The 144,179-nt window shown below is 40.0% G+C and overlaps 1 long non-coding RNA gene across 1 annotated transcript; it reads right to left on the bottom strand.

The window, feature by feature from the left end:
* Positions 1–46,665: 46,665 nt before the first annotated feature.
* LOC142157698 (uncharacterized) lies at positions 46,666–98,598 on the bottom strand. The gene is made up of 2 exons (XR_012692575.1): positions 98,057–98,598; positions 46,666–46,942 (listed from the first exon to the last, which is right to left on the bottom strand). It is a non-coding gene; the product is annotated as an uncharacterized LOC142157698 (long non-coding RNA).
* Positions 98,599–144,179: the final 45,581 nt, after the last annotated feature.

Here is a 144,179-nt window from a genome sequence, read left to right as displayed (position 1 = left end):
TGATAGAAATACTTGCTATTTAGCATGTAAAATACCTATCCTCACCTACTGAAAACTTTTGCTATAACGGTCAAAATATCTATAAATATTGTCATCTATGTGTCAAATGTAAAAAACAAAAAACACTGTATCCAACACTTAAATGTGATTTTGAATGTATGCATGTTGTTGTCTGGTTAACAAACTATGGGCTAGATTTACTAAGCTGCGGGTTTGAAAAAGTGGGGATGTTGCCTATAGCAACCAATCAGATTCTAGCTTTCATTTATTGAGTACTTTCTACAAAATGACAGCTAAAATCTGATTGGTTGCTATAGGCAACATCCCCACTTTTTCAAACCCGCAGCTTAGTAAATATAGCCTATGTCTGTCATTAAAGATGGTTAGACTACCTCATGCTGTTTAACCAAGTAACTGCATTAGGCAACCTTTGGACATCATTGTGATTACAAAATACCAAAAACAAGTGAACTATATAGTAAATCAACAATATTGAAATACCAAAATATAAATGTCATGAAGTAATTTTAGTATTATTGGACTTTATTAACTGTTGTTAGTCATCATTTCAAGTAGCACCATCAAATAAATTCTGTCAAATAATATAAATACATTTTTAAAAGCCTGTCTATCTATTGCTTATTTATTGTGTATTTATTTAACATATTATAAGAGAGCCTGTCACTAGGCACCAAATTCCCTATGCATGTATAAAACGTGGTGATTTGTTGTGATCCTGTTTGCTTATGAAAGTGCTTGCAAAGTAGCCATTGGCTCCAAAGTCGAGCTGCTTTTTACTTTAATCAGGTGATTTCTTGTATAGCCATACAATGCATGGAGGTCATGCAGAACAAGGAGGACAACTGAAATCAGAGTAGAAGCTGCTTGGAAGAAAAACTAGAATATGAAAAAGTTTGACAGGAGAGTCAATTTCGGCTACTTTACAATAGCTCTTCTAATCAAACATGACAATGGCAGAACATCATTTTTTCTAATACATGAATAGTGTACAGTATATAAAAATGGGATTCCATAACCTGGAGATAGGCTCTACTTAAATAAAACAATGCAGCAAGCAGAGGCGGAAATAGCGAGTTGTGGGCCCCAGTGCAGGGAGGTGGGGAGGAGGGAATCGGGGCCCCGACATTCTGCATCTGCCATGCAGCGGGTCCCATTATCTCCATGGGCCCCGGTGCACTGCACCTGCTGCACCAATGGTAGTTCCGCCAATGGCAGCAAGCTATCTGTTAAATTAATAATGGGCAACAAGTAGTCCTAGAACCATCAGCTCAAAGACCATTCTTATTTTATGTTTCATCAGTCCTTTTCTTTGCTTTATGCTCTTATTCTCTGCTTTATGACCTGCTGAGCATAACCTGCTTGAATAAGAGCTAATGTAGCAGAGAATAAGAATTACTTTCATCATATTATTTGCCTGGAGCAGCTAACTTCCACATAATTTGACCTACTCCTCCATACAATGCATGGAGGTAATGCAGAACAAGGAGGACAACTGAAATCAGAGGAAGGGTAAATGCAGTCTACACCATGTGGTCTGTCTCCTTTCTCCATGGTAAAGAGCTCTTTGATTCCTGCTTATTTCATTAAAACAAGGTAAGAATATTATCATCATCAACATTTTTTTAAATAGCACCAGCAATTCCTTAGCGCTTTACAATTGGACACAAATACAGTAATAAAACAAGACTGGCTAATACAGTTAGGAATAGAGGTAAGAGAGCTTTGCTCGAAAGTTTACAATCTATGGGAAAATAGGCATTTGATGCATGAGGTTAAGTGCTACTTATTGCATATTAGTCCAGCCATATTGCAAAGGTAAAAAATGCTTAGTGGGCAGTATGATCCAGTAACACAGCATAGTTTGTAAAAGGGTTGTTGGTGTGTGAACTGTGTAAAGGGTGGTAATAGGGTAACTTAGGGAGGTTAAGATGCTAGTTGGGAAATTGTATAAACGTGCCTGAAGAGGTGGGTTTTCAGAGAACAGTTGAGGATTTGAAGAGGAAAGTTTTATTGTGTGAGGGAGGAATTTCCATGTGGGTGCAGCCCAAATAAAGCCCTGTAACTAGGAATGGGAAGAGGTAATGAGTGTGGATGAGAGATGCAGATCTTGCGCAGAATGGAGGTGTTGAATTGTTTTTGTTAATTGAGGAGATATATGTTGGTGCACTTTTTTTGATGGCCTTGCATGTTAGCAGAAGTATTATATATTGGATTCTGTAAAAAAGGCAACCAATGTAGAGACTGACAGTGTGAATTAGCAGTGGAAGAACGATTTGCTATGCAAATCAATCTAGCTGCTGCATGCGAGATAGATTGTAGGGGTGAAAGTTTAATATGGGGAAGACCAACAGGGATGGAATTGCAATAGTCAATGCGGGAGATGATGAGTGCATGAAGAAAAAAATTAGCAGTTTCTTCTGTGAGATATGTGCATATTATGGAAATATTTTTCAGATGTATGTAACATGATTTAGATATAGAGTCGATGTGGGAAACAAAGGATAGTTCTGAGTGAAGGATCACACCTAGGCAGCAAGCTTATGAGATATGATTTATTGTCATGTTGTCAACAGAAATATAAATGTAAAGTAGGTAACTTCTGATAGTGGGTGGGAATATTATTAACTCTGTTTTTGAAAGATTGATTTTGAGTTGGCGAGAAGACATCCAAATTGAAATGGCAGAAAGACAATTGGGAACGCGGGCCAACACAGATCAGGAGAGGGTAGATAAGTTTGTCTATCATCAGTATACAGATAATACTAAGGAGCTTATTAGTTTTCCAAGAGAAGTGGTGTAGATAGAGAAGAGCAGAGGACCAAGGACTGAGCATTGTGGTACTCCAAATGGTAAAGCAAGCGGAATGGAGGTGGATCCAGAGAAACTAACACTGAAAGAGCAATTAGATAGGTTGGATGAGAACCAGGATAGGACAGTGTCTTGAAAACCTAGGGTTTGTAGCGTTTGTATGAGGAGAGAGTGGTCAACAGTGTCAAATGCAGCAGAGTCTGTGTGGAGTATTGTGAACAAAAGAATGACTGGAGAGGATCCAATAGGTTCCGTGAGGAAAGAGTGTTTGAGGTGAGTGTAGGCATTAGTCTCAAAGATCTTGGATGGACATGAGAGCTGTTAGATGGGATGGTAATGTGAGAGAGAGTTTGGGTCAGAATTTAGTTTCTTCAGAATAGGAGTAATCACTGCTCGCTTGAATAATAATGGAATGGAAAGATACCTGTAGAGAGAGAGAGAGAGAGATTACATGTTTTAGATAGGGGTGGGATGAGCACAGTAGCCTGGAATCTACTGAGGGTAAAGGGACAAGAGGACAGGTGGTAGAGTATGAAGATAAGAAGAGAGTAGATACTTCATCTTAATTTGTGGGATCAAATCAAGAGAGGTTGCCAGAGGGTGCTGGGAAGCATTTGAGCTGGTTGAATGTCAAAGAATGTAACACCAGTTCAAGTTGGGTCTTACCAATCTTGTCCTTGATATAGGAAGCATGATCCTGGGCACTGATAGTAGTGGGAGGGTTTGGTGTGGAAAGGCTAAGAAGAGTTAAATGTGTTTTAAAAAGTCATTTGAAGCCAAAGCAGAGATGAGACATTTGAAGTATGTTTATTTAACAGTGTCCAGAGCATTTTTATATGAGTGGTAGATCACAGTATAGGTGAGGAAATCTTCAGAGGTACAAGATTTATGCCAGTGATGTTCTGCTTTGCAAGAAAGTATTTGAAAGTATTTGAAAAAGTCCTGAGCTTACAGGACGAAATGCGTCAGCTATATCTAATACTTTTGTCCGGATACATTGGTGTCATATATGGAGAAGGAGTCATAATAATATTACTGTGACCTTAGCTCCTCCGTTTTTCGTCAAGTGAATGGAATGATCTCTATTTCGCAATTGTTTCCGAGGGACGCCTGAGTGGGAACACCTATAGTGGAAACGACTACTGACGGCTGCAGCACTTGCGGGACGATTGGGTTCACTGCTGAGATCAATATACGTTTATTATCCCTCCGGAGGGTCCAGAAAGTGGTAAGACACTCTGGTTTATTTCAATTCCAACTGGGCTTTAAGCCATTCCTAAGGAGAGGACTTATCAGAGACATCATCTGAATCCGTGAAGAAGGTGGTAAGAACTTTTTTGAGATATTACATATACCATCTTTATCAGTTCTTATACGTGACCTTTGGAATTTGAACTCTCCTTTACTTATGAGGATTTTTTAACGCACTACTGCTTCCCACGAAGCTACACTATATGTGGAGGACCTTACCTATTTATTTTTATGTTTTTATTTTTATATGGAGCTCTATTATTAATGCATGCTTTTTATATATTTTTTTGTTTGACAGGAAGTGGTAGTGAATGAATATTTTACAAACAGAGCGTGCATTCCAAAGGGCACATTAAACGGTCTTTGGAAGAGATGGGAGACAGGTGATGTGTTTGAGGCTTGCTGGATTTCAGTAGTGTTCATATATACGTGTATGGGGATGTGGAAGGGACCTGGATTTGGTTATAGGGTGAGGATGTTACAGTTTGTGAATATAAAAAGTAAAAAAGTTAATGAGTGTTAACTAGAGCTGAATGGAATAGAGAGAGGTCAGTGTGGACAAATGTGTGTGTGTTGCACGAAGGTTAAAGGATGATATAATTCTAAAGATATTACTATGAAAGGATAAAAAAAAAGCAATTTGTTAAACATTGGGATTGAAGAATAAAGAACATGAAACTGAGGCAAATAAAACAAAACAAAATACCAAGTTGCAATGTCCAGTGCAGTTAGAGAAGAAGTAGAAGATGTAGCTTATTTCTGTTAGGAACCCCTCCAGCCGGCACAACACAACCCGGAGTCTACTCTGCCAGTCAGGTGTTCACTGGAGCCCCTGATGGTGGGGACAGACTGGGCTGCAGACTGACAGAGGGTCGTGAAGTGTGTACCGGCTGGGGAGAACCCAGGCATGAAGAGTCAGGTCCACGCAGAGGTCAAAGGCCGGCAGCAGGTGTGCAGCGCCTTCCAACCAGTGTCGCCATTCCTCAAAGGCCCATTTAATTGCCAGCAATTCTCGTTTTCCCACGTCATAGTTGGTTTCCGCTGATGAGAACTGACGGGAAAAAAAGGCACATGGATGTAAGCGGTGGGTCTGGGGGTCTTTTTGTGACAAGACAGCACCAGCATCGAAGCATCTACCTCAAGAACAAACGGTACCCTAGGATCCGGATGTCTGAGAACCTGAGCAGACACAAAAGCTTTCTTCAGGGTTTTGAATGCATTTATTGCCTGTTGTGACCAAACAGTTGGATCACCTCCTTTGCAGGTCAAGGTGACAATAGGAGCCACGATATCAGCAAAGCCGCCAATAAACCTCCTGTAGTAATTGGCGAATCCCAGGAATCTCTGGACCGCCTTGAGGTTATTCGGTTGAATCCAATCCAGAATTGCTTGGACCTTGGTTGGGTCCATGGAGAAACCTTCTGAGGAGATTAGATAACCGAAGAAGGATACCTTCTGGACCTCGAACTCGCATTTCTCGAGTTTCGCGTAGAGGTGATGTTCCCGTAATTTCTGTAGGATTTGTCTGACATGACCCTGGTGCGCAGACAATGATTTTGAATATATGAGGATGTCATCAAGGTAAACAACAACAAAGTGTCCCAGGAACTCACGTAACACCTCATTAATCAAATCCTGAAATACGGCAGGAGCATTACTCAGGCCAAACGGCATGACAAGGTATTCGTAATGGCCCGAGAGCGTGTTGAACGCCGTCTTCCACTCATCACCTGCTCTAATACGTATGAGATTATAGGCTCCACGAAGATCAATTTTTGTGAAGATAGTGGCTCCTCTTAATTGATCAAAAAGAACGGAGATGAGGGGAAGGGGGTAGGTGTTCTTAACCGTAATAAGGTTCAGCCCTCGATAGTCGATACAGGGTCTGAGTCCACCGTCCTTCTTGGGTACAAAGAAACACCCTGCTCCTACTGGGGACTTGGATGGCCTGATGAAGCCCTTCTCCAAGTTTTCGTCAATATACTCCTGCATGGATTTGGTCTCTGGACCGGAGAGAGGATACAAGCGTCCCTTGGGTAATTTAGAGCCCGGAATGAGCTCAATGGCACAGTCGAAATTGCGGTGCGGTGGTAGTGTGTCAGCAGCCTTTTTGGAGAAAACATCCCAGTAGTCATGATACTGAGAAGGGAGCTGCTCCGGAATAGACTGAATAATACGTAGAGGTAGTGTCAAGCAAGACTGTGTACAATGGGGGCTCCACTGGACAATTTCTCCTTTTGTCCAATCCATGACGGGGTTATGGCAGGATAGCCAAGGATTGCCCAGAATTAAAGGAACCGACGGACATTCGATAAGACGTAAGACTATGGATTCTGAATGGAGAGCGCCAATGTTCAACTGTAGTGGTGGGGTCTCCCAAGTAATCTTGCCGCCTGGCAACGGACTACCATCTAAGCCACATACCGTAATGGCAGATTGGAGTTTAATCCGCGGAATCCCAGCAGAGCGGGCAAACTCGATGTCAAGGAAGTTGCCAGCAGCTCCACTGTCAATGAAGGCTGATAGTTTCGTAGAACGAGCACTGAACGTGAGCTGTGCAGGGACCAATAGTGCATTTTTCGGGGAAACGATCTGCAGACCTAAGTGAACTTTCTCCTCGTTCCCAAGGCATGCTCGTCCCGACTTGTTTGGGCAAGAACGGGAGAAATGGCCCCTTGTGCCACAATACCAACATAAGCCTTGTGACCATCTCCTGTCTCTTTCTTCAGAGGAAAGACGATATGCTCCCAATTGCATTGGTTCCTCACCAACCTGGGAGATAGGAATGAAGGTGGATGGAGGTGATGCTGTTTCCTTTTCAGTTTTCCGCTCCTTATATCTCCTGTCAATTTTAATGGAGAGGTGCATCAGATCCTCCAGAGAGCTAGGAGACGGGTATTGCACCAAAGAATCTTTAATCTGTTCGGATAGGCCGACACGGAACTGACTACGTAAGGCAGGGTCGTTCCATCCACTATCAGGTGACCATCTACGGAACTCAGCGCAATATTCTTCTGCCGACCGTCGGCCTTGTTTTAAAGACCGTAGATGAGCTTCCGCGGAGGCCACTCGATCCGGGTCATCATACAGTAGACCCAATGCCTTAAAGAAGGAGTCTACGGACTGCGTGGCAGGACTGGTCTGTGGCAAAGAAAACGCCCAGGACTGGGGGTCACCTTGTAGAAGGGAAATAGTAATCCCAACTCTTTGCTGCTCTGAACCGGAGAAGCAGGGTCTCATCCGAAAATAGAGCTTGCAGCTCTTCCTGAAGTTCCGAAACAGGGTTCTATTTCCGGAGAACCGATCCGGTAAATTCATTTTGGGCTCACAGATGGGATCTAGAGTAGGTTGTGAAGCTTTTGTGGCTTCTTCTTGAACAGACATACGCTCAGCCAATCCCTGCATCCTCTGATACAAGGACTCAACATGGCCTGCTAGGGTTTGTGCCGGAGACGGTGTGGATCCACTTGCATCCATTCTGACCTTGTCTCCGTGAGTGGGCCGGTTATAATGTTAGGAACCCCTCCAGCCGGCACAACACAACCCGGAGTCTACTCTGCCAGTCAGGTGTTCACTGGAGCCCCTGATGGTGGGGACAGACTGGGCTGCAGACTGACAGAGGGTCGTGAAGTGTGTACCGGCTGGGGAGAACCCAGGCATGAAGAGTCAGGTCCACGCAGAGGTCAAAGGCCGGCAGCAGGTATCAGCATCGATGAACAAGCTGAGGTCAGAGGTCACAGGCAAAGTAGCAGAACGGGTAAACAAGCCGAGGATCAGGGTCACAGGAAACACGAGCGAAGTCCAATACAAAGCCAGGGGTCATACACGGGGAGTCAAACGTAGATATCAGGACACAGGAACAGGAACAAAGCAGGTCAGCAGACTGGAGCACAGAAGCTATAACCGGCAATGAGGCAGCAGACCTCATTGCCTTAAATACCCAGCTGAACCAATCACAGGTTGAACACACTCCTGCAGGTTAATAGAGCAGTCACTAATAGAGCCAATCAGGGCTTGCCCCTGGCCTGCACAGTTGCAGGCTAATGCCTGTAATTGCCTCCTATAATCTGCCCATATTAATTAGCCCACAGGCTATAGAACGCTGCGCCCGGCTTCCTCCTATTGCCGGGACGCAGCTCTGAAGCTTCTGCTGGTTGCCCCGGCAACAGCCGGGTTATGGCCGGAAATGACGTCCCGGTCGCCATGGCGACGGCCGGGACGCGGGTGAGTGAGTCGCGGTGGCTGGGCACCGCCGCAGCTTGTAACAATTTCTGGATGTCTTCAGATGTTGTTCAGTGTTTGTTCAACTGTGTTGTTTAACTACATTTCCCAACACTTTGTGAAAGAAACTTATGTAGGAGTAACTTTGCACCGTGGCATACAATGTTGCATTAGAGGGGGAAGTAAATATAAAATGTAGGAACAGATTTATAGTTGGGATACGGCAAGTCATAAATTAAGTTTAATTTCAGTGTAAAAATAAAGTATTTGTTTGCTACATGAAAAAAACAGCCAGTATTTTCCTTGCATGCAAAAAAAAAAGTCAATTTGTATCCCTTCATCATCATCACCATTTATTTATATAGCGCCACTAATTCTGCAGCGCTGTACAGAGAATTCACTCACATCAGTCCCTGTCCCATTGAGGCTTACAGTCTAAATTCCCTAACACACACACACAGACTAGGGTCAATTGGAGTGATGTTTATTTTCTTTAAATAAATGTATTGCTTTAACCTAATAATGAGGTTAATGAGTAATGTGCAAGTTTAGATGCTATCTGTGCTTTGCTTAGTGCAGATGTGCTTCTTCTGTACATCTTTTTTGAAACAAAATAATCAGTGTCTGCATAACAGGCATGCAGTCTCTAAATTGTAAAGGTTCTGTGCATAATAGTAGATTTCCCCACATGGGGCCATCAATGATGTCACAGTAGCATAATATACGGGCTATGATTTGCCATTTGAGATTTTTGTCCTGTAACAGCACATTGTTTAACCATGTGGGTTAAAGATGGCTTTGTTGGGGACTTGAGAGGAAATACAGCTGTACACATGTTTTTTTGTTGAACAAAGCTGCAGCACAATTTACAGCCATGCTTCATGCATGCAAGGTTAGATTTTTGGAGTTTAGTCATCCATCAATTTGTTGGAAGAACAACAAAACACTTTATGTCTTTAAATCAGTAACAATACAAATTAACTGAACTTTAAGATAGTAAGCTTCTAGTTGCTATTAACTTAATTCCTTTCAAATGACTGGCTGAAAGCCGACTCCTACTGAAATGATATTTAAAGCTGGTTGGCTAAATAATAACAAAACTTGCTATGGCAATGATACAGATGGACACAGGTGGTATTCTGAATATTATGGTGAGCAAATAAAAACTCTGACAGATTTGGGAGAAGACAGTCATAGTGTAGTTTATGGCATCAATGTTGCCTCTGTTCAAGTGCTTTTGTGTTAAAATGTTTGAGAGGAGGTGGGTTACTGAATGAAATTATGTATGCTTTTTGAGAAAATCTGTTACCACTCAACGCAGTGACCCCCATGTGGAAGAAGCACTACAGGGCATGGATCTGCTGTATCTCATATACCGAGAAGCTTAGCAGCTGCCGGTATCTGAGTACTCCAACTCAGCCCTACCAGCTCCAGATGTGTTCGCTTTCATACATAATTTGGTTTTGTTTGCCTGTAGAACCTCCACAGGGAATGTCAGGCAGCATTCCAATAACAATCTTCTCTTGATTCCATTTTTAGGGGAAAGGCCAAAATAGGAAAGTGATCAAGGTAAGAAATTATTATTTACAAAATGTCAATTATTTCACTTGAGTCAGTGACCTTTATAAAATGAGCACATAACAGACCTCTTCAAGTTACATAAACCAGTTACTGCCATTTAACAATCAAGGCACAGTGTGATGTCAAGTAAAAGCCACTCCACTGGCCTGGTATGTGGTTTGCCTGTAAAACAAGGCAGGGTAAGCATTTCTGATTTCTGTAAGAGATAAGCATAGATGACATGAGTATCTGTCACGCATGTGTTCAGCAAAATGTTTTGGCTAATAAGGACATCAAGAGGCTGTATGTTAATGCACTATGCTGTTTTTCTTAGTTTTCGGTAGAACGATCAGATAAAAGTTAGTTGCGTTGAAGACAAACTACAAAGTCGTTATATACATTTTATGTAAATGTAAGTTCATATGTAAACCTAACAGCCCCTCACTGTTTACAGGGCATTTGTTAATTAAATCTGACATTACACATGTAATTCAAACACTACTTCATGTCCTTATGATGATATGTATTTTACTTTGCTGTGTATTGGAGATGCCAAATAATAAATGAAAATATATAAAAAACTTAAAAAAAATTAAAATGGATTATTTCCAATAAGAATAAACTCATTTAACTCATCAAAATGGTCAACAAAAAATAAAGACAAATAAACCATCCATAGCCTGTCAGTGCTGTTGTGGTTTTTGCTCACTTGTATATGCAACCACTGTTATACCCTGAAAAGAAATCTGCCTGAAATATTCCTAGGGCAGTAAAATCATATGTAAAGTAATACAAAGGCATTATAATACATCGTCACTAACAAAAACTAAACATTATAAGTGGCTTTTCTTTATAAAGTGTTTTTTGCTTTTTTTTTATTTGCATTTTAAAAAAAAATTCTAAGGCTTTTTATGCAAAATATTTATATCTATTCTTACTATGCATACTTCAGGTACTTCAAGTATGCTGTTTAGCTCAATAATGCATTGCTATATAAATATATGATACAGTTGTAATGCTAATATATGTACAAATGCCTGTAAATAATTACAGATTAAATAGAGAGTTTTGAATTCATTACTTCCCTGTTCCTTAGGAAAATTGATGCAGTATAATGAATGTACTGTAAGTTATTACTATTTATATAGAGTGGTTTAAGTGGGGGTGTATTCAGTAGTATGCCATACTGCTACTTCTCCTACTACATCCATTTGAAACCATCAAATTCCATACACCTGCGTTCCTATAACATCTTCCATACTGCCACTTTTAAATTTCCACTTCGACCACTGTGTGTGTGTGTGTATGTATATATATTTATATATATATATATATATATATATATATATATATACAAGTTAACCCGTGCATGATACTCATGCATTCTAGTCAAATCAAGCTACTTAAGGTGTTAAAAAGGTTCTTGTCATGCATTTGGGCCATAGCCCAGGCCTCCTCAGGGGAAGAGCGTTACTTCTCGACGCAAGCGCCCTTTTTTAACGTGGTTTTGTCCACATGTCACCACCTCATCATTTTTCTCCATCACCTCATCCTTCATCTTTATCGCCACATCTATCCAGATGTCTATCCAGACACAGGGATCTCTCTCAGCGGTCCTGAGTATCACACTCCTCTCGCTCTGTCACCCCCGGCAACCACCAACCACTCCCCACTGTCACCCCCGGCAGCCACCAACCACTCCCAACTGTCACTTCTCCTTCAAGAAATATATATTTTTTTTAAATCTTTATAAACACATTTAACAATTAACAAATTAAATTAACAAATTAAAAACATCTTAGTATACCAAATTTCAGCCCTTTCTGAGTTTTTTTTCCCACACACACACTAAGAATTTAGTAGGTCAGTTCCGCCCAGCAGGTGGCGCTGCAGCAAATTTCAGCCCTTTCTGAAGTTTTTTTTCCACACACACTAAGAATTTAGTAGGTCAATGTATAACTTCGCCCAGCAGGTGGCGCTGCAGCTTGGGTTTTTTTTTTCTACACACAGACACACGCCACTAGGCTTTTATATAGTAGATACATATATATATATATATATATATATATATATATATATATATATATAATGATTGCCATGTTGTTAGTACACATACTTTTTCAGACATGTTTCCTGGGAAGCACAAACAGGGGGTTATTTGCCAACAAATAATAAAGATGATGTACACTAAAACAAATAATTATAATCATGCGAATGTCACTTCAAGCTACATGTTAGCATGCAATTGTTTCACTATCACACTAAGCCCTAAAGATTTCTAGAGAAGATGATGGCCAAAAACCCTGAGAAAAGTTTTACAAGGTTAGACTTATTATATTTTTTTACCATCTCATCACAAATCCATAATGAGTATGGAAAGCCAGGAACAAGGCAGGCTGAGCTAATCCAGACCTCAGCAATCCCTGTGTTTTAAGGAAAGATGTTGCATGGTAAATTAAATTCACTTTTCTTTCTTGCCAACATCTGGTCTCTTACACAGATGTAAATGTATTGTGTAGTAACTATGCAAGTCTCTATTACAATTTTTCCATTTTACATATATAGAGTGCATACAGTATAATACAATTGTAAAATACTAGGGGAATACATTTATTTACGTGAGGAAAGATATTGATTCATATTTTGGTCATTCTCTCATCATGCTAAAAGAGAAATGTTATAATGTTAGAAAAATGGGAATCATGATTCCATAGATTGTAAGCTTGTGAGCAGGACCTTCTTACCTCTCTGTCTGTTTGTATTACCCAGTATTGTGTATTACTATATTTGTCCCCAATTGTAAAGCGCTATGCAATTTGCTGGCGCTATATAAATATATTAATGATGATGAATAATGATATTACCAAAGTAGAGACACAGTAACATAATTTATGCCCTTGAAGTATATAAACCTACTTCCCTAAATACAATTCTAATTTCAGAACTTAAATGTGTGCATTAAATATGTTGGGTCTGTTTTAAATTAGCAAATAGATAACTTAGGTCCCAACTATTTGTCAATATCATAAATTTCTCCTTGATATCTCATTGTCATAACAACAAACTATAATGTGAATACTACTACTACTACTACTGCTGCTGCTACTACCACTGGTAAATGGAGAGTTAATTGTACAGTAATTGTTCCCATAACTTTGCTTTTTCTTGAATATATTGCACAGCGGGGGAGGTACACTAAACCCTATTATATTGTTATTACTATCCACAAGACATAAGCTTGGGTTGATGCAGTATAACTTACAATGGAAATTATTCTTTCCATCCTGCAAATAAAACAAGCTGTATCTGTACGTTCTTCTATAGAGATGTACATTTCACACCATAATGGTTTTATCTTTATTTTATTACCAACTTATGAACCGCATTGCATTAAAGAGCTCATAACCCACAAATCCTATATATAATAAATGTCAGACCACCAGTATCATTTTTGGCATGGAATGTTTTTATTTTACTAAAAAAAGATTATTTTCCTAAATTTAATAGAATTTTACATAAGAAGTGTTCCTATTTCCAATTTATTTTTTTAAAAAAAGTTAACTCTAACAATACCCATTAGGTAAGTTATCAGGCACCCTGTTCCATGATGATAACTATTGGTCAATAAGGAGTATTTTGGTGCTAGTTGAAGCAGGATATAGTATGGGAATCCATTCCAATTAAGTCCTTAAATTACTACCTTAACAGCTCCAATGACAGTCTGTCTCTTCAATCTGACGTCATCGGACACTGCCGGCTTCTTCAGCTGCCGCAATTGAATCAAGTCTGGTTTTCATGATATATAGACAAAAAAACAAAAATATTGTGCAGACGCTAAAGATATATATGATTGAATTATAAGCCTGAAGTAACTGCAGCTGGAAGTGGGAATTTGGCAAACCCACACTTGATATAAAACAAATAAGAAAAAACACCAGCGCAAATATTCACTTCAGGAAAAAATTGAATGTAATATATTGAAGTAAAAAGTAAACCGGTATATAAATAAAAAGGACCAATATTTATTGTATTCTTATAAAATACTTAAACACCAATAGACATAACAAAATAGATATGTATAACAGCCAATATGATTAGATATGATAAAACTCAATGGCCAGTGCTGATGAAGAAATGACTAGCATAAGTCTAACGACTAGAAACGAGACTCAAATAGTCCAGTGGATATATATAAACATATAAGATCCAGCCCGATCTGTACCTGTGTATCGCCAATACAAATTGAGGTAATAAGGGAGATGATTTCCCACATATATAGGATCTGTAGAAAACGTAGTCAAAGTACCTGTGACCACATGACAGGTCAGTGTAAAGTTCCTCCGGACATTTCGCTGGACAGACTCTGCATATACAAGGATATTTGCGAACTCACGGATCCTCCGCTGTACTCGCAGATGTTCAGTCCCGATATGAAGCGGTCACATGTCCTAGGGTGCGCACCTGTTGTCGGTCCATACTGAAACACTGATGGTGATAAGGATCCTAGATGGATGATTCTTACTAAGTGCGTAGACAAGCAGTGATATATTATCAATCCGATCTTTGGGCATCCAGAGATGAAACTCACTGACGCGTTTCGTCTGATCCAACAGACTTTTTCAAAGCTAAGCTAATTAGCTTAGCTTTCATGCCTGTCTTTCCAGTCAGTCGGCAATTCCATCTTCGGTGTCATCCTGCTGGGGTAAGTACTGTCGTGATTTATTACGTCGTAAGAGCGAGTACTACCACTACAAGTGCAAGTTTAACCGTGAAGCGTTCCCTGTCTCCAATAATATAATTGTTTTCTGGTTACAGTTTTCATGAATAGAATTAACATAGATGGAATTTCCTTGAAAGTGCATGTTGGGACAGAACTGCCCTTACTCCAATTGCTGAGGTGTCTACCTCTAAGAGGAAAGGAAGAGATATATCTTTTTGAAAGAGAATGGGTGTAGATGTGGAGGCTTGTTTAAGTGTGCGAAAGGCTTCAGTGGTCTGGGGTGACCTACCGAAGAATGCTATTTAATGAATTGATGATAGTTATTGGTGAACCCTAAGAAGCGTATTATGGGTTGTGGCTATTTCTGGAGAGCCTCTACCTTCTCGGAAACCATTTGGACCAGACCCAGAAACAATATACCCTAGGAAATGTATGTGTTCTTGTTCAAACATACACTTTTCTAATTTACAATAGAGATGATGAACATGAAGATGAGTCAATACTTCTGCCACTTATTCCCCGTGAGTCTTGATATCGGAGGAAAATATTAAGATGTCATTATCATCATCAGCATTATCATCATTGGTATCTTTGTACATGTATACATATATATATATATATATATATATATATATATATATATAGAGAGAGAGAGAGAGAGAGAGAGAGAGAGAGAGGGAGAGATAGATATACATATCTATATACATGTATGCAAACCACCTATAAATCATCACCACAATATAATATATAAACGTTTATTAAAAATGTGGATGAAGTATATTAAAGATTTTATAAATAGGTGTTTAGGTATTTTTTAAAATTATGAACATATGCTGACTAATGAATATTGAGTAAAGAAGTGAATCCGGAAGCTAAATCCTGATTGGTTCCTTCCTAGTTAAATAGTAATGGGAAACTGGTGTATTATTTCCCTCTGATGAAACTGTCATTTGGACGGTAGGCAGAGAAACTCGTAAGAGTAGATTACATATGAACGGAAGTTTTATCTTCTTAATATTGGATTTTATTATTTTGAAAAAAGATTACTGCAAGACTCTGACACTGACACTGAACTAGTGTCTCACGGCAGAGATGGAGATCTTTATTTGGGAGTGATAGTATTGGAAGTACCCTGACGGGTATGTGGTCCTTGTACAACGTTATAGATCTGTAGTGTATGCAACAAAGGTCTGGATTATAAGGAGAAAAGCTGTGTAATCTAATACATTAATAAGTTTCTGCTGAGTGGTATGTACTTACCTAATACAGGTATTGAAACATCTTCTGCAGTGTCAAAGCACAGTGGACTGTAGGCCCCCATCAAGCACTGGTAAGACCGGCATATTCCCGGATCGTACTAGACACATATATATGTGAATTCACATTTACGTTACCAAACATAGAATCATTTGTTATTGTGACTTGGATTAGTTGAAAAGACTGGATCTGTTTTGTTATTTATATCCTGATAGTTTTGATCAGAAGGAGGTAGGAAATCTGCTGTCTTATCCATCTAAGTTCTTTCTATATAACCCGTCTAAAACAATCGGAGCAAGAACATTTAGCAAACAGTATTGTATTTAATAATTCAATTTTGATATATCTTCTGTGGCTAGGCAGCACTTTAAATTTAATATTAAACACCAGGTATATGATATGACTATAGTATTGTAAGGGTATTGATGAGTATTTAATTTAATTGACTGAACCTCCCTAGTAACAGTAATAGTGCGCAGGCCGCTCTACTTTCAGCAGCAATGCGGCCAATTGAATATGTTCCTAAGAATACAAAAATGCATCATTGCAATAGAGATAATCTTAATAACCTTTACAGGTATTGTCTTATATTGATTAGTACTGATGATGTTTTGAATTATTGAAATGTAGGGAAAGGAAAGTTGACATCCTTTTACTTAATGTTTTGATAGACACTCCCATAAAACTATTATATTTTACAGAATATAAATGATTGTAAATGCTACAGACAAAATGCAAAGGTAAGTGATTATTTTTTTGAAACTCCGCCGTTAGAGAGCATTTACTAGGCTTTGTTGACACACAATAAACCCCAGGTTTTGATGTCTGTCTGTACATGTGCAGTTTTGGTTCTTTTAGGAGTGCTGGGAAATGTTACTAAAAATGTGAGAAATCTCTTGCATTATTTGCATGCTTTTCTAATTATGACACCTTGAAAAGGAGAAATAATTAATCTGAAAAAATATTACATGCAGAATGTCACATTTAAAAAAAAATACTGATTACAGAATAAATTGTATAGTAAACATAGGGTTTATTTAGAGTTAAATCCAGCTAGAAGGTGACATTTTGCTCTTGGAAAAACCATGTTGCGCTGCAAGGGGAACAAGTTTAAAATATGCAGAGATATTTACAGTTGGGAGGGGATTTTAAATCAGTGTAAAAATAAAACTGTTCAGTATTTTCCCTTTTCACCTGCAACCCTTGCATAGCATTATGGTGTGTCCAGGTTCCCCTCCTGTGTGCCTGGTTAAACACACATTATGTGGGGGAATTAAGTTGGGATTGCCTTAGGCTCCTGGCATGCTCCACACTCCAGCTCCCTCCTATCCTCCACCCCGGTCCTATGATTGGTGGGCAAGGCCTTGGAGCAGTGTGTGGACTCTGTTTCCCAGAGAACCATGCAGATTGTGGATGTGTCAAGGCCGCAGAGCTGGGTCTGGTTCCATTCAGCATTTTAATGCCTCACACCTCAGCATGAGCAGAGCAAAGAAGACAAAGGATAATGATATACAACTAGTTATTTGGACACAAGTAATTTTGCTTAACAAATAAATAACATTCTTAAAGTTGGGTGCCATAGACTTTGTGCCCTTTTGAAATTTGCAGTGTTATCACTGAATAACTGCTACATGATACAATATAGTGGATTAATTGAATATCATGTTCACAAGAGCTTGAGTAACAGTGTAATATAATAAGATGTCCAACACTGTACATGTCAGCTTACTATCCATTGTAGTTCCTGGGGCACCCAAGGATCTTTTTACACTGATGGCAATGGTTGGATTTGGATTCAGATTGCACCATCTTTAGTAGTACTTTATCAATGTAATGGTGAGAAATGGCTGAGGAAATCTATGTCACGAACGCTCAGCCTGTCCCAGATATAGCAATCTGAACAGCTGGCCGTGACTGGTGTCACCTTAGTTACTTAACAATGAGTACACATTTAGTGCCACCACAAAGGATTTATTATGGTGTCCTTAGGCTCACCAGAACCACTTATTAATGTTTCACACTTAAATCACATACACATGTAGCATGAGTCTCCCTGGGCTTCAAAAGTTCACAAAGAATAACAGAGAAATACGCTACATTAAATGTTTAATCTGAAAAATATTTCCAAGGCTTATTTACAAAAATTAATAACAAGACATACAAAATGTTGCCCATATGAGTTTCAGAAAATGAAATAGGAAATAAAATCAAAAGTTACTACCCAAAATTTGAATTGTAATAAACCGCATCTTCCTAGCAAAATACAGCTTCTTTATTGTATAACACAGTTTATTAATAGCTGCTACGACACACAATATTGAAAACAGAATACATTTAAACATTGAAGCAAGGCAGTTGTAAATTTGTTGCCCACAAGTCTAGGAAGATAATTTCTCTTCAGTCTGGATCAATACTATTAATCACCTCTTTTTAAAGGGAAAAGCTGCTTTGTCAATTAATAAGTAGGTGATGATCTTACAGAGACTGTCAGACATTTCCTGAAAATAAAGTCTATCTGTCTTTACAATGTGTTACTATTAGTACAGGTAGCAATAATTGGTAGTTAACCAGTTTGACCTCTGGTTTTATTTTGCACTTTTGATGTTTCAGTTAAACTTTATTACATACATAAAAGTAATTCAACATCCACAAACAGAGAAAAGCAAACAAAACTTTATTTGACACAAATGGTTTGAATTAAATGGGTGTAAAGACCATTGCATTAATAGTTCTAATGTACAATCATTCAGCAAGTACTCTAACTTCTGTTTTTTTCTCTTTGGACTGTATCCTCACCACATTATTCTAGCAATGCCAAACACTGGGAAGCCAAGACCTGATTACAATTGTTCAGTTTAGAATACAGTATAATGGATACACTTTTCTCATCATAGCCTTAGGGATGGATAGATTCCTAGAAAAGCAATGTAGCCTATATGTTCTGCTTTCCTCTATTGAGATAATTGTTACCTATTGTTAACAAAGCTGATTTTCAGAATGTATAAACAGCAGACAAGTTTATAACTAAGAATTACCAGAAACTTTACCTAAATTGGAAATATAAACAAGAGAATGAAAAAACATTCAACACAAATTGGTAGTGCAAGTAATAAAATATGGATCCTATGATACATTATTTACAATACATTATTTACAGTTTAAAATAAATCTAAATAAGTACAACTTAGGGATTTTAGTATATTCCTCTGTAAAGATATATGAATATGTATAACAGATAGTGGGCTGCGCTGTTCTCAGTTGCTGCTGTTTTCTCTTAATGGAACCACACACATGTTCCTAAAATGACAGATCTATATGTAAATTAATAAAGAGTATTTTGCGCTACTGAGTGTATTCACATATCTCCAACATCAAATGTCTAATAACAATGAATCAATTTTGATATAATAAAATTGCAATGGGTAATAGTATAAACCATAAATAAAAAAATACTTATATTCAAGTGATGAGAAGATCCATATGTCACAGTGTTGTGATCATTCCTTCCTTATAGACCTGTAGTGATACATGACATATAAAAAGAAGTATAAAAAACAACATAGTGCAACTTCATTAAGTTGATATTATTGGTTCAACATAACAAGAAATGTAATTAGATTTCTCTTGAAGCAATTGTTTGGAATAAATCCATATGCTTAATTTCACCACGTTCCCTCTCCTTTGTGATTCTACTTACTAGACAATCAATATATATTCGACCTTAAGTGCTCCAAAGATTGTAATATGTAGTATAGGTTGATCCTTCACCATTCCAAATCCTTATTTGAAAACACTTACAAGAAGAAGATTTGAATCAGGCAGGGTATCAGAATGCCTTTGTTCCTATCTTGCATCAGGGATATCCCCTCAGTAGGATATGTGCAGAAAAATAAATGGATCTAGCGTGATACCGTTTAAAACTAGAAAATATTTTTATATATGTATATGTACAGCAGATGTAACTGCATTGTATACCATCATACAGCATAATACAGGTATTAAAGCTATAGAATTTCATCTAAAAAAATGCTAATTTCCCTGATAGATTGACCAATTTTATAGTGGAAGGTATCAAATTCATTTTGGAGAATAACTATTTTTATTTTGATGGAGTTTACTTTCTTCAAAGAACTGGGAGAACAATGGGCACCGGGTTTGCCCCAAACTATGCCAATCTTTTAATAGCTAGCTGGGAATGTCGGCTTTCAGGAGCGGACAACCCATTTAGGGCAAGCCTGGTGTCCTGGCATCGGTATATTGATGATGTTTTTTTTGTGTGCAAGGGGGACTCTGAATCATTAGATTCATTCTGCAAATACATTAACAGCAATTCCAATAATATAGTGTTCACTTTTTCAACCAGCAAAGAGTTGGATAATTTTTTGAATGTTAGTGTTTATGTTGAATAGGGAACAATCAAAACCAAAAGTTATATAAAACCTACAGATGTTAACTCTTCCCTGTTGCGGAATAGCCAACACCATGAGAGTTGGCTGCAGGGAGTACCACAGAGTCAATTCTTACGGGTGAAAATAAACTGTACAGATGAAAAAACACTAAGTGAACAGTTGGATAAAATGTAACTAGAATTTAGATATAAAGGATATACTGTGGAAGAAGCACAAAAAGCAAGAAGCAAAATGATGACAATAAAGCGAGATTTACCTAAAGATAGGAAAGCTATTGATAAAAATGTCATAAAAAAAGATCAACATAAAACAGAGTTTGCATTTATTACACAATATGGGCAACAATATAAACATTTTGAAAAAATTGTAAAAAAAAATTGAATCTTTTACATAAGAATCCAGTTCTTCAAAAAATACTTCCAGAAAAACCAACATTCAGATACAAAAGGGCACCAACATTAAAAGATCAATTGATTAGAGGCCCACTAAAAGAAAACCTCAGAGAAAGCTCATAAAAACGAAAGGGTTTTTCAGATGTGGAGAATGTACGGGTTGTAAAATGATTAAAAGTGATACTTCAAATATGAAAGAGTTTTTGCATTAAGGAAAAATCTATAAAATTAATGAATTTATCACTTGCAATACGAAAAATGTTATTTATGTTTTAAAATGTATATGTGGCCTATTGTATGTAGTAAAAACATCAAGATCTTTAAAAAAAACGTATATCAGAACATCTGTACAACATTAGGGTAGGGAAAGACACACACACTGTTTCTTCCCACTGCAAATCATGTCACAACAGTTCCCCTAAGGGTATAGTCAACTTTTGGGGAGTCCAAGTGATACTTCCTAATTGAAAGTATAGGAACCTAAAGAACAAATTAGCAAAATGATGTGGATACACAGTCTTAACACCTTAAGTTCCAATGGCCTTAATGCAGAATTTGAACTTAAGTGGTTTCTAGAATGAATACTTACCTGTTGACATTTTTCTCTCTTTTCTTTCTTTCTGCATTTCTTTCCCTTAAGTTTTGTCATACCATCATTTCATTTTAACAATGTGGGTTAAATAAAGATCAAGCAGCCACATTTATGTCTTTGAGCAACGATGTATATTTGATGTGACAGCTATCACCCTTATCTTTGGCATGATACTATGCATTCAATAAGATATCACAATAAATGAATAATAATGACCCAAATGTATTTTCATGTATATTAGACAGACACACCGACCATGAAATGTGTGTTATATAGAATTTTGTTTAAAAATAAAGAATGCCAATTACAATGTATAGATCTTTCTTTTTTATTTTTTTTGTGAACTTCGTGGGATATCTCTTCTTTATTTGTCACACACTTTTCAGAATAATATTCAATTCATAATGGGTTTATCTGTCCATGAGATAAGACCCTCATCTCACTATAATGCCGCAATAAGAGATGTGAGTGAAGATTAGCGGTATATATATATATATATATATATATATATATATATATATATATATATATATTCTTCAACAGTTACAATAACCGGAAATCAGCGCTGGAACGCATATGTGTTCCAAGCCTCAGTAACGTCTCTCTCCAAATCCGGAAAGGACGTGCACACCGCTGTTATGCACATTTTGTCGCTATCCAATAACGATTGTCGAATCTCGATTTGTGTTTCCAAAGCACAAAGATATTTATTATCCAAAAGTAGCTGAATAATTCAAGCAAAATAAAAATAAGTACAGCCGTTACTTATCGCAGGCGCCCTGTATCCAGTGAACAGTCATTCAGGTCTGAAGGCTGTGGTCAAAGAAGACTGGTCACTAGCTCCAGAGCCCCTGCTTATATGCAGTCAGAAATACAGTAAAACAATGCAGATGATGTGGCTTGCTTTTATTGGTCCAGGCATCAGGAAGGTCCAGTGTACTGCAGGTCATAGGCCAGTTCAAACCAAAATATCCAAACGTGGGATTCATCTCTCCAGGGGATGTGCTACGACTTTCCCGCAAAAAATCCTTTTTCAACTAGTCTATTAGCATTTTACATTTGGTATCACTTTAAATATTTATTCCCTAACATCACTAACTAGAGTTTGCAATGTGCAATCTCTTCGGCGAATGAACCGGACAACTGCTGATGAATAGGGGATTAAAATGATACTAAACAACTGCAACCTGAACCTTGGGTTTCACTAAAATGCATATATCTCCTCTTATTAAACATAAATGCTGCTATATTTTCACATAAATAACTATGTGTTGCAACTACTATTAATGTGTACTAATTACAAATGTGTGTTTTTGTGTGAATGTGTGTAAAAGTGTAAAAACCTGTTATTGCCACGTGTTGCGGCTGAATACGCCCTTCCACGCCGTAGCCTGCTCTACACATAATTTCAGACAAAGACAACCACGTTTTCTTAATATTAATTGAAATGACTTTATCCAATTTGCTGACTTCGACACAGCATTAAGCTTTCCACTGGACCCTAAAAGAGGCTTGGACCACATAGTAAGGAGTAAATGGCACACAAACAGCGTTCCATTCCCTGATTATATGTTTTACATACACTTTCGATTTTACATATACCCTCTCATAGTCTATTTATTAGAGGTCTAACAGAAAATGTGGTGTGAGATATAGGAATGGCTAAAGCCAGCAGAAGGGTATTGTATCTGAGATCATATGATGATATGTATAACTGTTTGTAATAATATATTATGTCTATCTATCTATTTCATTCTGAAATTGGAATTCATTGTAACTCATAATGGGTTTGAGTTACAAATATGAATATCTTGTGAAGTTTTCTCTCGGTAAATGAATTTGTGACCTATGAACTTTGTATCATAATGGCTTCCTGTATAAAAGGGAGCCAAACTGGAGCAGCCCTATGCTTGATAAAGACCTGTTTTAAGAGGTAGAAACGTGTTGGTTTTTAAGGGCTGCATATTCTGGAACAGACTGGACCGGTAAATTACCATCTGAAGGACCAGAGGAGTTAAGATTGGGAGCTTATTACTACATGTTCATTCCGATCTCCATCTGGTAGGGATCCATTTAATACACCTCCAGTTTTCTAATTTTATTGTTTTTATGTTTTTGTGTCAATTTATGTATGTTTGAAGCTGCCATGTCAGCTACTATATGCTACATGCAATAAAAATATTTTTTAGTTTTAAACGGTATTACACTAGATCCATTCATTTTCCTCCACATATCCTACTGAGGGGTTATCTCTAATGCAAGATAGGAACAAAGGCATTCTGATACCCTGCCTGATTCAAATCTGCTTCTTGTAAGTGTTTTCACATAAGGATTTGGATGGTGAAGGATCAACCTATACTACATATTACAATCTTTGGAGCACTTAAGGTGAATATATATTTACTGTCTAGTAAGTAGAATCACAAAGGAGAGGGAACTTGGTGAAATTAAGCATATGGATTTATTCCAAACAATTGCTTCAAGAGAAATCTAATTACATTTCTTGTTATGTTGAACCAATAATATCACCTAAATGATGTTGCACTATGTTGTAATTTATACTTCTTTTTACATGTCATGTATCACTACAGGTCTATAAGGAAGGAATGATCACCACACTGTGACATATGGATCTTCTCATCACTTGAATATAAGTATTTTTTTATTACCCATTGCAATTTTATTATAGCAAAATGTATTCATTGTTATTAGACATTTGATGTTGGAGATATGTAAATACACTCAGTAGTGCAGAATACTCTTTATTAACTAATAAGTAAAAATGCCAGAATAGACCTTTATAGAGCAACATTCTAAAAAAGACTACTTGAATGATAATGATAATACTATGCATAATAATAGTAGAAAATTATATTAAAAAAAGAAGCTATGATGGTATCTACTATATAAATGCCTAGTGGCGTGTGTGAAAAAAAAAAACAAGCTGCAGCGCCACCTGCTGGGCAGAGTTATACACTGACCTATATATTTCTTGAAGGAGAAGTGACAGTTGGGAGTGGTTGTTGGTTGCCGGGGGTTGACAGTGGGGAGTTTTTAACACCTTAAGTAGCTTGATGAAGGATGTGGCGATGAAGATGAGGGATGAGGTGATGGAGAAAAATGATGAGGTGGTGAAATGTGGACAAAACCACGTTAAAAAAGGGCGCTTGCGTCGTGAAGTAACGCTCTTCCCCTGAGGAGGCCTGGGCTAGGCCCAAATGCATGACAAGAACCTTTTTAACACCTTAAGTAGCTTGATTTGACTAGAATGCATGAGTATCATGCACGGGTTAACTTGTGGATACATAAAATGTAAATGTTTATAGATAAGTGTAATCAAAATAAATCAAAATAAAATAATAATAGTTTAAATATTTAATCCCCTCAAATCAGCTCTGAAATTGCAAGATAGTTAACATGTGTGACGCAGATCACTTATTTTCACATGTCTGGCACTTGAATAATTCAGGTTACACCACTAAGTGTGAATCTTACCAAAGCTATAATTTAGGAATATTATCATTTGCAGGAAGTAAAATGCAAATCTATAGAATTGGATATACACAAACATATTTTAACACAAATAAAGTATTATATTTATTGGTAAGATGGCTAAGATCATACATTGCCATCACACAAATCATGGCATAAATATACTGGTATTGCTCATATACTGAACATCTAAATGTTGATATTTTGATACATTCAGTATGTTAAAAATAGGATACTTAAGATCTAATATCAGGACCATAGAATATCAGTGAAATGATAGGAATATAGCTCCAAGCCAGATCATCCCTATAAAGAAGTATACATCACAAATGATAATCATATATATTCACATTGGGGAATGAGTTGTTAAAATTCGCCGCAATATAGCCTGCTCCCAATACAGTAAAAAGGAGGGGTCTCACGCCATTGTCATCCGATTTCCTGAAGCGAAAGAAGACGGTTCTCCCCGTCTACACTGCTACTCCTTCTCTGGGTGCTGGAGGATGAAGGATTTAGCTTAGAACTAAAAATGACAACTGGCTCTGCACTGAAAGATTGTTTCAGCGATCTAAGAATGATTGTCCCTTCACATTCTGTCTTTAGAGTCCATCACATCACTTAATTTCTTATTATCTCTCTTACTCATACTTGCCTACTCTCCCCGGTTTTCCGGGAGGCTCCCGAATTTCGGGGAGTCCTCCTGGAAATAGTGGAGGCGGGGATTAATGACATAATTACGCCCCACCCACTATTCTATGCCATGAATTTTCAGCATTTTCTATTAGGGGGTGGGGCTATGGTGACGTAACAACGTCACCAGACCCCTCCTACCCCCTGTCACATGACCTGTACTCCAGGCTCTCCTGGGGGACAGATATCAAAAGTCAGAAAGTATGCTCTAACTGTTCTTCTTTACCTCATTCCTCTTCCTAAATAAACAACGGCAAAAGCCACAACCAGCACCAGGCTATCACAGGTTGGGATGGTCACACTATAGGAGGGAAACCAGCAGCATGTGGTCTCCCTCTCATAGTGCACCAGCCTTTCCAGCACAGGGCTGAATTCCCTAGGGTAATCTGGCCCACAAAAATGATGCAGGCCTCTCCCTAGAAAAAAACAGACCTGTGCAGATAGCATTGTGGCTTCTCCCAACACCACTGGCAGCCATAAACTGGTCGGGTACAGGGCCGTCTCTTCCATTGGGCACAATGGACAGGTGCCCGGGGGCCCTGCAGGCAATGGGGGCCCGTCCGAATCCTAAAAAAATTTTTTAAAAAAATTATTATTATTTTTTTTTTAAATACTTACCTTGCAGTCACATCAGCGGTGATCCGGCTCCCTCCCTGGTCCCCTCTTCCATGCTGTGCTCGCAGTGAATGCTGGGCATGATGTTACGCCCAGCATTCACTGCAACCACAGCACGGAAGAGGGCAGAAGAGACTCAGCGGCGGGGAAAAATGAAGAGGATCGGACTTAAGGTAAGTTAAGGGGGCCCATATATATATATATATATATATATATATATATATATATATATATATATATATATATATATATATATATGTATATATATATATATATATATATATATATATATGTATATGTATATGTTTATGTATATATGTAAAAAAAAAAGTGATTATATATATAATCACGTTTTTTTTACATACATATATTTTTTTTTTACACACACACACACTATTTATATATATATATATATATATATATATATATATATATATATATATTTTTTTTTAGGGGCCCAGTACACTGCATTGCCCGGGGGCCCATAAAGTTGTTAAGGTGGCCCTGGTCGGGTATGCTGTTTTTTTTATTTTAGTACTTTACTAAGTGACACTACAGAGCCCAGAATACCCCAGACTGCCAGATGATATTTGTGCTTCCAGAACTAATATGCTCCTGTTTCATATTTTAATGAAAATAGTTATTGTTTACAGTTTTATTTTGTTTTGGAAAACTAGACAACTATATTGACGCTACTGATTCTTTCCTATACCCATCCTCTACCCTAGCCCCTTTTCCTCGCCCAACTCTCACTGCCCCCCTCCCCCTCTCTACATCAACCCTGATAATCTCATCCGCATCTCCCCTCTTCTCTCCCTCCCTATCTCTTGTGCCCTCTGGAACTCCAGGTCCATCTGCAACAAACTTTCCTCCATCCATGACCTCTTCATCTCCAACTCTCTTAATCTTCTTGCCATCACTGAAACCTGGCTTACTTCTTCTGATACCGTTTCACCCGCCGCTCTCTCCTACGGGGGCCTCTCCGTCACCCACTCCACCAGACCAGACGAGCGTCCAGGAGGCGGAGTGGGCCTCCTCCTATCCCCTAACTGCACTTTTCGTGTCATTCCTACTTCACCTTCCCTCTCCTTCTCCTTCTTTGAAGTACACTCCATCCGTCTCTTCTCCCCATCCACCTCCGTGTCTCCGTCATCTACCGTCCCCCAGGCCCCTCCTCCCTTTTCCTTGACAACTTCGCTGCCTGGCTCCCCCACTACCTTTCCTCTGACCTTCCCTCCATCATACTTGGCGACTTTAATATCCCTATTGACAACTGTTCTGACCCCGCCACCATTAAACTTCTCGCCCTTTCCTCCTCCCTAGGTTACTCAGTGGACATCTTCCCCCACCCACTGTCTTGGTCACTCCCTTGACCTTGTCTTCTCTCATCTCTGTGATCTCTCTAACTTCTCCATTCCCACTATCTGACCACCACTTCCTCTCCTTCACTCTGTCCTCCTCCCCTGCTCCTGCCTCGCCCAAAGCCACCCTCACTAGACGTAACCTGGATGCTTGTCCCCACCTCCTTCTCCTCCTCTCTCGAAACTCTCCTTTCACCCCTTCCCTCCCTGGCCTGTCCCGACCAGGCCTCCTCTCTCTACAATCACTCCCTCACCACTGCCCTGGATGCTGTTGCCCCAGCCTCTTCTATCCGCCGACGCCGCATTATTCCCCAACCCTGGCACTCAAAACTCACCCGCTTCCTCCAAAGATGCTCTCGCACTGCTGAAAGCCTCTGGAGGAAATCTCGCTCCCTGGCTGACTTCCTCCACTTTAAATTCATACTCTCTTCTTTCTCCTCTGCCCTCTCCCTCGCTAAACAATCCTTCTTTAAATCCCTCATTTCTTCTCAGTCCTCCAATCCCCGCCGCCTCTTTGCCACCTTCAGCTCCCTCCTCTCCCCCCTCCCCCTCTGTCCCGCCTTCCCTCTCCGCTTCTGACTTCGCCACTTTCTTCTCTTCCAAAATTGAGGCCATCAGACTGAACATCTCCTCCTCCCCTTCTCCCGCCACCCTCATCGCTTCCCTCCCCCCATCAACCAACTCTGGTGCTCCTTCAGCCCTATAACCGGTGAAGAAGTTCGCTCACATGTTCTTTCCTCTCCACCCTCTACCTGCCCTCTCGATTCCATCCCCTCCCACCTCCTTCGCTCTCTCTTTCCAATGGCCTGCTCTTACCTAGCACACCTTTTCAACCTATCACTCTCCTCTGGTGTAGTACCCTCTTCTTTTAAATATGCTCTTATCTCTCCTATCCTCAAAAAACCCAATCTTGACCCCACCTCTCTTGCTAAATATTGCCCTATCTCTCTTCTCCCCTATGCCTCCAAATTACTTGAGCGGATTGTCTTCAGCCGCCTAACCAGGCACCTCGCGGACAATTCCCTCCTTGACCCTTTCCAATTTGGCTACCGCCCCCTCCATTCTAACGAAACTGCCCTGGCCAAGGTTACTAATGATCTCCTATAAGCCAAATCCAAGGGTCACTTCTCCGTACTCATCCTCCTTGACCTCTCTGCAGCCTTTGACACCGTGGACCACCGCCTCCTGCTGCAAACTCTTCTCTCTCTCCTGGCCTCTCTGGTTCTGTCCATGCCTGGTTCGCCTCATACCTTGCTAAGCGCTCCTTCTCTGTATCCATGTCTGGTTCTTCCTCCTCCCCCTACCCTCTCCCCGTAGGAGTCCCGCAGGGCTCTGTTCTTGGTCCTCTACTCTTTTCGCTCTACACTCCCTCTCTTGGTGCTCTCATTTCCTCGTTCGGTCTTCAGTATCACCTTTATGCTGATGACATTCAACTCTATATCTCCTCTGCCTCTCCGCCATCTCCTCCTGGATGTCCGAGCGCTTTCTCAAAATCAATATCTCTAAAACTGAACTCATTGTCTTTCCTCCACCCAGACTCCCATCCCGCGATGACCTCTCTATTGTCGTCAACAACACCACCATCTCCTCTGTCACCAAACTTCACTGCCTGGGTGTCACCCTCGACTCCTCTCTCTCTTTTGCCCCCACATTCATTCCCTTGCCCAAGCCTGTCGCTTCCAACTACGCAACATCGCCCGCATCCGTCCTTTTCTCTCTCAGGATGCCACCAAAACTATCATCCACGCACTCATCATCTCCCGCCTTGATTATTGTAACCTCCTCCTCACTGGCCTGCCCCACTCCCGTCTCTCCCCCCTCCGTTCTATACTCAATGCGGCCGCAAGACTCATCTTCCTCTCACGCCGCTCCTCCTCTGCCTCCCCTCTCTGCCTTGCCTTACACTGGCTCCCCTTCCCCTACCGAATCCTTTTTAAACTCCTCACCACCACTTACAAGGCTCTCTCCAACTCTACTGCCCGTTATATCTCTAACTTCCTCTCCATTCACACTCCTGCCCGCTCCCTGCGCTCGGCCAACGACCGCCGCCTCTCCTCCACCCTTATCACCTCTTACCACTCCAGAATCCAAGACTTTTCCCGTGCAGCCCCTCTTCTCTGGAACGACCTCCCTCGTTCCATCCATCTCTCTCCTACTCTGTGCTCCTTCAAACGTGCACTCAAAACTCACCTCTTCCTCAAAGCCTACCAACCATCTACTTAACCCCCATCTCCTCCCTTTGCTCATCCTCCCTTCTCTCCTCTTGCCTCAACTGGCTCCTCTTGTGCCTGGTCTGTTTACCCTCCCTTAGGATGTAAGCTAGTATGAGCAGGGCCCCCTCCCCTCCGGTCTCCATACCTGTTCTTCCGCTCTGTCTTTACTGCATATGACTAGCCAGAGTTTCTGAAGTATTGGTACTTTTTGTTCATTGTTCTGTATGGTTTCACCCTGTATAGTCTACTGTTAGTACTGTGTGCGGCGCTGCGGATACCTTGTGGTGCCTAACAAATAAATGATAATAATAATAATAATAATAATAATATTTGCTGCAGTGCTGACCCTCTCCAGTGTATTGCTGCTGACTCTCTCCAATGTGTCACACATATGCCTAACGGGTACCTACCTGGTGTATCTTCTATATTAAAAGAAAATGTAGTTGATGTAGACATCTTCAGTCCGGGTGATGATTGGTTACCATTAAGGAAGATGACCACTGTCATCCAAATGCCCAGGAGTCATTTGTTAACATCCCTTTTTAATATCCAATTGAACAACCAACATCCAAAATGTTGGCTTATGTAGAGGCTAAAACAAATTAAGCACTAAAGCCACAAAAGGGGCAATAGAGTGCTTGGCTTGTTAACCTTTTGTGCATGTAATTTTCAACATATGGGTAGGAGGGTCGTCTCAAGGACAATGACAATTTGCGATTTTGGCTTCACCACTTTTCTCCAAGAATCTTCTGAAGCCTTTGTTACATCTTTGTTACATTCTTACAGCAAATTCCCCTTTTTATTTGGGGGGGGGGGCTTTTTGTAACTCACTGCAATGCCTAACAGTTTTCAGCATGTTACTATTACTGCCAACTGACTGCTGCTGGGTAACCAATATGCCAAATTCTGTCTCTTAATTTTTTCAGACTCAGATTTCTCAAATTAAATTGCTTTGTCTTGTTAGAACAGATGTTTGGCATCCAAATCTGCACCAGTGTGAGTTATACATACTTACTTGTGTGAGAAGGCCAATTATTGCCCAATCTGAACTGTCTGGTTTACATTATTATCCTATCTCAAAAAGGGAAAGAGAACTAGTGTGGATGGAACACTCCTGGAAGAGGTCTATTGCTGCATAAGTCATTTCTGATTGAATAGTTACATGTGTCATTAAGAGTACTTAAATGATTGATTGATTGATTGATTAACTTATTGATATATTAATTGGCTTATTGATGTATTAATTGATTGGTTAATTAAAGACTGGATCTAAAACTGTTCTTTTGTGCCTAAATAACTAGGACATTTTTCTTTACAACATATACATAAATGAGACATAACATTTAGATGGAGCATGTTTAAATAAAACAGCAAGCATAATTTGACAAGGAAGACGAGGAGGATTGTACAGCAATAACCCCACCCTTTGGGCCATTTGTCTCTTTTAAATATTCTCTTTCTGTAGTTTGAAAACATGTAGCTCAACCTGTACTTCCCGTGTTTAAACTCTTTCTGTTTATCTTTTACATACAGCAGTTTCAGATATAAGTAAAATCAGCCTTTACCAAATTCTGTATGATCTACTGGGTTTCCATTACCATCAGTGCTGTGTGAAGGGAATCAAGTGATAAGGTAAAGACTCTTAGAACAGGTTGATGCAGAAATCCATGGATAACAGAGCTTTCATCACTGGCATTCCAAAGGTAGCAGCTTGACAGGCTATTGCTATTCCACCTCCACACAGTTTCACTCTATTAGGCCTTTGTTGTGAAATTGCTTTGGTTGTTTCTTCTTGCAGAGATTCTAACATGATGGTGCTGACCTCAGGGTCAACCACTTCTAGCTTTGAGTTCATTAAATAAAGTCTGAACACAGCAGCTGTACTGAGTCCCATGATACAGGTATGGCATGGGATATAGAATGGGATAGTTGGCTTGTTAGAAGACAGATAAAAAGGTAAACTTTTGTTTATTTAAAGGACAAGTCCACCTTTATGGGAATTTTTTAAGGATTAAATGTGCAAATAAATTCAAAGGTGACATCAGGACTATGTTCATTTTATGTGCCACATTTATAGTTTTTTTTATATTTTAATTACATTATTGGACTGGGCCATGAAATGTACTTTCCTATACAAAATGCATACGGATGCAGACAAAAGCAGGTCATTTTGCTTTTGTGGCCACTTGCTAACCTGAAATGCTGCCAAAATGCACAATGTCTATGCCCTGTATCTTAAATATCACATCCTGCAAAATATAATCAAATTTTTGTATGTGTCTGTATAAGGCACATTTCTAAACATAGCTCATATTTAACTAGAATCAGTGGTGGAATTGGGGGTGTATACAGCAGTATGCCATATCGCCCCTTCTCCTACTACCTTCCTTTTAAAACTATCAAATTTCATTTACTTAAATTTTCCATATCACCACTTCTAAATTTCCACTTCAACCACTTGCTAGAATAATACCGGTCTGCCATATCCTCCCATCAAAAGGAACAAATGTTTACCCCTCCACACAGTCGTAAAACTAGACACATGACATCACCAAGCAACATTTGTGCAGTGGGTCTCGATTTTTGCAACTTCAGACCCATTGAGCCTTCAAAATATTTTTTTCTATTTATTACTTGTACTATTTCATCTATTCTTTTCACTCTATACTACATGTATATTTTATTTATGTAATAAACCACCACTTTTCAAAACTGTCCAGCTGTATATTCACATCACTACGCATATGGGCATTTCATTTTGCATGTTTCTCTGACAGAATTTGGACTCAAGTGTGCCACACAGAATTCACCCCTACCATGGCAGGCTAAACAGTAAATGGGTAAAAGAAGTTATGTGAGGGGGAGTATTGTTTTTTAATAAAACTTTGTCACTGTGTGTTTATTTTAGTGTATATTTTACAGGTGCACTACAGTACTCAGCAGGCCCTGGATGCCAGGTCATGCTGGAGCTTGTAGGTCTACAAGTGCCAGCATGGTCTGACAGCCATGGGCAAACTGACATTTGTAGTTCTACAAGCGCCAGAGTACCCAGACAGTTTAGGGTTTGCTGGGACCAGTAGTTCACTAGAAAAAAATATACATTTATGTAAATTAACTCTTTATTAACCCATACCCACTGCCCAGCAATCTGGGAAGAACCCTAGTGCTTCCAACGCTGGGTTGTTTTACCTACCAGCATACGTATTTTATATGCATCTTAATATATATGCAGCTTGGCATACCTCTGTAATTGCTGCTTTTCTTTGGATGGACTTTACATCTGTTTTTTGACAGTAACATAATCGAACAATATATCAGGTTGGATGTTTGTTTTATTCTCATGAATTTTTTTAGTTTCTGCACAATGTTATTAGCATTTTTCTTATAGAGCTGTACTTCAACATTGCTGTAAATGATAGCCCTACAATCATCATTATCAGCTATTTATATAGCACCACTAATTCCGCAGCGCTGCACAGGTAACTTGCTCACATCAGTCCCTGTCCCGAGAGAGTGAGAGAGAAGAGAGAGAGAGGAGAGAGAGAAGAGAGAGAGAGCGAGAGTGAGAGAGAGAGACTAAGGTCAATTTAATAGCAGCCATTTCACGTACTAGTATGTTTAAGGACATACAAACATTATTGTGACTAGTATTTCATCTCAAGAAAGTTAGTGCTAACATAGTGTTGAATGTGAGAAGCACTTTTTAATAAAGATACATTAGGGCATAATTCTGTGCTGTGTGGTTTGTATCTATTCTAATGAATAGTTTATTATAGAGTAAGAAAACCCATGTCCTTTCTCTTATTTGTGTTGGCTTATGGATCACGAGGCCTCAAAGTGTGACATGATCTGGCAGCCAAAGGAATAGTATTAATGGTAGCGAACACACTTGTGCTTTATGTGCACAACTTCCTTAGCAGCCAGAAAACACCATGCCTCAAATCTCTTGTCACACAGCCCAGCTACATCTGCCTTACATAAACAAAACCATTCCTGAGTTTAAAGGCTTCCCAGGGATGGCTTAGTGTTCTGAAAAGCACTTCTGCCAGTAAACACACCTTTTGTTGCTGCTACTGCACTAATGTGTTATCCCCATATTTGTTTCATTTCACTCCAATCATGATTACGATTAAAGCATATTTGACACAATTTGAGTTTTAAAACTGTTTTTTAAAGGCATTTTATTAATCAGAACTTTTTATGCAAACATGGTTCTTATATGTTTGTATTAAACATTTTGCTCAGTAGAGTTTTTTGGGTTCTAGTACAACATTTGCTGTGTGACCCTCCTTGATACCATAATGTATTCACGTAACATAATATAGCAGTATATTACATCACAGGCCAGGACAATAGCATCAATGCACTGTGTGTTAGTATAACACAGAGCGCACAGGTTTGCAACTATAGATTAGGAATATCATTACTGGTGTCATGTAAATGGGATGGATATCCCTAGGTGAAAGCCAATCAGCTTAGAGCAGCAGCAAGCATATCCAATAAAAGACTGTGTCATATGAGTGGACGTGACTGGATTACATGACGCTTATATCCACACATGCAATGTGTGGGTGTAAGCATTATGCAAGGTGATTTTATCTATGTGCCCCCTAACTCTCAAGATTAATGTAAAATATAGATGAAGCATGACTGAGCAGTACTTTAAAATATACATGTATAAGTTGAAATTGACTGCAATTCCAGAGTATGTAGTACTGGGACAGTTCCAAAAGCTGAATGTGCGCATGCAAAAAAGTGCTGCACACCGGTATATTTTAGGGCCTTTAAATGACCCCAACCTTCCCCTCTACTGATAGAACTGGTTACACACGGCATTCACATAAATATGTCACACCCTATACGTATGCCAGGCACAGTATCCCGCCATTCTTAAAATATATACCTAGAAAGTCAGTTTCTTGGTGAAGAAGTAAAGGATATATGTGTTGTGTATAACCTTGTAACACCTGTCAAAATCATTTACTATAATGTAACTGTCCAATTCCAGTGGCAAGTACATAGAGCAAAACCTGCTCAATTGGCAGAAGCTATTATGGTGGCAAGCGTATGGAAAATTTGACAGTGTATGTGTGTGGCCATAGGCTGAGAACAATGCAGGGTTCCCTGTGGGCTGGTCATCAGGCAAAAAAACAATGAACAACCAGATCTGTGCAAGTTGACACTTCAAATTGGGGTCACATTTGGTGATTGGGCGGAATGACAGAATTACACCAATCAAGGCTCTTAAATATATCTAGTTATTCTATTACCATGAGGCCTGTATGTTCTGAAAATGTGCAAATTCTGAGGAATTATCTAGCCGTTTTAAATGTCCTTGTTCTCTATAAGCAAAATGCATCTGTTCACCTAACATGACACTAGTTTAATACTGATTAATAAACAGAAGAAAAACCTACAATTCCGTGTAAGTTTTCATAAGTTGAAATGACATTACACATGAATTCTTTCATTCTTGCTCCCTAGTAATGGGTTAATATTCTGCAACTACTTTTCAATATGGCCACACTGTAAAATACTGTTTTATCTGTCATTTTTGTCATTTTTTACATTAAAATTGTAAAAAATGACAGATAAAACAGTATTTGCATAAAATATATTTACAGAGGTGAAAATTCTTGTGAACCATCTGAGAAATTAGAAAAATCTGTCACATGGATCCTTAATGCTTATAACAACCAATCCTGCACGTTAAGCCTAAATGTGTACAAGATTTTTAGCATTTCTGAGTTGTAGTCATGTTTAGCTGTTAACAGATAGGGGTGATTTTCATAGGGGTCAATGATGTTTGCCAAATATGTCACTGGCAAATGTCTGCAATGTATGCTGGCACTAGTACACAATAGACAGTACAGTGCTGTACTAAATCACTGGTTCTTCATATAGTGCATGCTTATCGCATATCCATTGTTAAAGAAGGGGTTTGGTCACATACTTATAAAAATTAATTCTATTACTATTTGCTGTTATTTATCACTCTGCTCTTTAAAATTAATGCAAGTTAACATATAAATCGTCATTTTGAACTAATTTTCCGGCACTTAAAATCTGGTTTCAAAATCTTAATTAAAGTAGAGTAAATGAGTAAAATCTTGGTGAACTATAATGCATGACTTCAAAAATATATTCAGTATAAACATAATGCATGTCAATATGTACTCAGCCCAATGGGAATAAACATGGTATCACAATACTTTTTTGCTTGCCCATTGAATGCCAGTAATCACCAAGCATAAAACGTAAATCCAATCACATGTCACTAAAACACCCTCTCCCCAGCCTACTATTGAAAAGCTAACTCACCTTATCTTCCCCACAGCTCTACAGGATGCTTTGTATATTCGAAACAAGAGATTCATGCAATAACAACAGCTGCCTGTCACTCCTCACCATCATCATGGCACATGGGAAAACACCATTCCCCCACATCCCATCTCCAAGTCATACCAAAGGGTATCAGAACTAAATTCAAGTGAAAAAATTGTAAACAATATACACCCACCTAAAATTCTGCTGTAAGCACATGCATTCTCTCCACACTAAGAGGGTTGCATTTGTACCAGAGCAGTCAAGTGCAGGATTGTATGGGCATGCAGAAATAATTAAACCTGATCCTTTCAGATGCATCTTATTTTGGGTTACACGTATCTTTGAAATACGTTCCTTACCAAAAGCAAATTGTGCACCTACACAAGACATGGGCAGTTTTCGAGTTGATGATGACAATTGGTGTTTATTTGCTCTAGAATCATCTATATTCTAAAGAGTTTACATATCATCTCCTCTCACGCACGTATCCAAGACTTCTCCCGCGCCGCTCCCCTCCATTGGAACAAGCTCCCCCGCTCCATCAGAACTTTCCCTAATCTGTCCTCTTTCAAACGAACATTAAAAACCCACCTTTTCCTTAAAGCCTTCCAGTCTTATGCCTAAACTCCCACCGGTCGGCTACCTCTCTTTCTCATCCCTTCTTCCCTTCTCCCCCTTCCTCGACTCCATCTCCGTTTCTCCCGTCTCTCCGTCTCATCCATGTGTCTGTCTGTCTTCCCCTCCCTTTAGATTGTTCGCTCCTTTGAGCAGGGCTCTCCTACCTTCTGTTTCCATCACTTTTAACTGCGCTCTCCAGCTACTCAGCTCACCTCCTCTCAGTCCCTCTGCCCTCTGTCTCCTCTCACTTTTCTCCGCTCCCCTCAGTGACTCTTTACCTGTCATCTGTGCCCACCCTCTTGGGCCATAGTTACCTGCCTGTACTCACTTTTCCCCTCCCTCCCTCTCTTTCATGCTGTGCCTGAGCCCCCATAGTTATAGTGCTTACTGTTACTTGTACTGTGCTGTTTCACCTTGTACTGTGCCATTGTTTGTCCTTGTACGGCGCTACGGATACTTTGTGGCGCCCTATAAATAAAAATTAAAAAATAATAATAATAAATATCATATGTGCATGTATCATAAGATGTGTGTAACTCACATTACAAATGAGGAAACGTAAATGTGTTGACGCATGATTGCTCATGATCAAACGAGCATCTTAAAAATCAACTGTAAATCACCCCCTAAATATATAAAAATATTTACAAAATTTGTACCAGAACAAATATCGATCTGAGGTTGATCTCACATCAAGATTTTCAGAAAACTTATCAGTCCTGTTTTTGTATGCATGGAAAATATCTAGCAGGAATAACCTTATGACTTACATGGATTTCTTTTCTCCTCCTCCAATAATATAGGGTAATGAAAATGTAGAGACATAAATAGTGGACACACATCAATTAAATGAAAAGTGGAAAGATATATAATTAGACATAATTAGCACCTGTGACATGAAGTTTGTTCTGAGTGCATAAAAGGCACTCCATACTACATGTGTTACTCCATCAGACTTCAATTTTAAAGTTATTTGCACTAAAACAGCTGTAATGACATTTCTATTAACCCTGTTCATATAAATGTGCCAGAATTGTATGATTTAAGGAAAAAAATTAATTTCCAGACACAAATTTGTAAACTATAACTTTTCAGGTAAAGCCGTTTCTCATAAGAACCACTTGAAGAGTGCCATTGAGTTCTGGACAGCACACAATCATTTACAATTTTAATTGCACTGTTTGTACGGATACTTTTGTTTATGAGTTTTCTAGTTGTAACTATTAGTTGGTCAAATTGTTCTGTCTGATTCTGAAATTTGGATGAACTTCATTGTTCAGGGAATTAATTCAGAAATCAGTTCAGATTTATCCAAAGTTCTTCCTTGTTTCTTTTTTTCTAGTTGAAAATATCTGTGAATGCTACTATTTAAGTATTTATGAATGGGACTTGTGATTTTACCTGTGACTTATCAGTGGCCAGGTCTCTGACTATTGTCAGTTTCATCTTCACTTCTGTGCACACTTGGTAAATAGCAGCATTGCCTGTCTATTCTATACTTTACAACCTACCTAGTTAGCCTACAGCAGGGGTGGCAGGATTGTAATGGCATGGGATCTACTTCTTGCTCAGTCACTGTAGTGATCTACCACCCTCTTATTTTGCTACAGTGCGAGCCGCATTGACTTCAACACTGAAAGAACACAAAAAATAGGACTTTGGATAAACCAGCCACAGTTTTATTAAGAAAACATTTCAACATACAAAAAAAATATACTTATCTAAATATGCAGCTAATACATATCATAGAGCACTTTCTCTAAACTTATCAAAAATGATAGCATTAGAAATAGTTCCTTTCAAGTTTGATGAATCTACTACATTTCTGGAATTGATGGCATCTGTAGAACCGAGATAGTAAATGCTCAGTTAGATTCTTATTTTACAAAGAGAACTATAACTGCTTTATATGTTGAAACAAAAAAAAAACACCTTCTCTAGCTCTCAGGCACTCTTGTGCTGTTTGCTGCTCCCACATAGATTGCAGATTGCTAAAAGGAAGTAGGCAGGGCGAATTAGAGCTGGATTTAGCAAATCAGAGTGAATCAAATCAAATTACAATTCACAAGCTGAATTAAAAAAAAAAAAAAAAAAAAAAAACTGCAGCAATTTGTTTATTTCCAAGTGATATATGTCCAAATCGTGGTGAACAAAATTTCTGAATCATATGAATCAAATAACAACCATTAAAATATGTAATCTGAATCCCAATATTTAATACATTTAAATTAACATTCAAAACTTGTGGATTTTCTTATCATTTACTCTTCGAAGTATCTTTAAAAATACTTTTCAAATTAAAGCTGCAACCTTTGTGTATACATTAATCACTTAACATCTTCATTGTTACTTTTATGAGTTAATTCATTATACTATTTTTGTCCTGTCTGTAAAATTTGTAGATACATTATGTGACACAGAGTAGGCAATTAAAATGTTTCCCTGGTAAGATAATAAGTTGTATAATTCTTACTTTCACACAGTGTGTCTCAGATGGATTTGGATGAATGTAATTTTCAATACTTCTACCAAAGGTGTCAAAATCTGCTAGAGTGAATGCTTTTCAGTGACAGCATTTTGTAGCCAAAAACGTTGCCAAAATTTGTCTGATTTACATTAGGGAGGATATGAGTCACACATCTTTGTTCCACTGCTTAACGCAGTTGAATACTGTATGCACATCAGCTTTCAGTCACCCCAGGATACTGGAGGCTTGACTGAATCCATCAGAGTAGAGGTCTTGCTTGCAGTTCTATAAATCAGGCAAATTGTACTGCTATGTGGGCTCTTGTCAGCAGGAGTATGAAATTCTATAGTTTTCACATTGTTACTATACAGGACATCAGTAAACTCTGCTCTTAGACTGGTTTATATTTTGGGACAATGACTCACTTTGATATTAAAATAAACTAATTTGATCGTAAAATTTTGTTTATGGTGCAACAGCGAACATGTTCATATTATCGTCACCACAAATGGACTAAAGGGCCTTTATACTAGATAGCAACTAATCTGCCACTGCTAAGTTAAAAATCTTCTTTTGCTGTAGTGTTTGTCATGATAGTGTTAGATATTTGTTTAAAAAGATTGCAAATCCCAAGTGCCTTAATCATACTGAGATGCTGGTAAAATTATTGAATAGAATGTACGCCACCCCAGCAGGGCCGGTGCTAGGGTTCTAGGCACCCTAGGCAAAAATTCAACGCCCCCGCCCTCTAATGAGGCTGGTGAATGATCCTTTGTGTGTCGATTTACAGTGCATTAATTAATTAAGTTCAATGTATACATCAAATAGTCAGATACTTTTGATTTCGATTCTGTATGCTTTCAGGTGCATTGTGTTTGTGTTCCATTCCCTTTATGTACCCTTTTCCCTTTTTTTTTCTTCTGTACCCCTTTTTTAAAAAACTTTAAAAACCAATAAAAAATTTATTTGTTAAAAAAAAAAAAAAAGATTGCAAATCTATAAAGGGCCATCACAACTTAATATCATATAACTTTAAGAAAATAATGTTTTTCCAAATGTCATGTCCTGCTAGTATACAATACTGTAGTCTAAAGTCAGCAAAAAGCGATTGTCTCATTTTCAGCTACCTCTAATTTACCGTATTTGACATTATTTTTTGACAGCATGTAATAAATAACACCCTCTGTGATCAAAGTGAAAAGATTGAAGGAAGAAACATATTTTAATGCATCTGTTGCAAATAATTTCTAGGTATGGGAAAATAATATATCTGCTGAATTTGCTGAGCATGGAGAAATCTTTTGGAAAATATAGAGTTAGGTGATAAAACATTGACATGACAGAGAATTGACACATTAATATCATCTTCAGAAACAATGGGGGAGAAACTATTTGTAAAAAATACTTTAAAGTTATATTAGTATAATGATGACAATAGGAAATCTAATTTTCATACATAAGAGCATGCATGACCTGTTAGAACACAACAACGAAGAGAAACAAAGATACTTAGCATCCAATGATATCAGCTCTATGGCTATGGAATAGAACAATAAAGTCACAATGATATAATTAAAGAAACATCCAATGGACAATAACGAAAAAATCCTATAAAAGAAAGAGTGCAAGAATACCTACTGCCAGCTGTTTATTCAAACAGAATAACAATCATAAACAGCCTATTGGCTCCATATTTCCTTCTGTTACCAGATTGACTCTGGTTTCCAAGGATTCTGATGAAGAAGTGGAAAGACATACATCGGAGCTCAGGGTCCGGCTTGCTGAGTGGGTTTACTATTTCTAACTATGACTGATATTTGGAACCATGACTGCTAAATGTCATCATCCAGCGACTACCATTATACATATGGAGATAGTTCCTAGAAGACTGAGGCCAGTTAAGGAATCCCTTAGAAGCATGATATGGTATAATGCTGCTCCAGATAAGAGTAGGACCATCCAGACACTAGTGGGGACTAAAATAACCCATGTCCAATGATCCATGAAGTAGAAGGGCAGAACACACCACTGGCTGACTTTGAGACACTGGAGAAGGTAAGATGATTGATATCACCAGGTTAAGGGTCGGTTAAGGGTCGGCTTGTGGAGTGGTCAGAATGGTTAGGCGAGCAAAAGTTCAGCAACAAAGTAACAACAGACAGTAAAGTTCTCATATCAACTCTATTTATTCAAAGTTCAACAGGTAATAACAATTAAGGACGTTATCAAGACAATAAATATATAAGCATTCAAATATAATACTAATAAGTGTAAATAATATTTGTTGTGAATAAGAATGAGGGAACATTGACATGGTATTGAATTTGCAATTAAAAGGTCTATAGTAGTAGGTACTGAAATTTTTTTTCAATAGAAGAAAAAGATAAAAGAGTTTAGATAAAAGTGCGGTGTGGCGTGCCAGTGAAGTTCTCACAGCTACAAATACCTTGTTGAGACAAGGGGGTAAAGAATCCGGAGATTCATACATTTACCCCAAGGAGTGCTTTCAACAGGTGCCTTACGTAAGAGAAATGCAGGCGCAGGCATTAATGAGGTGTGGGGAGCTGTGTTTTATACAATTTGTAGCAATCTGGTGTGGCTTTCAAACATTAATCACAGTATTGTTTTTATATTATTTATCACAAACTACATCTAAATTTAGAAGAAACAGCACATAGTTTGTTAGCAAATTGTGGGTTTACAAACCAAACAGAAAAAAAATGAATTAATAAGTTACATATATTAATGCATGTATCTATATGTCCCATATGCCTACTGCAAGTTTACTTCTTGATGATTATGATGACTGTCATATCTGTGCTCTGGATGCATTTGTATGCTCTATTTAAAGTTATACATGTTATAAGATTTCAGGCTAAATTTATTTTTTATCTGTCTGTAACTCTGAATTGGCATCATACTCAAAACGCAGTAGATTTGAGCAATATTGACAGTTGGATTCACCTTACAAAAAACAATTTGTAAATTCTGGTTTGGAAGAATGGCAATTTAATATGTACATCTCATCTGTGAGTTCATAATCATGAACCAACTTCTAAAAATCAATTTGACCCGTGCAGCAACTAACATATGTTGTTATAATGAACTGATATTAAGTGCATCCAAAATAAAGGAGTGCTAGATAAGTCCAAAATCAGATGCACACACCTCCCAGGTACAGGGGCTAACTTTTATCAGGGGCTAGCATGTAAACTACACCCAAAAGGCCTTATATAGGCCTGAAAGACAGCTGCCAACAACACAAGCCAATATTTTGATTCAAAGTCAGAGAAAATATAAGCCTGTACCAGAGATCCTCCTGCCGTTTCTGTACAAAATCAGGAATTCGAGGTTAATCAGATTATCAATTCTCGTATCTCCAGAGGAACCCTTCAATTCTTAGTCTATTGGAAGGGTTACGGTCCTGAGGAACGCTCCTGGGGTCCAGGTAGAGATCTCCATGCTTCTGATCTCCTTAAACGTTTCCACAGAAAATTTTCTGACAAACCTTTTAGGTTGTCCAATGTCCACCCCTAAAGGGGGGTACTGTAAAGAAACCTACCTTTCCTCAGTCCTGTGTCCCGTTCTGACAGCCGCTCAGCACTTCTGGGTATGCGGCGGGAATGATCACATGATCCCGCAGTGGGGAATTAGAGCCAATGCATCCACATGGGCTGTGAGAGCCATGGAAATGAAGAAGATTGGGACCCCTGTGGTTGTACATTATACAAAGAAAATAAAAAAAACTAGACACAATTTAAAATAAACTGAATTTGAATATAGGACATTCCCAAAACCTTTGTTCACAAATGTATTAGTTTCTTCCTCCCTGTGGGGACCCCACTCTTATGGTCTTTATACTATAATGGAAAACAGCTCAGGTTGAATTGGATGTAGCTGCGTGCTCTAGAGTTTGGCATGCCCTTACGGTACATTGACTACGTGCATACACCCAGTTCGCTGCCCATTCCACACTTGACATCGTAGGCTGTAATAAAGGTTCTTTGCACTCAAAGATGATTTGGATGTTGCTGCGTTAACTTGTCATTTGGTCCGGTTCATTTTATGGACTTATTTAGACATTTTTATATTTCTTTATAATATTATTCATTTATTTTCTTCATCACTATAAGAAAGATGTGTACATGTTGCGAATTACAACAGATTATGGTATTTGCTTTACAGTCCATTAGGATTTCAAGATTGACTCATATTTAGGACAGTGTGTAGTTAGCACCATTACTAGGTTTTCTTTGTTGTGTATTTGAGTATTTCACAAGGATTGGTGGTTCCTATTTTCCTAATTAGGCTGCTTCTCACCGAGTTGAGCAACTGGGGACACATTTTTGCTATTTCCTATTGAGCTTTAAACCACCTGTTTTCCTCTGAGCAGCATACAACATGTTTTATTTTAGGAAAAGAAGGAGATTTCCTTATTGAGGATGTCTTTAATAGAACTGTAGACACTTTAGAAAAAAAATGTAATCGAGTATTTTTCTTGAATTTTAAATAAACAAATAATAAATATAGAAACCTTGACAAACTTACAATGCATGATAAAATCTTAAATTGTAAAAATGAAATATTACAATGATAAACGAACAGGAGCAGGTATACCTGAAGTCTAATATACTATAAAGAAAAAAAAATGATGATGTTGGAGAATGACTGGAATTAGAATCATCAGTATGAAATCTATAAGGTGAAGAATACCAATGAGACCATATTTTATGGTAGTTGTATAATATATTGCTTCTGGAATACATATATCAGTCATGATTCATTATGTCATCCACCAATATCTTCCATTTATGAAATTTAGGACCGTCTATTGTGAAAGTAATTAAAATGAAAATATATTGGTAGAGAGATTTATTCAAAATATTTTTACCAAAAATGCATATTTTAGGATTTAGATGAGGGCTGTCATTCACCGTATTACTGATACAGGTCCATACATCTGTCCAGAAGGTATTTACCTTATGACAATCCCATAACAGGTGCCAAAAATTACCTGTCGGACCATTGAAGAGTGTGACAGCAAGGTATGACAGTTGGGAAGATTCCATGAATAGAAGAGATGTTTGATTTTACCAGTTTATTTTCAAACCCAAGAAGCTCCCAAATGTATCTACTGTGTCTGAAAGGTTGGTTAAGGAGTATACTGCACCTGATAAAAATAATAACATGTCATCAGCTATAATATCTGTGGTTTCTCCAATAGGGAGGACACATATATCAGATTGAGCACGTATTAGACAGGCTAATGTTTCCATAGCTAATGTTAATAAAGCAGGAGATAATGGGCATCCCTGATGAGTAGATCTTCCCAAACCAAAAACATTTTTTTGGGGGGGAAAACACTGTAGAATTAATGGATGAGGAACTAGAAAGAATTAAGAATGAAATGGAAAGGGTTAAAGAAAAAAAACTTTGGTGACTGTTTGGTGAAATGTTACGTTTCATGCCAAATAATTCCTACAGGATTTTTAATCAATAAACCACCCTTTTTTGGTACAGAATCGGAACCTTTTAAAAAAGAACAGTCTGATATTTTAAATCAGATATTCTTTTGATATTTTAAAGAAAGAAGCAGAAATCTGTTTTTGTTGCAGAAAGAAATTATCTCTCTCCAATAATTAGTTACCACTTTTTCAGATTTAGAGACTATAAAGAATTGGATGCAAATATTAGGAGGAGATTAGAAAAAAGTGAGGTAGAACTTACTGGTAAAACAATCTAAGAAATATTTGAGAGATGGGAAAGATCTATGTCACCTCTAGAAAGAAAAATAATATATACAATGAGGGAGTTCTTATCTCCTACTCAAAATACAGTGCAGAATGGTAAAGTTTCCCTTAGAAATTGTGATTAAAACAAAGAGAGAAATTCTGATAATTTTTCCAACTTTATGAGGAGAAAGGGTTCTTATTAGTCTCTTCATCGATCCAATTATCATTTCAGACGTGATTTTGGTCATAATCCTACCACACTAATAAATGTAAAAAACTATAGGAGTTGGAGATTTTCAGGAAGGGAACATTCCACATTATTAAGGAAAAAGATCCAGGATTCCATTCTTATTATGGACAAGATAGGTGGGAGAAGGTTCCCATTAAGAGCAAGAGAGGATGGAAACAATACATGAAAAATCCTCTTCCGTTACCTCTTCCCATTCGTTATAGTGCTTTAGAGGGAAAAGTGAGTATACCCTGGCCCAAAGCATATAAGGTAGTATTAGTAACCAATGTAAGAAAAGCCACTAAAGTAAAGAAAAACAATAGAACAAATGGGGGTAAAAGGGGTGGAGTGGCATCTAAGAAAAATGAAGCATTAAGAATTAATAGATCTGTAGGTGACATAAAAGGTGAGTGTGTAATTGAACAAACTAAGGTATTTAATCTTAGTTCTCATGATCTCAAGGAGAAAGAAATGTCACTGTTACAAAAGGGTGTCAAATTTACATCAACTAAGAAGATGAAATAATTTGTATGAAAGTTTCTTCAGAAACTGACTTTAAAAATATTTTTTTGTTGATAAACATGGAGCATCATTATCTCCATCTATAGAATCTAAATTTAGAAATCCCTCCACTTTTAATCCCATACATTGTAGGAGAAATTTTATTAATACTTTTTGGGAAAGGGATCACTAAATAACTTAAATAAAATAGGAAAATATCCTAAAAGGTCTAGTAATTTTACAAAAGAAAGCAATAAATTCCCTTAAGCGGCTCTCCGGAAACTGATTCTTTTTTTGACTCGCAATGTTATGTAAAATTCTTTCCCTCTGTTTCTCACTTGGAAAAAACAACAATCTTTATTAACAAAAAAAAGAAAATTCCTTAAGCAGAATGAGGATTACGATAAAACCAGCTAATATAGGAGGTGGGTGGTGGCCATGGATACCTCATTGTATAAGCAAGAAGTTTTGAGGCATTTGAATGATAATACCACTTATACCCTGTTGAAAAATGACCCTGCCCTTATGATACAGAAATCTTTTAAGGAATTTGTAGAACAATATCCCTCTAAGGGAGATATTACTTATACACCGAAGAAATATCTGATCATAGATTTTCCCACTGTACCTGTCATATATACAGTATATCTTGCCCAAAGTGCAAAAATATATTAACTCACCTTGGGGACTCATAATATCATGGACCCAGTCCAATACTTTCAACATGTCAGCTTTCCTAGATTATCATCTTCAGGATTATGCTTTTGGTCTAAGGTCATATTTGAAAGACACAATGGATGTGCACAATAGACTTTCCAGTATCCAATGGAAGGACACTTTTTGACGCAACATCACTTTACACAGGATGGGAACATAAGCATTCCATTTAAGGAAAGAACAATATGAAAAAATGTCTTAAGGACTTTATATTGGAGAGATTATGGGTACATCAATTGGCACCAGGTTTGCCCCTAGATATGGCCTAGCTATTAATGGCTAACTGGAAATATCTTAGTGTCTGAAATGGACATGAATGGGGCAAGCCTGGTGCTCTGGATTCATTACATAGACAACATTTTATTTATTTGGGATGGTGATAGCACTTCTTTACAAGAATTTTGCTTTTACCTTAATTCTAATTCCTTCAATATTAATCTCACCTTTCAAAAAATTCAGTCTGAGGTTAGTATTTCGGATAGAAATGTTTTCATTAAAGAAGGACAGATACAGACAAGTAATTATACCATATCCACGGGCACCAGAGAGCCAACATCATCCATTAAAGTTAAAAGGTATACCATAGATACAATTAAAAAAAATTTCAAATAAACGGTCCCACTTATTAATACTACCATAAACAGGTTCATCAAATGAAGATGCAATTTGCGCCAAAATATTGCCCCAGACATTCTTGAGAAAGCCATAAGAACTGCAGAGGTTATTGATCAAACTCAAATTGATGATTCCTAAAAATAAAGGTGAAAATAAAAATCAGTTTCCATGGGCCTTTATTATGTGATACAATGGCCAATTTAGACACCTGGAGAAAATAATTAAAAATTCATGCCATTTGTTAGAGACTCAATCATTGGTGATTTAATATTTCTTAAACACCCTTTTATTTACAGGAGGACTGCCAATTTAAGAAACAAGTTAGTAAGGAGTGCCATGACTTTCAAGGCTCCTGTTTCGATCCATACCACTGAGTTCCACAGATGTGCAAATTCAATACATCTCCTAGTAAAATTGCGAAGTTCACAGCTACTAAAGGGGATTTAATTAAAGATTTCACCACGTGTCATACTAGGAATTGCATATATTTGCTACAATGTACTTGTGGCAAGCAATACATTGTGTAACAAAAGGAGGCATTTAGCTGGCAATATGCAGAGAAAGCAGGGAAGTAGAGTAAAACATTTGTGCAGTAATGCACCTAGATTGAATGTAAAGACTTATGTAAGAAAAGCAATAGTTTAAGTTTGGTTAAACTTACATGATTTGAAATCCTTCCTCTCAGCAAACAGACAGGGTGTGTCTGTTAGTGCAAACAGAGCCAGGGATGGGCGTTTCCTCTTAAAGAGAAGGTGGGTGTCACTCACCGGACTGTGAGTGCCATTTCTCCTGTGTTCAGGAACCGTGGCCGTCCGCCATCCTGAGGGTCTGTGCATGTGCAGCTCTTATGAAACCTTCAGTACCTGTTGCTTTTTATTAATTGGATGATCAGGCAACCCTCCCTATTTAAACCACCTGTGATCATTACCTAGTTGCCTGATCTTGGAGTCTCATTCCCCATTAACCTCTGAAGGTGTTCCTGTGTTTCCTCGTGTATTCAGCTCCAGCTGATTCCTGTCTACTACGATTGTGGTTTCCAGACCACTTCAACTCTCCTGTGTTCTTCGTGTCTGCACTCAGCTGATTCCTATCTGCTACTGCTGCCGGATTCCAGACCGCCTCAACTCTCCTGTGTTCAGAGGGTCTGCTCTCCGCTGCCTCCGTTACTACTGCCGGGTTCCAGACCGTCTCAACTCTCTCCTGTGTTCATCATGTCAGCTCTCGACTGATTCCTATCTGCTACTGCTGCCGAATTCCAGACCGTCTCTACTCTCCTGTGTTCAGCGTGTCTCCCCTCCGCTGCCTCCGCTACTATTGCCGGATACCAGACAGCCTCAACGCTCCCGTGTTCATCATGTTTCCAGTTTTACTTACTACTGCTTCCTGAGTATTGCTCCTTTGATTACCGGTTACCTTTCGTGCGCTGCACCAACCTGATTACCGCTTCCATCCTCCAGTGGTCTCTCCTCCTGCCGGCGTTCAGCCGTTCAGGTATCCCTGCACTGCTCCTTGACAGCCTGCTCTCCTGAACCGCGGTATGCATACTTTCCACTGACTTTGCTATTGTGTTGCATATCCGTCTGGACTGTGTTGTGTTCATCTCCGGAGTCTTCCATCTACTGAAGCTATTGTTACTATTGACTTTGTTTCCTATTACCTGGATCTCTATAGTGACTTTGTATACTTCAAGCAGCGCTTGTCAGTTATTATTGTATTGTGGTTATCATCGTGGGATCAAGTTCCGTGTGCCGCCCGTGTATCCTCTGTATTCCATTCATCTCCTCGTGCCCCTCCTCACATATATATAGCAGTGGTACAACTTGCTGAACGCAGATCACTGACTCCTGTTTCCCATTGACACCAGTTTCAAGTATCCTCTCACATAAGCAGTGGTACAACTTGCTGTATGCAGACCACTGACTTCCCCGTTACCTACTTGCACCTGGAACCCATTCCTTCACTATAGACAGTGGTACAACTTGCTATACACAGACCACTGACTTTCACTACCTCCTCTCTACTCCTGGACATTCCTCCTCACTGTAGCAGTGGTACAACTTGCTGTACGCAGACCACTGACTCTCCTCACATTTACTTGTCCATCTGGTTCCTCGTGTTCATACATCTAAGTCATTACCAGTTGCTGCTAGTCATAGACTTTCATTGAGCATTCTCTCACCATCTGCTGATTCTCCTGTTCTGTTGTCACTCTGCTACCAGAGGACCATAGTACCAGCTATATTACTCTGGTAAGAACATCATCTGGTGATATCCTGGGCAAAGACTCCTAGTGCCCGTGACAGTGGGTGTGTCACCTGTCCATCAAGCTAAGGCTGGGGGAGGAATATCAGGTATAAAAACTTGTTTGTATCATTTGTGCACTGTGACCAACGCTGGGGAAGCTGGCTGGTCTTGAGAGAGCTGAGCTATATCTAGCTAGCGTTTAGGGTCTCCAAGAATTGCTGTGAAATCTGTACGGTGTCAAAACATTTACCATCCTGACAATAAAACTATATAAAAAGGAAGAAGTTGTTTGCGTGTGCTTCTGCAGTAGCGGGCTCTTGCCACAATTGGTAAAAGCTCTTTCTTGATTATATAGAGTGTATCTGGAAATGTACGTAATGTAAGGATGGGTTTCGCAAAAAATATCGCATAAAAGCAAGTTAGAATTACCCAGAACTATTCCTTGAATTTCATGTCCTCGTTTATTGGTATATAGGCATTTAAGGCACATTGAAGAAGAAAAAAAAAGACTTAACTGTAGCACTTGCAAAGGCAGAGATGCTATGGATATTTTCAGTTAGACACCCTAGTTCCTAAGGGTTTAATTTCGGATTTCAAATTAAAATGGTTACTTGCTTCATCAACATCGTCATCAACATTTATTTATATAGCCCCAGCAGATTCCGTAGTGCTTTACAATTGGGAACAAACAGTAATAAAACAATACTGGGTAATACATACATACATAGGTAATCCGAGCTGGAAGAAAACAGTACGGCATTAGAAAAAACTGTATGTTCAGATTCAGAAATGACACAAATCCTTGAGTCTTGTCTATTCAAGAGTGCTATGTGTAAGCCTGACCTTTCTGATACTGTAGTCATAAAGAAGCCTTATTTCAGCATTTCTGCAGATGTGTGAATGAGCAGCCCAAATGTAGCCGGTCATACACAAATTGCAGATGCCACTTTGGAATTGCAACAGGATGAGGAGGATATTTGTGTAGGTGATGACGGCGCTAATGAGGATGTTGATGAGGATGATGTAGTTTGTGTAAGTCCTGCACCAGTGGAAGCAGTTCTTGCACGTGATAAGAAGAAGGCCATTGTCATGCAAGGGCATAAGACCAAAAAATCCACCCCTTATGTGTTGAATTATTTTCAAACAAATCCTGACAACAGTTGTCTAGCCATTTGTACCATTTGTAAAGCCACAGTCAGTAGAGGTAGGGACCTTAACCATCTAGGAACGTCATCTATGTTACGCCATTTGAAGCGAGTTCATGGCAAGCTGTTGGGAAAATCTGAAACTTATGCTAAAAGAATAACAACAAGCACTCCAGCATCAGCTAGGTCCCTTTTCTCCACTAGATCTCAAAACCTGCAATCTACACTCACAACATCTTCCTCATCAATATCCTCAGTAGCAATCAGAGTTAGGCCTGCATCCAGGTTGCTAAGGCTAGATGACTTCTCCACTATCCTGGATTCCTCAGAAGAATTCTTGAGTGTTAGTCCCGCTGCTGCTGCTGCTGGGGGTGGATCTTCATCCCAGAAGCAGTCCAAGAAGTAGACTACTAGTAGTTTACAACAATTGCCTGTTAAACAATCCTTTGCAAGAGGAAGCAAGTATGAAAGCTGTCAACCAGTCACAAAGCGGATCACAAACGTCATGGTCTATGCTAGTATTAGATCTGCATCCAATATCCACTATTATGCAGCTGGTTTTAGACAGTTAAATGAGGTCTTTTGTCCCCGTTACCAAATTCCATAATGACACCATTTTACTAGAAAAGCTAATCCTCACCTGTACAAGAAGGTTCATAAAAATGTAATTATTGGGCTACAAAATTCCATTCTACCCACTGTAGACTTAACCACATATATGTGGCCAAGCGAATTGAGAAAAATAAAGATTATTTGACTGTGAAAGCTCACTGGGTTGGTGATTCACCTTCACCAGCAGGAACAGCAGCAGCATGTACCCAACTATGTCACATTTTTAAGAGGCAGGCTACTCTGTCTATCATCGGCTTCACTAAGATTCATACAGCTGACAATCTGTTACATACCTAAGCGATGTCATTGCAACATGGCTTATCCCGCTTGGACTCTCCTCAGGATATGTAATTTCTCATAACACCACCAACATTGTGAGAGCATTACAGCTGGGTGAATTCCATCACATTCCCTGTTTTGCTCACATAATAAGCTTGGCGGTGCAGAGTTTTTTCCAAACTGGCAGGGACGTATAGGAGATGCTGTCTGTGGCTCGTAAAATATCTGGACATTCCCGGCATTCGGCAACAGCATGTAGGAGATTGCAGCAGCTAGAAGAACAATTTGTTGTACCCTGCCACCAACTGAAGCAAGAGGTGGTAACAAGATAGAATTCCACAATTTATATGCTTGTTAGGATGGAGGAACAGCGAAAAGCCATCAATGATTACCCCACAAGCCATGACATTGGGAAAGGAAGGGGAATGTACTTTATTCAAGCGCAGTGGAGAATAATTTCTGTATTGTGCAAGGTGCTGAAACCATTCGAATTAGTCACCTGTGAAGTGAGTTCAGATACTGCTAGCTTCAGCCAAGTTTTTCCCTTAATTAGACTTTTGGAAAAGCAGCTTGAGAAACTGAAGGAGGAGCAATTACGCTAAGTATGTCAGACTTGTAGATCCAGTACTTTATTTGCTTCACCAGGATCCAATAGTTATCTAAATCTTGAAATCAGATCACTACATTTTGGTGACTGTGCTTGATACTAGGTTTAAGAGCTATGTCTTATCTTTGTTTCCAACTAACCCAGATCTCAAGAGATGCAAGCAGCTCCTAGAGAGCAAGATGACAGCTCAAGTGTTATGTGACAGGATGGCGTCTCCTCCTTCAGTTTCTCAGGCAGCTGCTGCTAGGAAAAAACTTAGTTTTCTTAAGAGACCCAGGAATGATGCAGATGACTCAGCACAACATTTTGACATCTGGTCTGGTCCACAAAAAATTTACCAAAAACCGTGACACCCTTGCTGTAACTCCACCTGATCCTACTATCAACATCCAAAGGATGGTGGAGGATTACTTTAACGTCAGCAGAGAAATAGACACATCAGACAGTCCCTTTATATACTGGGAGGAAAAAAAGGGAATTTGGAGACCAACTCGCTTTGGACTACCTAAGCTGCCCACCCTCCAGTGTGTACTCGGAAAGAGTTTTCAACACAGCCGGGAACCTTGTCAGTGATCAGCGTAGGAGCCAACTTATTCAAAATTTGGAAAATATGATGTTCATCACTACAATTTCCAAGAGGAAGGACTTTACTGCCAATTACATCAAAATACAGAGTCTTCTGTAATGGCAGATTCCAGCGGGTATGAATTAATAATGTGTGAGGATGGTGTACACACTGATGAGGGTGAGGATGAGACTGAGGATGATGACAACAACAACATCTTGCCACAGTAGAGTTCATTAACAGCACTGTTAGCTTAGGTGCCTTAAGCCCATTGTTAGCTTGTTTTGTGGGGGCCCAAACAAACCAAGCACTTCAGCCGCAAAAGTGTCTCTCCTTGTTGTTGTAGTGCTTGGTTTCCTAAAGTGTGCATGTCCTTTTTAAGATCCAACATAAGGGTGGATGGGAGGGTCCATCTTGCACCACTTTTCCTTTCAGCTACTGCTGTGTGCCAATGTTACCTACATGTGCTATATACTATTGTGTGCTTTGCAAAACTCAAAGACACCCATTGATGATGCAGATGACTCAGCACAACATTTTGACATCTGGTCTGGTATACTGTAAAAGAATTGACCAAAATTAGTGACACCTCTGCCGTAACTCCACCTTATCCTACTATCAACTATCAATATCCACAGAATGGTGGAGGATTATTTTTTTTATTTTTTTTAATGGTATAAAGAAAGCAGTTTTATTAATAAAGAACAATGTTGCTTGCAGAAGCAATGTAAGCATGGATGTCTAAATAGACTTGTATATGTATTACTCAAACCTTCTATTTTGATGCTGTTTCATCAGTTTTGCACAAAGTGTTTTTAATCTGCACTTTACGTCAAAGATACCTAGCTATTAATAAAAAAAATTCGGATTACGGCCGTTTCGAAGCTCTGTCATGACCTTGCTTTTTGCTTTGAATGTAAATGGCTTTTTTTAGTGCATTGTCTGGAACAAGATTCGATATACTCATGTCAGAGTAATCACAGCTAATTTTTGGCAGATTTACTCTTCTGAAGATTGTTTTCAATCATCTTTTTAATTGCTTCTCTCTCATACGTGTTACCACATACTTTGTTTTTCACTGGATTCACCATCTCCAACTGTGTTATAGGAGTGCTGTGGGTGATAGTGATCTCCTCGTCTTCATCTTCCAAAGCTTCATCTGCAGGGGACTGTGACACACCGGTTTGTTTTCTCAGGTCTCTTAGCTGTTCTTTAAAGTGGACATATTTATCGTTCTGCATCAGGGCCTTCTCTGTATTATTCTTCTGAGGTGTATCTTTCATGTACAAGCTCTCTTAAATCTCATCCGGTGGGTCACGGTTTAACTTAAGTACGGCCTCCTCAACTGCATCAATATATAGGTTTAAATCTCTGTTTAATGCAGCGTATTCCAAGATGACGGATTCCATGTTGCCCACATGTTTCATGGCACAGTCTGTCTGAAGCAGATCTAATGTCACTCCAGTTGTAACATGCATTCCTGTGTCTACATAAGTGTGGCAGTTCTTCAGGGATGAGAGAGACGTATCCACAGAGGAGAAGAACATTAAAGATGCAGCACGAGCAGACATGGTTTAATAATGTAGAGTTCATTGACAGCACTGTTGGGCTTAAGGCAGCTAAGCTATTGGTAGCTTGCTTTGTGGGGGCCAATAACAAACCAAACACTTCAGCCAAAAAAGTGGCTCTCCATGTCACTGGAGCGCTTGGTTTGTTAAACTGTACATGTAATTTTCAATATCTTACATACCCAAGAACAATTCAATCTTGCACCATTTTTTTCTGTCACTGCTTTGTTTCAATGTTTCCTAGATGTGCTATGAAATGCCGGGTGTTTGTGTCTTTGCAATCTCGCTTGGCATCCATCCAGCTAGCTGCAGTCTTTGTCTGAAAGTTTATGAAATCTATATTGTGCTTGTGAGGTGGTGAAAATTGACTGGAAATGACTAGAAATTAGTGTTATTGAGGTTAATAATAATGTAGGAGCAAAAAAAAAGAGCAAAATAATGTGATTTTAGCATATTTTAGCAATTATTCTAAAAAAGACAGAACCAAAACCAAAACTAAAACACACGAGGGTGGTTTTGCCAAAAACAAAACATGAGGGTCAGTGAACATCTCTATTATATGCACAGAGCTGCAATAAATGTCATTATGTTTTTTACAACATCAACTCATATTCTTGTGAATTTCTAATATTTGTCCTCCTCAAATCTAAAAATGTAAGATTTTCCCTCAGCATGTTTTTATCAGTGTAAACATAACTTATATAAATATAACATTGAAAATGTTTTCACATGCAGTTGCAAGCCATCTCATGTTTTTTGCAAAGCGTTTGGGGGTCTATTAGTGCCATCTTTGCCGTGGGCTTACTCATGTCTCAAAGCAGTTTTTTAAAGCATAAATAACAGTCATTTAAAAGGGGACATTTTTACTATGATGAATCTGAGTGGTAGATTTTCTATGCACAGACTTGAACATATCTGTTGCTGTACCTATAGGTAACAAAGAAAAGCAAATCTCCCTAGACAATAAACTTGCTTGTAGGTAGTCTATCCATTTAATAACTAACTTCAGGCTTCTAATATTATTTCCTCTGACCAAATTTGGAATGATTTATTACATGATCTCACTATTTACACAATAAAGTAATGTTTAGATGATCATTTAGCATGAATTTCCTTTGCAATTTATCAAGTAAATTGTGTGATTGTAGGTGAACTTTGTCTCAAGAGAAATATGCACCACATGCTTAGTGAAGAAACAATATAATATTTCACAATTTAAAAGTAATATATTTGCATATTGTAATACATAATGTAGCATAGTACAGCTATTATTTTCTAATTAAAATTACCTGTTAACAGCATTAACAATTTTAATGAGAAAAGGATCTGATGATCTGGCATAAGGAATGCTAAGGAAGTAATGAAATATGAAAGGCAAATAGTAATGTGGTACAGAATATTGGTAGAATGATGTGATGGTAGAATGTGAGAGAAAAACTATTATAATTGACAGATTACTAATCAAGAAGATTGTAGGTGTGTGTAGGAGGGCGCTATATTTGCCATATAGGTCAACTAGGTACATACTGTACATTACTTAATTTCTATCTAATTTTTTGCTACTTAATATTTTGCCATAATCTATTTTTTTCATTAAAAATGGATGGGGGGAAGGTGTTGGACAGACGGACAGTTTGCTATACACATTTACTAATTTTGAGCATAGTCATTCACTTGGCAGTACAAACTCTAATTATGATCTAGTATAGAGGGGGGTGCAATCACCCCTCTGTCTCCTTTAACTTCCATAATAGGATCAGATTTCCCAAAGCTGATGTAAAAATGATTAAGCTACATTACATGACAAAGTACTTGTGAAGATATCGGGTTTATCTTGCCCAATGCTACCCACTTCACGCTGGCTGGCCACCCACGGGTGCCTTCCTATGCCAGGGAAGTCTACCCAGTACCTTCTAGGATTCGTAAAGTCACTCAGGCAAATGCAGTTATAAAAATACAACAATATATTTATTGTCATACAAACAACACTAGAATATTATGTACACACAGTAAATAAATGCCAGGCAGATTTACCACATCATCTGTCCCTTACCCCACTAGCTTAAGGAGTTATAGTCACCTGGCTGTGCAGACTTCACGACCCATGGATCTCTCTCAGCTGCATATATAGACTCTAGTTAGAGAACAACAACTCAAAACCAGATCTTGCACTCTTCATGAATGAAATCCCAGAATGAACACCCTTCCCCCCTGGAGTCGTTCCTTATATCTCAGGTCTAATTTCCAGAGTCTTTCCCCTCCCTGGCCAAACCCCTGAGTCAATTCTTCTTAACCAATGGCCAGTGCAGGACTAGGGGGTTTGGACAGGGCAGTGCAGATGAGCTGTCCTTTCACAGAAGCCCCCTGCTGGTATGCAGACAGAACATCTGGACTAGTCCTAAGGAGAACAATTGATGCTAATTGGCTTCCCCTACTTCCAAGGATAAGGTAGCAGTGACCCCCTCCTAAAATTAACCCCTTACACTAGTTTGTGATGTCACAGGGTCCCCAGCTGTTCCATGCTTCCTGTAGAGGAAGGAGGGGGGAGAATGAAGGCAGCTCCAGCCCTCTCACCTGTATTGTGGACACCACCTGATCTTTACCCATAACCCTCCTGGCTTCAGTTTAAGGACAATGAATAACATTACTGCAAGTCATCAATATATAATACACAATATACATATTTAGATTGAACTACAATGTCCTCTTAACCACATGTAATTTGACAATGCAGTTGTAGTCTGGTGAGCTGGGGAACAAAAGCAAGGGCTATAAAAAGTACTATAATCCACATTATGTGAGAAACGAGACGCAGAATGGTTAGCGTATCACACTCGTTTTGTCACAGTACTCATAAGCATCTAACTACATTTTGAGAACAATCTATTTTAACAATTCAGAAAACAAGCAGTTTCACATTTTGTGAATATTTATGTTTTTCTTTAGAATTATTCTGAAGATTACGATGTAACTAAGCAAGTAGCCGGACAACTAAAGAACTCCTAAAATGTGGCTTGGGAGCACTCAACTGGTACTCAGGGCAGGGCGCACAATATTCAGACACGTCTTTATGGACCCCTGGCCAGACAAAAGTGCTATAAAATTATCTAGATGGTTTTCTCTACCACTAAATGTGCATAAGCCAGGTCTAACACTGTTTTCCTATAAGGCTTAATAACCACAAGTTGTTCCACAATGTCTTCCCCCTTTTTAGTCACCTGATAGAACAAGTCATTACACATTGCCACGTGAGGGCATGAAAACCTACTAGCAGGTTCTACTGGGTTTCCATTAACTACTTCTGCATTTTCTCCGGGTTTTACAAGAGTCTGGTCTTTCAATTATTCTGAGACAAAAAGGTCTTTCGTCACCTCCAGATCAGGCACGTTTTATACACTTTCAACAACATCTCTTTCCTCAAGAGGAGATGAATCACTTTGTGGCACACTGTTGATCTCCTCATTCTGTGTCTTCCTAGCCATGCTTGAAAAAAGTAGTGCTACAGAGGTTTCAAAAGACACATCCATTGCCACTGCCACAGTATTGTCAAAGGGATGTGGGCTATACTCCTCTGTAATTATTCAGGTTTCCCACAACTTGCAGAAGTGGGGAAAATCTCTTCCTAGTATAGCATGATGCATTAAAAGAGGAACTTATCCCATTGCGACAATGGATCCTCAGGGGTGGCTATGTTCAATTTGGCTATAACACAATGTTGGGTGTCCCAGTTAATACACATTATCCCAATATTTTTTCTAAGGCATTTTGTGGGGTCCATTAACCTGGCTTTAACAAGGGTTACCAGGCTGCCTGAATTTAAAATTATAGATGCTCATGCTCAGATCCCCCGAGCATCACCAATCCGAGTACCAAGCCAAGCGGGCTCGGTACTTTCCTGCTTCTTCAGGTCTGAATCAAGGCAAAACGTCATTGTTGCATTGTCAGATCTCACGGGTTTTGGATTCCATAAGTACCTCCATCCCCATTAGTTCCAGCGCCATTGCTCACACAGAAAAAGGGGTAGCAGTGTTCTTGTCACTCTCCAGTCTCCAGTGACATTGCTCAGTGTCATAGCTCCCACAGAAACAGGGGTAGCAATGTTCTTTGTCACTCTTCAGTCTCCACTGCAATTGCTCAGTGCCATTGCTCGTACAGAAACAGGAAGGGTAGCAGTGTTCTTGTCACTTGACAAATTGTCACTCACCGGACTGTGAGTGCTTCTTCCCGGACATTTAGGAACCGTGGCCGTCCTCCATCCTGAGGGTCTGCGCATGCGCAGCCCTTTCCTATACTTCAGTGTATGTCCCTTTAACTCAATTGGCAGATCAGGCAACACTCCCTATATTAAGCACCTGTGGTCAACACCACGTTGCCTGATCTTGGAGTCTCATTCCCCATGAGTCTCTGAAGGTGTTCCTGTGTTTCCTCGTGTATTCAGCGCTGCTGATTCCTGTGGTTTCCAAACCACTTCTACCTCTGTGGTTTCCAAACCACTTTTACTACTGTGGTTCCCATACCACTTCTACCATCAACTGTATCATCGTGACTGTTAGCTGATTCCTATCCGCTGCCTCCGTGCACTACAGACTTCTATACCACTTCAACGCTATCATATTCCATTGTGACTGTTTGCTGATTCCTATCCGCTGCCTCCGTGCACTACAGCCTTCTCTCCACATCCACTCACCTGTTCATCATCAAGTCTGTGAGTTGATTCCTATCCGCTGCCTCCGTGCACTACAGTCTCCAGCTTGCAACTCGCCTGTGTTCATCATCGTGACTGTTAGCTGATTCCTATCCGCTGCCTCCGTGCACTACAGTCTCCAGCTTGCAACTCGCCTGTGTTCATCATCGTGACTGTTAGCTGATTCCTATCCGCTGCCTCCGTGCACTACAGTCTCCAGCTTGCAACTCGTCTGTGTTCATCATCGTGACTGTTAGCTGATTCCTATCCGCTGCCCCTGTGCACGGCAGCCTCATCTCATCTCTCCCGTGTTTCCTCGAGGCTGCTGCTATTATTGCCATCCGCTACTCTCCGTGATCAACAGCTCCTGGTCTACTCTGCTCTCCCGTGTTCCATCGCTATTGGCACCTGTTGGTTGCTACTGGTTACCTCCGTGTGTCCGCAGAGTCCTGCTGCTGCTGTCAGCGCTATCGTCCATCTACTGCTGATCCGCTCTCCACGCCTTCCTGTGTCCCGCTGGTCTCTACCCTCCTGTCAGCATTGGATTCGTATCTCATCTGCTACTCCTCTGCTAGATCATCTCCATTCTCCTGGGTCCTCCATGAGTCCAGTTCCACGTTCTACTGATTCCTGTGGATTCGTGTCCCTGTTGGTCTACTTACCTGTGCGCTGCACCTACTAGACCCCTGCCTCATCCATCCAGGGACTTCTCATCCTGCCGGCCTCCTGCCGCTCAGGTATCGCTGCACTCCTATCTGACTGCCTGCTTCTGAACCACGGTATGCATACTTCTCATTGACTGTGCTGGTGTATTGCATATCTTGCTGGACTGTGTTGGTTCTCCGCTGGAGTCTGCTATCCGCTGAGTCTATTGCCATCATTGACTGTGTTATCTTGTGCTGGATTACTTCAAGAGACTTTCTATATTTGCAGACCTGTTCAGTCATTTATATATATTGTGCATATTACTGTGGATCGTGTTTAAGGTGCCCGTGTACATCCTGTGTTGCAGTCTCTCCCCGTACACCTCCTCACATATATATTCAGTGGTACAACTTGCTGAGGGCAGACCACTGATCCCTGTTTCCTGTATCACCTGTTCCAGTATCCTCTCACATAGCAGTGGTACAACTTGCTATCGCAGACCACTGACTACCCGGATACCTCCACTTGGATTCCATTCCTTCACTCAGACAGCGGTACCACTTGCTATCCGCAGACCACTGACTCTCATCACCTCCTCGTTTCTGTTGGACATTCCTCCTCACTATAGCAGTGGTACAACTTGCTATCGCAGACCACTGACTACCTTCACATGCCCTTGTCCATACAGTTCCTCGTGTATTATTACCTCCATATTACCAGTGCTGCTAGTCATAGACTTTCCTGAGCATCTCATCATCTACCATTGCTCTGGTAAGCCTACCACCTGGTGATCCCTGGGTAAAGACTCCTAGTGCCCGTGACAGTAAGATCAGGCCATGACAGACCCAGATACGGAACCTACCGCCAAAGAGATGCTGCAGCATCTGGTCAGCCGTGTGGAGCAACAGGATGCCCGCCAACAGCTGTTACTTCAGTGTTATCAATCATTAACCTCCCAAGGAACATCTGGACAGACTGTGACAGCTACTACTGAGGCTCCTGTGCTTTCCTCCGTTTCCCCAGTGCCATCCCAGGTGTCTACAGCTTCCACGCTTCACCTGCCTACTCCGTCAAAGTACGATGGAGACCCCAAAACTTGTAGGGGTTTCCTTAACCAATGTTCAGTCCATTTTGAGCTCCAACCTCAAAATTTTTCTACCCATCGTTCCAGAGTGGCCTATCTTATCTCTTTGTTTTCAGGACAAGCCCTGGCTTGGGCCTCCCCTCTGTGGGAAAGAAATGATCCAATATTACAAGATAGTGCCAAATTCATTTCTACATTCCGAAGTGTGTTCGATGAACCAGGTCGTGTGACCTCCGCTGCTTCCAGCATCCTCCGTCTGCGACAAGGATCTCATACAGTAGGCCAGTACGTCATTCAATTTAGGATCTTAGCCTCTGAACTTCAGTGGAACACTGAAGCCCTAGTTGCCGCCTTCTGGCAGGGGCTCTCCGATAAAATTAAAGATGCACTGACTACTCAAGAGCTTCCTTCGTCACTTGAAGATTTGATCTCTCTATGCCATCGTGTTGATATGAGATTTCGTGAAAGAGAGGCTGAGAAAACAACTTCTGCTAAAGCATCTCTTCGTTCTAACCCTCAATTTCGTCCAGTTTCACCCTCTGTGATTCCCATGGAGATAGGACGTTCCAAATTATCTTCCGAGGAGAGAAAACGAAGAGTAAAGAATAGACTCTGTATCTATTGTGCTGATTCCACTCATATTCTCAGCTCTTGCCCTAAGAGATCGGGAAATGCCAGGCCCTAACTAGTTCTGGAGAGGTGAAGTTAGGGTCCCTGGAGTCCTCTCCATCTTCCATGAAATCTAAAGTCTGCGCTTTTGATGTTACGATTTCCTTTGCTACCAAAACCTTTGAGTCACAGGCATTGATTGATTCCGGAGCAGCAGGAAATTTTATTTCCAAATCATTAGTAAATCAATGGTCTCTACCAGTGATCACCTTAAAAACACCCATTACTGTGACGGCTATAGATGGATCACGTCTCATCAACGGTCTCATCACCCAGAGTACGTCTCCAGTAACACTTCAGATTGGTGCCCTGCATCATGAAGAAATATCGTTTTTAATCCTTCCTGTTACGACAAGTCCGATTGTCTTAGGCCTTCCATGGCTTCAGCGTCACTCTCCTCAGATTGACTGGCGCACCCCTAAAGTCACGTCTTGGGGGTCTGAATGTCACCATCGTTGCCTTTCCCAAGTATTCCTCTCAAAGTACAGCAATCTTCCATCTCATCTACCTCACCGGGACTCCCTCCTCAATATGCTTCATTTACTGATGTGTTTGATAAAGCTCAGTCTGAACGTCTTCCTCCTCATCGTTCTTGGGATTGTCCGATCGACCTTCTACCTGGCAAGACTCCCCCCAGGGGCCGGGTCTATCCACTCTCGTTACCTGAAACTCAAGCTACATCTGAGTACATACAGGAGAACCTCCAGCGTGGGTTTATTCGACCTTCCACCTCTCCCGCTGGAGCTGGGTTCTTCTTCGTCAAAAAGAAGGATGGATCATTACGCCCTTGCATAGATTTTCGTGGACTCAATGCCATTACTATCAAGAATCGGTATCCCATTCCGCTGATCACTGAGCTATTCGATCGCATCAAGGGAGCCCGTATCTTTACTAAGTTGGATCTTCGTGGTGCCTACAATTTAATCAGAATCCGTTCCGGTGACGAATGGAAGACAGCGTTTAACACCAGAGACGGGCATTACGAATATCTGGTAATGCCTTTCGGGCTGTGTAATGCCCCCGCTGTTTTTCAAGGCTTCATCAATGAGATCTTTCGGGACTTATTATATGTATGTGTCGTCGTCTACCTGGACGACATATTGATCTTTTCACAGGACCTGCCTTCTCACCACCAACATGTGGCAGAAGTCCTCTCCAGGCTACGGAAAAATTCATTGTTCTGTAAATTAGAAAAATGTTCATTCGAATTGCCCCAGATTCCATTCTTGGGGTATATAGTTTCCGGAGTTGGCCTGAAGATGGATCCAGACAAGGTGAATGCTGTACTACATTGGCCCCAGCCAACTACTCTTCGTGCTATCCAGCGTTTTTTAGGTTTTGCCAATTACTATAGACGCTTCATTCAAGATTTTTCTTCCATTGCATCTCCTATTGTGGCCCTGACTCGGAAAGGGGCTAATCCTAAGCAATGGTCGCCTGAGGCTCTTCAAGCCTTTCAAACACTCAAAGAGTCCTTCTCTTCGGCTCCAATCCTTCGACAGCCTGATGTGACACTCCCCTTCTTTCTAGAAGTAGATGCCTCTAATGTGGGCTTGGGAGCCATTCTCTCCCAACGCTCTGAACAGCAAAAATTCCATCCTTGTGCCTTCTATTCTCGGGGTCTTCTGCCCGCAGAGAAGAATTATACTATCGGGGACAAGGAGTTACTGGCTATCAAAGCTGCATTAGAGGAATGGAGATCCTTATTGGAAGGAGCTCGCCATCCGGTGACGATCTTCACGGATCATAAGAACTTGTCATATCTCCAGTCTGCCCAATGCTTGAACCCTCGTCAAGCAAGATGGTCTCTTTTCTTTTCCCGTTTTGAATTAATAATAACCTTCAAACCAGCTGCCAAGAACAAAAAAGCTGACGCTTTATCTAGAGCTTTTGTGACGTCCTCTGATATAGAAGAGGTTTCCAACCATACCATTCTAGACCCCAAATGTATCTCACTGGCTGCTTCATCCACCAAAACGCTACCATTTGGGAAGACCCTCGTGCCTCCTACTCTAAGGAGGAAAATCCTTTCGTGGTTCCATGCCTCTCGTTTTTCGGGACACGCCGGTGAACACAAGACCTTTGAGATTCTCTCTCGAAGTTACTGGTGGCCTTCAATGAGGAGAGACGTCAAAGAGTTCATTGCTTCCTGTGAATTATGTTCCCAGTTCAAATCCTCCCGCAGAACCCCAGCAGGGTTGCTGCGACCACTACCCATTCCGTCCAAACCGTGGACCCATATTAGTATGGATTTCGTTACTGATTTACCACCTAGTAAGAATCATAACACTATTTGGGTGGTGGTGGACAGATTTTCGAAGATGGCTCATTTCGTCCCTCTGTCTGGTTTGCCTTCCTCGTCTATCCTGGCTGAACATTTCATTAAAGAGATTTTCCGCATCCATGGATGTCCGTCTGAGATTGTGTCAGATAGAGGAGTACAATTCGTTTCCAGATTCTGGCGAGCCCTTTGTAAAACCTTGGGCATACGATTAGCACTCTCATCTTCTTACCATCCGCAATCTAACGGACAAACTGAACGTGTCAATCAAGATCTTGAGACTTTTATAAGGATGTTCTCATCAGCCAATCAAGACAACTGGGTAGAGTTGCTTCCTTGGGCTGAATTCGCCCATAACAACATGTACCATGAGTCATCATCCAAAACTCCATTTTTTGTGGTCTACGGTCACCATCCGTCTTTTCCGGAATTTCCTGCCCTCCCGCCCACCCAAGTTCCTGCGGTGGAGACTGCTTGTCAGACCTTTAAAAATATCTGGTCTCAGGTCAAAACCTGTTTAAAGAAGACATCTATCAAATATAAATCTTTCGCAGATAAGAAGAGGCGGGCTATTCCACCACTAAAAATTGGAGATCGTGTCTGGTTATCTACTAAAAACATTCGTTTGAAGGTTCCATCTATGAAATTCGCCCCTCGTTTTATTGGTCCATATAGGATCATTCAAGTAATCAATCCAGTATGTGTGAAACTTCTTCTTCCTAAGAATCTTCGGATTTCTAATGCCTTCCATGTGTCTTTACTCAAACCTCTTATTATCAACCGTTTCTCAAATCCTCCCTCAGCTCCGCAGCCAGTTCAAGTTCATCAGGAGGAGGATTTCGAGATTACTGAGGTACTAGACGCAAAAATTTCGCGAGGAGTCCTCCGTTTCCTCGTTCATTGGAAGGGCTTTGGTCCTGAGGAGCGCTCTTGGATCAAAGCTGAAGATCTTAATGCTCCTGCCCTTTTGAAGAAGTTTTATTCCAAAAATCCGGACAAGCCCGGTTCCAGGCGTTCTGTGCCCACCTTTAAAAGGGGGGGTACTGTCACTCACCGGACTGTGAGTGCTTCTTCCCGGACATTTAGGAACCGTGGCCGTCCTCCATCCTGAGGGTCTGCGCATGGGCAGCCCTTTCCTATACTTCAGTGTATGTCCCTTTAACTCAATTGGCAGATCAGGCAACACTCCCTATATTAAGCACCTGTGGTCAACACCACGTTGCCTGATCTTGGAGTCTCATTCCCCATGAGTCTCTGAAGGTGTTCCTGTGTTTCCTCGTGTATTCAGCGCTGCTGATTCCTGTGGTTTCCAAACCACTTCTACCTCTGTGGTTTCCAAACCACTTTTACTACTGTGGTTCCCATACCACTTCTACCATCAACTGTATCATCGTGACTGTTAGCTGATTCCTATCCGCTGCCTCCGTGCACTACAGTCTTCTATACCACTTCAACGCTATCATATTCCATTGTGACTGTTTGCTGATTCCTATCCGCTGCCTCCGTGCACTACAGCCTTCTCTCCACATCCACTCACCTGTTCATCATCAAGTCTGTGAGTTGATTCCTATCCGCTGCCTCCGTGCACTACAGTCTCCAGCTTGCAACTCGCCTGTGTTCATCATCGTGACTGTTAGCTGATTCCTATCCGCTGCCTCCGTGCACTACAGTCTCCAGCTTGCAACTCGCCTGTGTTCATCATCGTGACTGTTAGCTGATTCCTATCCGCTGCTTCCGTGCACTACAGTCTCCAGCTTGCAACTCGCCTGTGTTCATCATCGTGACTGTTAGCTGATTCCTATCCGCTGCCCCTGTGAACGGCAGCCTCATCTCATCTCTCCCGTGTTTCCTCGAGGCTGCTGCTATTATTGCCATCCGCTACTCTCCGTGATCAACAGCTCCTGGTCTACTCTGCTCTCCCGTGTTCCATCGCTATTGGCACCTGTTGGTTGCTACTGGTTACCTCCGTGTGTCCGCAGAGTCCTGCTGCTGCTGTCAGCGCTATCGTCCATCTACTGCTGATCCGCTCTCCACGCCTTCCTGTGTCCCGCTGGTCTCTACCCTCCTGTCAGCATTGGATTCGTATCTCATCTGCTACTCCTCTGCTAGATCATATCCATTCTCCTGGGTCCTCCATGAGTCCAGTTCCACGTTCTACTGATTCCTGTGGATTCGTGTCCCTGTTGGTCTACTTACCTGTGCGCTGCACCTACTAGACCCCTGCCTCATCCATCCAGGGACTTCTCATCCTGCCGGCCTCCTGCCGCTCAGGTATCGCTGCACTCCTATCTGACTGCCTGCTTCTGAACCACGGTATGCATACTTCTCATTGACTGTGCTGGTGTATTGCATATCTTGCTGGACTGTGTTGGTTCTCCGCTGGAGTCTGCTATCCGCTGAGTCTATTGCCATCATTGACTGTGTTATCTTGTGCTGGATTACTTCAAGAGACTTTCTATATTTGCAGACCTGTTCAGTCATTTATATATATTGTGCATATTACTGTGGATCGTGTTTAAGGTGCCCGTGTACATCCTGTGTTGCAGTCTCTCCCCGTACACCTCCTCACATATATATTCAGTGGTACAACTTGCTGAGGGCAGACCACTGATCCCTGTTTCCTGTATCACCTGTTCCAGTATCCTCTCACATAGCAGTGGTACAACTTGCTATCGCAGACCACTGACTACCCGGATACCTCCACTTGGATTCCATTCCTTCACTCAGACAGCGGTACCACTTGCTATCCGCAGACCGCTGACTCTCATCACCTCCTCGTTTCTGTTGGACATTCCTCCTCACTATAGCAGTGGTACAACTTGCTATCGCAGACCACTGACTACCTTCACATGCCCTTGTCCATACAGTTCCTCGTGTATTATTACCTCCATATTACCAGTGCTGCTAGTCATAGACTTTCCTGAGCATCTCATCATCTACCATTGCTCTGGTAAGCCTACCACCTGGTGATCCCTGGGTAAAGACTCCTAGTGCCCGTGACACAAATATTGACTGGAAATGATTGTAAATTAATGTTACTGAGGTTAATAACAATGTAGGAACAAAAAAAAGAGCCAAATTATGTGATTTTAAATTTTTTTAGCAACCCTACTTTACAAGTTTGCCCTCCACAGTAACTACACACATGTCTGTTTTACTGCAGTACAGGCTAGTCAAAGAATGACAATCTGCGATTTACATATAATACACATATTTCCAGCAATATGCCCTAGCACAACACATCTAAAACAGCTTAACATGCTCTTGAAGAGTCATTTATGAGGCAATGACCTTCCTGACATATCAGGCCAGTCTCTAGGTCCTTAACCTATCCTCATCATTAAATCCCCCTCAAGGCTCAGCACTCTTTTCACATAGAACAGTCTTACCAGAAGTCATTGTAGGACACTGTTGTGGGACTAGGGGGCGCTGTGGTATGCTCAATGGTTCCTCGGCTGCTATATATCTCTCCATCTGTTTTTGGGCATACACAGAGCGATTCTAATAGATATGGCACGCAAAGGAATTTATGTCCAAAGATTAATCAGGTTCATTATGTTTTCTTTTCACTTTTGTATTTTGAAAAGAGCAAAAAAAATATCTGGAAAAAAATGTATGCTAAGAAGATTAAGTGAATACAAGACACTACAGGTTTCTTATGCACCCACCAGTTCTGATATGCTAGGATAATATACTTCACAGTTACTAATGCGCTGTGTGGAAACAATCCGTGCAGCTATTTGGCTTCATTCAGCTCTTTCTACATTCTGCAGATATTACGCTGATCAGAGAATACACAGCAATAGCCTTGCATTTAACCCTGCTCTTGACCCTCCCCAAATTCAGCAACCTGTCACAGATTTCTCTCACAAAATGCATATTTATGACATACTTGCCTACTCTCCCGGAATGTCTGGGAGACTCCTGAATTCCAGGTATGTCTCCCACTTCCTGTCTCCAACGGGCCTCAATGACGCGGTTCATGGTGAATCACGTCATTTTGGCCCAACCCCATAACAAAATTCTGCATTTTTGTTGTTAATGATGCAAATTGCCATGCCCCGCCCCTTCCGCCCTTACACCACACCTCTCTTCAGGGAGACCTCAAAGTAGATGAGTATGATTTATGACCTCATGACAGCTTAATCATCTCTATTTTTAAAAAAAATAAAAAAAAAAAATGAAAATGCAAATACATCATTGAACAAGTAAAGTAAGAAAAATTGTCACCTGCTTTTATAGTTATCATTGTTTCCAGTTCTCATATTTATTTCTAGATATTGCATTATTTATATTTGATGCTTTAAGGCACATATCAGACTTACAATGCACTTATACGTTGAGACGATTTCTTTTAAGAAAGGTAAAAACTATATAACACTGTAGTGTAGTAAAGTGGTGAAAGTTCTTTGTCTACTCATGTATTATAAGGATAATATCAGAAAAAATATTAAAAGCACCTTGCAGTTTTGTGCCTGTGCAAAAGCCCTTGTAGCACCACAAACGCCAGCATGCACATGAAAGCAAGTGCATTCTGGCTCTTATAGCACCAGAAGTGTGCACTATAAATGGTGCCACCATAAATAAATTTTTATTGCCCTGGTTATAAATCAAATAGCATTACCCTCATAATCAAACGATACATTTAAATTGTCTGGCTATACGGTTTTATGTCTGGTTTTGCCTTTAGTAAATTACACACTTTACAAACTGCACATAAAATCAACAGAAAGCATAAGGTTTTATAAAAATGCACTTTAGTAATTTTTCCCTATAAGAGTTTACTTTTACACTGGTCATATATTTGTTCTTTACTTGCAGAAGAAAGAAAACGCTGAGTAGTTGTAACCAGGCTGCCTACAGTGCTCCCCCTTATTCATTCTACAATTTCAGGCAATTATTGGCACTGATAAAATGGAGCCAAGCCAACCATTATCCTATGAACAGTGACACGCTCTGCAGGTCTCACTAGCAGAGAAGGGATTAAGGCTTGAAGCCTGCATAGCAACCAGCACTCGTATAAACGCTAATATTAAACTTCTACGGTACATCAACATATTACATCAACAGTTGGTTTTGGAACACAATATGCCTTATAAAAAACATACACTCTGCGTCAGGAATCTCAGGGTATATATTTTATGCTTCTAACACTCTTTTATTTCTCTTTTGATTATTATATAAAATACTATCCTAAAGCAGTTTCTGTAAAAAAAATAATAGCCCCATCAAGCTCCTTGTGTTTCCCTTTTTACTTTCATTTTCCAGACTAAACTTTGGACTTGTGTCAGTTTTTTTCATAGGAAAGACAAAGCACATACTACATATATACATATGTAAGTTTGTATGCAGTTATATAACATTCGTATATATTCATAAATTTAAACACACAGCATGATGGGAGATTCTCTAATTTTGCATCATATGTTTTTTTTATTTTTTATGCTGGTGTGGATAGTTTACAAAAAAAATAACACAATAATTATAATTTTACTTGCTTATTGAAATTTAGTTTTTGCAATTTACTAAGATCTTATGCATATCAACCAAATGTCCCTCTTTGACAGGAAAAGTTTCTCTTTACCTAAATATCCCTGTTTCTGTTTTCATCCAGCTTGTCCCTGTTTTTTAATCTAATTTATAAATATGTTCATTATAAACTCTTACAGACAAAAATGTCTGGTTAAATTGACAGTGTAATAGCATTAAGGGGCATTTCTGCCATGAGGCATGGTGAGAACCTTTCCTCAGGTGACAGACATTAGATGCAGGGCGCACCTGGGGGGTGGGGGTTCCTAGTGTCTGAAAACCCCCTCTCTTAGCCTGGGGCAATGTATGATTGAAGCAGTTGACCCTGCCCCCAGGACCAGACACTTTACAGCTTCTGTCTGTGGCTTGTGTGCAGATTGTTTCTATCTACACAGCCCTCTCTCCTCTGCTGTGTGTCTCCGCCCGTTCCTCTCCCACTGATGTGTGTGTGTGTGTGTGTGTGTGTGTGTGTCTCCTGTGCGCAGAAGTAGGACGCAAGATACAACATTGGATGAAGAAGGCGGGTGAGTGAGTGTGTATGTTTTCTCATGTAAGTGTGGTAAACCTGTATTAAAAGTGATCACAGATAAGTGTGGTGAACCTGTGTTAAAAATGTTCTCATGTAAGTTTGATGAACCTGTGCTAAAAATGGAGTCTGGCCTGAAAAGGCTTTTAATATAAGCATGGGGGAAGGGGAGATTTTAATGTAAGTGTAGGGAGGTACATTTTATGTGATGTGGGTGGATTGTGAAATATTTATTGCACAGTAAGGTGGGAGTGGGAGCTTTTAATAAGGTCAGGGTGGGAGCTTTTTTAATTTATCAGTGGAGTGATGGTGGGGATATTTAATCTAATAGTGAGATTATGGCCGACCTGTTAAGGGTTGGATGATGTGACCATTCATTTAATCCTGGGGTGGTTTGGGTGCTATTAATTAAATGTGTGGCTGAGTTTGGGGAGAAGGAATGCTTATTATTTAATGTTTGGGAGGAAATAGGTTTATTTATTAAATGTAAGCAATATTAATTTAATGTTGGTATTGTTTGGGGGTAAATAGTTCTTTTTATTAACAGTGAATGACATTAATTTACTGTCTGGGCTGGTTGATGGGAGGCCTAATTATTAAACGCAGGTGCTTTTGATTTAATATCGGACTGCTTTGGGGAAGGGAGGACTACTGTGTTCATTGCTCGGATTTCTGTCCTTTTTCCAAACAGGAACCCAACAGTCCAGGATCCAGACAAGCAGCAACTGAGCTTAGGACACGAGCAGCAACAACAAGTAGTGAAAGCAGCAGGAACAGGTAGGAGAGAGCAAAACAGTCTGACAACTGTCCTGATTCTAGTGGGTCAGTCCTGCGTTCGGGTACTGACCCACTCAGTCAGGCTTTGTTCCGACTGTAGGGGCAGTCGGGAGGTATGTCCCACTTCACACGGCTCTGCTCATGAAGGGGGAGCTGCGTGCACCTAACAGTAGTGCATGCAGCATTATTAGTATATATGATGGTGATAGGAAGAGTTGGAGAGCAGTCAAGCACTGACTAAAATTATAGCCACGCCCCAATGCATGCTGGTCACGTCCACTAGCTGTGTACCTTGGAAACCCCTCTCTACAAATCCTGCGTTTGCCACTGAGAGGTGTGGTGTGAGGTCTATGATACATCATTTATTTTATGAAAAATATAAGCTTCTCAATTCACTCTTCTGCCCTCCATGTTTTTGAAAAGGTCCATGCAGTGTTGTCATCATCTCTGTCATTATTCGATCAAAGAGATGTGTATAGCCCTGAATTATGTAGGAGCCCCACTTAGTCACATGGAGGATCTGAGCAGAAAAGATGAATTGCTGTGATTATATTCACTGGGCCACACTACACAACATGACAACAGTCAAGGTACTAAAGAGACAACAGAGGTGCCAGCAAGTATACCCAGAAACTCTGATATCACAAGTAATCAGGTGGTGAATGGTTACTATGCCAAAGAGTTACAACTTTCTTTGTTATACATCCTTCAAATTTGCACCTCTAATAATAAAAGTGTGTGTTTGCGTGTGTGTGCGTTTGAATTATGCTTGGCAATAAACAAGCAGCCCACAGATTATGTATATGGTAAGCCATACCTGCCAACATTTCCAATTTAAAAATAAGGACACATTTAGCCACACCTCTACTGTTGCCATATTACACCTCCAACCTGTCATGGCCATGACACACTTTAACCTCTCCACAGTCCACCCAACAACACCCCAATCTACAAGCCATATCCTGAAATCTATGAACATTTTAGGATTTCATTCCAAATTTTATTTTAAATAATTTACTGGAAAAATTCAAAATCCTGTTAGTGAAACTAACTTTTTTAAATTGTTACAAAAAAAGAACCGTGAGATTCTAGAGTAGTGTTTCTTAAAACTGGTCCTCATGACCCCTAACTTTACATGTTTTCCATATATCCTTGCTTTAGCACAGGTGTAATCATTACTGATTGACACAGATCTACAGGTGGTATAATTGTTTAACTTGTCACCTGGAAAACATGCACTGTTAGAGGTCCTGAGGACTGGGTTTGAGAAACAACGTTCAAAATAAATGGTACAATTATTTTGCACCTGTAAAAAAAATCTGTTTGCAATTATCTCTGTCTTCTCCTGAAATAGCTAACTATATATTTGACCCTAATGTAAATTATCATGCATTTTATTTATTTTTCTGATGCAAGTATGTGATCATCTACAAAATGTTACAGTTTGCCTTAATATCCCAAACATTTTCCAAGTTTTTAACAAATGTCACATTAACTAGCATCTGAGTAGTTAATTGTTCTTAGACTTTAAATTATATGAAGACATATACCATTCTGCACTTTTGTCACACAAAAAAAAAATTTGGGTTACAGAATTAATGATGGTTTGAAAGTGGTGTATTATAGTTTTGAAGGTGTTCATTTCCTGGTAACAATTGTTAAGCCTGTTGACAGGACTCTTTATTGTAAACCAAACCCTTTCATAGACTTCAACCAATATCGTGAGCACTGGAAAAATACAAATAAATGTGTGTTATTCTATCAATTTTTTTTGTATATTTAAAAGGAAATTCCAAGTGGTTGAGACAAGTCACTTTACACTCAAAATACGCAGAAGCTTCAATTCTATAATTTGTTCTATATGTGCTGATAAAATAGTTGAAAAGGCCATTAAAAAAGAGGCCATAACATGATATTTTATTGGCTGGGCGAATTCTTTATGGGCCAATATTTTGCCTGTTCATTTTCAACTAGTAGAGGTGCTGAAAAGGATCACTTGAGCTTGCCATATGGTATTTGCTAAATGGATTATCAAAGTTCACAAAACGGGCAAACTGGAAAATAAATATACAGTATATTTAAAAAAGCCTTAACGTTATGTAGTCTTTGTAAAGCCAATAAACTAGAACTTTTCTTCTCAATATGAAGGCAGTGTTCATTTCATTATAGTGAGAGTCTGATTATATTATATGCCTTAACAGAAAAATGCTATGTGCACCATTTAACTTGTAAAATTTGGGTTGGGCCGAGTCTATCTTCTATTCCAGGCCTGTCCGATCTGTAGCTCTCCAGGTGTTGTTAAAGTACAAGCCCCAGCAGATAACCAGTCAAAAGCTGGCAAAGCATGCTGGGACATGTTGTTTCACAACACCTGGAGAGCCACAGATTGGCCAGGTCTCCTCTATTCAAACTGTAGTGTGAGGACCAATTAGGTCATTTTTAAATGTGCCAAAATATGCATCCAAAAAGGTATGGACACCAATGCACCACATTTAGAAAAAAATAATATTGTTAACTGACTAGCACTTTGTGCTTATTTTACTGACCTCTAATAGTGTTTTAACAGAGTTGTTTTCTCTTGCTGGCTCTCACTGATACCCCTTAGAATTTATAAACATTGGACTGTGGGCCCCGCCTGTATATTCCAACTCTTTAAGATTGTAGCTCTACCTCAGCCCCATTTATCATTCTCAGGTACAGACAGTATTATATGAAATTGAAATTCTCTGAAAATACTGATCAGTCAAGCCTCACTTATATAAATCTCACCAAATACTCTTGAGACTGTGGGGAAATTGGTAGAATTGCTCTTGAAATGGACTTTCCAGTATAAAGTATGCCTGGATGGTACAAAAGGCATCCCATTAAGAGTAAAGGCCTGGGCCAAGTTTCTTCTGCCACCTCTAAAGATGTAGATGAAAAGAGTCGCCAGAAAAAGGCTGTGGAGCCAATTAAAAATAAATTGATACTTTAGTACGAGGATCAACTGTATCAATTTTTAACTATTATCATGTAGTATTATCATGTGTTATGTAGTAATTTCACCCACATAATTATAAATGGTATTTGTATATTCATTTTAAATGCAAAATAAACTTTATATTATAATGTTTGTATGGCATTGTATGGCACAATGCCATCCAAACTGCTGGGCGCAACAAGTATGACCAGACATCATCGTTTACATTCACAGTCTTCTTGTTACAATATCTCAGTGGTATTAACCACATTTCACACAGTATTACTGAGTGTAAGGCAATTATTTTATGCAGAGTCCCAAAGGGGGTCACACATACACACATAAGCGCTCACACAGAATCCGTCACTAGTCAGAGAATTCAGGAAGCTGAGAAAATAAAGATTTTACATCAGCTTTAATTATTTTACAAAAAAAAACCAAAAGGCAGACCCAACTTCTAACTTAATTTAGGGTAATCCCCATTACTGTTATTTTACTGTAGATGAAGCATATGATAACAGTCCAGTTTCTGTTCAGGACAAGGCTCAGATGGGGACTGCCCAATTTGTCTTTATCTAAATACAATAATTGTTGGTCAGCACCAATTACAATTAATTGCACAACATACATATGATTAAGTATAATGAGCTTTGCTTGAAATTGTGCTCTGCTAACATCCATTAACAAACCAATAATGCGTAGTGGATAATGCTTTGAAGCTAATTCATGAACACTAAAATAAGCCTCTAACCGTACAAACTACCTGATGTTTGATAATGCATGTCAGTAATAAGAGTTCTTATAGAGTAGAGTTTTGATCACCGCACTGACTATAAGATTTTACCCAATATTAATACACATATCCCTATAAATATCTCCTAAATAGGGTCTCTGGATTGGTAATTGGGGTGCAACCTTGAAACTCCAGGTGTAATCTGAACAAAAGGAGAAAAAAGCAAAGTTTCTGATATAAGGTGCACTAAATCTTCTAATTGATAATATCGATAATTACCATCCTATAAAACATAACTTTTATTAGGTAGTGACTTAAAAGCGAAATATACTAAAATATAACAATTAAAATCCCATGGATATAGATAAAAAGCTGGGTACACTCAATATAGTACCTATATAATCCCACTATAAGTTATATGGTACAGAGGTATAATAGTGTGATTAATATGAATAAGTCAGATAGTAAATAAAGAAACATACGCCATAATAAGCAATTGTTATGTCTCTAATATAATGTCTGTTAAATAACAGGCTATACAGGCTTGATAATGTCCAGCTAACAGATAGAGGTTGGAACAAAATATCCCAATTACCTCTTATAAATCACATCCGCTGGTATGTAATTCCTTCTGACTAAATCCTGCAAATCAAAAATCAGTTGATATGTAAACTACCCTGCAGCACACTCAATAGCGTAACATGAAAGTATAGCAGAAACGCTATTGCAGAATAATAGTTGCTAGTATGCAATCCCTTCTGACTAATTCCTGCCAATCTATAATCGGTTGTAGTGCAGACTACCCTGCAGCACACTCAATAGCGCTGTATGGTAGATGTCTCAGAGGCGCTATCACAAATTGATAATAGCTGTTATGGGGAGTGTATTGCTAACTGCCTGCTAGGTTTCCCCTCTAACTCTGGGCTTATAGGGGTAGTTAAATAATCAGACTCCTCTTAGTACAAATATCAAGTGTTGCCAGCTAATACGCCCATATTAGCTGGGAACACTTGATATTTGTACCAATAACAGCTATTATCAATTTGTGATAGCGCCTCTAAAGTGCCTTGATCCACAAGTTTAACTGCATAGTCTGATTATGCTATAGCACCCGTGAAGAGGAAAATATGGAGGTTTAGTTTCACTTATCATATGCACCAGAGTAGTAGAGCCCTGGCCTTTGGCTACTATCTATTGTGACTGTTTTAAAGCTACAATTTCATGTGAGTTGGGGGATACCTGGGCTTTGTTTACCACCAGTGCCACAGACACTTTACTGAATGCTTGATGTATATAAGAATGACAGTTGAAGGGGCGTGGCCTGAATGCCATCTTGACCAGTTGCAGGGCTGCAGAGCTCTTCATCCCGAGCTCCAAAAACAACATCTCCCGGGGCTTTCCGGCGACTTGTCTGTAGCCTGGCCATTTTGTGAGACTCTCGGGCATCACTAGATCCGAAATTGTGGCAGTTAGAGCTGTTTCTGCTCACTGAGAAGCTTTACCGCTGGAAGTCACGTGGGCGTGGCTGCATAAAACGGGCCGATTCTTCTGTCTAGTCCGGCAGGTCACTTCACAGCTGCTTACATCCGTGGGGCTTCCCCTTGAATTCCCTTATGCTGTGTGGCTGCCAGAGTGGACCATGAGCGACCACTTCCAGTTTGCGCCTGGACACTTCCAGTTCGCGAACAAGGTGATTGGCACCCTGATCTGCTCTCACTGCAGGCCGGCCCCTCCTCACGCTATCCCCAGCATCTGGATAGGACCAATTCTGGACTCCTCTGCTCTCTGAGTGACTGCAAGTTTCTGGAATAGGACTCTCACTTGTCACACACCAGGCTCTCAGATTCTGTCACTTACCTCTTCGCTGCCTTTCCAAGTTGTCTCTGCAGTCCTCAGGCTCTGTTGGTTTCAGACCCTTTTGCAAGATCCTGTCCAGTCTGTCTCCACTCCAGAGTTCCCTCCAGAATCAGAGTATGGGCGTAGTCATCTTCGATTTGGTCACATGATTCCTCTCAGCCAATCAGGTGATAACAGCTTCCATTTCAGATTCCCTCCAAAACCAGTCCATGGGAGTTGCCATCTTGTATATAGTCCCCTAATCCATCTCAGCAAGTTAGCACTTCTGCCTTACAGCACTGGGGTCAGGAGTTCAACTCCTGACCATGGCCTTATCTGTGAGGAGTTTGTATGTTCTCTCTGTGTTTGCGTTGGTTTCCTCCGGGTACTCTGGTTTCCTCCCACATTCCAAAAACATACTGGTAGGTTAAATGGCTGCTAACAAATTGACCGTAGTCTGTGTGTCTGTCTGTCTGTGAGTGTGTTTTAGGGAATTTAGACTGTAAGCCCCAATAGGACAGGGACCGATGTGAGTGAGTTCTCCTTACAGCGCTGCGGAATTAGTGGCGCTATATAAATAAATGGTGATGATGACGATGAGTGCTGCTTCTGCCCAGCTGATTGCAGTCTCCAATTAGGATTCAGCAAGAACTATAAAAGGACTTCTGGAGCCCTTACCGGTTGCCAGTGTAACGTATTTCAGATGCCAACCTGGTTCCTAGCAGTTTGCAGTCTTGCTATCTAGCTTGCTTCAGCCTTGCTATTAATCCAGCTCTGACAGTGCAGCCTGAATTCTGGCTCCAGTCTGATTCCAGCACTCTGGTTCCATTCCAGCATTCCGGTTACAGCAATCCTCTTCCAGCATTCCGGTTACAGCAATCGTCTTCCAGCATTCCGGTTACAGCAATCTTCTTCCAGCATTCTGGTACCAGTCCGGTTACAGCAATCCTGTTCTGGCATTCCGGTTACAGCATTCCAGTTCCATCCGATTACAGCAATCCTCTTCCAGCATTCCGGTTACAGCATTCCGGTTCCAGTCCGGTTCAGCATTCCGGTTCCAGTCCGATCCACAATCCAGTTCCTGTTTTCTCTCATCTGCTAGTGTAATTACCATCTGCACCAGTCCATTCACTACATGCAGAGGAACATTATCAGGCCATCCAGCTTTATCCACGTAGTTACCAGTCCAGCTCTAGAGACACAACCTAGTCTAGGTACAGACAGATCCTCAGGCGTGACATCACTCCCATACAAGCCCTAAATCAATCCAACCTAAGGCATGGCCCTAATGCTGCACTACAAACAGTCATGCTGTGACTTAACAGCATGACTGTTTAATGGGTTAAACAGCTTCCCTTCTTTAAACCTCAAAAACAGAGAGGTCTGCCCTCTCCCGCTAGGATAGTGAGCTGCACTGAGGGAGCGAGTTCTCAGCTCAGAGTTACTCCACCAGACCCTCTAACTTCTGGGGATTCCTCACAACACATAGATCCGGACACTCCAATTTTCTTTAAATTGATACAACAGTTGCTGACCAATCTGAAAGCAGATTTGTTCTTGGAAATATGCTCCTCCATCAAAGTCGTTCAACCTGTGGTGTTGGAATTAGGGAACGGGACTGACCATGTTGAGAATAAAATGGAAGAGATGGTGACCTCTCATAGCGAGTTAATAACATCTCATGAGCAGTTGGAGGCTGAAGTTTGGGCTCCATAAGAGACAAGATGGCTGATCTAGAAGATAGATCCCATAGGAACAATATAAAGATATGTGGAATTCCAGATCATGTATCAAACGCAGACCTCTATTCCTATGCCGCTGAACTCTTCAAGAAGCTCCTACCAGCGACTTCCTCCCATGAGTTACTCATTGATCATATCCATCGGATACCCAGAGCTAAAAACGCTTCAGACACCTTGCCGAGGGACACTCTTCTAAGCATTAATTTTTTTCATATAAAAGGGAGAATTATGCAGGTAGCGAGAAAAGCGGAAGACTCAGATGTTCTATATGGCCTAAAGTTGTTCCCAGACTTCTCCCAAACTATGGTTGCTAAAACGCCAGTCATTCCAACCGCTTAATCCTGAGAGAAAATTATATTCCATATAGATGGGGTTTTCTAGTAAAACTTCTGGTGCACAGAAATAACGTGACACATGTTATTTCCTCAGTGGAAAAGGGGACCAAACTCCTGTCATTCTAGAACCTCCAAACTCCTCAGCAGGACCCTAAATCCTGGGCTCATAGTAACAGGGAGTGGTCCAGACAGGGGAAATCAGGTGGTCGAGAAATTATATCTTCATAAAAGAGACCCGGATGGACATACTCCGGCCTCTCTTGGATCTGTTTTCTCTTATTGCATTGGAGGTTTTCATAGACTGAACCCTGACTAACCAATTAACTCATCTACACTTCTTTGTTTCGACTCTAGGACTTTGACTGTGAGACATGCAAGTATGAGACACTTATATTTCCTACCATGCTCAATCAGACTTTCCCTTAGTCTTCATCTCTTTAGAAGCTCTTTGAAAACACATCTTTTTTAGAGGTGACCTTATCCTCGATAACACTATTCACACTCATGCACCCTCCCAACTATCCCAAATTCCACTCTAAGCCACACTAGCCCCTCTTGTTTCAGCTGTGCCCTCTTCCATATAGAATGTAAGCTCACTAATGAGCAGGGTTCTCCATACCCTTTGTTTTCATGTCTGCATTTATTATGTCCACCTTGTATGTCCCTGTTTTATGTATGTACTGTTTTGTCTACTGTATGGCGCTGTGGAGCACTGTTGCACCTTGCAAATCTGCGATAATAATAATAATAATAATAATAATAATTATATTTGTACAAGCACGGGTATACCGATACAGCGTTTATATAGGAAGCCTATGTTGAAAAGACTATGCTATATACTATGCGATAAATGGTCATTTCTGAGGTACTGCAGTCAACAAGAACTCACACTACACATGCCTACCTGCATGATCCTGTTAAAAACTGTATGTATGCATATGGCAATACTTTTTTGTGACATCAGAGTAAGTTTGTGCTAGATATGAGATCAAAGTTATATTGCCCAAAGTAGCTCGATTAATAAGATTGTTAGAGAACTTGTTGGGTGGGGTCCAGCCCCTTTGGTTAAGTTCAGGGCCCATATTGTTATTTACATTGTTATTTACATTTCTGACATGGTTGTGGGTTAAATGGTACCATTTAAGGTTTGCACTCCTACTATTGTTCTTTATTGTTTTTTAGATGTTTGTGGTAATTTGGTATGCGGGTGGTGGCGCTCTGTGGCTCTGGACATGCACCCCACGTTAATTATTTTGCCAGTTCCCTTTCCTTCCGGCAAAAGCTCTAATCCTACATTTAGGGTTATTTCTGTTCCCCCACCCCAGGGGGGAAACTCTGTCCCCACTCCCCTTTTCTCCTCTCTATCCCAGGAACACAACATTCTCAGCCCCATACATTACCTTCTATATTTAAGTACAGACCTTACTGAAGGAATGGAATATGATATATTCTGCTTGAATTATCTAATACCCACATTCCCTAAAGATGGTTAAGTTTCTATGACTTAACGCTAGGGGACTCAATTCCCCTTATAAATGGAGAATGCCATTAGCCTCCTTCCATAAACATAAGGCTGATATTGTGGCCCTCCAAGAAAGGCATTTCGCAGCTAAAGCCCCTCTAGTCTTTAGAAACCATCAATATCCTGTGTGTTATACAGCTAGCGGCCCCCATTAAAAATGTGGAGTAGTGTTCGAAATTTGAGAATAAAAATGGTAGATTTCTGATAGTTATTAGACAAATGGAAGAGAAGTGGATGACTTTGGTGTCCTTATACACCCCCAATTCCAGGCAGATACCATTCTTGAAATCAACATTGGACTAAATAGATAGGATCAAATGGGGCAGTGTAATAATAATGGGACATTTCAATCTAGTTGTAGATCCAAAGCTAGATAGGTTAACGACTCCTACCCCCTCACCCTCTCAGACTACAACTCACCCTTCACTAGCCTTTGGGAAGCTCCTGGCAGAGCACAGTTTATATGATGTATGGAGAGTTGCAGCCCCCAAGGAAAGAGACTATAAATACTTCTCAGTACACAACACATATTCTAGGATTGATCTTATCCTTTCAGACAAATGGGTTTTACAGTACACTTGCAAGATCTGGATCTTTCCCATGACATGGTCAGATCATGCTCCAGTGATCTGGCCCTGGAGGTCAACCAGCCCTTCCCCCCATTGCGCCCATGGAGCTTACCTGTCCACCTACTTTCATCCTTAGAAGCTAAACTGGCAATTAAAGAAGCTCTCCACTCATACACTCAAACCAATGATCCCAAGGATACCACTATTATAACCTACTGGTGCGCCCTAAAAGCAGTGGTCAGGGGGACGGCTATTCAGGTGGCTTCCAGGCTGTATAGAGCAGAATTACACCACCAAATAGAATTAGAATCAAAACTTAAATTGTTAGAATTCCAGAATAAACTACATTCCACCAAGTTGTTGAGGTCGGATATCTCTTTGATCAAGGCAGAGCTGCAAAAATTGCTCATGACCCATACCCGCTAGGCATTGTGGAGACTACGCCAAAAGTTTTACGTAGAAGGTAACAGGGCAGGCAGGCTGTTGGCAAGGAGATGAAGGGGAATGCAGGCACACAAGCAAATAAAGTCCATTAGAGATCTATTAGCCGAGTTAGACGCTCCAACCCTGAGCCATAGCAAATACCTTTGCATCCTTTTACGCAAGCCTATATAATCTTAATTTAGATCCCTCTAGGCATTGTCCAGATGAGAGTGATATCTCCTTCTTTTTTGGAGGGACTCTCTCTCTCCCCTCGATAGACCCCTCCAAGAGGGAAGAGTTGAGTGCTCCATAGTTCCAGGAAGAAATCCGTCAGGTTATTAAACAACTCCCTATGGATAAGGCGCCAAGCTTCGATGGTTGTATTAAGGAGGAATTGACACCCATGTTAGAGCAACTTTAAAATGGAGGCACTGAAATAGGAAGTTTTCTACTTGATATGTTGGAATCCCACATTATAGTAGTTCCAAAGCCGGGAAAAGACCCATCTGATTGTAAAAATGGCCTATAGCCTTACTGAATGCAGAAGTTAAATTATTTGCAAAGCTTATTGCTAACAGGGTTTCGGTCAGTATCCCCAAGCTGATACATCCGGACCAAGTGGAGTTTGTCATGGTCAGACAGGCTCCTGATGATTCGAGATGTATATTCCATCTTATAGAGCAGGTTCATAAAACCAAAGACGCTATGCTTCTGCTCTCATTATATAGACACGGAAAAAGTGTTCGGCAGACTCCACTGGCCATACTGAATAAAGGTCCTTGAGCTTGGTTTGGGGTTGCAGAGGACATCCTGAGGGCCATAATGGCACTGTACACTAACCCTTCCGCTCTGGTATTCAGTCTTCAAGGGCACCCGCAGGGGTGCTCTTTGTTCTCCCTCATATATCGCTTGGCAATAGAACCATTGGCCAAGCGGGTGAGGTTGGAGCAAGACGTGAGAGGTGTACTTAACACACAAATTATGTTTGTTCGCTGACGATGTCATGCTATTTGTTACAAACCTGGAGACCTTGCTGCCAGCGATCCATAGCATCCTGTCTCAATTCAGTAGAGCCTCTATTTACAAACTCAATACTTCCAAAACAGAGGCACTTTCAATTAATATTGCCCCAGAGAAAATACAGGATTTGCAAGACAAATTTAATTATACATGGAAAACTACGGAATTGTCCTATGAATTCAGATAACTCCACATTTATACACAGTAGTAGACAAAAATTTCTCCCTACTCCAGCATCATCTTTCTGCATTCACAATCTCATGCATGTGCTATGAGGTCACCAGTTTAGGCAGAATCTCCACGTTCAAAATGACGCTCCTCCCGAAGCTGATGTACTTGTTTCGCATGCTCCCTTTCTGCCTCCCTGCGCGGCTGATGAACAAACTAACATCCATTATGAACTCGTATGTGTGGAGGTCTAAGCCCCCACGCATAGCAATGAAAAGTATGACTCGAGGTAAACTGCAGGGGGGACTGGCCCTCCCAGACTTATGGAGATACCATGAATTTTGCCTGCTACCCCAGTTGCGAGATTGGTCTCTTCCAAGGGGAAGGAAGCGATGGGTTGATTTAGAGACAGCATGTAATTCTGACTTCCCACTAGTGGATCTCCTATGGGTTCCTATGGATTGGAGACCCCAAACCTCATCCTGCCTGTTCTTGCTAGAGATGCCTTGATGGTATAGGATCAGCTTTGTAGTAATATCGAGGGATTTACGCGTCCCACAGCAAATGTTTCTTTGCGGGCAGTTGCCTGACAAAGTCCAAACTTAAACCTCACAGGTTGAGTAGCTAGAGGAATTCTGACATTAGGTCACCTATTCGAATCTGGTATGCTTTCCTCTTTTGCTCAACTCTGCGATCACTATCAGTTACACAGAGGAGACTTCTATAAATATTTGCAGGTCAGACATTCGTTAACTATGCCATCACTCAAAGATCTGTCCATAGGACCCCCTCCAGCATTATACTACACTAAACTGATGAAGGGGAACAACAGAGCTAGCATAACCTCATGGTATAATATCCTGACAACCCAAACTGATCCACCCAAATCTAAAGTACAACTCTAATGGGAAGTAGACCTTCACTTAGAGCTGATGGAAGGGGACTGGGAGTGTATCTTTAGGAATACCTTTAAAGTGTCTAAATCATTCCGAAATGCTGGTGAAGTTACTGAATAGAATGTATGTCACTCCGGAAAAACTTCATAAGATTTGGCCCTCTGTAAACCCCGACATGTTGGCGTAATTGTTCAGAGAGAGGAGATATCTTTCATATTTTCTGGTCATGCCCAATACTATGGCCCTTGTGGAATGAGGTATTTAATTTGCTAGGGGTTATCTTAGAGCACCCGGTCCTTTCTTCACCAGAGTTGGCCCTTTTGCACCACTGTACACCCTTAATCCCACAATGGGACAGATATGTGTTGGGCCAGGTGCTCATAGCAACCAGGGCGGCAATTGCTCAAGCATGGAAACAACCTCTCCCTCCAACTCTGCCAAAGATTATCTAAAAAATAAACTACAATTTTGAAATGGAAATCCTAGGTATGCCACACTCTACTGGTAGCTAACTCCCCTCTAGTGAAATGGCATACTTGGCATATGTATATGACCGAGGGAAAGGGAGCTCAGATGAGAACCCCACAACTAAGTATTGATGATGCCCCCCTGAGTTCCTAGACATTAGCAAGCCAAGAGTGCTCCAAAGTTTTGTTCAGATGTTGGGTAAATGAGCATACAACAAGAATGGTGTATTTTTAGGACCATACTAAACCATTACAGTGCTGTGATTATGTGTGTATGCTAAATTTTTGCTTTTTTATGACCTAACGTTGTGTTCCATCCCCTTTATGTACTCCACCTTCCTTTCCCCAATATAATGCTTACCTTCCTTCCTTTTCCTTTTTCTGTACCCTTTCATAAAAGTATTGTAAAACTCAATAAAAATGCTCCTTTTCTGGGTGATGAGGTCTGAGTCAATTCCCATCCAACTATTTATGTCCACCAACCACTTGGCATCGCAACCTGTTTCTTCAAAGGCTATCTTACCACATCCTGTTAAATCACCCTTGATAATTGTGTCCCCAGCTACCTGGTATGTTGTTCCTTTGTTAAAAAAGGTAGCAGTGTCAGAGCAACAAGTGTCTCAGCTTGTCTGACTCACGATCCTTTTTTGGTTCTTGTACTCTTGCTTCCCACAGTTGCTATTCTGTTCATTACCCTCCTGTGTATTAGACTCCAGCTCCTTTCTGACTATCCATCTGCCTCCTGACTTTGTACAACATTGACTGTTCGTGTACCAGACCCTGGCTCCATTCTGACATCTTATCTCCTTCCTGCTTCTGCTACTGCACTGCTCTCCTGTGTATTATACTGCAGCTCCGTTCTGACTATCCATTTGCCTCCTGACTCTGTAACTGCACTGACTGCCTGTGTACCACACCCTGGCTCTGTCTGCCTCCTGATTCTACTACTTTTGCCTGTGTACCAGATCCTGGCTTTGTTCTGATACTTCATGTGCCACCAGTACCTATTACTTTATTAACCATTCATGTACCAATTCAGACCTAGTTTCTCTGATTGCTGTCAATTGCCTCCTCCCTCTCCTACTGTGTCCAGTATCATGTGTTACACCTAGAGGCAGGTCAGGGGACCGTGACCTGCAGGTTCTCCCACAGCTAAGTCCATCCCAGCCTTGCAGTGGCTTTTGGTGAATACTGGGGAATCCGTTAGACTCTGCACCCCTGGTCGGCCAGCACCAATCTAGGTTAGCACAAGGAATCCTACCACTCAGTCCATTACAGTCATCCGGTTGGGGTTGTCAAAATCTGAGATCAGGCATAAGTGAGAATCTACGTGGCCTTTCATATGATCGTATTTACCAAACATGGCTCACTCACTACTTACTGTAGTTGTATTTCTCAGTATTCTGAGAAATAAAAACAAGATGTTGTAGCCATAAAGGGCTGGTCACTAGATATATAGCCTCATGCTCAACAGGATGAGACTCACTATAACAGGGGGAACCCCACACTGCAGGCTTCCTTGTTATAGTGGGAATAGCACTCCCTATCATAGCCTGGTTGTGTCTTTTGCAAAGCGACACAACACTGTTTATCCCCCTGCATTAGCTATAACTTGTGAGGGCTATGAGCACTGCTGCTCATTTCACTCTGGGAAGAGGAGGAGGGTTCATGCCAGGATTTAATTTTCATCCTTAATTAACACTGGAAAGATCCAAGCTGATCATCATCAGCTTGGATCATGGTATCAGGGGTCAAATACCCAAAAAAGATAGCCCTGCTAACAGGGTAATTAGAGATGTGGCCTTTTCAAAATAGGCAAAGGGTCCGTAAGTGGGACTTGCATGGAACTCAAAATTACATTTTGTTTTACTTCACATGCTCAGTATATTACACTTGAAAGTTGGACCCTTTCCATCAAAGTGGCAAATCACATCTTTCCATACAGTTATTACTTGACCAAGTTGACCCTAAAATATTCTAGGCAAAAATTAAAAATGTGAAAAAACTAAAATAAAAACAGAATGCAAACCCATAAATCTTCCTACATTTAGCGTACAGTTTTAAATTTGAACTTACCCAAGCTTTAAGCCTAGTTATAACACGCTAATAATAACTTTAAATAAATCTCTAAAATTATGAGCCCTACTAGATATCTCAACCAGCCTCATCAACTTAGTAATATAAGAAACGCTCTCATTTTTTCTTTGAAACATATTTTTTTACTTGTACTACTCTCATGAGAAAACTTGATACACTCTATTATTATGATACAGATGCATGTTATCCCATTGTTATTGTAATGGGAATGAACACAACTTATATCTTAATGAAGCCCTGGGAACAAATAGCAATATCATTAAAACAAAACAATTACATATTACCAAATATTATGAATCTTTAAAATATGCACAATGTTAATCATGTCTTTCATAATATGTAGTAAAAAAACAAAAATTTTTTACTTTTGCAAGTTTACCAATATTCATATTTAGTTCTAAAAAAATTAAATATTTTATAGACTATACTTATAAATTAATCTTACCTTACACTATCTAATGTGAAATTTAGCAGACAGAGATAACCAGGGACTAGATACAGTACACACTTGCTCATAGGCAGCTGATAACTGAGTGTACAATGCCCAACACTAAGTTTTATACTTAAACTGAATGACATCACAAAAGCTATTCATGATGTAAATCAGTGACATGATCAGCCTACTCAGAGCTGCTATATCTCAACCTGCCTGCAGTATAGAACTGAATGGTTGGAAATTAGCTGCCAGTTGAGTTTACAATATTTTACTTAATTTCAAGGATTGTGTATAAGTATGTGGCTTGATTAAGCCATTCCAAGTGAAACTGTTGGATGCATGTCCAGATCTTGCTTTCTTTCCACTAACTGCACATTTAATGACTGTCTAGAGATTGCTATATTTATATTTTGTTTCAGCGAAGCTGGTTCTTTACCGGACATGCTACTATAAAGCTCTATAATAGTGAGTACCCATTTATTATGTAGGAAGAGCTGTAATAAATTGTATTAGACTCTGTTTTCTCCTTTTCTTAGGGCCATGAATGTCATAGAAATCATTCATATTGGCTTGATAAATACCTATGACATTGAGCATAATTTATTCTCAATAATTATAACATAACAGTATAGACAAGCCGGGCTGCATTAAGAAAGGGGTAAAGGGTGGGACATAAGACTTCTTAATAACTGAGCCTTTGCATTATTGCATTATCATTAAAATGAAACAATCACATACTATCCGATATTATGAATCTTTATAATAAGTACCACAACATTTTAATCTAGTAACAAGGAAAAAATAACAAATTTACAACTTTACAAATGTTAATTTTTAATTCTAAAAATGTTTTCAGATATCTCATAAAACACAAAAAAATATATACCACTAGGCGCACAAAAGCATAAATATAAACAAAAAATGAATGATAAAGAAATCAGCTGCTGCAAAATAGGGGGTCACAACCCCCCTAATGTTACTATGAAAAAAAACAACACACAGATGCAGCGCTAACAGGCACTAAAATTAAAAAATAGTCTATTAGGACTATTTTTTAATTTTAGTGCCTGTTAGAGCTGCATCTGTGTGTTGTTTTTATCTCATAAAACAAACTTATAAATTAAGCTTCTCTTAAACTAAATGACGTGGAATTTAGCAGACATTAACAGGGACTATATACAGTACACATTTGCTCATGGGCAGCTGATAGCTGAGTGTTCAATGCCCAACACAAAGTTTTATACCTAAGCTGAGTGACATCACAAAAGCTACCGTATTTCCCCATGTATAAGACGCACCTTTTGCCCAAAAATTTTGGGTCTAAAAAGTGGGTGCGTCTTATACAGTGCCAGCGCTATTTACCTCCCTCCAGAATGAAGAAGAAGAAGACCCCCGTTGGACTACCACCACTTATTACCCCCACCCACAGTGGAATAACGGAACAATGATCCCACCACTCTCCGCCTGCGGTGACAAGGATCCGGTACCGAAGAGTACCCAATGCAATCTATAAATACTACTTAATCGAACTGTTTCCTCTCCCACGCACCTTTTCGGGTCTCTGCGGTGTGTCAATCACGGCACCTGAGCGCTGATCGCGGAGTGAGGATAAGAGACAGGAGTCGCCGCCCCGCCACTGCCACCTCACAGGAAGCGAAGGGATTTACATGGCCGGGGTCCTACATGGCGTTGTCCGCTCTACTGCCTGCAATTCGTCCAAGACAAGTATGAGCGTTCACTCACCCCGATACTTGTACCCGCAGAATCGACTCTGTGAACAAACTCCTATTTTGTTTCCTAGTTTCAGTATTCTAAAAGAACAAGGTCCCTCAGGCGCCTACCGCTCGGTGTGTTCAGTGAGGGAGAGCTTTGCACTGCCTACACAAGATGAGAATAAGCTTGGGAAGGTGAGCTTACAAAACACAGCAACTCTCTGGATTAACTTTGTGTAATACATCTTTTTTCAAATTTTGGGCCCCAAATTTAAGGTGCGTCTTATACATGGGTGCGTCTTATACTTGGGGAAATACGGTATTCATGATGTAAATCAGTGACATGATCAGCCTACTCAGAGCTGCTATATCTCAACCTGCCTGCAGTATAGAACTGAATGGTTGGAAATTAGCTGCCAGTTGAGTTTACAATATTTTACTTAATTTCAAGGATTGTGTATAAGTATGTGGTTTGATTAAGCCATTCCAAGTGAAACTGTTGGATACTTGTCCAGGTCTTGCTTTCTTTTAACTAACTGCACGCTGAATGACTGGCTGGAGATAGCTATCCTTATATTGTGTATCAGCAAAGCTGGATGTTTACATGACATAAAAATGAAAGGCTATATAATAGTGAGTACTCATTTATTGTGTTCACAGGAGGAGTTGTATTAAATATTATTGCACTCTGTTTCTCCCTTTTACTTGAGCATCATGGATGTGCTGGAAATCATTTATATTGGTTTAATAAATACCTTCAAATTAAGTGAAATTAAGAGTGCTTGTCTCAATAACTGTCATTTGGCAGTATAGACAGGTATGGCTGCTTTAAGAAGTGGTAAAGGGTGCCACAATGAGACCTGGGCCTCAGCCTAGATGGAACTTTATCTTAGAACTGAGGAGTCATTATAAGACAACTTGACCAAAGTGACCACTTGTTCTAAAGAGGCAAATATCATCTTTCCATACAGTTGTTTCTTGTCCATATTAATTTTAATATGTTTAGGCCAAATTAAAAATGTAAAAAACATATATAAAAACAGAATGCAAACCTATAAATCTCCTAAAGTTTAGTCAACATTTTTTAATTTGAACTTGCACCAAGCTTTAAGTCGAGATGTAAATTCCTAGCAATAAAAGTAACTAAATCTCTAAAACTATATGAGTTCTCAACCAGTCTCCCCTTTAAAATATAAGAAACACCTCTCATCTTTACCAGTGAAATTTTTTTTTTTGTGTAGTACTATTTTCATGAGAAAACTTGATACACTCTACTATTAGAATACAGATGCATGTTTTTCCTATATTATTGAAAATGTTGATGAACACAAACGTATGTCTTAAGGCAGCCCAGGTTACAAATAGCATTATCGTTAATATAAAACAATACATATTATTAGGTATTGTGAATCTTTATAATAAGTACAATATAACTTTTGATAAGGAGTTTGCATTTTATGACACATTGGCTTTTGTTTTAGATTTAGCCATTAGATTCAAACCACATGGTGGAATCATCCATTGTGGCTTTGTTAAACATTAGCAATCACTCCAGGGTGAAAAGGCATCCTGCATTTACATATTAAATTCTGTGAGGCACCTCAGACAAAGAAGCTCATGATTAATAACCACTGTCTGAAACAGAGCTCAACCACAGACCTAGGTTTCAAATACAATTGCACAAGGCTCCTAATAATCTATCACACTCTGGAGTCCACAGCTGGACATGCAAGTATTTTACTCTCTCCTTCCCTACCTCCCTTCAACTTCCCCTTCTTCCATTACTATGGACTTTGTAATGGTTTTATGATTTAATGGAGTGTAAGGTACGCAAAGGATTGCAGAGTGTCAGGAATCACAAAAAGAACTCTGGATTCAAACAGTCAGAACCATTTGACACTACATATAGTGGAGGTGCGGAGTCCAACAAAGGGTAGGTATTCTCCAGAGAACCCCCCACAAGGAGGTATGGGCTTAGCTATTATGCCTCCTCAGGTCAAAGCCTTCCATACAGGTAACAAATATGACAGGAAGATGGCCAGAATCACCGGCAACACACTAGCATTAATTGAACAACCAGGAACATACTGGAACATATGGTACAACTAGGAACACACTGGTATGGATGGAATAACCAGGAACACACTGGCATAGACTGAATAACTAAGAATACACTGAAATGGATGGAAAATAACTAGGAGCACACTGGTGGATAGAATGCAAAAAACACTGGAGCAGGATATTCAGGAATGCACTGGAGGAGCCAGAGCCAACTGAACAGGACTATTGGCTAAATCTTCTGGCATCATCTTGAAGTCAGAGGTGCCTTATATAGTGCAGAAGCAGAAGGGGTTGAGGAGACAGGGTCCAATAGGATAGGAGCATATTTTATAAATAGAACGGGCGTGTTCGCTACTGTGCATGCCTAAGAAAGCCAACATGCCACTCGTCATCTTTTTACAGCATTGGTGGAAACACAGGGGAAGGAGATCCCTGCACCACAATGAAGAAGAGCATGCTAGACCCCGATAACTTCCCTGCAAGTTCCAGTGAGGGACACAGAGTTATGTGAAACTATAAGCAGTGAAGTTTGATGGTGTACAGTGCCGTGTTCAATGGAATATGTATAGTTTATGCATGATAAATTGTGAGTGTGAATTGTCTTTGTGATCATAAGTTATATGAATGAAGTTATATGTAGTGATATAGGACTGTGTGTACTAAATGGAAGCAAAGGATTAAGACCATTGTCTGTGTACGGGTTATGCTGTATACTGGGATTACACTATGTAATCCCATGTAATGTTATGTAATGATATGCACTGTTATTGTTATATACATATAGTGATAGTGTGAGGACTGTGGTTTATATCTGCAGGATGTAGATAGTGTGTAATGGCTGCTGTAATGTAATATGGAGATTATATTGTGTACATTATGGAGTTTGTTTTATATAACTGGTATATGAGCTTTATAGTGTTGTAAAATTTGTGTGATATATATGGAAGTTTCTGTGAGATATATATGTGTGTGTATGTGTGAGTGATTTTATTGGATTTTATGATTTTATGGGATTGTAGGACATGGGTATAAACCCCATTTATACCAATGAAATATATATTTTTTCCTCGTACTACACCGATTAGAAAACTCAATACAAACCGCTATTAGGACACAGATGTCTGTTTTTTCTATGTTACTGGGGATGGACATAAACATGTGTCTTAACGCGCCCTGGCTATAAATAGCATTATCATTAAAACAAAACAATTACGCACGTGTATGTATTGTGAATATACAATAATTACAACACAATTCTAATGAACACATGATAAAATCTAGCAACAGGTAAAAATGAACAATATTTGCATCTTTACCAATGTCAAATATGCTTTAAGATATTTTATAAAATATAATATAAAGTAAGCTTACCTTAAACTATGGGATGTGGGATTTAGCTGACACAGAGATAAACAGTGACTATATACAGTGCACTCATAGGCAACTGATAACTGAGTGGTCAATGCCCAACACTAACTTTTATACCCAAGCTGAGTGACATCACAAAAGCTTTCTATGATGTAAATCAGTGACATGGTCATCCTACTCAGAGCTGTCAGCTCATCACATAACAGTATTTTGTTACTGAATGGAGGGAAATTACCTGTCTGTTTAAATTATTTTAATGACCATTAACATTTTATTAGACAGTAGTATATATTCCCACCTCATATTCCAAGCAGTAACTTTAAGTTATATACAATATGATATACATTAATTTTGTACTAGTATGTGGATATTTTTCAAGGAGAATAATAGGAGAATAATTAGATTTTTTTTTAATGGGAAAACTTAACTAATTAGCTTGTGGTTTTGCTAGAATTCAAGGACTCAGCAATTTTGCTAATTAGGAAGAACCCTTCATAACAGTGAGATAATGAAAATGTCAAAATCACTTGTTTAATGCTTCTTCATAGACAATTTCAAAACAGTTTAGAAGAATGAATACAAAGAGTACAAGGCACATTTCCATATTTACATGCTCATAACATGAGATGAGTGCCTAGACAAGTGGATGTTATATGACTGAAATAGAAGTGATGATGCAAAATTATTTGAGTAAAGTGTTAAACTTTCCCAGCAAGGAAACCTCATTTCAGCATTTACATAATGTGCTCATGTGCATAATCATGCTAGTATTATATAGCAGCCTATGTTCTCTCTTCCAGTATACATCAAAATGCTGATTGGAAAACTGATTAGATTTGAACTGCCTTGCATGGAACCTAGAACACATGTGGGGTAAGAACAATTTGACTAATAATAAGTTTTCAATTTGAATTATAATTCACCTGATTTATAAGTATGTATTTTTGTGTATCACAACAATCTGATGAGACATTAGGAATTATTTTAAAAGAACTGGTCCTGATGGCCTGTACTATGGGCCGTAGCTTTATGCAAATTAAAATGATTATTTCCTGAGTGATCGGTCCATCCATCATTTAGGCCTTCTGCTGGTTTGTTGGATGCACCACTGTGATCATCAGGATGGGCCATTGGTAAAACAGGTAAAATGGAGGGGCATCTGCAGCCAATCCAGTATATTTGGATCTCACAAAGGGTGTCTTCAAGTCCACTTTTTTTGTGTCAACCCCATATATCCCTAACACATGACCTTACCTTCATGATTCCAACTCCCTTTGCATCCCATTTGTACAAAACAAATACATAGAAATAACTTTACCCATACTGAGGCTCTGATCAAATGTTTTTAATAACTATGGTATGTACATAATTGATTATGAAAAAATTAAATAAGAAAAATATACATATATACAATATATATCATGCACCCCTGAATTCCCAAATCTAGACCAACTGCAGGCCCTTCTGCCATACTGCAGTGTAAATAGTCTCTCAGTTGTTGCTTTGATGCAGAGTTATTGTCCATCAGAAGCCAATATGGGACTATGGTTTTTTATGTTATCTCAATAAATGTATGTTTTGTTTAGTCACATTAATATTTATTTTGAACAGAAATTTGTAAGCTTACCTTGAAGGTTGAAGAAGATTATACTACTTTGGTATATTTAATTAAAATTTTAATTGTTTTGGAGTGTTACTGTATGTTGGATGTAATTTATAGTTTTTATGGAATTACACACACATACAAGGTCACTGTAAAACAATAGTATTTTACCTGGAATCCAGTCAGCTATGTCGACCACATGGTGAACACAGCTAGAATACCTGTTATTATGAAAATCTTTGGTCTCTATCGTAAATGTGTATATTCCATACTCACTGCAGTGCAGGATGCACCTGAAGCACACACTGTGTGGTGAACGCAGCTAGCTTCACTGCAGGTGAAATGCTGTTATATAGTGTGTAAAATCCTTTATTCTCTATTTATAAACTGTACTGTACTGTATTGCTACTTTGTTTAGTAATTAATGAAGCTTTTATGTCCAGGATTCGCAATATGGGAGCATCTACCTTCATCTTCTCCCTTTACTGCATCTAGTCAAAAACTAGCAGTAGGCTACTTCTTAGGTGCTGCTATCATCCTGTTTACATTCATCATCATCATTAGCTATTTATGCAGCAATGTACAGAGAACTCACTCACATCAGTCTCTGCTGAATGGGAGGGAGAGGGGGAGGGGGAGGGAGAGAGAGAGAGAGACTTGCCTAAGTAGTTAATGATTAAAAAGGGTTGCTGGGACTAGTAGTTCCACTAGCATGATTATTGATTTTCTCAATGTAGCACTAACAGACACGGACGTCTGCACATGCGCATTAGGGAACTGCAATCAACCAGGAACTACAATCCCCGGGTTGCACTGAGCTGCTGCCGTAAGATTCAGTAAGAGCTTGCGAAAGTGGGAGGGGCTAAGGTGTGAGAGGAAGGACTTTATAACTGGCAGTTGGAGTGCAGCAGTTAAAAGAGGAGAAGGAGTTTGGAAGAGAGCAAGAAAAAATGCTGACTGAGCAGTGAGTGCTGCCCTGTACTATTGCTTGGGAGCAAAACAGAGGGAGCACAGAGGCAGGACAGAGACTCTGTGAGAGTACCAGAAGTCTGAGAAGAGGAGGGAACAGTATCTATTAGACCCCTGCAGGGGCAAACGCAGGATTTGTAGAGGGGGGTTTCCACACCACGCCACCAGTGGGTGTGACCAGCATGCATGGGGGCGTGGCTATAATATTAGACAGTGCTTGGCTGCTCTCCAACTCTTCCTATCCCCATAATATACATGGGCAATGCTGCATGCACTACTGTTAGGTGCACACAGCTCTCCATTTTCAAGCAGAGCTGTGTGAAGCGGGAGCAGGGTCCAGCCACCTCAATTATACAGTGCTTCAGCCTTGGAGGGGGGTTTCCAGGCACTAGGAAACCCCCTCTCGGTTTGCCTATGCCCTGTATACAGAGGAGCGGTATTGGTAAATAGGAGCTGTTGGTGAGGGGAGTACACCCTGTCAGTTGTTTAAAGTAAAAGTCTGGAATAAAGAAAATACCCCAGAGAGATATAGAGAGAGACACAGTGAGAAGAAGGAAAATATCTTTTTAAAAGAGAAACAACTGGAGTCCAGACTGGAAAAAGCCATCTTGGACTAAAAGGCTGGTCCATTATATGGATAAGTAGCATCTTATTATCTGTTTATTGATTTATCAGGACTCTGTATTATACCAGTAGTCAGATAGGGACTAGGTGGGAAGGCCTGAAGATTGTAATGTAAATGAACCCTTTTGCTGGACTGAGATAATATAAACAAGGGATTAGTGCAGAGACAGTTAGTTAAGGGGGAGAGACTGAATTACATGTATGAGAAACTGTGCAGACTACCTCACTATCCTCTCAGTCACATATAAGAGAAATTCCCAAACCTGTGGTGTGAGGAGCCTACGATATTGAAGTGACTATATAGTCATGTCTAAGGGACAGATAGTGAAATCCAAAGTGTAAACATATGTCTATTTATGTTGCTGAACTTATTTCATGTTAATTGTTTGATATTAGTTACATTTGCCAGATACTTGTAGTTTAAAGAGAGGTACCTCTTAGTAGTAGAATAATAGAGAAGAGAGAATATATATGTATGGTAGTATAGGTATTATATAGTACTATTTATGGATTATATACAATTGTTTGTTTAAATTGCAATTTATATTTCTGATTTAAAATATTGGAAAATCCCATTAGAAGCTTATACCACATTAATAAATGTGCCAGTGTGGCTTCTAAAGATGATTCATGTGTGATATTCATTTGTGTGCCTTTGGTCCAGTGAAGGGGGTCGGAGGGTTCCTTGGTCTCCCTCTGGTATTGCTACATCCAGGACACTAACCAAAGAAGACCCTTTGGTAATCAGACCAAGGTGGAGGCACTTCACAATCTGGAATACAAGGTACTGAATTAATTTGCAGACCGCGCACACAGATTGATATATACACCCTAACAGTTACTAAGGGGTGTTACATCAATTTAAACTGTAACCCTAGCATCCACTGTCAAAGAGGTACTAGGATGAGCCCAAATGTTAATCAGCATGAGGCTGGTTTACCCTGAGGAGAAAACTGTACATTTGTTGCGGGCCAGATTCCCTTTAAGAATTCTGCTCCATGCTGACCAGGCTGGGGTTGGTTTCATATTATGAGAGGGGTACACCATGCTGTGTCTGTAATAGGCTTGTGCTGGTTACCACTTTTGCAAAGGAACTCCACAATATCTGTCCCCCTGGAACCCATTATCTGGAAACCCCCCAATACATGTTCAAAGCATACTGTATAACAGATCCCATCTGTATACGTTTTAAACCTCCCCAAGATTGGGACACACCTATTGGAAGTGTTTCTATCACATTATTACAAAATCAGCTTATATCCTTGGAGTGGGCTATATTTCCCCATACTTGTCAGGAACCTATGTTTTCTTCATTATTATATTTAATATGCCAATGAGACCCTGATATATAACAGCAATTTCTAAATTGCACCCAAACTATTATATTATATGGTGTGTTATAATACTTTGGCACAATTTAACTTGCACTCACACATAACACATTATCAGACATTTGGGGGTATATTTACTAAACTGCGGGTTTAAAAAAGTGGAGATGTTGCCTATAGCAACCAATCAGATTCTAGCTGTCATTTTGTAGAATGTACTAAATAAATGATAACTAGAAACTGATTTTTTTTCAAACACGCAGTTTAGTAAATACACCCCTTGGTCTGTTCCAAGCTTTAAATCCAAAGTTGCATGTGGACAGCAGTTAGAGTTGGCTGCACATATGCTCTGCTCTGTTCCCTGCCTTCCACCTTTGCTTATTCTCACAAATATAAAGCATCAGAAATTTGTGGATAATGGTAAATGACAGAGTAGCACTAAGTGTCGATATCACACCTAAAACAAGACTGTTTAGTAACTACCATTTCTATTCATCTGCTGGACCCACAGCTGTAATATCTATTTGGCTTCTGGTCCCACTTACTTCAGCTTCTATTGCTGTTGCCATCTGCACTTAGAGCTGCTAACGGAGCTCATCTATAATTGCTGTTGCCATCTCTGTTAGTCTGCTGGACCAATAGAGACCAACTGTCAGCATCCTGGACCATACGTCAAAGATGCTGTGATTGTCTACTCTGTTAAGCCCAAGCTGGTGGTAATAAAGTAACATCCACTTTCATCCAAATCCCTCACATCACTCTACCATGTACCTACTCAATTTACCTTTTCTCTTTCTCCTACTCAGTTTCACCACAATTCTCTCCAAACCCGTTTCTCTCTCCAGCATCCTATTTCTCCTTCCCCTATAAATAGTTCACTGTGTATGCTCTTCTTCTCCTTCACAAGACCTTTTACATACTTAAGTATCTTATCTAAAAGCCAAACCAAGGTAAAAACCCAAATAAAAAAACAGGAAAAATACATTCATGCCCTCGAGTAAAGCGTTGAGCGGAGGAGCCTTGGGTAACCAGGTGAGGAAAGGAAGGAAAAGCAAGCATTTAACAATAGGCTTAATGTTATAGTGTATGCTGTAGATTAACACCTAATACGTGTTTTGATGGCTGCTACAAATGAGCCAGCCAAGGCAGCGGACATACCCACCCCAATCCAAAAGGAGTAGGTGCCATATTAGTAAGAGTCTACACCCAGACATTTTTAAGTTCCTTTGAATAGTGTGTGAAATTGATACCTCGTGAGTTGTGAACTGTTTAAATGCACTAAAACACAGGGGAATATGGAGGTCTTGCCCCTAGAAATTTAGAAATTTAAAGCGGCAATGTCGGGACCCCTAAGGTTTAACACTTAACCTGACATTGCCGCTTCAAATTTCGGATTGACAGACGTCGCAATGACGTCAGCCTGCACTGCCGAACACTTCTGCAATCGGAATCACTTGTTGTCATCATACTTATCCAATCAAAGATCTCCAGCGTTGTCTTGAAGGTAAGTCTGTTTAGTTTCCATTCGGTTTTGCAGCACTTTGGATTTTTTTTGTAGGGCTTCTCCATGTCGGCATAGTCAGAATAGTTAAATCGTACCCCACCCTGTAGCCCCAGGTTCCTTAAAACCATGGTGTGTCAGAAACCTACCAGTGTTACATATAATCTGTGTGCTGCAGAGTAGCCTGCACCTAGTGAGCAAGCTGTGCTAATCCATGTGTGTCATATGAGCAACCATGTTTCTATCGGACTTCCCCAACTTTAACTGTAATGGCCCCAAAAGCCTACTGCTAACCGAATGGGTGTTGAGTTTTAGTGAGCTAAACCAAACCATCGCTAGATGGCGAGAAGGTTGTTCCTCTTGTAAGTAGCCAAGGGGGGAAATCTAATGTGTATCACCCTTATTAACTGAAGGCTGTATAGCTGTGTAGGATCCACCAGACACATGATCGGGCCTCCAAGTAAAGCGATGGCTACTGAGGCCCATTACTCAAATGGTACGTTTCAGGGCCCCTGACTTATGGTCCCTACCCTAGGGGTATATTTACTAAACCACGGGTCCGAAAAAGTGGAAGTGCCACACACAGAAACCAATTAGACTCCATCCAGCATCTATATAGTGCATTCTACAAAATGACAGCTAGAATCTCCCCCGGCAACACCTCCAGCCCCACAAACCCTCAGTCCAGCAAATACACCCCCTAGTGTCTTGGGAAGGGTTGGGATGAGAGGGGCATCGCAGGCAGAAATGTATAGGGGGAAACTGAAAGACAGGGAGCTGGGAAAGGAGGGGGGTTACTGATGGGGGAAAGGGCAACAAAGAGGGGCAGTAAGGGGCCTCTAAAGAACTGGACTAAATGCTTAAATCTGCTGAAAAGATGCCTAGGGTGTATAAAGCTGAACAGAGAGAAGAAAATGGGGGAAACTGGAGAATAAGATAAAAGAGCAGTAATGGAAGGGGAAGGATGGACACTATAAGAAAAGAAGGGGAGAGAGAAATGTAAGAGTATAGGTGAACCAAATAAGAGTTAAGATATAAGGTGAAGTGACTGATACTGAGCCTAATTACTGTTACAACTCCTCAGGATCTTGCAAAGCAGAATGAGGCAACGAGGAAATGAGAAGACCTATAAAGAACCCAAAACCATCCCATGAGACATTCATTGGTCGGGCCTGAAACCCCAGTTAACCCCTTCAAGGTAAGTGTAAGCTCAAATGCAAACACTGTCACTATTTAATTGCATTCACTACATCTCTCCTTGCTAGTCAGCACCCAACAGGAACGAGAACCCCGACACGTTTCAGACCTACACCAAAATTCCGATTGCAGAAAAAATGAATCCAATATAAAGAGACACCTGAAAACCAAAGATCGAGCTTTTCAATGGCAGCGCATGCAGACAGGCAGTCATTCCAATGAGGCAGCTGTCGGCACTTCACTTTGATGTCAGTGCACCGTACATTAATGTTAATTTAAAGCGGCAAAAGAAGAAGTGTGTGAAAGAAGCACAATATGCAATGCTGATTTATACCACTGTAACCCTCCATCTCTTCATTTGATGTTCACGCTATCCATCTATTCTCTTCTCCAACTTCATGTTACTATCATTAATTGCCCTAGGTAAAGTTTCCCAATTCCTTGATAACGCTGTTTAGCTTACTTACTTCCCATCCTTTGACCTGCATATTCTCGTACTAGGTGATTTTAACATTTCCATTGATAACGTCACTGTCTCTGCTGACAGAAAATGTCTTTCATTTACTTCCTCCTTTGGTCTCTCCCAGCATGCTTCATCCCCTACACACTGTGATGGACACTCCTTTGACTTTGCTCCATCTCTAGTTTTTAGCCCAACTGAACTTCGACCACAACCTCCTTTCCTTCAGCCTCACTGTAGGACTGAGTTCAAATGAGAAGCAGAGGTTGGAGAACTGTGAGAACGTGTATTTACTGTGTGGTATATTCTGAGAACTGAAGATGGCTGCCAGGTATTTCCTGTCAGCCAGCACTTCCTGAATGGCAAGGATGGTCTGCCCCGGGGACAGCGGTTTCAACTGGTGAGAGGTTTAGTCATGACAGGTCAGGTAACTCATGGAGAGTGAGCGGTTCTTTGGCATGATGGGGCCATAGAGCATTGCAGGGGGCACAAGCAAAGACTATCCGCTCAATGTCAGTAGCCATAGAGGGCCAATACAATGCATCCTTAGCCCGTCGCAAAGTGGCCTCCCGCCTGGGGTTCCCTTGATGAGCCTGCTAGGCATAAAATCCTTGGAGAGCATATGGGATTACAAACCGCTGACCACACAAGGGGATGTCCTCTGAGATAGTTAACTCGTCCCGGAAAACAAAGAATGACTTGAGGTCACAAGGCAATTACTGGAGGAAGACGGGCAACTATGCAGGACGACATGCGACAATCGTTGGCAAAGGTCATCCCTGAGTGTAACATCACGCAGCTCTTTCATGCGCCGGGAGGAGAAGACATCAAACTCCATAACATCCATGTCATCGTCATCATCAGGGACACCTGAGTCTCGAAGGTGAGCACGTGATAAAGCATCAGATACTCGGAGGTCCATTCCACACTTATACAACCACATCGAGATGGTACCTTTTGTGCTTGAGCATGAACCACTGGATACGTGCCGAAGCAGTGTGCATAAGTTTGCGGAGAATAGTGATCAGTGGTTGGTGATCTGTTTCAACCACCACTGGATGTCCATAGATGAACTCATGGAACTTTTGACAGGCAAAGACAAGAGCAAGCAGTTCCTTTTCAATCTGAACGTATCGTGACTCAGTGCCTGTAAGGGCTCTGGATGCAAAACTGATGGGTTTGTTGCACTGCAAACAGACAGCACCAAGACCATGCTGGGAAGCATCAGCAGAGATGACCACAGGATCATGTACATCAAAGAACTGGAGCACTGGGCTTGAAGTGATCATAACCTTGAGGAGATCAATAGCATCAACATGATCGATGTGGCGACTGCTGAAACGTGCACTGTAGTGTTATCTGTCATCAGCTTTGGGCTTGGACCTGCACCAGCGAGCAAAGTGATTTTGTTTACCATAGGCACTGCAGTGTTTATTGAAAGCAGGACATTTGTGAAGTTCATAGGAATTTCAACTGCCGCAATTCACACAGCATGTTTGTTGCTGCTCATGTTGTCGGAGGTCACATATATCAGACTCTTTTTTTTCAACTTGATTGCACTTTTGCAGGACTGCTCATGTAACATGCATAGTGTATAGCAGTGTACAGTGTCTGTGTCTTCTCCCACAGGAGATGCATATGAGTGACATCATCATAAGTCCCACACACAATTCTGTCCCTGATAAACTCACTTGATAAGTCCCCATATTCACATTTCTTTGCTAATAGTTTCAATCTGGCAGCATATGACTGGATGTTTTCAGAGGGGCACTGCCCAGCTGTGTTAAATGCATGCCTGTCAATTATGATATTTTTCACTGGTAAGCATATCTCATCAAAAAATTTTATTAGTGTGTCTGGATCCTCCTGATCCTCCTCCTGTGATTAGACAAACGTGTCAGCTTTATCTACAGCTTCAGCACCAGCTACATGTATGCAGGTTGTATGCCTGTACCTTTTTTGATTTGTCTGAGAGTCCAGCACAGCAGTATACACACCATTACTCCTTGAATTTGAGCCATGCATCCGTGATGGCGTCATCAAAAACAAGCGGATCTGTGCATCATAGACCTTGTGCCATCACATCCAACCTTCTGACACCATATAGAACTGTTTGAGTTCAAATCAAAAGCAGAGGCTGGAGAACTGTGAGAACATGTCTTTACTGTGTGGTATATACTAAGAACTGAAGATGGCTGCCAGGTATTTCCTGTCAGCCAGCACTTCCTGAATAGCAAGTGGATGGCAGTGATGTTACTTCCACCAAACACACATAGCATACATCTACACTCACAGTTACCTAATGCTCCCTCCCCGGCACCAAAATCCACACGCACACAACAACACCTAAATACTCTCAACCCTATCCACTTCTCATTCACAAAAACACCTACTCTATCTTATGACTACCTTATCCTGCCCTGATCAGACTACCCCTTTCTATGACAAAACTTCACCCCTAAACAATGCAACTCCAGCCACCATATATATTCTCCAATGATACAAACCTTAACCATTGCACACCAAACAGTCCCACTACCTACAAAAGTGATCCTGCAATGCTGAGTACCACAAGAGAAAGTCTCGCTCCTATGTCGATTTACCTCCACAGTAAACTACATCATTTTCATCTTACAACTCCGCCCTTACACATACAGTGGTTTGGGAGGTGGAAATATGTGATTGCAAATCAAATCAATAAAATATGATATTTATTTTCAAAAAGTTGACAGGATGTGTGTTGAACTTTCGTCGTGCATATCCAAGTAATGGTAACAAAGTTCTGGCCAGAATGACTAACCTATGTGAACAAATACATGCAAACATACAACTTGGCATGTGCAGTACATAAAATAGTATTGGAATCAGATCAGATATGCAGAGAGACAACACCTATTAAATGTGACTTTCAAATGCAGATGGCATGCAATATGAGTCCTTCAGATGACAAAGAACAATAAGTCCAAATATCTAAGTAGGATTAAACGGTAGAAGTTAGACAGAGTCTAGCCTTGTCTAATGTTGAGCTCCTTACCGTAGTCCCAAGGGGTAATAGTGAAAAGTGAAATACTTATGTGGAATATAAATTTTCAAAAGCACAAACAGAAAATAAAATGAATTAATGTCACATGTTAATAATATAGGCATTACAGACAAAACATTCAAAATGCTACTTTTTTCCAAGAAATACATTTCTTTGGATGTCAGTAATGTCTGTTATACATAAAACACATTTTTCACTTGCTACTAACCGGTTATAGCATGCATACACAGCAGTCATCGTTAGTATGCGGCACTTAGTCTAGCCACGTCGCTGGAGCAAAAGATATGGCAGAAAATCAAGTGGCTGAGAGATGCCCAGAGCTTAAATGTGACACTGCAGCATACGCTTGAGTCTGGTACGCCCTTACTGTATATTGACTACAGGAGAATGCCCCTTCCCCTCTTTGTTCCCTCCCTGAAATCACCTGAAATCGTAGGCTGTATTAAGTGTCCTTGTGTATATATGTTCGTACATATGTCTCAAACTAGTGGCTTAACAGGGAAATAGACCTCAGTGGCTATAATACGCTGACACTTGGTGCAAGTCTTTGTACATGACTAGATGTATTCACATAATGTGATGTTTATACCAAGATCAAGAGCCAGACCCTGGATCAAATAATGAAGTTGTTCTGGAATTGTGAACAGATTATATATGCTTTGCCAGTAGACAACCTGTTGATAGCTGGACGGGCATGCTGGGACTTGTAGTTTCACAACATCTGGAGGGCCGCAGGTTGGACAGGCCTGATCTAGATCAATGCAGCCATGAATAGCCACTCCCATCTCACCTGTTCCTTCCCTGTCCCAATCCAGATGCCAACATAATAAATACATGTGAGCGGTTCCATTGTTTATTATAGTTTATTATAGATTGTCTTCTGTAAGCAGCTTTGTAAGCAGCATTTAATCACTGGATACATACATATTTCATCATTGCCATGATTTGTGGCAACATATAAATATATTTGTTTATACACAGTGGACATCATTTCAGTGGTGCTGGAACAAAGCATATGTCACCTCTACCATTATTAGTAAGAAGTCATACAAACAGAATAAGGATGTAAAGTCAATTACATTTTTGTAACATCTTGCTTTAAAGTTTAAATTAAACTAAAAGGGGAAATACACAGTTTACATTGACTAATTGATTCTGATCTATGTCAAATGTTACAATTTTATGTAAATGTATGGAAGGTGGTGACAGTGAAATTTCATAGTATAGAAGGAGGTTTTCTGTACCACAAAGGTACAAATGCCTCAAACTGTAACTATTCAGGGGGTTTGGGAAAAAGAAAATTGCATTCTTGTAGTATAATACTTTTTTTTTACTTCTAACAAGCGCACAAAGCACTAATTCCAAAATTTAACGTAAGCCCCTTAGTGAGCATATAAGTAAATTATATGAATTTGATATATTTTTTTACATTTCTAATGCAATTCTTTGTATCTGAGAGGTGTGGAACTGGACTCCCACTGACCAGATGCGGTGCTCCAATTTTTTGGGCAAAATTTGATTGGCTGTCAGTTGCTTGGATGCACATGAAATGCTGCAATTGATGGCACTGAGTTACCCCGTTTTCACACTTCTCCTACCTGGTTGCTGTTAAAAGCGGAATTCTGCATTTAGCATAAATGAAGAATACAACCTCCTTAAAGCAAAGATACAAAATCGTGTGTGCATATGTATATATATATATATATATATATATATATATATATATATATATATATATATATATATATTTATATATATATACACACACACATATATATGTGCATTGGTTGAACTTTACACACACGTACTGTATTTATTTATAGGCTTGTGGATTTTAGTCTTTCATTGTGTTGGCCTTTCAGCTCAGTTTTGTGCATCTTGCACGACATTGTTGAGTTATTCATTTACAGATACATCTGGTTTTGAATGTTTTAATATGTTTGGTAACTAGCCAGCATCCATAATATTGGGTATTTAATAGCACATAATATACGTTTTTTTATATTTTTGGAAAGTACATGCATTTCACTGTGGCTTTTCTAAGGTTTAGGATAATTGCTTAGTCACTTTCACCACAATCTTTAAATAAGCTTCACTTTTAAATCTATTCTACTATCATACTCATATTGCCCTCTAGGGGTCATAATAGAATTTAATATTTCCAAGTCACTAAATGCAAAATGGCAGAGTGATTGCAGGTTTCTGCCAAAGAGCGTAGGTTTTAGGACAAGATGAGCAAAAAATTTGCAATGGCTAAGTGAGATGGGTGGAGTGTTTCTCGCACATTATGGAGTAAGCACTCTAGTGCACCTAGCTTTGCCAGGCAGGGCAAATCAAAACTTTGTTTTGTGGCGTATGATTGTTGAAATGAGTTAGAAAAAAAAAGCAGCTAGATATAAAACAAAGTTGTAAACACACAAGAGAGGCCAAACAGTATTTTCACAGACAAACAAAACTGTTTAATTTACTGAAAAGGTGATTGGAGTTTGATCTGACATTTACTCTTTTGCGCAGTCTTTGTCACCTCCCTGCACACCTAGGCATATTTCTTGACTTTAGAGGTTTAATGTTGTGAACAGAGAGAACTTACAGTTATTTATAATGGTTAACTCATCACATAATTGTGGGGGATAAGGCCTAAAATCATAGCTGCAGTGTAAATATGTTATATCAAATGAATCCATTGATACGTTTAGCTACTAAAGTGTAAAGGTTGTAGACAGAAAGACTGATGTATGTGTATTGGATGGCTTTGCACATTCCAGTGTGAGAAGATAGGAATGTCACCTGTGGCAGCTTCAAAGAGCCCGTGCTTTGAGATATAGCCGGACCTGGGATGGAGTTTGACACCTGAATAGACTTTTAGGAACCGCTCAGCATGGTGTCTGGATCACAGAGTCCATCTGCTAACTTGGCTATACTTTATATAGACAAATAGAATTCAGTTTTAAAATATGTCACTTAAAATCAATAAAAGTAGTGATCAACCAAATATTCCTCTATAGCATGATGAAGGGACAACTCATATGTCAACTTCAGAATTCTGCCACACAGAGAAGTTAAGGAAATGAGCATAAGCTCTATGATTACACTGTATCTGGGCGTGTTTGATATTAAAAGATGGACCAGTTCACAGAGGATTTATTAATCATAAAATTGGATCTGTGTGACGCTCCACAGAAAACTTAGGTCACATAGTAGAATTGGTTAGTAAATCAGGCAACATGCAAATGGTGATTGAATAAAGTGTCACAGGCCACAACCCCCTGGGGGTAGGAAGAGGAATTGTCTCTAAAAGGCTGAAACCAGTTAGAGCAAATTGTCAGACTTTGGGGAAATCAATTCACATTGATAAGCTGTCCATCTTTCAAGCCAATTTCCCTTGGCCAAAATTTACCACTTCGATGTAAGTTATACTCTGAATCTAATCCTTTTTATTTTAAACTGTTTTGTTTGTGTATGTTATGTCAATCTATTAATTGTTTATTAATTATATTTTATATCTGAATGCCCTGTACTTTTGTATAATAAATCTATAATTGATTATGTTGCGTCCTTGATACTCTAACGAATCCATTAGCCTGTTAAGAAGAAATAGCTCGACCAAGTTAACCCTTTGAATGCCAGTGTGTGATTTGTTGATACATTTGATTAACAAGCTTAGTGTGTGCCTGCATTTACATGTGTGTAACAGTCTGGAGGTGTTAAGAGTTAACCCTTTGTTCACTGGTGTGGGTCTTGCTAGTCTGTGAGCAGCTAGAAGCTTTGTGTGCCAGTTGCCAGTGTGGGACAGTATATTGGGGTCTTATTGTCCAGATTCAATAGGTGGTGGCAAACTTGAAGTGTGTGAGGTTTGAGCGCTGTTTGGGGGTGATTCAGTAGGTCTATAACCTGTGTGATGGGTAGAGAGAGACTGCGGGCTGGAATCGTGTGTGACCTCATACAGCAAACACCCCAAAGTCACGGCAGATGGAAGCTTGTTCGTGACATATATCCTGAGGAAGAAGGGGAGACTTGCGCCATTATTAGTGCAGTGAGACCAAAAATTAAAGGAGGCTCAAAATTAGTGCAGGTGCAAAATCAAAGTATTAAGCACTCCACATTGAGTGCCTCCTTTAGAGTTGGACATACATTGTTTTTGTGGTGTCAATATACGCAATTTCATGCATACCACAATGTGTAGGTATCTTGATTTGTGTATATCTTACACTTCCGGTCCCATACACCTAGAGAGGTGGAACAGGGACAAGCATGCATGAGTTGAGTACAAGTAAGGTCGGAAATAATAACTAATACGCAAGAAGTGTCGGGGACAAGAATAAATTACTAGTTAATAGTGGCAGCAACAGACTATCGTATTTAAACTAGAAATTATAAGCTGTCAGGTTCTGAAGCATCCCTTGCTTTTGAAGAAGGGGGAGACGCTGGTCATATGCACATACTTATCCCCCGGCCCCTCTAAAAATACATGAATACTGACACAGATCAGAAATAATAACAATATTTAGCATACAAAGACAGTAGGATCCTAGTCTTAATACTTTGTAAAGAGATTGACATTTAAGTCATGAATAGATACATTGTATCACAACAATATTATTACTGACAGGAGACAGAGAGCCGTAACAGCATTCCAAGAGAGAGAGGGGTATTACTGGCCAGGAATAATAAGCTACATATATTAACTATGGAATGAGTACAATCTATGTAGGGGACTAAAATAATAATATGGAGATTAAAATAAAATGCTATTTAATAGATAGTGTCTCCAATACTCCAGGCAAATTTATACACAGTAATAATATAACCCAAATAATGCAAAGGCATAATACATTGTATCCACAATAATGGAGAATTCTATCATAAGAATAATATAATACCACTAAGTCTTCTTATAATGTGTTAATTTTTTAATCACCTTTTTTCTCTTAGTTATCACTCTTTATTTTTCATTTTCATTTTTCACCGTGTTTATTATTTTCTTTTAAATGAACTAATAAAGACATGATTATTGTAATCAATTGATTAATGGATTATTCTAAATGAATGGTGGAGTGCCCCCACCATAGAGAGATACCAGAGATACTTTTCCTTTCCTTTCTATACATAGTATTGTTTTTTTCTCTGGGGAGCACCCTCTGCTCTAAATGAATTTAGAATAATTTTGTATATGACAATAAATCAATATTAAGCTGTTCCATTAATACTGATTACATTACCCAATTATTGGTGCTGTGTGCGGCATTTCATTATCTATTTTCTATTACTCTTTCTTGCATGAGTTGAGTACAGTAGATCTGTATACGTGTCCTCCTGTAGATGACACCTAATGAGACTTGAATGTCTCTCGAGATATGTTTCTTAGGAGGTATGTCTTTTGCAGGTAATAGAGTCCTGGTGTAAAGATACATGATGATGGTGATGGCACTCACACATGATGATGATGACTGCAACGGCACTGTTAAATTGATTCTGATTGTTTGTGTATTGACCCCTCCTGTACTTCATTCATTAGCATTACAGCTACACTATATGGCCAAAAGTATTCGAACACTTGACCATTACACCAACAGGGAATGTAATGACATTGTATTCAAATGCATATAATTTAATATGGAGTTAGCCCCCCTTCGGCAGCGATAAAAGCTTCCACTCTTCTTGGAAGGCTTTCCACAAGATGTTGGAGTGTTTCTGTGGGAATTTGTGCCCATTCATTCTGTAGAGCATTTATGAGGTCCGGCACTGATGTTGGATGAGAAGGCCTGGCTTGAAATCTCCATTCCAGTTCATACCAAAGGTGTTCAATGGGGCTCAGTTCTCTGTGTGGGCCGGGCAAGTTCTTCCACACCAAATTCATCAAACCATGTCTTTGTAGTACTTGCTTTGTGCCCGGGGCCACAGTCATGTTGGAATAAAAAAGGGCCTTCCCTAAACTGTTTCCACATAGCAACAGTTTGGGGCATAGCATTCTCCAAAATGACTTAGTATGCTGAAGCATTAAGATTTCCCTTCACTGGAGATAAGGGGCCTAGCTCAAACCATGAAAAACAGCCCCATACCATTATCCCTTCTCCACCAAACTTCACAGTTGGCATAAAGCAATCAAGTAATGTTCTTCTGGCATCCACCAATTCTAGACTTGCCCAAACAGAGAAGCATGATTTAACACTCCACACAACGCATTTCCACTGCTCCACAGTCCAGTGTCGGTGTGCTCCACCCGCCGTTTGGCATTGGTCTTGGTGATGTAAGGCTTGAATGCAGCGGCTCGGCCATGGAAACCCATTCCATGAAGCTCCCGCCACACATTTTTTTGTGCTTAAATTGATGCCAGTCGAAGTACGAAACTCTTCAGCTATGAAATCAGCAGAGCCATGGCAACTTTTACGCACCATGACCCTTAGCAGTCATTGACCCCGCGCTGTGATTTTATGTGGTCTTCCGCTTCAGCGCTAGGTGCTTCATTTTATATACCTCTGGCAACGGGTCTGATTGAAACACCTCAATTCAATAATTAACAGGTGTGGCCAAATACTTTTTGGCCATATAGTGTATGTTATGTCAAGGTGCGGCTGCCTATTTGCAATACATATTTGTAATTTCTGTTTGGGCTATTGCAGGAAAGAAGATTCTCATTTAATTTATAAAGCAGTAAAGAAAGGATTGGGAGCACTTGTATTTAATTACATTTTATATGGAAAATGTGACTCATATTTCTTTACAATACTGTCAAGACATTATTCTCTTTTGTGACACTATATTTTATATGATTAGGATAATGTGATTTTAGTAATTACAATCACTGTCAAGCCGCTACTCTACACTATCGTAGGGCATAAGTATACGTTTTTTGAACACCTGATACAGAAATACTGCTGTTTTGAGTTGGATGTATCTTAAGAAGTGTGACTCAACATACACCTCTAAGTATGCATATTTTGCTACAGAAATTTTGTGCATACTTTCTGAGTGCAAAATGCGTCAAATTCTAAATGAGACCCTGGTATATATTTACTAAACTGCGGGTTTGAAAAGTGGAGATGTTGCCTATAGCAACCAATCAGATTCTAGTTATCTTAGTACATCTCTTAAAGAATCTCCAATGTTTTTTTAACATGAATTTTTTCTTTGTCTATAGTTTTTGCATTTATTTCTTTTAACAGATATGATGAAAGAGATCCTTGAAAAGTTTTGAATTCCAATTTCTTTTCTAATTTAAAATTATTTTAATTAAATTCAAATATGTTCTCATTTTGATAAAGATGGTGGGCCTCATTTTAGAGCTAAAAACATTTAAAAAAAGGAGCAAATTTGCACTTTGGCACAACCATGTAGCACTGCAGGGGGCAATTGCATTGCAACAAGGTTTTTCCAGGATCAACGTTTTCGCTTGCTCCAACCTCAAAATGAGGCCATATAAGAGCTGTTAGTTAATCACAACTCTTTAGGGACATTGGCTGACTAAGTTACAAGGGAAACAAATATGTAATCATAATCCTTAGAGAAATATATAGCAATTTTAATCGGATACAGATGTAGTACAGTAATCTACCTTTTAGTTAACTGTCACTACTAAACAGTTATAGCAGCAAGACAGGAAATTTTGACATTGCAGTAATCACAATGCTCTACTGCTCAATATTCTGCAAAACACCACCACATGTAGAGTTTGACATATTTGCACAATGAACATACACAGGAAAAGACGCACACAAGAATAAGCACATTTATGTTCATATGCGTTTGCATCCAGTTGAACAACAACAGTATGTGTGTTACCTGTGAGTCAGGAATACTAGTGTGCATACTTTCTCCCCAAGATAGCGTACAAATAGCGTTGATGGTTGATAGTGTTACTAAATGCTAAAATCCCCAAAATACCATTTGTAGTCATTATAATAATAATAATAATGAAGTTTCAAACACACAAGAGAGAAGACTGTTAAGACAGTTATTAATAAATGTCACAGTCGCATTTTCGCTATTAAATGTAATTAAATACAAATACAAACTATTTTCTAATATATTAAATTTGAATGAAATGACATTAAAGAAAATGTTAAATTAAATAACATCTGTTGTTTCGCCTTTTAAAGTGAAATAGGAATCTTTCCAGCAGTAGTCAATAAAGTAATGCAAATAGAGCAGTGCAACTTCATATAATAAAGCTGCCACAACAATGATTTAAGTCACAATCAGCCAATCATAAGTGGCTGGCTAGTACTGCTGATCATGGACATGATATATTGTTCCACCAGCCTATATATATATATATATATATATATATTTATTTTTTTGGGGGTGGATGTACAGTGCGGATAGGTGTATCTTACTCAAAAAAAAAAACAGAAGCAGATATACGTTCCCAAATGTCTGCTATACTTGTAACTACTAATTTTTCACGGGTATTTGGAGGGGGATTAATTTAAAAATATTTTACAGAATTTTGGAATCACATGATATACTCATACAGTGTGTAATTACATGTAGCTTAAAATAGACTGAAAACTATTTAGCCATGTTAACTGCAATATTTTACAGCCGCTGTTTTGCTAATTCCATGCGATTGTCTATAACCTTCTCTTGAGAGAAATCTATATTGTCTCAAACTATGGTTAACAAGAAATAAATAAATAACTGACTTAACACCGACCATAACTTTAATATATACACCTGAGTTCCTGGCAGCAACATGTAGGCTGCGTCTAATGTATCAGTCTGACTGCATCTATTGTTCCTTCTTTCATGGGTTTTATAAGGCTATACAGTTAGTTATATATTGTTGCTATGGCCCCTATCCACACCAGGCTTACTTTCCATATAGATATATACTTATATCCTGGATATATATTTATATGTAGGCAGCACGGTGGCTTAGTGGTTAGCACTTCTGCCTCACAGCACTGGGGTCATGAATTCGATTCCCGACCATGGCCTTATCTGTGTGGAGTTTGTATGTTCTCCCCGTGTTTGTGTGGGTTTCCTCCAGGTGCTCCGGTTTCCTCCCACACTCCAAAAACATACTGGTAGTTTAATTGACTGCTATCAAATTGACCCTCGTCTGTCTGTCTGTGTGTGTGTGTGTGTGTTAGGGAATTTAGACTGTAAGCTCCAATGGGGCAGGGACTGAAGTGAGTGAGTTCACAGCGCTGCGGAATTAGTGGCGCTATATAAATAAATGATGATGATGATGATGTATTGGCTAAATATACACTGGTAAGAACTACAAAAAGATTCCTTGTTCTGTGTGCATGTTGCAATGCTTTTGTAGTTTGTAAACACAAGTGTGAGATGAACAAAACGATTACTGATTACATCAGTAAAAGTAGCCATTAAAGCACAAAAATGTGATCTCACTAAGTGCTTATGGGTGTCACGGGCACTAGGAGTCTTGCCCAGGAATTCACCAGATGACTGGGCTTACCAGAGTGGTAAAGTTAACACAACGGTCCTCTGGTAGCAGGGTGACTAGCGGAACATATATCACAGCAGATGGAGAGAGAATGCCAATAAAGAATAGGAAAGTCAGTGACTTGCAGCAATCTTGATCAATGAGTCAGCGACTAGCTGATATAGAGGAAAGGCAGAAAAGGCAGATTTGAACACGGAGATCAGGATGAAGGTGAGCAGATGCAGGGAGGTAGCAGGGAAGTCAGTGGTCTGCGTACAGCAAGTTGTACCACTGCTTATGGTGAGAAGACTTGTCCAGGTGCAGGTAGGTAGCGGGGAAGTCAGTGGTCTGCGTACAGCAAGTTGTACCAATGCTTAATAGGTGAGGATGTGTACAGGTGTAGATGAGTGGAGGCATACAAAGGATAATAGGATGCAGACACTGAGAGCACAGAGGAACTTGATCCCAATAGGTATGCAGCGTATCCAGCAAAGTCTATAACGGTATGTGTGGTGCTGCTTGGTAGAGACTTGCTCAGCACAGATATGCAGGACAATAACGGATAGTCAATCACAATTGTGCATATAACGACTGAGTAGTATGGTTTGTTCCAAACAGATATGCAGCGTAACAATAACAGTCTATTGCGGGTATGGATACCGCTGCTGAGAGGGGAAACTTGTCCTAGCGGATATGCAGAGTAAATGTAGAAAGTCAATAACAGATAGGCATACCGCTATTCAGTAGAACAGTCCACAGGGAGATGCAAGGACTGCAGAGACGCTGGACGGCAGAGACGAGTGTAGGAACCACAGGTGAGTAGATCCGGTAATCAGAGTCCAGCTGAGGACACAGGCAGGAAACAGGAGACTGTAGCAGGTATGGAAACCAGCGATGAGTAGCACAGAGAATCCACAGGAACTGAAGACACTAGTAGTACACAGGAGACAGTAGCGGGTATGGAAACCAGCGATGAGTAGAACAGGAATCAGCAGGAAACTGAAGACACTAGTAGAACACAGGAGACACCTTCAAAAACTCACAGGGAATGAGACTCAAGATCAGGCAATGAGGTAATGAGCACAGGTGCCTTAAATAGGGAGAGTTGCCTGATCAACCAATTAGATAAAAGCAAAGGTCACAAGAGTTCTTGGGGGCTGCTCATGCGCAGACCATCAGGATGGCGGACGGCCGCGGTTCAGGATAGGTGCCGGCAGGAAGGCTAGGGAGCCACGCACCAGCGCAGAGGCACTCACGGTCCGGTGAGTGACAATGGGGTCTATTTATGACACATTGCATATCGCTAATGTTACTTATCATTTTTTATCGCAATGATAAGAAATTAATTAATGTGGCAATTTAATAAAATCCTATTGGTGCCAATGTCCCAGCAAGTAATCTATAGTAAAGTTATTGTAATCACGATCCCTTTACTTACAGATTCTTATGGCCTTACACAACTTGCCATGGGGAGGACCACGAAGCCAGCCATGGAGGGATCCGAAGATCCTCTCCTGCTATGCTTTACCCATGGGTTAAAATGTCAAAGCCATCTTCAGATGGCATAGCTGTCGGGGTCAAGCGCTACATTTCGGAGATTGATAAATAGGGCATTAGCGCAGTCCCTATTAATACCTATGGGGACTGGTTTTGCGATCTAAGAGATTTGGACAGCAGCAGATATCTCTGATAAGCAATACTTTACTTTTCAGGAGATATATTGTGATAGAAAACTCTCTGAGGTTCAAAAATAGGCCCCTATGGGAGAAATCAGCATTGTGTATATATAGGCAACATGCTCGTTTGGTTGGAGCTATAGCACATGTGTGTCATTATTTTCACATGCTAAATGATAAAGAAGGTTGCGCTGGCACACCTATAAATCATCCAAGGAGTCTGTATGACACATAACTTTGCCCAAACACTGGACCTCCTGAGAAGACAATACAAGAACAGCAACAGATCACTAGAGGGAAGATTGTTCCCGAGTATTTACTATTTTTCTGACCAAATTGGTCTTGAAGTTCTGCACGATTGTACATTTGCTTCTCATTGTACAAGCATACTACATGACATCACATTATGTAAACTGCCAGATATCCTGAGGGGAATGTAAGACATTTCAATGTCCAAGCCTATTACCAGATCACCTGAAAAGACTGTATAATATATTTACACACACACACACACAATTGGTTCATCAGATGCTTTCATCATAAACTATGCCTACTGCCTTCTGAACTCTTTACGTATTGTGGAATTTCTGAAGAATTTTGTTTCTGACTTGTTTCACTGAAACAATAAGAACAGTTAGTGAGATCATTAAGCTAATAATGATATGCACATAATCTATTCTAGATTTTGCGTAAATTCCATATACATGGTGGCACATTGAGTCAATGCTTTATCCACTGAGTTTATAGGTTGTTAGACAGTCTTACGCTGAATTATAATTTTTATCATTGATAGGTTCTCAAAAGACCTGGGATGCAGGCCAATAACCAAGCTCAATACATTTGTAATCACTCCCACTCCAATACGTGCACACACTTGCTGAACAATATTATAAGTGACCCTGTTTATTACACCTGCACTGGTTTCGAAATCAAAACAATTTGTGTCAAATAAGTTCCTATAAATTGTACAGGTTAAATCATTATCACACAGAAGAAAAAATATTTAAGTATTTAGCATTTGTTGAATTTCCCAATAAATAAGATCTGAACAGATAATTCAAAGCCTAGTTAATTTTACAAGCTCCAACATCCATTGTATAGCTTAGAATAGTATAGTGTATAGTGTTACAAAGGTAATACTTATATCCAGGATACAGAACATCTGGTATCGAGCATTTATTCATCCAGTACACAGAAGAAGAGATGGGATTCTATACAGGTAAATGTGACCATACCCAACAGAATAAACACAGATTCTGGGAACTGAATCTACCCTACAGAACAAGAGAATAGTTATTGTGCAGATACCATTACATACAGAATCAAGAACAGATACTCTGTCCTCTAGAAATGTGCACAAATAGACAGACAGAGCTCTGAGTTTGTAAATAGAAATCACTGACACCCATGCTATGATGTATTACAAAATAGTTACAAATTATTTTTGCACAGACTTCCCTACTTTTTTGATGCCTTCGACTAGACCTTCGCTTTCCTTCCCCTCCAGTTTCTTGCTTCACTATGTAGAGTATGTACAGTAGGGCCAAATAATCCCACCCACACTTTTGTAGCTAAATTTTCTTAAACCCCTTTTCTAAAGCAACTATTACATTTAACATTTAGATCTCCATTGTATTCCCTGTTTTCATTATGAATATCTGAATTTACTATGGATGGCCATTGACTGTTAACTAGGCCATATGCCCAAATACCATTCACTGAGCAAGTTTCCCCCCGTATGCCGATGAACCAGTTGACTCTCCCTAACATGTTATTAACTGACCCAGATGAACCCTGACAATTCAACACCATCCTCTTTCCTCTCACTTGACTTCCAAAATAGAGATTATTCATCATGACATCCTCTCCCTTTTTGCTTCCCTCCCCCCATCCCCACTCTCTCCCCCTAACCTTAAAGCTCAACCTTCCCTCTCTGGTAATGAAGACCATGCCATTTTCTTATCCACTCCAACACCACACCCAACAGTATCCCTGCCTTCCTAACTACACTAACCTCATTCCCACCTTCAAGACTTCTCCTGTGCTGCTCCACAACTCAGGAGCTCACTCCATCCCCCAGTTCAACACTCTATAACATTCTCTCTCAATATAATCTTGATACAAGATGTAATTGTATTGTATTGTTCTATCTTGTTATATAATGTTCTATTGTAATGTCCTGCGGACCTTGTGTGGTGCCTTAGAAATAAAATAATAATAAAGATGATAATAATAATATGCTATCAATATAGCCAGGAGCTCCCCACATGCAATCAAATGAGCAAAGTGACATCCCTGAGCCAGGTTTCTTCCACATGCCATCAGTGGAAAAGGTGCTTCCCACATACAATCAGAGGAGCTTTCCATATGGTGATTTTTGGCAAGAAGGCGAGGGATCCTGCAGGAGGTTGGACAGTAAGCTTGTGAAGATTTTAAAAAAATTCTACACATCTAGACACACATCTTTTGCAGAGGTGTTTTCCAAAAGCAGAAAGCAGATGCTTATCTTGAAGCGTGTTATGGCAGATCATCCAGACTCACTAGTGCAAAACAAAGGCATTTGGCAGTGTATATTCATAAATGACCACATTGTACCAGTAAACAAACCCCACTTGCCATCATTCAGATGGGTGAGGTTGGGTGAGGTTCCCTCAGGATACTCACTAATGCTGTCTGTCTGATTCCACTGGGGCCATAAAGCCTGACAGACGCAGCTTGTGCCAGTGCTGACCAGTTCTAATGACTCCACTGCCTACAGACTGTTCAGCCCTTGTTTGGGCTTGACAGTGCATTATAGGATTTCCTGGTGTAAAAAACTGTAAAGCCCCAGGGGTTAAAGCATTGAATATAAAATGGCTGCATGCAAATGCAATTTCCCACAAGCCTATTTTCCTTTATATAAGTGACTTATTTGCATATTGTGTGTCAAAGTAGATTAAAGCTATCCCTATTTCTTTTCATTGTTTCATTCAGATGGTTTTAGACCCCATCACAAGCTGACCACAATATCCTATCCTGCAGAGATGAACCATAACAAGAATGAAGCAGTATGTTTATATAGTACAAATGTCTGTGCTCCGTTTTCCTCCCACACTCCAAAAACATTCTACACTTGTAGGTTAATTGGCTGCTATTAAATTGGCCATAGTCTCTCTTGGTCTGTGTGTGTGTATATTAGGGGATTTAGAGTGATGATGATGATGATGCGTTAACATGGATTTGTGTAATGTGCTGGAAACCTAGTGGGTAAGTACTAGAGATGGGCGCTGTCCCTCGTGTTTCGGTTTTTGAAACCGGTGTTGTTACTGGTTTTGTGAAACAAACGCAAAAGCTTTTGGTTTTGATTCTGGATTTCATTGAAAATTGTGAAAAATATGTAAAATTATGTAATTTTGAACTGTTTTTGTTCCTATATTACTATTTATAGCATTAACATTCATTTCCAGCCATTTGCAGTCTATTTTCTAATGATCCCTTAACAACGGTCACAATTTTCACCAATTTTGGCCAAAGTCTGCAGTGATCTGGCGGGCTAAAATTAGTAACAGAGCAATGGCACAAAATATGGCCAAATACATGGCAGTTTAACAAAAGACACAACTCCTAGACTAGAGGATTCAAAAGATAATCTGGCAGCCTTGCAAAAAAGCACTTTAGAGATCATAAGTACCTTCATTAAAAGGGGATTACTTTTATGATACCTCTCTACTCTCTGATCTAGTTTATAGTCATGAAAGAAAATAACAGAGCAGTCATCATAGACACTTATGCTACAGAAACAGGCAGCGTTCATTGGATGGACAGTGATTAATACAGATAAGTAATACAGTTAATGCAGACATTGAAAAAACTAAATAGATGAAGGTGGCCTACACCGTCATCTATTTATGTACTATGCACTTATCCTTGGGTAGAGTATTCACCGGGAGCCAAGAGTAGAGCTTTCAAGCACCTTGTTTTGATACTTTTACTAAAGGGCTTTTTTTATGGTATGAGTAAGGTAAATGTGGCTGAAAAGCTCTTCCACGCTAATGTTCCCAGCATTCTCTCCCAAATTAAATTGGACATTACTATGTGGTCATATCACTATATCTCCTGTATAGTCCATATCAATGCTATTAAACTTTTATATGTACTAATTGTTTGGTAGAGTATTCACCAGGAGACAAGAGTCGAGCTTTCCAACACCTTGTTTTAATATAAGTGCTTTTTATGGTTTCAGTAAGGTAGATCTGGCTGAATAAAAATTTGTGCTGTAATGCTGCCCATTAACATCATCATCAGCTATTTATAAAGCGCTACCAATTCCGCCGTGCTGTACAGAGAACTCACTCACATCAGTCCCTGCCCCATAGGAACTTACACTCTAAATACCCTAACATACACACACACAGACTGCATAAGACTAAGGTCAATTTAATAGCAGCCAATTAACCTACTAGTATGGTTTTTTTGGGGTGTGGGAGGAAACTGATACACCTGGAGGAAACCCAAGCAACTAAACGGAAAACATACAAATTCCACACAGATTAGGCCATGGTCGAAAATTGCACTCATGACTCCAGTGCTGTGTTGCAGAAGTGCTAACCACTAAGCCACCATGCTGCCCTTGTGAATCAAACAAGGGGTCTCGTCACTCGTATATATTTGCAAGTATATAAATATGTCATATATAATATATGACAGGTATATCAATATGGAATGTATAAAAATATGGAATGTTTAAATAATACATATACAGTTGTAAAGTGTAACGTAATTTGATGGCACTATGTAACTAAAGACTGGGCATACAATAAATTTAGAACGTAAAGAGCATCCATCATAGACACTTATGTTCATTGGATTGACAGTGGTTGAATTAATACAGTTAGACATTGATAAAGCAAAATAGACAAAGGTGGCCTGCACCTGCATCTGTTTATTTACTATGCACTTATGGTTGGGTTTGATATATATCGAGAGCCAAGTGAAGAGCTTTCAAACACCTTGTTTTACTATAAGTGCTTGTTATTGCATGAGTAAGTTAGATCTGGCTGAATAGAGATTAGTGTGTGCCGAAATGCTGCCCTTGTGAATCACACAAGGACTCACCTATGATTGCAGCTCAAAATTCTTTGAGCTTCAACTATACACTTGTTGAAAAAAAATATATATATAAAAATCAAGAGCATGTAAAGATTAGAGCGCTATCCACTACGATTGATAGCGCTCTAATTTTTACATGTTCTTGATTTTTATAAGTATATAAATATGTCATGTATAAAATAGGGCATGTATATCAATATGGAATGTATAAATAATACATATATTTTATATTAGTGAAGTGTCAAAAATATTTAAACCAAACAGTTCAGATTGGGCAATAGTTGGCCTTTCTACACAAGTACATATGTATAACTCACATGGATGCCAATTTGTTTGCCAAGCATCTGTCTTGACAAGACAATGCAATTGAATTTGAATATCCACATTCTGAGAAATTAAGAGACAGAATTTGGCATATTGGTCACCCAACCAGCAGGCAGTTGGCAGCACTAGTAACATAATGAAAACAGGCATTGCAATGAGTTAGAAAAACTCCCCAAAAAAAAGAGAATTATGGTGCAAGAATGTACTACAGCGAAGCCTTTAGAAGATTCTTGGGGATAAGTGGAGAAGTCAAAATCATGCAAGATGGCATTGTCCTTGGGGCCAAACACCCACCCACCCATATGTTGAATAAGACATGCATGAAGGTTAACAAACCAAGCACTCTAGAGACAGACACTGCCCCTTTTATGGCTTAAAATGGCTTGATTCATTAAGGATCTTAACTTAAGAAATGTCTTATTTCAGTCTCCTGGACAAAACCATGTTACAATGCAAGGGGTGCAAATTAGTATTCTGTTTTGCACATAAGTTAAATACTGACTGTTTTTTCATGTAAACTTGAAAAAATTAAAAAACTTGAAAAATTATGTTACTGTCACAGCCCCACACTAGGTTACTTTCACTAGAAAATATGTAAATTTTAAAAGAAAGAAATCTGTTTATTTTTTGGATTCTGCTGCTAATAGTCTGACAGCAAGATCACTGCTTTTTTCATAGAATATACTAGTTAGTTCAGAATGATATCTATCTAACTCAGTTTGTATATACTGTCTTGTACTATTAGATATGCAATGCAATGCATTAACAACAACCAATAGCCACTAGTCTGTGTAAAGTGTATTTAAGATTGATACAAAAGATGACGATCCAAAACACGCAAGAGTTTTGCATAAAAAAAAATCACGGAAATGATGATTTGCCTCATTTTGATATCCGAGTTTGGCGGGAGAAACCAAGTCACAAGTTGTTTCACCTGGACACATCGGATTTCAAGTTATCCGAAGCGCTCATCTCTAGTAAGTAGTGCCACAGTACATTGACCAGAAATCTATTCTTCCTAACTCACTAACTCTGTGTAGCACTGTGAAGCACTGTGTAACTATATGAATGTGAATACTTGTTTTCTCTGATAAAGGTCTGTAACCATTTCCCTGCAATTCAGATTTTAATAACATGGCTACAAAAAAAATAAACTGTATTGTAGCACAACAACATTAGAATACAGTACTTTGTACCAAATTAAAGGCGTTTCAACCAGGCATTTAATGTGGAAATATGAAATCAGTAGTCATGCTAAGCCATGTTACATTCCTATGTCTTTGACTTAAGCTTCATGTTGTGAAGAACAGACATCTAGAACCAGCAGGAGAAACTGCATCTGGAGTCTGGAGCATGAGTTATCACGAATATTTTTGCAAGAACTATGGAGCACTGTGTAGTTTGACTTCTAAGATTATGAGGTGGGGGGGGGGTGGGGGTTTCAACAGGTTACTGTGTCCATCTGGAAAACAAATTCATATTTGTAAATTTAATAAAGGCTTATAAAGTTCCATATTTCAGTTTCTCAATAACTACATGCTGGCTAAAGAAATGAATCTACGGTTTTCCATCTGATTGCAATCACATGAGGAACATTGCCTGAAAAATTCTTTTTTTATAGTCTGAGTCTGGTTTCTAATAATGACACTTTATTCATAGTTTTAGGGGTAGAAAAGGACTGTATATAAAGTACAGTAATATCTATTGTAAAATAAAGCCACAGTATTTTCAAGGGTTTTCATTGTTAAAATCCTAAATAGAAATGTCATTAACTTTTTTTAATTGCCATGTTATAAAGAATGATCTACAATTAACAAAAATAGATTGCTTTTTTTTAAAGATCATTTTAACATAATTCTTGCTTAGGTTGAGGGAAACACACTAGGTCATTTAGTATGCAGTTATTTCACAACCTCTCAAACATAACAATCTAGAAACAACTTAAAATAAGGGTTTGTAGAAAGGTAGAGGTCAAAGCTTCGGTTTTGCAGGTATCATTTACTTTGAAAAACATATCAGTTGGGAGCTAATGAAGGTTAAATTGACATTTTAAAAGATTGATGATTGCCAGCAGCTTTTTTTATATTCAACAATTAGATAGTACCATGCCTTTCATACTAAAACAGCAGCGGCCAACCCACGGCTCTTTGAGCTTAGAATTGTGGCTGGCCGGGAGTATCACCCATGCACAGTGCTCTGGGTGCCGACAGCCGCAGAGTTGCAAACATCTGACTGCTCGACTCATCGAGAGCATCCTGGTCATGTGTCCTCCTCTGCAGGGCCGCCATCATAAATCACAGGCAGATCACATGACCGCAGGGGAATGATTCCTCCACCCCTGCGATCGCATTCTGGTGCCTGGCTGTCATGGTGACAGCCAGGCTGAAGACATCAGCGCAGAGTAGCGGAGACCAGCGGACTGCAAGACAGGGGGCCCCCAGGTAAGTTTGTGTTGCGCTGTTGTACCGAGCCCCCTGGTGAGCCCGGACCAGGTACAACAGTACCCCCTGTACCCCCCTGATGGCGGCCCTGCTCCTCTGCATATAACGCAGGGAGGTCACATTATCACAGGCAATCCAATCAGGGAGGGAGGAGGAGAGCATGTAATATGCTCTCTCTCCTTTCTATGCGCAGTTTCCAGCATCTGTGTGGGAGATGTGACAGGTAAGTAAGGGGCATGTAAGGAAATCTGATGCCATTTAGGGAGATCTGTTGGAATGTGTGGAGGTTTGATTGGCATGTATGGGGGATGTGTGGAAATCTGATGGCATTTATGAGGAATGTGGGTAGATCTCATGGCATGTGAGGAGGCTGATTGGCATGTAAGGGGCGTGTGGGAAGGCTGATGGACATGTAAGGGGCATGTGTGGAAGTCTGATGACATAATGAGGAATGTGGGTAGATCTCATGGCATGTTGGGAGATTGATGGGCATGTAAGGGACAGGTGGGGAGGTCTGAGGTCTGATGGCATTTAAGGGACACAGGGAGATATGGTGGTGAGATATGGTGGTATGTGGGGAGGCTGATCGGCATGTAAGGGCCATCTGTGTAAGGGGCATGAGGGGAGATCTTATGGCATGTGGAGAGGTCTGATGGGCATTTAAAGTGGTCTTATGGGCATGTGGGGATATTTGATGGCATTTCTGGGGCATGTGGGTAAATTTGATGGTATGTAGAGAGGTCTGATGACATGTGGGGAGGCTGATGTGTATGTATGGGGCATATTGGTAATTTATTACATTTTTTATCCCCACATCAACAGTTTCCTCCACAGTAATTGTGGATACAGAAACAGTGTGAGCTACTGTGAAGAGACTATAAGTAACCCTTTGAACCCTCCTCCGCTGGACACAGCAGTTAGTTAAGAGCTGTACAGTGCAGAACTGTGCTGATATGATGATTATACAGAACACTTTGGGAATGTTAGAGGTCTTCTTTTTTACTTGGCAAGATATTGCAAATTATGTTTGTCTTATCTGGTTTCCGCCCCCTTCACTCCACTGAAACTGCCCTGGCTAAAGTCACCAATGATCTCCTCGCGGCTAAAGCCAGGGGCCACTTCTCCCTTCTCATCCTCCTTGATCTCTCTGCAGCCTTCGACACCGTTGACCACCCCCTCCTCCTCCACACCTTTGGCCTCTCCGGCCCTGTCCTGTCCTGGTTCACATCTTACCTTGCTGACCGTTCCTTCTCCGTCACCACCTCTGGGTTTCTCTCCCCCCCGTCCACCCTTCCAGTCGGGGTCCCTCAGGGCTCTGTTTTGGGACCCTTACTCTTCTCTCTATACACCTCTTCCCTAGGTGAACTTATCAGCTCCTACGGCCTCAACTATCATCTCTACGCTGACGACACTCAAATCTACCTCTCCTCTCCTGATCTCTCTCCCTCCCTCCTCTCTAGGGTGTCCGCCTGCCTCACTGCCATCTCCTCCTGGATGTCCTCTCGATTTCTCAAACTTAACCTCACCAAAACCGAACTCATAGTCTTCCCTCCCCCTCACTCCCCGCCCCATTCGGACCTCTCTATCACTGTCGACAACACCTCTATCTCCCCTGTCCCCCAACTTCGCTGCCTCGGGGTCATCCTCGACTCCTCTCTCTCCTTTGGCCCCCACATTCTCTCTCTTGCTAAATCCTGTCGCTTCCAGCTGCGGAACATCGCTAGCATCCGGCCCTTCCTTTCCCAAGATGCCACTAAATGCCTCATTCACTCCCTGATCATCTCCCGCTTGGACTACTGTAACCTCCTCCTCACTGGCCTCCCCCACTCTCACCTTGCTCCCCTCCGATCTGTACTTAACGCTGCCGCTAGGCTTATCTTCCTTTCTCGCCGCTCCTCTTCTGTCTCCCCCCTCTACCAATCCCTTCACTGGCTCCCCTTACCCTATAGAATCCTGTTCAAGCTCCTCACTCTTACATACAAGGCCCTCGCCAACTCCACAGCACCCTACATCTCCTCCCTCCTCTCTATTCATGCTCCATCCCGCCCTCTCAGATCGGCCAATGACCGTCGCCTCTCTTCCCCCCTGATCACCTCCTCCCACGCGCGTATCCAAGACTTCGCCCGCGCTGCCCCCCTCCACTGGAACAAGCTCCCTCCCTCCATCAGAACTTCCCCCAATCTGTCCAGTTTCAAACGGTGTTTAAAAACCCACCTTTTTCTTAAAGCCATTCAGTCTCCTACTTAACTCCCTACCTGCTCTTCTGACTCTTCCCCTTCATTCCCCTTTCCTTCATTCCCCTCCCCCTCTCTATTCCTCCTTCTCTCCCTCTCTCCCCTGTGTCTCTCTGTCAGTCTACCCCACCCCTTAGATTGTACGCTCCTTTGAGCAGGGTCTTCTCTCCTCATGTCTTCTCCACTTTCAACTCTGCTCGCCAGCTTCCCTGCTTCCTCCTCGAGGACCCTCTTCCCCCGTCCCCTCTCGCTCCCTCCTCTTCCCCCTGGGGGTCTCCCTCTCATCCGTGCCCTCCCTCCTAGGTGCCATTGTTGGCAGACAATCCCCTCTCCTCTTCCCCCCTCTAGCTGTGCCCTGAGCTCACTGAGTTATTGTGATTATTGTTTACTGTACTGTGCTGTCTCACCTCGTATTGTAATTTCGTTTGTCCCTGTACGGCGCCGCGGACACCTAGTGGCGCCCTATAAATAAAAATAAAAAATTAATAAAATAATGTTTTATTTTCAATGTATGTGTGTACGGTATGTATGCACATGTGTATATTGTGCATATCTATAAGCACACATATATAAAAGGTGAAGTTGTCTCTTTGCAGTATCTATAGATATTTGTTGGCTCTTAGGCTCCGACTGGTTGGCCCCCCCCTACACTTGAAGACATGCCCAGTTTTTTTTAAAAGTAGCTTTATTTTAAAAAGTACAAAAAACACAGGCGATACATTACATTCAAGTGTACACAATACACTGTAAAACATAATCATGCATACATTTTAGCACAATACAAGGTATAAAGTACAAGATATAACATCCTGCACTATACATCAAGTACTGCACTAACCATTCAAACTTTAAACAATATCACATTACAATAAAACAACAGTGGATGTGAGGGGGAGGTAGGTGAGAGGGGTAGGGAGTCACGAGCAAAAAGTTTTATTTAGGACAGACAAAAAGGGAAGGGTGCATAAATAGACATGACATTCAATAATACTTTAAACTGTGATGAGGAATGGGTTGGAGGGGGTAAGGGAGGGGAAGCACAAACCAAAGAATTTATTGAAAAAAAAACACGGGAGAAGGAGAAGAGGGAGACAACAATCAATAACAATCAATCGTCGTCTTCTTCTTCCTCAGGACTGTCAAGGGTGTTATAGTCTCTTAGCATGCTGTGGATCAGCCTGCGACAGTCCTGGATGGTCATCTTCTCCCGCTTCAAGATGAGGTGATTCCTGGCAAGCCACATAGCTTAAAACAGTTCATAAGGCGCCAGGCCTCCTGGATTGCCCCAACGGTGTGTGTCCCAGGAAATATTCCATAAAATACCGAATGGTATGAAAGGCAAGTCCTGGGCACACTGTCCTTAAGTTCATGTTCCAGGGCATCCAACAGTGCCTGTGCAGTGGGGCAGTCCCAAAAAATATGCTTAGCTGTTTCCCTCCTGGTGATGCAAAAGGGGCAGTGAACATATCTGCACAGGTTCCGGGAGTGCATGAATATCCTGAGAGGCAGACCCCCCTGGATAGCCATCCATGCAATGTCCTTATGTCTATTAGTCAGCCTCTTAGAGGCCACATTCTCCCAGAAGTGTTTGGCCATTGCAACAGGGAGCCCTGGAACAGACTCCATAACGTCCTTCGCTCTGATGATCTTGTGGATAGTTTTAGGCTTCCACAAGTCTGGCTTAAGTCCCTCCAGATGGTGCTCCCTCACAAATTGTCCAACATCCAGGTAGAACCAAGGTGTACTCCAGTTGTAAGGAAAGGAGCTGTCCCACTTGTCCCAACCAAGGGTCCTCCAAAGAGGCAAGAGGAAGAAGCGGGATATGGACTTCCCAGCAGATCAAACGTTCTTTTCAAGGAGTGTCCTGTGGATGCAGTTACAAACAGGTCCGCAGCATGGTGGGGATATCGGGGATCCCTTTCCCACCTTTGAGGAGCTCCTTGTACATAACTGACCGCTTCACTCTGTCCATTTTGGAGCCCCAGATGAAGTGAAAGACTGTCCTTGTGATGGTCTTACAGATGGCAGCAAGAGTTTGCTAAGCTTGGGCAATGCCCAGTACTAAAGTTACACTTTTTGAAGTGGCATGTGTAAATAGAACAGTGAATATGTTATGTTGAGGGGTCTAGCGTTCTCTGTCCAGTTGTAGTGGTAAAGGTAGGACAAAATAAAACTGTAATGTAAAAAAGAAGTTCCCACACTCTAAACCATTGTGCACATGATATTTACTGTCTTATTTCCTCTGCAGCTGCCGATATCTTTTCATTTCTACCTGTCATTTTGCACTATGAAAAAATTAACATTTGACTATAATTTCCACTAACCAACACTAAGGGCTAGATTTCCTAAATGGCGGTTTGGTGAAACGATTTACTAAAGCCCAAACCGCCATTAAAACAGGCAGAATTGACATTTTTCAAAACCACCACTTTACAAATCGCTGTCCCGATTTTAACAATAATGAACATACAATTCATAATATTTACTAAGCTGGAGTTTGCAAAACCGCCATCCAAATGGCCAAAATAAAACAGGTGGTTATGAGTGGCGAGATTGCTTAAACTGCTGCTGTTTGAGCTATTTTGCCTTTCAGAACATTTATTGATAAAGGGGCAAAATTAATTTAATATTAACTTATAGGGAATTTTTTTTTAAGGGGACAATATTATAGAATTATATTATGGGAAAATGTAAATATATAAATATATTAATTGATTGTTAATGGTGGATATAATTATTATGTTTCACAATTTGGCATTACATAGTGCCAGAATAATATAACAATTAAATAATTTTGTCTCCTTAATATAATTTTTTTAAAAATACCCCATAAGTTAATATTAAATTAAACTTGCCTCTTAATCAGTAAATGATGATTGTCCAAATAATTTAAATGTCAATGGTGCTTTCTATTATATTCTGAATGGAAAAATAGCTCGAACAGCATGAGCTATGAAGCCATTCAGAAGCAGGTATTAAAACTGTCCTGTTCTGTCTCTTGGGTGGCAGTTTTAACCAAACCACCAGCGGTTTAGCTTTTTCAATCTGCCACACATCGCCATCCATTTTAAATCGCAGCTTCAAACCGTCCTATAGTAAATGCAGCGGTTTGGACCACTAAACTCCCGGCGATGTGTGGCGATTTAAAAGCGCCACCAAATTTGATTCTAAGTAAATCTAGCCCTAAGTATTGCTTTCATTCTCCATTTTTGACTTTGGATGCCTTTCTTTCGCCATAGTTAGAATTTTACAACAAATCCATGTAAATTATCACAGTAGCCTGGGTTTTCTGGTTTCTGTTCCTTACTATATTCTATGTTCTCCAAATGTGGATCAACATTAGCATGCATAGAAATAGCTGTACTGAGTTCTTTGCATACTCTCCCTGTCCCATTTCACAGACAAACCTGATGCTGCCTTTTGCCATTGCGGAGACTTTCATAAGAGAATGTTTATATGAGTGATCATTTCAAAATATGTTCCCTCATGCATTCTTAGGTCTGCCTCTTACCTGCACCTCTGTTTCTCTCTGAAATCCACCACTCACTTCTGTCAAGAAGTGAGTGGTGGTGGTGCTGCTACAAAAATTAATTCCTTGCCACACCCGGAAAGTCTCTCCTCATATTTCAAATTTTAAACTCTTTCTGAAAACCCACCTTTTCACAAGAGCAGACCCAACTCCCACCTACACAACTCACTCTGGTACATACTCGGCACCGTGTCAGTATACCCTCTAAAATACTGAGCAGTAGTGACACTTGTGGAGAGGAGTTATTGCGGGTTGGATTGGCCAAAGGGAAGGTAGGCATGTGCCAACCCTGAGCCAGTCCACCACCAAAAGTTCTGGCTGCCCCACTTCAGTTTTAGTTACAAGGCCTGGCTGCAGCCCAGCAATAGAAATTGGTTGCTATGGCTTTGTCTAGACTTCATCTATGGAACCCTTAATTATTACTGTAGAATATGGTTCATGGAGTAGAGTGATTACAGATCCCATATCACTTAAAATGATTGATAAATAGAAGTCAGTTGTGTGACATGTGACATTATGATCACGCAGACTACAGTGAACCCGGAAAAAAACAGGAGCAGGAGGCATACGTGAGGGGCGAGTACTGTGGGACATATTAAATCTTATTGGGCATTTTTACTAGGTATATTATATATTATTGACCGTACGATGGCTAGATTGGAGGAGTTTACGGTGGTTGGCCCTAATGCCTTTCTTGTCATCAGAGCTAGAAATGGCTAGCCCCCTGGATATATTGGTCTTGCATTTAGGGGGTAACAATCTGGAGAAAGGCAAGTCACTTGATTTAATTATTTCAGTTAGAGAGGACTTGCGGCTAATAAATGTGCGCTGGCCAGCAGGATCTGTATGCTGATCAGATGTGATCCCCAGGCTATCTTGGAGAAGTCCGATTTCGGCCCTGTAATGCAGGGTGTGCTGAAGAAATTGAACAGGTCCACGGAGCAGGTAGTTCGGGCATTAGGAAGTGTATGCATTAACCACCGTCTAATCAAATCTGAGCAGAGTCATCTCTATTAGTTAGACGGGCTAGTGCTGGATGGCGATACACTGTTTGGTTATTTTTATTGGTTGTATTGACTCGCAATTTGTCTTTGCCACCACCAATTATCATTAATAAACTGTGACCTTTTAATTTGCAAACAATTCTATTGCTGTGTCTTTAGTTTAGTATAATTTTACTTAGGACTTGTATTTGGGGTTTGTAGCAGTGAAAGTGACACATCTTCAATCTGCAATTTAAGATGTTGATATTTCTTCTCCACAATACTGCTAAAACTAGCCCACACCCATCAATCTTCACTTTAGTTAAGAATGTAAAAAAAATTCGCACCGCCGCTGGGGGAACAAAATTGCTGATCACTGTGTTCATACAATTGGGGGCATGGCTATGCATCATTGAGCATAGCTAGGCCACCCTCCTACAGAAAAAAAAACCTGCATTGTTGTGTACACCATTGAACGGTCACCAAAAATTGGGATTGTTCCACTAGAATCACAACATTTCACACTCTGCTGCTCTCTCCTACCTGTTCTTCTCACTTTCACCACCTTTCTTTAGTTGCGGCTTGTCTGAATCCTGGAATGTTGAGGGCCCTACTTGGGGAAAAAATGGCTACATTTAGAAAATTATAGCCAGCCCCGGCGTTAAATCAATAGCACCCACGATTAATAATTAGGCCTTCCTCCAGCCCCAACATTAAAATAATAGTATTCACATTTAATAAATAAACCTATTTCCCTCCCTACATACAGCCCCAGCAATAAATTATTAGTATTTACATTTCAGAAATATACATACTTCCCTCAACCATCACTGCCATTAAATAATTCATAGGCACATTTAATAGACACCGCATTCTCCCCAAACTAACCCCCAAATTCAGTAACCACCAAACCATCCCATCTTAAATTAAAAATCCCCACTATTGTGCCTCTCCCCCCTCCATTTTTCCTCATACCGTGTCTCTCTCCCCTTTTTCGTCATACTGTGCCTCTCTCCCCCCTTTTTTTCTCATGCTGTACCTCTCTCCCCCCTTTTTTCTAATGCTGTGCCTTTCCCCCTCTTTTTTCTCATACTGTGCCTCTCTCCCCCCTTTTTTCTCATGCTGTGCCTCTCTCCCCCCCTTTTTCCTCATGCTGTGCCTCTCTTCCCCCTTTTTGTCTCATGCTGTGCCTCTGTGCCCCCTTTTTCCTCATGCTGTGCCTCTCTCCCCCCTTTTTTCTAATGCTGTGCCTCTCTCTCCTCCTTTTTTCTCATGCTGTGCCTACCCCCCCCCCCCCTTTTTTCTCATGCTGTGCCTCTCTCCCCCCTTTCTTCTCATGCTGTGCCTCTCTCCCCACTTTTTCTCATGCTGTGCCTCTCTCCTCCCTTTTATTCTCATGCTGTGCCTCTCATCCCCTTTTGTTATCATGCTGTGCAGCTGGCAGACTGTCCTGCTCTCTCCTACTTGTCTTGGTCACTTTCACCACTTGTAGCAGCTGGTTTCTTTAGCTCAGTTCATTCTTGTCTTGATCCTGGAATATTGGATGCCCTATTTTGAAAAAATAAATGGGTACATGAGATTTAAAAAAACTTTAACCAGCCCCGGTGTTAAAACAATAGCACTCATGTTTTATAATTAGGCCTCCCTCCAGTCCCCACAATAATAATATTCCCATTTAATAAGTAGATCTATTTCCCTCCAACCAGCCCCAACATTAAATTAACAATACACCCATTTGCTCAAAACATATTTCCCCCCTCCAACGCGCTGGTCAGCGAACAGAGAGTCGCTGCCACCTATGCCAGTAATCACATGGGACAGAACCTGTCACGTGGTGCCGTCCCAAGGTGCTGCTGCTTGGCGGGCATGCGGACCAGCCCAGTCTGGCCCTGCAGCTTTATCACATCACTTTATCACAGTTTCTTTCTTTCAGTCACACCCCTTTAAGGCCAATTGCTAAACATATTAACATTCACTCTCAATACCTTCCAAGCAGCATTCGTACAGAGAAGAAGCCATCTAATCCAGTATCACATTCCTTGTATTATTATTATCTTTACTTTATGTTCTGTTCTTTCTAGAAGTGTTTCTGTTTGCCTTATACACCTAAGTGGATGATAAGCTCTTGAGAGCAGATACATCTTCCTCGTGTTTATTTAGAATTTTAGTTTATAAGACACTTAAATTCAACTTTCATATACAAATTTAGTTCTCTGCACAGTTATTTAATCAATAGCAAAATATATACATAGCAACAGGAGCTTCCTATCACTTTCATGACTGAAATGTTTTCCTGCTAACCAAACAGAAAAACACAGACCACTGAATTATTGATTGGCATTTTTTCTCAGAACTTTGAGTCCACAAAGACTATTCATCCTTACCAACTATTTCACTCAGGAAAAAAATCAATTTCTGACTATTTTATTTAATCTATGCCATTGATCTTCATAGTATTGTCTTTTTGGAGAATCTGACAGCATACGTATGGTACCCCTTTATTCTCTATTTGATGTACAGCAAAGACAGCACATGCAATATAGAATAAGAAACCTAGCATAAATTTTAAACAATGTGAAAACAACAACAATATTTTCAACACAAAACAAAAGCTAAACTGTAAGGCATACCAAAAGTGATATAGTCCAATTATTATTTTAACTTTATTCACATTGCACGTTTAATTTGACAAGATACACTGAAGTAAAGTGAATTTCAATAAAGGGAAGGATGAAAAAAACATTCAGTGAAAATGTCCCTCATTTGCAACAAATTTACACTACTCTATTCCCTAATTATTCATTTTTAAAAGTAGTATAATTTATGAAGGACATGAAGTTAATGGATCAGTGTTTAAAGACCAGGGGGTATATTTACTAAACTGCGGGTTTGAGAAAGTGGAGATGTTGGCTATAGCAACCAATCAAATTCTAGCTGTCATTTTGTATAATGTGCTAAATAAATGATAACTAGAATCTTATTGGTTGCTATAGGCAAAATCTCCACTTTTTCAAACACCCAGTTTAGTAAATCTAGCCCCAGAAATTGCATCAGTATTGGATCTATCTCCCCAACAATCAACTGCTACCAGCAAAACCGAGTAAATAAAACTGCTTCTAAAGTACTAATAAAATACAGATATTTAGGCTGCATACATATACAAATATATGGTAAACCAACAGTCACTTTCAAGGAACTTCCGCAAAAAGGATGATCCTTACTCTAAACAGTGAGGGTACCTACAGTGGGCCACATCTATTCATTTAGTTTTAAATTGAGAAGCAAACTTAACAAGCTGTATCTCCGAACCGCCAGCAGGCACTGGATGGACTAACTGAGACCTCTGCTGTTTTCTAAATAATTTAGAAACAATTAATTAGTTTAACTTTTCCTGGTAGCAGCTGAATGATGAAGGGTTCTTTGTGTTTTCTGTTACTGTTTTTACACTTGCATTTAAACCCCTCCCTTTCGAGCATTTCTTGCTACCAATGAATTGGTTGACCAACTTGCCTTTTGTTTATTGTCAACCTGCAGTATAACGCTACATGTCTGCGATATATATATATATATATATACTTCCTTAGGGGCTCATACTGAGTTTGAATCTATTTTATGTCAGGCATTCAGCAGGTTCACAAACAAAAACAGTCTTGCTGAAATGTTCATAAACAATCCCCATATTTTTAGGACCTAAAAAACTAAAATTAGGTTTTTCCAATCCATGTTTTAGGATTTTATAGGTTTTAAAGTTGTAATTTAGGAATTTATACGTTATATGAAAATTAACAAAACACGCAAAATATCATTATGTTTGAAACACTGTGCCTTTATTTTTTATGAATTACATATGAAAACTACTCATTTGAAACTCCTATCATGAGACTTAACAATGAAAATCCAAAATATCATTATGTATGAGACACTGGGGCATATTCAATTAGCCACATTACTCGCAAAAGTAACGCAGCGTTAAATGTATTACCGCCATTACGGTAATTCTAAACCGGATTTCATCTCGCAGCTCCCTGAGCTGCAAACAGAAAGCCGGCGTTAAAGGTACCGTAATAATGGTAATTACGCGCACTATTACCGTAATAACAGTAATAGTGCGCAAGTCGCGTTACTTTTGACGGTAACGCGGCCAATTGAATATGCCCCACTGTGTTGTATATGAAAATTATTTATTTGAAACTCCTAAGTTAGAACATTCCTACTCCTAATATGGCACTGAACAATAAAATACATTGGGAGAGCTGCTTCTTCCAGCTTCTTGATTGCACATTCTAGGTGGGAAAAGTTAACTTTTATGTAGCTCAACTCCTGTACAGCTGGCACTAAGTGTATTGCTGTAAGTACCTTACCTGCTCAGGCTCCCGATCAATGCCACCCACACTGTCACATCCAGGCGGGCATCGTGGCTTGCTGCAGTCATGTTACCATGGACAGAGAATTTGCCCTTGCCTATATTAGAATCGCTCTGACACATAGCCTATGTCAGAGCAATTGTTTTGCTGCCCCTGCATCTGGCTCCTCTTGTGTCCTGCCTTTGTGCATTTGTTTGTCTTCCTATGTATGACCTCTGTCCCTGTACTCCTTTTGTACTGCCCTATTCCTGTGTACCAGTCCTCTGCTACTACTTTTAGAGTACGAATCCGGATTCTCCCTTGTACCACGCTACTCCTGTGTATCAGACCTCTGTTAACCCATTCTGACTACAGCTCCAGATACTCCTTTGTACCACGCTACTTCTGTGTACCAGACCCCAGCTAATCTGATCTGACTATGGCTTTGGTTTCTGCCCAACATCACGCCATAACTACCTTCAGCCGGTTTCTCTTCGCTCAGTGCTGTGTGTCCTGCAGCGACCTTCCATCTCTCTTCTATCATGTCAGTGGGCTAACCTAGGGTCTGCGACCTATGAACTCCCGGCAGCAAAATCCATTCCACCTTGCAGCAGTTCTTGGTGAAGACCGGGGAGTTTGTTAAACTCCGCACCTTGGGAAGGCGTGTGCTAACCCTGACTGGTAGATATTCTCCTGTGATCATAACAAATGCTCTCTTTGCACTTACAATAGCAATAGATTCATGTTCATCTAGCGCATCAATGCACTCATAGTTTACTGCATAATACATTGTGACTAACAGCTTTGTCCCCCATCGTGTCACTACAGGTTGTGGAGAGAGAGGTATCGATGGAAACCTCTCTCAGAATATAACAATGTATCTGCCACAGGCATCTGTTGTTTCATCTACACTTAACCAGATGAAGTGGTCAGTGATGGCTGCCCGTATCTATTCAATGGCCTTCTCATATAGCTGGGGTAAATATTTTTTTCTTAAAGTGGACTCATCTTGTACTTTTCTGTTGCAGAGCTCTTGTAGAAAGGGTTTTAGGACTGGGTCCTGGCCTGAACCAACAGGTATATTGGCAGTAGAGAGAGCTTCACATATACGCAGGTTAAACATGTTTTGGGTTCTGTAGCCAGATTCGAACTTAAGAAGCTCTGCTTCAGTTTAGATGCATTCCTATCAGCATTTGCCAAATGTTGCAGCATGTGGTGGCGTTTTTATGCAGGCACCTGAAGGAAACAAAACTTAATTTTTTTTAAAAAAATCAGCAGCGGAATATAATATTATATAATTGGGTTTGTCATTCAAGAGTCTAGAAAGCCTAATTTATTTCCCTGGTACATAAAACATAGAAGGAAACTACAATTTTGAGTGTAATGTGAAAGCATTAGAATAGATTAGAACCTAAGAATCCTGGGCTTACGTATAAAACATATAACATATGTAAGAGCAATAAAAAAAAGTGCCTATCTTTGTCAGCAGTGAATCCCAAATCAGACAATCAGAAATAGTTAACTAGATCTGGTGACCATCAGCAGCAGCAGCAGCCGCAGCAGCACGTATTTACTACCTATATGGATATTTGGGGAAAGATTTTCCAAACTTTCCCAATACAGTGCAAACAAACAAAAAACCAAAGGCACGAAGGATGATAAAGGAGAAGATGTACAGCACATAAATAAGGGAATATATCTAACTACATATGTGACACAAGAACCACTTTATATAACAACAAGGAAAAATTGGGAATGAGATACATAATGAAACAACAAAGTAGGTATTACAATTAAAAATAAAGTAACAGATAAAATAAAACAAAGCATCTTTGTAGGAATGGATTATTACACCTTCAGGAAGTCTGTGCCATACAAAAGTCTTGGATAATCAAGATAATATATAATCACGCAGGATTTTTAAAAGTATATACAGCTCCAGTTTGGCGATGTGGTACTGTACAGCAGCGTAGGCGCTGTCAAAGAAGCGTTTGCGTCTTCTGTGACAGCGCCGCGGCTGCTGTACAGTACAGGGCAATGTTTAGTGCCCGTTCGTTCGCGGAGGGGTTTCTGGAGAGCCAGAAACCCCCCTGCGTGCTCCCCTTCACGCAAAAGTGAAAGAAGAAAATGAGCCCACAAAGTCACAAAAGCACTATCAATATGCCAACATAGGTTCAAGGTACGTCAGTGTAAAATGTAAGTATCACTCCAGGGGCAAACACAGGATTTGTAGAGGGGGGTTTCCACACCATGCTGCCAGTGGGCGTTACCAGGATGCATTCCAGGCACTAGGAAACCCCCCCCCCCCCGCGGTTTGCCTATGCACTCACCCAGCGTTCCTCCTAATACACAGAATGTGCACTAGGACTCCATCTCCCCAGTTGCCAAGATGGGGGTTGGTGCTATGATTCCGGGGTTGTTGTAGTCCAAAGTGGAGTGCTGTAGTTGTGCCTTAGCCACTTCTTCGAGCAGTGATCGCTCAGAAAGCAAGGAGGACTCTTAGTTCCTAAGCTTCTGCAAGGGTATTCATCGTTAGTGGAGTCACCGATTGTTGGTCTATGGGAATACATTTAGAAGGCCTGTTATAATGCAATACAACTGCCTTTGTTTACACAAATAGACAGACTCTCTTAAGACATTGTAACCATACTTCAAAAATGCTGGTGTTGACAAGTAAGACACAGCAGACAAATACACAGACACATGGCTATTTTGTACAGGGAATGTGCACGTCTAAGTGCACCACTAATCGTAACATAGGTGAAAATGCTAGTCATCCTTCAGTGATGCCCCTCTTTTCTAAGGAGTGTCCCGTGAGACAGTTGTCCTCCTGTCCCCCTTGTCAACCTTCCTATGCAAGCCATTGTGTTTGTAATACAATGAATTCAGGAGGAACCTCAGATAACTGATGGCTGTCTGCAATCAAATAGCGCAGTAACCAACAGAGGGACATAAGATGGTTTTTGTTTGTGTGTCAATAATGGGGAGGACAGGCATGTGGGTGGTAAAGCAAATGTCTTAAGTGTTCAAAAACATCTTTATTAAGTGGGAAAACAGTTGGATGCTAATTAAAAATTGTATAACTATACTACCTAATCATCAAAGGTGGGACCATTTCTGGGATGTCATTAAAGGCAGGTATTCAATGAATATTTTATCCATGGATTACTACAGTTTAGTCAGTACAAGTGGCCAGGAGTTGTTAATTTTTTTAATATTATCATTGTCCCATTTTTTTAATTTACTTAGCTGCTTTTGCAGGGGGAGTGAACTGTCTACATAGCAGTCCACTAGTGCTACTACATCTCTTGATATTGAATTCACCAACAAGCTTCTAATTGGCCACTGGCATAGAAGCTACACCATCACATAACGTGCACATGCCCCAGGGCAGCTCTGAAGATATCAGAAGAGAAGGATGCTGTGGCAGCAAAGATAAGTATTGATTTGATTTACTACTAAACAAGGTATAGAGTCCCGGCTGTATCACAATGATTATTCCGATGCAATAGGGGGACTGGTTGGTAGTGGGGATTACCTAGCTGAAGAAGTCTCATGGTAGCATGTGACCTGCTCACGTAACTTTCAAATTCTATCATGTGACAACCTCTTCATCCAGGTAAACCTTGCTGCTATGTATTAAAGAATTATTTTACTGGTCATTACTACTAGTAGGAAACTTATTGGACATCATTGTTAACAGGCACCTTACTAGTCATTACAAATAATCAAAATCTTACTGGGATTATCAATACTGGGCAACTTACTGGACATGACTTCTAATGCCTATTATACTAGCTATTATTGCTACTGATTGACATCTTACTGGGCATCATTGCTACCTATGCACATTGGCCTGTTGGTACTGCTACTAAGTGGCATCTTACTAATATTATTGCTAATGGTGGACATTTTACATTTTATAACTGGCATATATTAAATTGCAGGTCTTTATCATTAGTATATTATCTTGATGGACAATACCATGCATATTATTATTATTATTATTATTATTATTATTATTATTAATATTTTCAGCATATACAAAATTGTGAGGTTCTAGTACAAACAAACGTCCAAAAAAATAACATATAACATATACCGAAACAAGAGGTATAAAATTCCATTCATAAACAAACTTACATCCTACTGGACGTTATCCCTTGCATATTAGCCCATGCTAATTGGGCATCATCACTGGCATATTAGATCTTACTGGGTATTATTGCTTAGCATATTACATGAGCTCCTACCATTGGTTTCCCTGGTAGGCCCTTCTTGCCCTAGCCGTACTAGGTTGTGATGAAGAAGAAACAAAAAAACATTCACAAGAAGCCACCCCATGATGTCATGGCAACCTGGGCAAACGACAATGTGGCCTGACTACAAATTCAGGCCTGGTGGTGTAGATGATAGGATTATGCATCATGCTTACATCTGTGTGATTACACTGGGTCTTGAAAGTGTTGGTTTATTGTGCATATATGTTAATGCATAATCATTATAACGAATTACATGATAGTTAGCGGGTGGTAAATTGCAGATTATATTTGTTTAGCTATGGCAATGAATATTAAGTAAAGTTATATAGGTCAATGTGTGATAACACTCAAAAATTCACAAAGGTCCTGTGCAGTCAATGATAGCATGAGTTTTCAGTTAACCCCAAAAAGCAAGTTGATTATGGCAATGAATACTGTCTGCATGAGGCCAGAAGTTTGTGCTTAAAAGGATTGGCACATTGAACAACTGGGGTAGTCAAAACAGATTCCTTAAACAATGTAACGTTTCTATCTCTTTTTCTACATTTCTGCACAGTTGTGATATAATTATCCAAAGTACTTTGGCTCTTGTGATATAATTATCCAAACCCCATTTATTTGGCCTGATTTAGCAACATAGAGATTAGTGGGCTGTGCACCCAAATGTAATGTTCACCATGGTTGGCATGTGAAACTAATACTCTGGATAATGGACCCCAGTGGCAGGTGGTAATGCAGGGTCCAGAAGAGGGACAACAGTAATGCACCAACACAAAGAGACCTCTAAAGCAGATTCAACCAAGGCTGGAGGGTCCTTAGCAGTAAATGTCCATAATAAAGTTAATGCTAGCAGATCAGCACTAAAAATAGGGAGAGCAATGTCTCTGAGTTGAGTTGAAGAGAAGTACAATGGAGAACAAAAGGGTGTAGTCAGGAACAATCCAAGTGTCTGGTACACAGCATAATATCAGGAACAAGTTAGTAATTTTAGACACAGTGAGTGGAACACAATAATCTAGCAACCTGATGCTCAGCGTGCTGGGTTAACATAATATAATGTCTGAGGCACAGCCAGCACCAACGATTAAGCCAGTACCAGGTCATATAAAAGGGCTTTCCCTGTACCTACACAATGATTACACATAGAGGTCAGATTAGACAGTGGCAATGTGCGGTGGCCTCCTGCATCTCAACCTATAAGCCAAGTGTAATGGCAACAAGTGCGGCATAAATTTGTAGAACTATGCAGAAGAGGTCTTCACCTTTAGCAGCTGCCTTTCCCGTAGAGACTAGTTATGCTCACAGGTACTCGAATGCCGCCAGGACTTACACTCAGTGTAGTACAAGTTTATGTTCACACAGCAGCGAACAGGTACAGGAGGTAATACATGGAGGAGAGACAGGCCATAGATCTGCGGACTGGACAGAGCACCGGTGGAGACGTCAGGCGCAAGCAGGGTCAGGGTCACAGGCAATGGTTCAGAGTCCGGGTACAGGCAGTAGGTCAGGGTCACAGGCAATGGTTCAGAGTCCGGGTACAGGAAGAGAGTCAGGGTCACATGCAATGGTTCAGAGTCCAGGAACAGGCAGAGGTCATACACAGAGAAATCAATCCAAGGTTCAACACCAAAATAGCACAGGAGCAGGCAGCAGTACTGAGACAGGACGCTATAACCGGCAGTGAGGCTCAGTCCTCACTGCCTTAAATAGTACAGATGACCAATCAGGGCAAAACCCTGTAAGTGCTCCCAGCACTTGCATAATAAATTACTGGCACTGAGCCAATGAGAGAGCAGAGTGCCCAGCAGCATTCCAAACACTAATCGGCCATAATTGGCTGAGCCTACACAGCCATGCGGGCGCGTGCCCTGCTGTTTGACAGCTGGCAACCAGGACAAACCGGAAGTGACGCCCCAGTCATCATGACGACAGCCAGTACGCCACCAGCAGGGCAGAGAAAGTCGCGGCTGTGCCCGCGACCGCCGCGGATGCTGACACCAAGTACCAGAATGTAGGTTAAACATACTTAATAGCAAGATGTTTAAAGTGATGGACTTTAAGGGCTAACCTTACTTAATTGTAAAAGCCTTGGGGGTTTAACCAAGACTGCTACAGTGTGTGACACCAAGATTGCATAATAGTCAACACCCAGAACAGTTCTTCTGTAACAAGATCTTGTTTTACCTATCACTACTATTAATGTCCCACCAAATAAGATCAGTCTTCTCACAAACCATTGCACTTTCATCTTCTAAATCTAATAATATTCCCATTCATCTACAACCTGGTCATGAAAGAGGAGGCTACCCTCTTTAAAAGAAGGTATATCTTGCCTTCCTTAAAACTTAGAAGTTTAAGTTTCTTCAGAGCCCTTCCAATTCTGGTTGAATTACTATGAAGCCTAATGGGGGAACATTAATTTAACTTGAAGACTGCTGTTGCGAATTTATTACAGTTTGTGCAAGATATAGTCCAGTGTTTACTGGGTTTTTGAGAATACCTGGACAAGGATCCTTTATGGTTTATGGTGAGCTATAAGGCAAATAAGTGCCCTGGAGTCAAAGTGTCCTTCTTACTATTTGCTTTTTTTTTTTAACAATAATCCATTTTCAAAGTCTTTTCTTCACATTACAATGATTTCCTGAGAACACAGAGCTGTTGTCACAGCATACCTCCTAGGGCCTGATTATCCAGTAGGCTGAGTAGGCTGCAGCCTAGGGTGCAAGGCTTTTGAGGGGATGGGGTACAAAATTGTGACATGGATAGGTGTAGATGGAAAGTAATTTTAAAAAATAAGAGATTAGCTATTCGCCAAAGTAAAAACAAAACATGTAGTAAGGTTAAAATCTTAACATAGTCCCATGGTAAAGGTTGAAGAAAATGAGTCATCTTTGGGCATGGTACTTGAGGATAAGCGCATAGGAGAGACAAGTATGGTGACAGGTAACATAGTAACATAGTTGATAAAGCTGAAAAAAGACACCAGCCCCTGTAGTTCAACCTATTTTGGATCTCCTGCGATCCCTCTCTTATATTTGAAATAGATCCAGATAAGACAGCCCTGTTCCCTTTCACCTTCACATCTTCAACCTCAGTAGTGTTCATGCTTCCACTCTGCTATTCAGTTTTGATTTTAGTGAAAACTAAATGAGAGACAAAGATTGCTGTGACTCTTGCCGTGACCCTTTTAAACCGTCATCTGGACCTGAGTTCAAATACAGGGAAACATAAACATTAGTGCAGGTGTAAAGGAAGCACCGCATTTTAAAGGATGAGTTTCTTTTTACCTACCGCATATTAGCCTGGTGTGGATGGCGTGAGGTGCTATGATCGTATTAGCCTAGGGTGGCCTGAACCTGTAATGAGGCCCGATACCTTCAAGTTGTCCCTCTTTTAACAGGACAACCTTAATTGCCAGAGATCATTTATTTCTTGAGAAACCCCTATTTAGCCTATTTCTTCCACATAAACGTATGTATGTGGGATCCTGACTATAACTGTATTGAAATTATTATTTTATTTATTAGAAAGGCAATACAGATGCCAATTACATGGATTGACTGTACTTTCTTGCACTCCAATAAATCCGAAATCCTTTTTTTTTTTCCACTTTAAATATAATAAATGAACAGTTTTGTATACAGTACATATTACACTATCATTCTTTAAAAACAATATGGATCTTATTACATAAGCCCTTTTTACCCATTTTCTGTGTCTTGTACTGCAAAAGTAGAGCACTTTCTTAACAATTTTGCACAGCTGGAATTTCAATTTCCGTTTACATACAACCGTGAACACCTATAACAGCTGACAACTATTTCAGTACTATAAGACAGTGCTTCAAGTTAGTATTTCCTAACAGTATTGTGAGGCAGAAGCAAAAGAAAACATAGAATAGACAGGGTAGAGGACCTCAGACCTAAGTCAATTTCCGGATTGGTCTGATATTGCAAACCTTGAAATGGGGCCATGACTGAGGTAAGAGATTGAAAGGTAATTAAGAAAACAATGAGGCCTATTAACCAATTTCCTGGCTTTCCTCAGCTTAAGGAAGCAGCTGCAGAGAAAGTAAGAGAACACTGCAGCCTTAAATGGCAAGCTATGTGACAAATATGTCATATTCTCACTTAGACTTTCCAAAGTATTTATGCCCAAGGAATATACATTAATCTAACACAATGATGCTTCTGTTTTGCACAAAATGCTTGTACTGTTGTCCAGTTTGTTTAGCACCTTTGATTTTAAATACAGACCATAATGATATATAGTACACATGATACTGTAATGAAACCGACGGTAACTTAACTAAATCTGTTATGGAAAGGGCCCCATTGCTGAACTTTAGACAGGAGCACAGAATGGACCTGGCCATTTAAGGGAAATAGAAATAATGCAATGTGAACATTGATGGTAGATGGTCTTAGGATATTCTATGGTATCCAAACTGTTTTGATGAGTTTGTTTTTTGTTTTACTTAGGCAGTATGAATAACTAGTAGCTGCTGAATCTTATTTTCCAGTACGCTTATGTAAGTGTTGCTGAACCACATCTCCTGTAAACTGCTGACATATCTACTCATGATCAACACAGAGTTGTTCCCGAAGGAGACAGCGATGCCTCTTCATAACTTTTGCCTTCTGTAAGTGTTGCCTTTAAACACATTGCCATTTTCATTTTGCTGTCAAAGTCGCTGAATATCGGTGATTTGCAAAAATCGGAGCAAAAAACTTTTATGCCCAGGGAGGGTAAATGTATTAAGTTACGATTTTTTCAACTCGCAACAATCTGTTTAAAGGCAAAACATTGTCTTTACAGCCATTTGCTGCTTTAAATTTTCACTGCAAACTCGTTGATTAGTGGCGAGTTGAAAAAATGGAAAGTTAATATATTTACCCCCAGGAGTAAGGTACTTACTTTGCCTTATGGTTAAAACGCTTTGCTCTAGTGTAAAACCCAAATATGTACTTGTCAAATGGTTTTAGCGAAACAAATGCTTCAGGCATCATGTTTCAGTTGTCTAGTGATTATTTTCTTGTGTTTATTAATTTGTTTTATTATTATGTTATTATTTATGTTCTGTTGTCTTTCTTATTCTGGTTAATCCTAGCAGCAACCCATTATTGAAGTCTAAATCAAGGGTAAGTGATTTATACTGTAATAAAATGATGCCAAATAACTAGAGCATGTGATATGGAAAGAAAAGCACTACACTGGTATATGTGTAATAAGGGTAATGTATAAATAATGTGTAATACAAATGATAGTCAGAAGGCAATAAGACAACATCATATCACTGGCCAAAAATATATGATATATGGATAAAGTCACAAAAACACTTTGAAAATGTCCCATTGTGCAATTATTTTACTATGGGCATAGTTTGTAATTAACAGACAGGAGACAAGCAGAATCTGAAATATTGAACTGATTATTTTTCCCATTATGTAGCAGGTGGTGTCATAGTGAAAACAAATTTTTGTTCTCTTAGGGAACAAACAGAGAACCACCACCTGTTCCCGGTTTTCTTTACATTTTTGCACAACTTTTATTCTATAGGGAAGCATGTGTTCGTTGTGAAGGAAATTTTTTGCTGGACAAGGAAATGTTTTATCTGGAAGACTCCCTGGTGATCAAGCAGACTTGGAACTGTTGTTAATCAGCCTGTGTGACAGGGTGACTTGAATAATATTTCCCATGATACTTTGCGTATTTGTCTTAATTCTTTCCTTTTGAACTCACCATGAGTTATAAGTGTCTTTTCTTCCCCTTTTGTGTGACTGAAGTTATCCCTGTATTCTTTTTAATTATAGAGGTACCTTTTATTCTCCCGGTGTAGTCATTATCTCGCTTCAGAACTCTGTAGTCTTAAATCTCTGAGGTAGAAGTCAAGAGTTACTTTTTTTTCCCGCCATCCTGTTTCCATCCCTTTTTCCAATGCCTTCCCCTTTCCAGTTGTCCTCATTACTTTCAAACTCAAGACCATTGAGTAGTTTCTCATCAATGCAGATAAGAGGAAAAAAATATAATAGTGCCCCTTTTTACAAAGTCCTTTACTATAAGATGAAACAAGTGGTCTACTGAACTCGAAGAAGCAACACCTTTTCTTCATGAAGAAAGGTGAAATTGAACTAATTCCCAGGAAGGAAACTTGAAATGAAACATCTCTTCTAAATATGTACCTAATTCCAAACATGCCTATACATATAAATTAGAAAAACATTGCTCTGTATACTAAAGCGACATTTTAAACTTTATATTTTACCATACCAGGAAGAGATGAAACACACTTAATGCACAACATTGAAAGAAAGCAACTGTAATAGAGAACTAAAAAACCATAAAAAATCTACTTAAAAAAGTAAGGAATTGAAGACTGCATAGCACAAAATATTTTCATCATAGTCTCTTAGACTTTATTGCAAATCACGGAGGAAGCAAGCAAAATTTTACATGTTTTAGTCATTTGGCATCAAATTGGAAACACTTGGGACTTGGTACAACAAACAACTAAACAATAGCAGATGTCCAATGTACAAGTGAAGACTTGCAGAGCATAACTATGGAAAACACAGAAGCAGACATTTAGGGTAAAAGGGTTTCTCATAAAGAAGGTGGATAGAATATATCTAAATCCAACAGAGCAGATAATGATCTACCATAAAAGAAATGGGATAGAAGAAAAAGAGGTCAGTAAGCAGAAAGGAGGAGACGAAACTGCTCAGACATGATAAGTGAGGCTCTAAAAGCACGAAGTTCTATCATTGTTAAGCGCTTATTCATGTTCAATATTTTTTACTCAGCCCTAAAAATGAACATGTTGTACTAAAAGGAAAAAAAAAATCTTCTGTTATATACCACATATTATTTTCTATGAAGTTGGTGACACTGTTGCCCTGAAAGCTAAATGAGGTCCAAAAGAATCCAAATTTTTCTAAAGCCAAAATTTCTACAGAAGTCCTTTGTCTACATCTGGTAGAGACATTTATAATGTGATATGAATGGCAAAAGAAAATGAGAAAAAAAACTTAGTGTTAAAGTAATATTTTCTAATAAAGAACTTTTAGGGATTTTCTTAAAAATACTATTTGTTTTGTCAGTCCAGTTACATATGAATCATAGACAAGTGCAGGGAGGGAGTCCAGAATACTCTCTCTACACAATGAATATGAGACAAAATATATTGAAAGCTCTAGCACTGTGCAAGCACTTGCGCTAACTATTTCTTGTAGAGCAGTGTGGTTTGTATACTTACAGAATGTTTGCCATATACAATATTTGTAGAGTAGGTACATAGAATGCGTCATATACACAGCCACAACATTAAAACCACCTGCCTAATATTATGTAGCTCAACCTCGGGCTGCCAAAACAGCTCTGACCCGTCGAGGCTTGAACTCAACAAGACCTCTGACATTGTCCTGTGATCTCTGCCTTCAAGACATTAGGACCAGATCCTTTAAACCCTGTAAGTTGCAAGGTGGGCATCCATGGTTTGAACTTGTTTTTCATGCACATCCCATAGATGTATGTTCAGTTTGAGATCAGAGAACTCATTCACATCAGTCCCTGCCCCATTGGAACTTACAGTCTATATTCCCTAACATACACACACAGACAGAGGGAGACTAGAGTCAATTTTGGTAGCAGCCAATTCACCTACTAGTATGTTTTTGGAGTGTGGGAGGAAACCGGAGCACCCGGAGGAAACCCACGCAAACACGAGGAGAACATACAAACTCCACACAGATAAGGCCATTGTCGGGAATTGAACTCATGACCCCAGCGCTTTGAAGCATATTCCTCAAACCATTCCTGAACAATTTTTTCAATGTGGCAGGATGCATTTTCCTGCTGAAAGAGGCCACTGCCATCAGGGAATACCGTTACCATGAAGGGGTGTACTTGGTCTGTAAGAATCATTACTTAGGTGATACGTAAAAGTAAAATCCACATGAATGCAAGGACCCAAGGTTTCCCAGTAGAACCTTGCCCAGAGCATCACACTGCCTCCGTTGGCTTGTCAGCTTTCATAGTGCATCCTGGTGCCAACTCTTCCCCAGGTAAACAACACCAATACACTCAGCCATCCACATGGTGTAAAGGAAAATGTAATTCATTAGACAGGCCACTTTCTTCCATTGCTCCATGGTCCAGTTCTGGCACTCATGTGCCCATTGTAGGCACTTTAGGTGGTGGACAGGGATGAGCATGGGTACTCTGACTGGTCTGTGGCTAAAAGGTGTTCTGTCATCTTTCTCTCATAGCCAGCATTAACATTTTCAGCAAAATGTACTATGGTATCTGCTCACTGGTATGTGACCAGGTGGGCTAGATCTCGTTCCTCACGCACATCAATGAAACAGGGTGGCCATCCTGTCACCGGTTGTCCGTCCTTGGACCACATTTAGGAGGTACTAACCACTGCATGCCAGGAACACCCCACAAGACCTACCATCTTGAAGATGCTCTGACCCAGTTGTCTAGCCATCACAATTTGGCCCTTGTCAAAGTCGCTAAGAGACTTACTCTTGCCCATTTTTCCTGCTTTCAAAACATCAATTTCACTGATCCTTTGCTGCCTAATATATCTCACCCCTTGACAGGTGCCACTGTGAAGAGATAATCAATGTTATTCACTTCACATGTCAGTGGTTTTAATGTTGTGGCTGATCGGTTGATATACCAATGCACCATCATAAAAACATACCCACAACAAGATCTGTTCCATCCCCAGTCAGTATCCAATAGGCATATTAGACTGAGGGATATATAGTCAGGAGCGGATTGGTCATAGGACAATGACCTTATAAGGC

This window comes from Mixophyes fleayi, chromosome 5 (assembly GCF_038048845.1).
Source record: "Mixophyes fleayi isolate aMixFle1 chromosome 5, aMixFle1.hap1, whole genome shotgun sequence".
NCBI lineage: Eukaryota > Metazoa > Chordata > Amphibia > Anura > Limnodynastidae > Mixophyes > Mixophyes fleayi.
Note: the sequence above shows the minus strand (reverse complement) of the source record. Positions and strands in the feature narration are given on the sequence as shown.